The sequence below is a fragment of the Oryx dammah genome, unplaced genomic scaffold, assembly GCF_014754425.2.
Source record: "Oryx dammah isolate SB20612 unplaced genomic scaffold, SCBI_Odam_1.1 HiC_scaffold_18, whole genome shotgun sequence".
NCBI lineage: Eukaryota > Metazoa > Chordata > Mammalia > Artiodactyla > Bovidae > Oryx > Oryx dammah.
Genome location: NW_024070202.1, coordinates 89531481 through 89675659, shown reverse-complemented (window position 1 = coordinate 89675659; position 144179 = coordinate 89531481). Strand labels below are relative to the sequence as shown.

The 144179-nt window shown below is 37.3% G+C and overlaps 3 pseudogenes; 2 read left to right on the top strand and 1 right to left on the bottom strand.

Annotated features, from left to right (window-relative positions):
- Positions 1-37847: 37847 nt before the first annotated feature.
- Positions 37848-111262, bottom strand: LOC120877541 (annotated as a pseudogene).
- A 5422-nt stretch (positions 111263-116684) lies between these two features.
- On the top strand, positions 116685-117751 carry LOC120877309 (annotated as a pseudogene).
- A 13820-nt stretch (positions 117752-131571) lies between these two features.
- The window catches only part of LOC120877540, a 22585-nt pseudogene continuing 9977 nt past the window's right edge, over positions 131572-144179 (top strand).

Here is a 144179-nt window from a genome sequence, read left to right as displayed (position 1 = left end):
ACCCACGGCTGATCTCCTTTAGAATGGACTGGTTAGATCTCTCCTTGCAGTCCAAGGGACTCTCAAGAGTCTTCTCCAATACCACAGTTCAAAAGCATCATACACAGACAAAATTGGGAGTGGACAGGATTCAAACATTTGTTTTCAGTCCCCCTGACAAATTTTCTGAGATTCCTCTAATTTCTTTACAGCCTTGAGCAATTGAGGTAGTTGTATTTTCTTTCCTGGTTTATTACTCATGTTTTATCACCTGAAATACCTCTGGGCAAAAAAAATGAGAGGGAGAACCTTATTTTTGGTAGTATAGTTTCCTTCTAACTAAAATGAAACCCATTGCTCAAATCCCAGAGATTGCATAAACACAGAAACTTAATTTCCTGCAGGCACTCATTCATTTCAGACCTATAACATCCAGAAACTTACCATGACCCTCGAAAAAGTCAGCATGTTTGATGTGGGAAAAGTACTGCCCCTTTTATGAGATTTCAGTTACTTCTACTTTATGCTTTCTATTTATACAATTACTTGGAGGAAAGAAATGGTAGGGAACTTTTAATCATGGCAAAACATAGTAGTTTTTAAAAGTAGCTTTTTCACTGAAACGGTAAGGTGGCTGGATTTATGGGGAAATCGCTGGAGGATGAAGATATTATTTTTCTAAAGTATCAGCTGAAGCCCATCTGTGTACCAGTGTCTGGTGATGTCTTAATTCACAACCTTATTATCAAAGGCTCTCAGAAAAGGTCATCAAACAAACAAAGAAAGCCATTTGTTAGTGACAGATTTTGTTAGAGAAAAAAATGTGAGTCACAGTGCTGCACTCTCCATCCAGAAAAGTAGAATATATAAATTCTTATAAAAATTGTTATGCATTAAAGCAATAAAGTCCCTCATCCCAGAAAATGTTTTACTTCCTTTTCCCAACTTTTATTAAGCTTTTTCATTTCTTACTATTTCATTTTCAAAGCAAAAAAGTTCCTTGTAAAGAAATGGCAAAATGATAAAGATCTTTTTTTTTAAATGAAAACGGGAAAACAGTTCAGATCTCTTGTTTTCACTTTCCAAGCACAGTTGTTTTGTTTTCATTTGGTTTTCTTTTTAGTATATGTAAACATTGAATAAAAATCACATAGATAGAGAAGCCTTTAAAAGAAGCTTCATTAACTATGGGCACACATATTCCTAGATAAGCCATGCTACTTTAGGATGATTTAACACTCTTTTATGCCTAATTCAGGAATTGGTCTCCTCAGGAGAACACTAAGTTCTTATGGCTCTTACAGACCATCAGCCTTTGGGGTGCATTGATAGATAGTTCCTACTGAGTAAGGAGCTAAGAGAAAAGCTTTTCTGAGATTTTAATATCAGAAAACTTGTGATATCACAGTTCTAAAATTAAAGAAAGCATAAAGAAGCAAAGTACTTATTTTTGTCCATAGGATAGCAGGCTATTTGGAACCTGATAGAATGTTCCTGCCACAACAATTAATATCCATGTATCAATGAGAAACAATTACTTTCAAGACATTTCAAAAAACTGAAGTCTCCAAATATAACCCACAGAACCATAAAAGCTAATATGCTAACCCCTTTCTGCAAATAACAATGACATTCATTCATTCATTCAAACTTTCATTAATTTATTCATCAGTTCATCAATTTACTGAGTAGTTCATCTGCAGTCAGCATTATTCCAAGGACTGGAATATATCAGTGAAAAAACTTCCGACCCCCAAAGTAGCTTCTATATGCTTGGAGTATAAGGATAATGAAATAGATAATACAAAAGTATTGATAACTAAATGGACAAGAGAATTTCACATAGTTATCAGTCTTATGAAGACTATAAAAAATAATGAGGGAGAGAGAGAATGGCAGAGTCTAGGAGCAGTTTCTGAGAAAGTGATATCTGAGCCTGAAATATGAGTACTCACATGCAGCATGATACAAGAAGATAGTGAATGAAAGAAATTCAAGTAGAGGAAACTGTAGTTAGTGTATTTGAGAAAAACAGAGTCTGTATAGTTGGTGTTCAGAAGGTAAAGAGATTAAACAGGAGATAAGGTTAGAGAGGTAAGCAGGATAAAAATGGTCAGAGACTTGAAGATCATAAGGAAATCAGATTTTAAATCCAGTGGGATGTAATTGTAGAATCAAAAGCAGGAGACTGGCTTGATTTGATTTATACTTAAAAAAGAATATCTGGCAAGAGAATGGAAAATGGATTATAGACAAGCAACAGAAACAGGTAGAAATGATAGTTGCTATAATAGAGTAATAGCAGTAGACATGGTCAGAAGCCTGGAAATTCATGGAGACCTGCACATGGACAGGAAGAGGATGTGGGAAAGTAAAGAAATCAATGAATGAATCATATCTAAGTTTTTTTGCTTGAGTAAATGGATGGGCTGTGAGTCATTACCTGGCATGGAAAAAACTAAGAAGAAAAAAAATTTGTTGGAAATAGAAATCAGAGGTTTCCTTTGTCAATATTAACTTAAAGATGTCTCTTAGACATTTAAGTAGAGATTACATGTAAAAAGTTGGCCATACCAGACTAGGGATATTCCAACACCCCCAAGTCTATCACATACACACACACACAAAGACAGAGAAAAGCAAGCTGAGAAGGAATACCAGTGAAATAGGAGAAACACTGGAGAAGGATGATGTCATCAGAGTCAAGAGGAAATGGTTCAAGAAAAAGGAAGTAGATAGCTGTGCTGAATACTGAGAAATCAAGAAAGACGAGGACAGAGAAGTAATGGTTTTGACAAGAGCTGTACTGGTGGATTTGTGAGGATATGTACTAATATTAATGAAAGAAGGTTAGAATATTCTGTGATAACAAACAAACCCTCAAATATCAGTGGTTAAGCTCAATAAAAGCTTCTTTGCCAAACAGGCGATGTCCTGAGGTCAATCACTGAATTCCTTTCCAGTTTGCAGCCCTCATTCATCTTGTATAATGCCACTTTAAACAAATGGCTTTTAAGTTTGTCACAGCAGAAGAAGGACAGCATGGTTTATTTTTTAAAAAATCTGGCCCGGAAAATGTTCACATAACTTCCAAACACATTATCCAAAATCCAATTACATGGCAAAGAAGACTGGCAAATATAGAAGAGAACGTGAGTATCTGGTGAGCACAGTGTCTGCTTGGGATAGTAACCTAAATTACTGCACTGAAGACAGGATGAGAGATGACAAAGTAGAAAGAAAGAAAAAGGACAATACAAATGCTCTCCATTTCATAAAAGCCTTCCTTGACCCCCCTCCTCCTCAAGCTACCAGTCCATTTCTCTGCTCTTGTTTGTACTTAACACTTTGAATTACCAACCAACATCTTAATAATAATCTTAATAAAACCTTTGCTCTGTCATGGGCTAATGATAAAAATTTTGAACATAACTGGCAAAAAATTTCTGATACAATTATATAGTTTGGAATTGTTACATAATGAGCATTCATAGATCAAGGACCCCCACCCCCCCAAGACACACACACACACAAATAGGAACTGCATCAAAGAAAACAAACAAGTGAAGTGAAGTGAAGTTGCTCAGTCGTGTCCAACTCTTTGTGACCCCATGGACTGTAGACTGCCACGCTCCTCTGTCCATGGGATATTCCAGGCAAGAGTACTGGAGTGGGTTGCCATTTCCTTCTCCAGGGGTTCTTCCCAATCCAGGGATTGAACCAGGATCTCTCACATTATAGGCAGACACTCTACCATCTGAGCCACCAGGTAAGTTCTAAAAAAAAAAACAAAAGTACATGACAAATTTTGAGTTAGGTACTTATTTCCATTATGAACCTAAGGTGAATAATGGAGAGAGAACTAGTATTTATAAGTTTTTTCTATGTGTTAGGCATGTTGATGCATTGTTATATAAACTGCATAGTAACATTAATTAGTATTAGGATCTTATTTGAAAAGTGAAATTTATGCTCTAAGATGAAATTTTAGTAAGCAACATACCTGGGGTCTAAAATCAGTTGATTTTGATTTCAAAGTCCATGTTCTTTCTACCCCTTGATGATTTCTGTTCAAAGTTCAATAAATCAGAGTGCTTATCTATTCAATTTTAAAATTTTAAGATCAAGAGCTTCTACAAAATGGCCTTTGAGGAAAAAAAATCTTCTATTAAAACTATACTTTGATTCTAATAATTACTTCTAATTTAAATTTCAGTCTTCTATCAAGGAGCTGCTTTTAGAATACCTCCATTTTGGTATTACACATGACATCAAACCCAACACCCGCCAAACCTGGTTTCCCTTTTAAAAGCTGCTCTCTCCACAAGATTCTCATTTTACCGTGGCATCACTTTTCCCATCACCTCACAATTCAGTCTATTGATCTATCATCAGGTTGTCCATTATTCTTATGTACGTATTTTCTCTGCTAGTCTAAAACTCTTTGAAGAAAAGACCTATGTCTTCTCCATCTTTTTATGTCCATTATCTCTGCCATTACCTTACTTAAAACAGGTGCACAATACATGTTTGTTGATGCCTTTAATGACAAAATATAACTTTAATTCACTCTTCTATTTTTACTACATTTACTACCTAAATCTAAGGTCTTATAAGCTAATTACTATGACAGCTCCATCACTGACCTCCTAGCTCCCATTAGGTCTCCTTATAAGTAATCCTATAGACCCCCTGGAGAGGGGAATGGCTACCCACTCCAGTATTCTTGCCTGGAGAATCCCATAAACAGAGGAGCTTGGTGGTTTACAGTCCATGGAGTTGCAAAGAGTTGGACCTGATTGAGCAACTAAGCATTCACTATATACTGTAATTAAGCAAAAAAATGTATAAGATACTACTCGATCACATCAGTTCTCCTTTCCCAATTCTACAATGGAATTATATTGACTATTAATTTAGATGAAAGTTCTTGACATACAAAGTCTTCCTAATCTAGGTCATCTTTGTCTCCTAACCAATGAACAGGTAGGGTTTTAAACACAAGAGATAATAGAATAGACATACACTTCCTTATTCTTCACTTTAAGTATGACTAAAAACTCTGAAAATGATGTATAAAACAAACATAAGAAGACAAAGAGTGAGAGAAGAAAAGGATAGCTAGAAACCTCAGGACTCAGGAACAACATGGTGGTGAGACCTCTGAGTTTCTTTTGGCCTCATGTAACCCAGATTTACAACTGAAGAACCCAGAAACCTGAACGCACCTACAATCATAAGCAAAAAATATCACCAAGAAAAGCCTTATTCAAAGGGTCAATCTACGAAAGCAGAAAATGTTTAGATAATAACTACACTACCTCCAGCAAATATCACAGGGAAAGTTGTGACCCCAGTCTGCCCAACGCCAAGGCTGAATGAAGAAATTAGACTGCAAAATCTGAAGCTATAATAAGACACCTCAGCATTCTTGCCAGAATGATGTTAAGAGCAGGCTAGGTTGAAAGGCAGGATGTTCAGCACCACCCAGCAATAACAATGCCTCATACCATAATGATGCCAGTGAGACCAGCTGGGGTGCAAAACTCTCACCCACAAATAGCAATAATGAGGAGGCCAACTGCAGGTGTTAAAATCCTAATGAAAAGCCTGGACTTCTACTCCCCCCCTCCCAGAATGTAATAAGATAGCAGAATGATGATCAGAAAAAAGTAATCTAAAGAAGAAGGTTTAGCAACTTTATAGACATTAACTGACTAATTCTAAAGTATTAAAAGGGAAAACATCTAAAACAGCCAACACAATGTTAAAGAATTAAAAAAAAAAAAAAAACAATGAAAACAGACTAACAAGATTTGCTATAAATGTACAGTATAGTATTGGTGACAGTGTGGTACTGGTGAAAAACTAGACAAAGAGATCAAAGGAACAGAATAGAGTCAGAAATAGACCCAAGGAAATATAGACAATTAATCTTCAACAAATGAGCAAAGGCAATACAGTTGAGCATATTTTTTTTGCAACAAATGGTGCAGGAACAAGTGGCCATCCACATGCCAAAAAATAATAATAATAATCTAAACATCACCGACTCGATGGAGGTGAGTTTGAGTGAACTCCGGGAGATGGTGATGGACAGGGAGGCCTGGCGTGCTGTGATTCATTAGGTCGCAGAGAGTTAGACACGACCGAGCAACTGAACTGAACTGAACTGAAACATAGACCGTGGAGAAGGAAACGGCAACCCACTCCAGTGTTCTTGCCTGGAGAATCCTGTGGACAAAGGACCCTGGTGGGCTGCTGTCTATGGGGTCCCACAGAGTCGGACATGACCGAAGTGACTTATCATGCATGTATGCATTGGAGAAGGAAAGGACAACCCACTCCAGTGTTCTTGCCTGGAGAATCCTGTGGACAGAGGAGCCTGGTGGACCACCGTCTATGGGGTCGCACAGAGTCGGACACGACTGAAGTGACTTAGCAGCAGCGCCAGCAAACAGAAACCTATACACTAAACTGAATTAAAATAAAAATACAACATATCATAATCTGTGTACATAATTTGTACAATTAAGAGCAAAATCTTCCCTGGTGGCTCAGGCAATAAAGAATCTCTGCAACTCAGGAAACCAAGGTTCAGTCCCTGGGTTGGAAGATCCCTGAGTAGGTAATGGCAACCCAGTCCAGCATTCTTGCCTGGAGATTCCCATGGACAGTGGAGGCTGGCAGGCTACAGTCCATGGGGTCGCAGAGTCAGACATGACTGAGTGATTAACACTACATATTCAAGAGAAAATTCACAGCACTAAACGCACTCATTAGAAAAAATAAAGTCTGAAATAAGTAATTTCACCTCCAGCTTCAAGAATTTAGAAAAAGAACAGCAAAATAACCCCAAACAAGTGGAAGGAAGGAAATAATATAAAATAGAAATGAATGAAATTAAAAACAGAATAATAGAGAAAAATCACTGGGACAAAGTGCTGATTTTTCAAAAATGCAAATAAAATTGACAAACTTCTAATAAAATGAAAGAAAAGAAATTCATTGATAGATAGACACATGGATCAATGGATATCAGACCCACAACCCATGAATCTACCCATAGAAACAGTCCCAGGTGATTTTGGACAAAATTCATATAAAATTCAATGGAGTCTTATAAATAAGGCTACTAGAGCAATTGAGCCATTGGACATTCATAGACAAAACAAACAAGCAAAAATCTTACAGAAAAACATATTATCTTCAAGAACTATGGTGAGGCAAAGAGTTCTTAAACTTGATGTCAAAACTACAACCCATAAAAGGAGATATTGATAGACTATACTTTACCAAAATAAATAGGTTTTACTCTGTGAAAGACTGTGTTAAGAGGATAAAGATACGAGCTACAGCGAGAGAAAACATCGAATTACAACTAGCATCTAGAAAGATAAAGAAGTCTCAAAACTCAGTGTTAAAAAAGAAAATAAAAAAGAAAACAATAATCCAGTTAGAGAGTAGACACAAAGATACAGACAGACAGTTCACCAAAGAAGATAGATACACAAGTGCAAATAAACATATGAAAAAATGTTCAAAATCCTTCCTAAAACATCACTATACACCAGTCAGAATGGCTGAAGTAAACAAATAAAGATAACTCTAAACATTGATAAGAATGTGGAGGAAATACATTACAAATACTTTCTACTGAAAATGTAAAATGGTACAGCCACTCTGGAAAATCTTTTGGTAGTTTCTTAATAAAACTAAACATTCAACTACCATCTGACCCAGCAATTTCACTCCTGAGGATTTATTCCAGAGAAATGAGGCTTAAAATGAAGACACAAAACTGTACATGAATGTTTATAGTGTATTCATAATGGTTCAAAACCTGAAGCAACCCAGATGCATTTCAATAAGTGAATGTTTAAATAAATTATGGCACACTGATATCATAAAATTATTTATAAATGCAACCACCTCTAAATGAATCTATAGATGATTATGCTGTGTGAAAATTACATGTATACTCCATTCTTATAATTATATAAGATTAATGAAATGGTAAAATTGTGAAAATAGAAAAGAGAGTAGTGGTTATCAGGGGTAAGGTGAGGGGAGGAGCAGAAGGGAAATGGATCTGACTATAAGAAGACAACTAAAGTACTCCTGTGGTGACAGAAGTGTTCTCTGTCGTGACTTTATCGATGTCAATATCCTGACTGTAATACTGTACTACAGCTCTGCAAGATGATACCACTGGAGGAAACTGGGTAAAGAGTAAGGGGATCTTTTCATTATTTCTAACTGCTGCATGTTAATCAGTGATTATTTAAAAATAAGAGTTTAATTAAAAAATTAAACATATGAGGGAATAGACACCATTTTCATTTACTCAGATATAGGATTCAAACTAAGAAACACGAATACTCAGATTCATTTATAGAGCTAGTTGATTTCTTCCTGTGCATGCTCGCTCAGCCGTGTCCTGACTCTTTGTGACCTCATGACTGTAGCCCGCCAGGCTCCTCTGTCCATGGCATTATGCAGGCAAGAATACTGGAGTGGGTTGCCATTTTCTTCTTTAGGTGATCTTCCTGAGGCAGGGATCAAACCCACATCTCCAGCACTGGCAGGCAAATTCTTTACTACCGAGCCACCTGGAAGGAATGATGCTGAAGCTGAAACTCCAATACTGTGGCCACCTGATGCGAAGAACTGACTCATTTGAAAAGACCCTGATGTTGGGAAAGATTGAAGGCAGGAGGAGAAGGGGATGACAGAAGATGAGATGGTTGGATGGCATCACTGACTCAATGGACATCTGTTTGAGTAGACTCCAGGAGTTGGTGATGGACAGGGAGGCCTGGCATGCTGCAGTCCATGGGATCACAAAGAATCAGACACGACTGAGTGACTGAACTGAACTGAACTGAGCCACCTGAGAATCCATGATTTCTTCCTAAACTCCTTCTTTTAGAATAACGCATCAGGAACTTCCCAGTTCATATTTCTGATCTTTGCTATCAAATTTACAAAATTACCGTTGATGGTAAAGAGCTTTCATGATACAGGAGTGAAGTGAAAATACCCCATGTGTGGCCTGCTCTTCTATTGTTTAGGACTCTTTTTCTGACTCTTTGACTTCATGATATATTTGTTTGGAGGGCCCCATGATCTACCTGTTTCTGTCAATTCCAAGAAATAAATCACAATGTCACCCAGAAACATGTAGTGGCGTACTTCATGATTTTATTCTGCTCAATTGCTTACAGTTGCCTTTCTTTACTTTGCCATGTTAGTAGCTTTCAGACAGCCCTTCTATCTTACAGGAATCTTTTCTATTTGATTTTTCATATGTTCAGCTTGGTAGAGCTAAGTCACTTAGAATATAGCTTCAGCGCCCAGTGATCCTGCTTCAGAACTTTATTGGATCATGTAAAATACTCAAGCAAGAAACTCAAATAACTAAATCTAACTTTCCAAGCTGGATTGTGTATATAGGTGAAATGACTCCCCAAATGGTGGCTCTTTCAAGGCACTTAAACACATTTTTTTTAAATAAATTGAAACATGTATAATATCATAAGAAACGAATCGCCAGTCTAGGTTCGATGCAGAGTGCAGGATGCTTGGGGCTGGTGCACTGGGATGACCTGGAGGGATGGTGTTGGGGGGGAGGTGGGAGGGGGGTTCGGGATTGGGAACACATGTACACCCGTGATGGATTCATGTTGATGTGTGGCAAAACCATTACAATATTGTAAAGTAAAAAAATAATAATAATAATAAATAAAACATAAATTTTAAATTTAAAAAAATCAAACAAATATTTTTTAGTGTGCTATATATGTACCCATCGCTGTATGTCACTGTAAAGAATCCCAAAGAAACTCCTGATAGGAAGACACCAGCTTGATTGAGACAGAGGCACATGGCATCAAGAAGTAGGAAATAGATTAGCATTAAAGAAATACATAATATGATCTCTAACCTAACAATTTTAGAAAACATTAATAGTTTTTCAATGATAAATGTCAAATATTACCATATTTATGCAATTTTAAAAATTTTCATGGAATCTTTACTGCATGAGTCTAATGCTATTCTAAACATCAGAATGTGTATTATACTGGAAATACCAAAGACAGGGACCCTGACTTTAAACAGCTGGCATTTTGGTTGGAAAATGCATCTTATCATGGGAAAATGTATAAGTAATACATAACAAAGTAAGAGAAAATAAAAATATATTTAATAAGAAAAGCACTCGAGAGACCAGCAACCAAAAAGCATCAAAATGTAGTAGAGACATTTTTACAGAAGGAGTGTGACTAGAGATGGGACTTATAAATAAATACTGGAGTGCTGACGGAATTGGCAGATAGTCACATGAAAGTTTAAATCCCAAAGATTCTATTTTTCCAACCATATTTTCACAGCTTAGATCCCTTTTCTTAGGGATCTTCTCAGTGAACAGCATTCTGATATCAGGACCTTCCTTTCTTCCTGTTAAGTCTTCATCCATTTCCCCCAACGTCTTACCCTACAACTTCAGTCCTTTGCTCTCTTTTATTCATGCTTAAATATTCTCAGTCTTGGCTGCTTACCAAGCTTCTGCAGATCTCCACCTCCCTTTCCTGGGTACTTGCTGAAAGGAATCTCTTGCCTGGACAGAATCTGTCAACTGACACTGTATATTACTCACCCGACTGTATTATCTGCAGGTGGGGTTCTCCTCAGGTGTGTTCCCTACCCCAATGTGCCTTCTAAGTTCCCATTGTTTTGGTATCATGTTCTATGCATCAATGACTGTAACTTATTGAACATTTAAGCCACTGAATCAGATCTGTTTCACCAAACTGTCAAAATGACAGCTTTATTCACTATTTTGTTTCTTTGTTGTTGTTTTTTTTTTTTAATTTATTTATTTATTTTTAATTTTTACTTTACAATTCTGTATTGGTTTTGGCATAGATTGACATGAATCCACCACAGGTGTACATGCGTTCCCAAACATGAGCCCCCCTCCCACCCCCCTCCCCACAACATCTCTCTGGGTCATCCCCGCGCGTCAGCCCCAAGCGTGTCATATCCTGCATCAGACATAGACTGGCATTTCGATTCTTACATGATATTATACATGTTTCAATGCCATTCTCCCAAATGACCATCTATTCTTCTAAAGAATGTACACAAGAGTTTCATGAGGGTAGATTATACTGAATGAAACCCTCACTAAAAGCAGTGAAATTTTGAATTTAATTTAGGATTGCAAAAAGGTCTTGGAGGGAAGTGATTGTAAGTCATGCTAGTGGAATAACAAGTACCAGAGTTCAATACAAAGTGATAATGATGTACACAGTGCAAGATGTGCTATACTATATTTGAAATCATCACATTTAGTTCTCAGTCCTGTCTGACTCCTGGCCACTCTATGAACTGTAGTCTGCCAGGCTCCTCTCTCCATGAGATTTCCAAGCAAGAATACTGGAGTGGGTTGCCACTTTATACCAGGACAATTATTAAGAAATTAATGCATACAATAATCCTGGCAATGTCAGTATGAAAGAGGTTTGGTTACTTATTAATAGGAAAAATTAAACAGACTGGAAAAAAGGCTAGATAATAGATATTAGACAATTCTAGTAAGTATGAATGCAGAGTGATAAAATCACTATATATGTCTTAGTGAAAAACAAAATTTGCAAAATACTACCAGCAATTTTTTGATCCCTATTTATGTAAGAATGGTAATTCCTTTAGTGACAAGAGTTATAAATGATTTCTATTTTAATTAAAACCTATAACTACAGAAATGTAAAAATTGGAGGTCTATTTTGAACTGTGTTGTTGGAAGAGACTCTTGAGAGTCCTTGGACTGCAAGGAGATCAAACCATTCCATACTATAGGAAATTAGTCCTGAATATTCATTGGAAGGATTGATGCTGAAGCTGATGCTCCAATACTTGGGCCACCTGATGTGAAGAACTGACTTATTGGAAAAGACTCTGATGCTGGGAAAGATTGAAGGCAGGAGGAGAAGGGGATGACAGACGATGAGATGGTTGGATGGCATCACCAACTCAATAGACATGAGTTTGAGCAAGCTCCGGGAGTCGGTGATGGATAGGGAGACCTGGCGTGCTGCAGTCCATGGGGTCACAAAGAGTCTGAGCAACTGAACTGAACTGAACTGAACTGATCTGATGGCAGGCTAGGATCTCATAGCATAAAGCTCCAAATCCAAAACCATTAGGGCAGTTAATCACCACACCAGTGCCTGTTGTCTTATTTCCTACTTCACACACCCTTAATTTTTGTGGTTTTTTGTTTGTTTGGTTGTTTTTTTAATGGTGCAGTATTTCAGGTCCAGCTCTCCAGGAGTCAGTAGAGGAGCATGTCATTAGTTATGTCTTCCCTCCCCTCCAATGGTCTTCGATTACCATGTTAGTGTTGCAATGATAATTTGAGTTAATAGAAGCTAAACTAATTAAACAAGCCAACTGCTTAACATCTCCCATCTGTCCCTGAGAATATAATCAACTCTCCCTTCATCGTTCTGTGCCCTGGATGGCTGCTGTCCCTGGTCCACATTCCTGACTCCTTTACACTCTAGCCTTCGGTTGGCAGAAGAGGGGAAGGAAGGAGGAAATATGACTGGAGTTTGCTTCCTGAGTGCTCTCACGGTGGTCACTGTAGACCAGTGGTAACGGTGTGCCTTCTTCTGACAGGGACTTCTCTCTAGGCGTTCTTATTAGTCCCTCTCACCTCTCCACTTCAGAGAGGGTTGGCAGACATTCTATTCCAATCCCAGGGAACCAAGCTATTCATGTATTTCCCTACAAAATGTTCAATTTTGTAATAGCCCTTTATTATATTCACTTCAGCTTTCTCCAATTTGGTTGTGCTATCATTTCCTGCTGAGACATAGCTGACATCCCAAAAATTAAACACATTGCTTTCTGGCATCACTTCATGGAATATGGATGACATTAATAAAATTTCCAAATCTTCCCATTGCCGGGGTCCAGCCCCGGTGGATCCAGGGAATTCGAAGGTGGGGATGGTATCGGCGTCCTTGGAAAAATACATATTTAATTACAGATATAGAGAGAGATTAGAAATGGATAGTGTAGTAGGAGAATTAGTGGAGAAAAGGAGGCTGAATCTAGATGGGAATTCAGCCAGAGAAATGGGAGCAAGAAAGAAGCAACATGGGGGACTCAGTCTTTCCGGAAACTGATCCGATTTCTTTATTTGGAGGTTTGCGTATATACCTTTTGTTACACATAGGGATGAATACAGAGTCACACGGGGGTCAGCAGTCCTGACCTTTATCAAAATCAGGTGCTTCACATAAAAAGGTCTTAGGGATTTTACATCTTCTGGCCATGAGACCTGCTGACATTTTATGATCCTTTCTTTCTGATAACCAAAAAACTTATTTTTTCCAAGGGTGTTTTTTCTTAAACCAGGCACCACCCTCCAAATAAAGTTACATTCCTATAGGGTGAGGGTGTGGTGAGTTACAATCAAGAAAGGAATTTATTTAACCCAAGGTTAACATGATTAATCTTAAAGGTTAATACTTATTTCTCCTATATACTTAAAGGTTAATGCTTATTTCTCCTATATGCTAGTTATATTCATTATAAGGGCAGGAAATATGGAGATTTAGCAGCAAACATCAGCCCAACAAAAGAAAATCCTTTCACCAATGCTCCCCTTAAGATCTATTTAGTCTTAAGATAGTGATAAAGTTATATTTTTACATAGCAAGGACACAGTGATTTATAACAAAGTACAGTGATCTATTACAAAAGAGAAAATTCATTAACTCAAAAAGTCTAGTATTGCTAACATCAAAAACTACTATATTTCCTTTTCTATATTCCAAATACATTGATTAATATATTTCCAGGTGCCTAAGGATATGGAAGCCTGGTGGCATTCATTGACTCAACAATGAGAAAAGCCCTATGCTAATTAAGACTCTCAAAATACTCCAAAACTCTCTGTGCTGTTTATGGTTGAGAGGTAGTAAACAATCATGTGGCAGGAGTATGGATAATCCTGTCACACAAGCTAGTCTGTCAGCAGAGAGGTTTGACCTGAGACATCCTTGTCCCACCCAGGGGAGGAAATTAGCAGCAATTATTGAGGCAACAAATGAAAAACCCTTCACCAATATAATTCCTAACCAACCCACTATACTAATAATTTCCAACTCCCCAAAAGAATTTGCCTTTAGTAAGTCTAAAACATCTCATGCCTCTCAGGTTGGGAGGCTGTAAACAATCACATGTGGCCAGACGAACCTATACAGGTGGGCTAGATAAACTTCAGAGGAGTCCGTAAGCTGAAACACTCTTGTCACGCCCAGGAATTGTTATTGCCTTGGAGCTGCACGTTTACTCCTTCTCCAAGAGAAATGGTTATGGGGGAGAGCATAAAACAGACTCTGGTTTTGGGGTAGATGCTCAGGAACAGGGGGTTTCCTGAGGCTTGATCATGGCTTTGTGTATGCCAAGCCTCCTTCCTCATGACCCTTGCCATGGGCAGAGTTCCTCACGCTGGCCCCCGGCATCCCATATTCTAACATGCTGTTCACTACATACTTCTTGAACTACTCACAATAAGCATAAAAGGTAGAAATGTGGGATACAGATATTGACAGATTTTAGGAATATTCCTTATTGGAGAGCTGCAGTTTTGCTAATGAAATTTCAGAAACTGCATATTGTATGAATCATTTTGTGTGTTTGGAGTATTTGGTGATGTTAGTGAGGGATAAATAAGGGTTGTCAGGAAAGCCTACTAGTTGTACAAAAGCTTTGGGGAAAGTCAAGCCCTTTAGACTTATTATTGATATTGATTATTTCATTTTATTTAATTTTTTTCAGAATGAATTTCTTTACAAGACCAGCTGGAATGGATCTACTCTTTAGAGGTCACACTGGCTATCCCTAAAAATGCCTGTTTCTGTGTAAACCTCCACACTGTCTATCCAAACACACTCAATGACAGATTCTTTCCTCTTTCTCTTCCTGTGAAATCCTGTTTCTGTCCAACATCTAGAACAAATGACAGCTGCTCCATGAGGTCTATCCAGATGTCTCCAAAGGCTATTACTTTCTCTGTATTTTCAAACTCTTAGGTGTACCTCTACATTAGCATCCTTTTAATATATTAAAATTAGAACTCTAAATATCTTGTAAGTTTCTGGACAGCAAAGGTCTAATTTATTTTTCTTCCCCTAGTATCCAGTTCAGTATATAACAGCATACAATAATTATTTAATGAATGAATGAGTGAACTTATTAGCTACCCACAATCCAAACCTACATAGAGCATTTAGATGCTATTCTTATAAAGCCCCAAATGTGTATTCCTTAATGTAATAAGGGATCATTTTCTGATAAAAAATAATTAAAGATATTATCTATTAAATTATTTTAATACTTAACAGTTGTTACTTCAACTGAGCTGGGATATTTTATTTCTTGATTTTACATAAACACAAACTTCAACCGTATCTGTTAAAAGTTATGCATTGTTTTCCACTTAAATCGACTGAGGAGGAAACAAACAACAAAAACAAAAAAATACAAACCAAATTCTGCAAATGGTCATAAAATGGTAACTGTTTGAAAAGGATACGGGAAATCTACTTGAATCTTTTTTATGCACTATCTAACATTAAACCACTCATTGAAATCTTTAAAAAAGCCTGAGAGGTAATATAATGAATGACTATGGAGGAAGTCAGCAGATGGTATTCCTCAGCTATAATACAACTGGACATGATGACTAAGGATACTGTTGTAAAACTTGTTCACAATTTTAACAATGAATGCTATAAATTTCATAGGTCTATAGGCTGACCAAACCAGCACCATTCTTCTCACTGTTAAGACTGTAAATATAACTGCTTATTCTATTGGGCTTTTCAATCCTGCTATCTCACTATTCTATCGTTGCTAAGCAACCTTGGTACTATTATGGCATGCTCACTTAAAAAAAAAAATAGAATCACCAGAATGTGTTTGCTGATTTATTTATTTGAATGGAAATGATCCAGGACCAAAATAAAATCTTTTCAATGTGACAGCTGGCACGGACTGAGTAACAACTTGCAACTTGACTGTAATCACAGTTAAGACAATATTTTTCTCTGAAAAGGTAGCCTCCTGGGTACCCTCTTATCCCAAATGTATATTTGTTTAATCATTTTTGGTCGGGACTGCTTTTGAATACCTGAAGATAGATTTGGCCTTGGAAGTTCATGTGAAAAAGTGTTCTGAGTAGTAGAGCCCAGGGCCAGGACGTTTGTAGGACAATATGAAGTATGAATTATTGCAAATGTAGTACTCAGTGAGCAAACTAACCCATCACACTATATAAGTTGTCACAAAATGTACTGAGGCATTCCGTTCCACTCAGGTGAGATAGGACGAAGGGCAGAAAGAAGGAGTCTGAGTCATAAAATCTTTCCTGCCTCAGGGTAATAGTAACTTATTTCACTGTATTTATAGGTCACTAATGGTAACTGATCCAAAAGAAATGGTGGCATCGAATTGTCCTTGGCCTCTTGTCAAAAAGAAAGAAATCATCTATGAATATAGTCAAGGGCCAAAAAAGAAAAAAAAAAAACACAATAAACGACAACACTATTAGCATAAATACAGGAATAATAATCGTATGTAATTTATATGGTCTATCTTCAATGTTTTTTCTAATGGAATTATTCAAATTCTAGTACATGCAGAGAATATTTATCACACAGAGCAAAAGAAAGTCTACCAATACACTATTCAAACTTATGAGACTAAATTTGCCATATTCGCTTTGACTGTTCCTGGGTGAAGAGAATAATACAATGAATCATACATTCCTCCCTCTATTTCTCCTTTTCACGTTAGATGGTTTTGTCAGGGAAAGCTGAGATATTGGAAAATAAATTCAGCTCTTTCCTGTACTCTGTATCTCAGAGCAGCACACATACATTTTTCTAGTTCTTAATTTTTATCCTTTCTTACTGTTCCTAAGCTGCCCTTTCCCATGATAACTTATGCTAAAGAAAACTGCATTATTTAGTGATATTACTCATGGCTACTATTTACTAAGGACTTGATATGTGACCAGAGTTGATACCATTCTAGATTATTCTTTGCTTGTTTGCCCAGTGTAATAAAAATCCATTAAATAATACAGAATCTTTATTTCAGGGATGAATGGACATGAGACCAGTGAAAATTCAAATTTTTTTCTATGATAAGCACCACAGTAAAACAATACAATGAAATGGGGTAGCTATTTTATTCCTAAAATATAGATTATGATTCCACTCACTCTTCTGTTATTCTGCTGAAATACTTTTAAATGGCGTTTTACCAAGGCATAAACCCTGTTGAGAATCATCAGACATGTGTATACTATAAAGCAGTCACACACTTCTTGTTTCCATAACCTCTATGGCTAAGCTCTTTTAATCAAGACTATAACATCTATTCTCTGTTTTATATTGCTGATTGTCACAAATATGGTATAACACTCTTTACCCATCAGTTTAGGGTTTAGAAATTCATATGGAAACTCTGGGAAAATTTAGTGTCACAGAATTCATTGATGAATTTCAATTTTATACAATACATGTTTAAAAGTTTACTTATGAGTAAGTTTGTGTCTGACAGTAATTAGTCTGTTTGACTAAATGATAACTGAATTAGCTAATTACTTGAATATATTAAACTGCCAAGTTTGAGCATATATTGATACAAATAAATCATTCTTAAGTTTTAAAATTTACTTAAATCAATGTCTGCATTATATTGCTTCCCAGGTGGCGTTAGTGGCAAAGAACACAACTGCCAATGCAAAAAACATAAGAGAAGCCTGGCAATGCAGAGATGTGGGTTCGATTCCTGGTGTGGAAATATCCCCTGGGAGAGGTCATGGCAACCCACTACAGTTTCTTGCCTGGAGAATCCCATGGACTGAGGAACCTGGTGGGCTACAGTCCACAGGGTCGCAAAGAGGCAGATATGATTGAAGTGACTTAGCAGCAGAAGCAGTTGCCTTAATTTAGCTGACTAATTTGAAAGACATAGACTATATTGTAAAAATATTTAGAACCTTATTAAGCAAACAATGGAATAAACTTAAATGCTACCTTTAAATAAATATATTCATTGCTTACTAAAAAATAAACAATTTTGTTAATTAGACTCCTCTAGTTGGTAAAGAATCTGCCTGCAACACAGGAGACCATGGTTTGATTCCTGGGTCGGGAAGAACCACTGGAGAAGGGATAGGCTACCCATTCCAGTATTTTGGGGCTTTCCTTGTGGCTCAGCTGGTTAAGAATCCGCCTGCAGTGCGGGAGGCCTGGGTTTGATTCCTGGGTTTGGAAGATCCCCTGGAGAAGGGAAGAGCTACCCACTCCGGTATTCTGGCCTGGAGAATTTCATGGACTGTATAGAGAATTCCTTGGACTACACAGTCCATGGGTTTCAAGGAGTTGTACATGACTGAGCAACTTCACTTTCTTTCTTTCACCCTGAAACTCGATTCAGTTTTAAGTAGACTTGTTATACCATGTGGCTTCAAATTGTGCTTATAGATGACGTTTCAATTGACTCAAGAGTGTCTGGCTTTGCATTCATAAGACAGTAAACATTTTTATGGCATAAAATTGTTTAACTCAAATGAATGGCACTCACACGTGGGCTTCTAAGTTGCATTTATACATCTCATATTGCAGGTACTTACATAAACCTGCCTTTACTGGAGAACATGCTTCCCTTGAGGGGCTCACCTGAAATGTCAGATCAACTAGAGCATGAAGATCTAGCCTAGTGAACAATTCAACAGTCTGAAAATATTCAGGTTGAGTTAAAATAAATACTTTCTTGTTTATAAAGCAAGATCTACTTATCAGCACCTATTTAGGTATTACTTTAAGCTTTTATACATAGATCATCTCACGTTTTGTGTTTCTGTCCGTGCTGCTGCTGCTGCTAAGTCGCTTCAGTCATGTCTGACTCTGTGCGACCCCATAGATGGCAGCCCACCAGGCTCCCCCGTCCCTGGGATCCTCCAGGCAAGAATACTGGAGTGGGTTGTCATTTCCTTCTCCAATGCATGAAAGTGAAAAGTGAAAGTGAAGTCACTCAGTCGTGTCCGACTCCTAGCGACCCCATGGACCGCAGCCTACCAGGCTCCCCCGGCCATAGGATTTGCCATGCAAGAGTATTGGAGTAGGTTGCCATTGCCTTCTCCATTTCTGTCCATAGGGGACAGGAAAAGAGAAACAGCAGAAAAAAAAGGAAAATGAGACTTATGCATGCTTAGGATTCCAATTATTCTGAAACAAAGTATTTTATGGCTAAAAGTTACTAATAGTCAAATGTTTAAAATAAATATTATGCCTAAATATCTAAAAAGTAGCATATCTGTACTGTGATAACCATTTAATCATAGCTCAGTGTTAACTTCATCACATTTGAAGAGAATCTAAATTTACAAATTCTTAAACTATTTATTTATCTACTATATAAATAAAGTTGCCCCTCATATAGAGTGAAGTAAGTCAGAAAGAAAAACACCAATAGAGTATATTAACACATATATATGGAATTTAGAAAGATGGTAACAATGACCCTATATACAAGACAGCAAAAGACAGACAGATGTAAAGAACAGACTTTTGGACTCTGTAGGAGAAGGCGAGGGTGGGATGATCTGAGAGAATAGCACTGAAACAAGTATATTATCATATGTGAAGTAAATCACCACTCCAAGTTCGATGCATGAAACAGGGCACTCAAAGCCACTGCTCTGGGACAACCCTGAGGGATGGGATGGGGAGGGGGGTGGGAGGGGGTTTCAGGATGGGAAACACATGTACACCATGGCTGATTCGTGTCAATGTCTGGCAAAAACCACTATAATATTGTAAAGTAATTAACCTCCAATTAAAATAAATAAATAAATTTAAATTTAAAAAAATAATAAAGGTGCACAAAAGATAAAATTTAACAGCATGTTACAAGTTAAAACAATCTTTGATTTGGGGAAATGATCCTTAACAAGAAGTTAAATAAAACAACTCTTTCCTGAACACTTTTGGGATGCTGCTGCTGCTGAGTCGCTTCAGTTGTGTCCGACTCTGTGCAACCCCTTAGACGGCAGCCCACCAGGCTCCCCCTCACTGGGATTCTCCAGTTAAGAACACTGGAGTGGGCTGCCATTTCCTTCTCCAATGCATGAAAGTGAAAAGTGAAAGGGAAGTCACTCAGTCGCATCCAACTCTTAGCCACCCCGTGGACTGCAGCCTACCAGGCTCCTCTGTTCATGGGATTTTCCAGTCAAGAGTACTGGAGTGGGGTGCCATTGCCTTCTCCATACTTTTGGGCTGTAAGTATTAAACTATATAGGCTAATCCTATGTATTAGAGATTCTCACTTTCTAACATTCTTTTCAAAATACTCCTAAATCTTACTGCTCTGACCAGCCTCAGATAATGAGATGTGGGCTTCCCTGGTGGCTCAGAAGGTAAAGAATCTGCCTGTGATGCAGGAACCAACCCCTAGATCAGGAAGATGTCCTGGAGAAGAGAACAGCTACCCACTCCAGTATGCTTGCCTGGGAAATCCCATGGACAGAGGAGCCTGTTGGGCTACAGTCCATGGAGTGTCAAAGAGTCGGACACATCATTGAGCAACTGACAATTACACTTTCATTCTTTCACCTCTCATATATGTCTGTTGTGTTTTTTTTTTTTTTTTTTTTTTACTGCATCCTGTGATGTTGAGAGAGGAACAATTAAATAAACTACAGAGGACAGTATATGGCAGAGTTGTCTCCTAAGAGCCCTTAAGAATAATTTTTGGATGTAAATATCCAATGGTCACTCCAAAATCTTAGACCAAGGAACAAAATTTTAAAAAACACACTTTCAAAGTTGTCTTTGATGCTGCTTCCTGAAAATAGGGTCCTTACTTTTTAATCACAGTCACTGACTTCCTCCACAATTCCTTATCTACAGTGATCTAAGAGATGACTGAATGCCATGGAATAACAAACAAACAAACAAAATGGTCTGCAAAAAAGTCTTACTTGGGACTTTCTCCCTAATTAAAATCCCTATCCTCATAAATCGTTAATATTCTCCACCTTGATAACATTGCTTTTAGTTGTTGAAGCATAATGATGTTCATTTAATAAAAATTGAACTTATCTGGAACACTCATGTAAAACTACATATTTTCCATTGAACATTAAAATGTCTTATGTATTTAAACATATTTTCATCTTTCCTTTTAGGTTTTTAAATGCAACAAATACTTACAGTGAAAAAAAACTTTTTTTCTTTTATGATATTGTCATGTGGTAAAGAACCCACCTGCTGATGCAAGAGATGCAAATTTGATCCCTGGATCAGGAAGATCCCTGGAGAAGGAAATAGCAACCCATGCCAGTATTCTAGCCTGGAAAATACCATCGACACAGGAGCCTGGTGGGCTGCAATCCATAGGATCACAAGGAGTTGGATATGACTTAGCAACTGAACGACAACAAGAGTCATTTTCACTATATATTTCAGAGAATTCCCCATCATGGACTCACTGTTACTGACTAAGAAGTTAAAATTTGAACTATGAAAATAAAGGGAAAATAAATAACAGTGGCAGACCAGGAGAAAGTGTGTCTTTCCATTTTATTTATGCTCCTTCTCTTCCACCTTCCAAATTTTGTGAGAGTGCTTCTATTAAGAAATTACAACACATTGGATATTACCAGTATGGTATTGGCACAAAAAACAGACATATAGATCAGTGGTACAGAATAGAGATCCCAGAAATAAACCCATGCATACATGACCAATTGTTGTTATTGAGTCACTAAGTCATGTCCATCTCTTTGCAACCTCATGGACTACAGCATGCCAAGCTCCTCTGTCCTCCACTATGTCCTGCAGTTGGCTCAAATTCAATAACTAAAATTCAAATTCAAACTGAAAAGCTTTCACACAATGAAGGAAACCATCAAATGAAATGAAAAAAGCAAGCTACTGAATGGGAGAAAATATCTGCAAATGATTCACCCGGTAAACCATTAATATCCAAAATACACAGAAAACTCCTGCAATTCAACAACAACAACAAATCCAATCAAAAAATGGGAAGAGGACTTGAATAGGCAGTTTTCCAGAGAAGAAATACAGATGTTCATCAGGAATATGGAAAGACGCTCAATATCACTAATCATCGGGAAAATGCAAATATAAGTTACAATGAGATCTCCCCTTATACCTATGAGAATGACTATCCTCAAAGAGACAACAAACAAAAAGTATCAGTGAGAATGTAGAGGAAAGGTAACTCTCACGCACTGTTACTGGAATGTACATTGGATCAGCCACTATGGAAAATAGTATGGACGTTCCTCAAAATATTAAAAATAGAACTACTATACAATCCAGCAATTTCATTCCTGGCTATTTATCCAAAGGCAATGAAACAATAATTCAACAAGTACTACACCCTTATGCTCATTTCAGTGTTACTTATAATAGCCAAGATATGAAAGCAATCTAAGCATCCATTGATGAATAGATGAAGATGATGTGATATATACATACAACAGAATATTACTCAAACATAAAGAAAATGAAATCTTGCCATTTGCAACATAACGAACCGAGAGTGTATTGAGCTAAGTGAAATACATCAGACACAGAAAGATAAATAAAGTATGTTTTCACCTGTGTGTGGAATCTAACAACAAAAGAATAAATATAGCAAAATAGAAAACAGACTCACAGATACAAGAAACAAAGTAGTGATTTCCAAAGGGGAGTGGGATGAAAGATGGATGAAATGAGTAAAAGGCATTAAGAGGTAAAACTATTTAATACCAATTATAAAATAAATAAGTCACAGGGATGCAATGTATAACTCAGGATTATAGTCAATAATACTGTAATAACTTTGGTGAATAATATAGAACATATTGTAAAATTAATTTTATTGGACTATAGTTGATTTACAATGCTGTGTTAGCTTCTGCTGCACAGCAAAGTGAATCATACGCAGACCTATATCCACTCTTTTTTAGAGTCTGTCCTCATATAAGTCATTACAAAGTATTGAGTAGGAGTCAATTGCTATTCATCACCAAGACAGGTTACTCAGTGTAACTACAAAGTATGCAATGAGGAAGAAAAAAGGGGTCCAGTGACAAGTATTCATGCAGAATTCTTACTTAGCCAGTATAGATACAGAGTGTAGCTACTTCCATTCATTGCCTTCCCTGGTCATTTCATCTGTCCTTTTACCTTTAATTTTTCCTTCAGTTCAGTTCAGTTCAGTCACTCATTCGTGTTCAACTCTTTGCAACCCCATGAATCACAGCATGCCAGGCCTCCCTGTCCATCACCAATTCCCTGAGTTCACTCAAACTCATGTCCATCCAGTCGATGATGCCATCCAGCCATCTCATCCTCTATTGTCCCCTTCTCCTCCGGTCCTCAATCCCTCCCAGCATCAGGGTCTTTTCCAATGAGTCAACTCTTCGCATGAGGTGGCCAGAGTATTGGAGTTTCAGCTTCAGCATCAGTCCTTCCAATGAACACCCAGGACTGATCTCCTTTAGGATGGACTGGTTGTATCTCCTTGAAATCCTAGGCACTCTCAAGAGTCTTCCCCAACACCACAGTTTGAAAGCATCAATTCTTTGGCACTCAGCTTTATTCACAACCCAACTCTCACATTCATACATGACCACTGGAAAAACCATAGCCTTGACTAGACGGACCTTTATTGGCAAAGTAATATCTCTGCTTTTCAATATATTATCTGGATTAGTCATATTTTCCTTTCAAGGAGTAAGCGTCTTTTAATTTCATGGCTGCAATCACCATCTGCAGTGATTTTGGAGCCCCCAAAAATAAAGTCTGACACTGTTTTCCACTGTTTGCCCATCTATTTCCCATGAAGTGATGGGACCAGATGCCATGATCTTAGTTTTTTGAATGTTGAGCTTTAAGCCAACTTTTTCACTCTCCTCTTTCACTTGCACCAACAGGCTTTTTAGTTTCTCTTCACTCTCTGCCAAAGGGTGGTGTCATCTGCATATCTGAGGTTATTGATATTTCTCCCAGCAATCTGGATTCCAGCTTGTGTTCTTCCAGCCCAGCGTTTCTCATAATGTACTCTGCACATAAGTTACATAAGCAGGGTGACAATATACAGCCGTGATGTACTCCTTTCCCTATTTGGAACCAGTCTGTTGTTCCATGTCCAGTTCTAACTGTTGCTTCCTGACCTGCATATAGGTTTCTCAAGAGGCAAGTCAGGTGGTCTGGTATTCCCATCTTTTCCTTAGTCCTACCCAAACATATTCTGGCTCTCCAGCTCAAAGCTGCAGGATCTCACAGGCAACATTATGGAATTTTACATTTTTCACCACTGCTAAGAGGGTCATATAGGCCACTTCTGGCCTTCAGCTTCTCCATATACCCAATTTTATCCATGCCATTTCCTACTTGTCACTCTTAATGTTGCCTTGTGTGTGTATGTATGTTAGTGTCCTACTCTTTGCAACCCTATGGACTGTAGCCCACAGGCTCCTCTGTCCATGGAATTCTCCAGGCAAGAATACTGGACTAGGTAGCCATTCCCTTCTCCAGGAGATCTTCCCAACTCAGGAATTGAACCTAGGTCTCCCATATTGAAGGCAGATTCTTTACCATCTGAGCCACCAGGGAAGCCTAATGTTGTCTTAAGGACTTTCAAAAAAAAATACTCTTTTTTTTTTTTTTTTTTTTTTTTGCAGTCTAAAATATTATGCTCTTCAAGAAATACTGTCCATTTAGTCAATAAAAATTCACCTAAGAAATATCCAAAATAGTAACCTCTAAAATTAATTTAGCCATGCATATAATAGGTTAAGTTCTATATAACTAAGCAAAAGAGTTTGATGTGAGTAATGTTTCAATGACGATATTAATGATTGCATACATACTTGATCAAGGTGAAATTATCTTCTCTACATATTTTAAGTGAATATATTTGAATATTGAATGAGTGTATTTAAATGAAAATGTTAATAATGAGGGCTAACCCTAGCAAAAACATTTATATGAAAAGCAGCACTTCTTTGCAATGACAACTACTTAAAGACTGATCCAAGGATTTCCAGAAACATCATCTTCACATATTTGGAGGCCCACAGTATGCTTTGCTCCAGCTCCAGAAGTCTCAGTAGGTTCTCTTTTCACACTTACCCTCCGTACAATCCTCATGCATGCTGTTCTCTCGCACTTTTGACTTGGACTCTTCTCCCAACTATCCCTGCTGCCACCACCATATTCAACAATGTTTTTTCCTAACCAAGTTCCCTAGATGCTTAATGTAGGATTTGTGATATAGCTGGCATTATTCCAGTGCACTAAGTTCTATTTTCCTTTTTTTTGTAATTGATTTTATTGGAGTATAGTTGCTTCACAATGTTGTGTTAGTTTCTACTGTACAGCAAAATGAACCAGCCATATATCCTCTCTCTTTTGTATATCCTTCCCATTCAGGACACCACTGAGGATTAAGTAGAGTTTCCTGTGTTGTTCAGTATGTTCTCATTAGTTATCTATTTTATACAAAGTATCAATAGTGTATAGGTGTCAATCCCAATCTCCCTTCTATTTTCAATGGAAACCATTATTCCTTCACATTTTAGAAAATACTGAATGTATACACATTCGTCCTATATCGTTTGCATGTTTAGTGACAATATTACTAATCACCTATACAAGATTACAGCTTATTGTAGAGTAGGGATTTTTTTTTTCATATATGTGTCAGTTATAAGAAACAACTGAAAATAGTTTTCTCAGTGAGTTTAGTTCGTTTTCTGGTAAGAAAACTTTATCTGCAAGCTATATTATAAAAGAAAGGCCAGTGATTAACTCCTGCAATAATCTTCTGTTGCTTCTAGTCACACGTTAGAATTAGGTGAGAATGGATTCCTCTAATATAGGCTGTATTCAGAAGATGGAAATGATGTAAAAGGTAGCGGAAAGAACAGAGCCCTTATCTCTAATGATTATTTCTTACTGAAAGAGGCAGGAAAGAGTCACAGTGATAAGACCCTTATCCTCTCATTTAGGGATCAAAAAACATGCAGTTTATAACCAAAGATAAGTGAAACCCAACTTTCCCATGAAATGTAATGAGAAACAAGGGAGTGAAGAAAATTTTTAACAGGTTGGAAGAATATTCTAGGAAGGACAGGCAGAGTTCTCTACATGACCCACCTAGGATGACCAGACCCTGTCCCTATCTTACCAAGCTCCTGTCTCATTAAAAATCCCCAAGTCACACTCCCAAAATGCTGTTTGAACTAATGATCAAGGGATCTCCTGGTTACTTTGTTCATTTCATAAAATCATAAGAATAGGGTTTGGTTTAAAATTAGGATTTAATTTGAGATGGAAGAGAAATGAGTTTAAAAATTTAGATATATTACTATTCCTGAAAATCTGGCTTTATGGAGAAAGTCACACTCATTAGATTTCTGACATCAATTTTATTAATATATTGATTATAGCCCAGATTAATGTAATTCTTAAAAATTACCCATCTTTCACAGAAATGTAACTTTTATGTTCATTGTGGTACCCCTAATTTCTGGTCTTGATCTAAAAAAAATGAACAATTAGCAATTAAATGTAAGGGCACAATACCACTGAGCTTTAATTTATTGCCTGAAGCTTAGAGTCAGTGAGTTACCATGAGTATTTAACAGAGTAAGAACTTCACTATGGCTTAGAAAAGTCTAGAATTTGATCAGAATTTTGTACTGGCTTTCATTATTGTTTATTTACATAGAAATAAGAGAAGGTAAATTCAAACATCAAATGAACAAATTGTGTTGTCTTTTATTCCTTTGCTATAAGAAATCTACTTTTACAACTACTTCATTTGTAAATTTCAGAGTTATACTTTAACAAACGAATTTATCTTAACCTACTAAAGACAGCTGGTGGAATACTCTCTCTACAGTATCTAACACTTCACTACTCTGTACACACATCCTGTGGTGACTTGTTCAAACCTCAGTTACATAATCCTTGAAATTAGACAAATTGTGAAATTTGATGAAAAAATTAAACTTAAATAAATGTTAGCAAATGACAAAAATTGTTTTCCTATCCTGGTTTACCAAATGTTTACAGTAATCAATTAGCACTTAAGACTATTACGTATATCCACAGAATTTTCAAACCCAGACAGTGAAGTAGAGATCCCAAGATACTAAGTAACTTAACCTCAAAATTCCATTTCTCCTTTTTAAAAACTGCCCCATTCGCATTTGTAATTTGTAATGGAATATTCCTTAGCAATGTTTTCCACCATCCTACAAAAAGTTTTAAATTTTAACATCATTGTTTTATACTAACTAAATTAAACTTTAGCAAGATTTAGGGTAAAATATACAGTCTCAAATGTTCTTTATTTTCTTAATACTTACAACTTTTTATTTTGCAATAATTACAGATTAACATGACGCTGCAAAAATAGTACAGGGAGTTCCAGTTTTCCCCAGTGGTAAGATCTTGCACATAACTATAGTCCAACTTCAAAACCAATATATTAACAATGGTACAATAATCCTAAATATCTTATAGATCTTATTTGGTTTCATCAGATTTTACTTGCATTTATTTGTGAGTGTGTGTAGCTCTGTATAGTTTTAGCTCAGATATACAGTCATATAATCAACAAAACAATCAAGATACAAAAGTGTTCCATCAGTCCAAAGGAAGTCTTTGTGCTACCCTTTATAAACTCGCACCCTGGTGACTAAGACTGTAAAGAATCACCTGCAATGCAGGTGACCAAGGTTCGATACCTGGGTAGGGAAGATCCCCTGGAGAAGGAAACGGTAACCCACTCCAGCATTCTTCCCTGGAGAATTCGTGACCAGAGGAGTATGGTGAGCTACAGTTCATGGGGTCACAATAAGCAGGAAACAACTGAATGACCAACACTCCAGTCCCTATCCTTGGCAACCATTAATCTGTTCTTCACCTCTATAATTTTGTCATTTCAAGAACTGAGAAATGACCTACAGTAGGTGACTTTTTAAAATTAATTTATTTTTATTGAAGGATAATTGCTTTATAGAATTTTGTTGTTTTCTGTCAAACCTCAACATGAATTGTCCATATGTATACATATACCCTTTTCCCTTTTGAAGCTCCCTCCTATCTCCCTTCCCATCTCAACCCTCTAGGTTGATACAGAACCCCTGCTTGACTTTCCTGAGCCATACATCAAATTCCCATTGGCTATCTATTTTACATATGGTAATGTAAGTGTCCGTGTTACTCTTTCCATACATCTCACCCTCTCCTCCCCTCTCCCCATATCCATAAGTCTATTCTCTATGTCTGTTTCTCCACAGCTGCCCTGTAAGTAAATTCTTCAATTCAGTTCAGTTCAGTTCATTCCAGTAGCTCAGTCGTGTCTGACTCTTGGCGACCCCATGAATCACAGTACACCAGGCTTCCCTGTCCATCACCAATTCCCAGAGTTCACTCAGACTCACATCCATCAAGTCAGTGATGCTATCCAGCCATCTCATCCTCTGTCATCCCCTTCTTCTCCTGACCCCAATCCCTCCCATCATCAAAGGCTTTTCCAATGAGTCAACTCTTTGCATGAGGTGGCCAAAGTACTGGAGTTTCAGCTTCAGCATCATTCCTTCCAAAGAAAACCCAGGGTTGATCTCCTTCAGAATGGACTGTTTGGATCTCCTTGCAGTCCAAGGGACTGTCAAGAGTCTTCTCCAACACCACACTTCAAAAGCATCAGTTCTTCAGTGCTCAGCCTTCTTCACAGTCCAACTCTCACATCCATACATGACTACTGGAAAAACCATAGCCTTGACTAGACGGACCTTAGTCAGCAAAGTAATATCTCTGCTTTTGAATATGCTATCTAGGTTGATCATAACTTTTCTTCCAAGGAGTAAGCATCTTTTAATTTCATGGCTGCAGTCACCATCTGCAGTGATTTTGGAGCCCCCCAAAAAAATAAAGTCTGACACTGTTTCCACTGTTTCCCCATCTACTTCCCATGAAGTGATGGAACCAGATTCCATGATCTTCATTTTCTGAATGTTGAGCTTTAAGCCAACTTTTCCACTCTCCTCTTTCACTTTCATCAAGAGGCTTTTTAGTTTATCTTCACTCTCTGCCATAAGGGTGGTGTCATCTGCATATCTGAGGTTATTGATATTTCTCCTGGCAATCTTGATTCCAGCTTGTGTTTCTTCCAGTCCAGCGTTTCTCATGATGTACTCTGCATAGAAGTTAAGCAGGGTGACAATATACAGCCTTGATGTACTCCTTTTCCTATTTAGAACCAGTCTGTGTTCCATGTCCAGTTCTAACTGTTACTTCCTGACCTGCATACAGGTTTCTCAAGAGGCAGGTTAGGTGTCTGGTATTCCCATCTCTTTCAGAATTTTCCACAGTTTATTGTGATCCACACAGTCAAAGGCTTTGGCATAGTCAATAAAGCAGAAATAGATGTTTTTCTGGAACTCTCTTGCTTTTTCCATGATCCAGCGGATGTTGGCAATTTGATCTCTAGTTCTTCTGCCTTTTCTAAAACCAGCTTGAATATCAGGAAGTTCACATATTCTTCAGTACCATTTTTCTAGATTCCATATATATGTGTTAGAATATGCTATTTTCCTTTCTCTTTATGACTCACTTCACTCTGTATTGGAGAAGGAAATGGCAATCCACTCCAGTACTATTGCCTGGAAAATCCCATGGACAGAGGAGCTTGGTAGGCTAGAGTCCATGGGGTCGCAAAGAGTCGGAAGCGACTGAGCGACTTCACTCACTCACTCTGTATAATATGTTCTAGGTTCATCCACCTCATTAGAACTGACTTAAATGTGTTCCTTTTTATGGCTGAGTCATAGTCCATTATGTATATATACCATATCTTCTTTATCCACTCATCTGTTGATGGACATGTAGGTTGCTTCCATGTCCTAGCTATTGTAAATAGTGCAGAAATAAACAATGGGATAACTGTGTCTCTTTCAATTTTGGTTTCCTCAGGGTATATGACAAGGAGTGAGATTGCTGGGTCATATGGTGGTTGCCTGGAAAATCCCATGGATGGAGGAGCCTGGTGGGCCACAGTCCATGGGGTCTCTAACAGTCAAACACGACTGAGAGACTTCACTTTCACTTTTCACTTTCATGCATTGGAGAAGGAAATGGCAACCCACTCCAGTGTTCTTGCCTGGAGAATCCCAGGGACGGGGAGCCTGGTGGGCTGCCATCTCTGGGGTCGCACAGAGTCGGACACGACTGATACGACTTAGCAGCAGCAGCAGCATGGTGGTTTTATTACTGGTTTTTTAAGGAATCTCCATAGTGGCTGTATCAATTTACATTCCCACCAACAGTGCAAGGTTGTTACCTTTTCTCCACACCCTTTTCAGCATTTATTGTTTGTAGGTTTTTTGATGAGGGCCATTCTGACAAGTGTGAGGTGACATCTCATTGCAGTTTTGATTTGCATTTCCCTAATAATGAGCGATGCTGAGCATCTTTTCATGTGTTTGTTAGCCATTTGTATGTCTTCTTTGGAGAAATATCTGTTTAGGTCTTTTTCCTACTTTTTGATTGGGTTGTTTATTTTTCTCGCATTGAATTGTATGAACTGCTTGTATATTTTGGAAATTAATTCTTTGTCGTATGTTTCATTTGCTATTATATTCTCCCAATCTGAAGGGTTTTTTTTTTTTTTCACCTTGTTTATAGTTTCCTTTGCTGTGAAAAAGCTTTTAATTTTAATCAGGCCCCACTTATTTACTTTTGTTTTTATTTCAGTTACTCTAGGAGATGGGTCATAGAGGATCTGGCTTTGATTTATATCATCGAGTGTTCTGTCTATATTTTCTTCTAAGAGTTTTATAGTTTCTGGTCTTACATTCAGGTCTTTAATCCATTTTGAGTTTATGTTTGTGTATGGTGTTAGGAAGTGTTCTAATTTCATTCTTTTACATGTAGCTGTCCAGTTTTCCCAGCACCATTTATTGAAGAGGTTGTCTTTGCCCCATTGTATATTCTTGCCTCCTTTGTCAAAAATAAGGTACCCAGAGGTGCATGGGTTTATTTCTGGGCTTTCTATCTTGTTCCATTGGTCTGTCTTTCTGTTTTTGTGCCAGTACCATACTGTCTTGATGACTGTAGCTTTGTAGTATAATTTGAAGGCAGGAAGGTTGATTTCTCCAGCTCCATTCTTCTTTTTCAAGACTGCTTTGGCTATTCAGGGTCTTTTGTGTTTCCATATGAATTGTGAAATTAATTTTTTGTTCTAGTTCTGTGAAAAATGTCATTGATAATTTGATAAGGATTGCATTAAATCTGTAGATTGCATTTGGTAGTATAGTCATTTTCACAATACTGATTCTCCTAAACATGGATTATCTCTCCATCCGTTTATGTCATCTTTGAAATCGTTCATTCAGTTCAGTTCAGTTCAGTTCAGTCACTCAGTTATGTCCGATTCTTTGCGACCCCATGAATCGCAACACACCAGGCCTCCCTGTCCATCACCAACTCCCGGAGTTCACTCAAACTCATGTCCATCGAGTCAGTGATGCCATCCAGCCATCTCATCATCTGTCGTCCCCTTCTCCTCCTGCCCCCAATCTCTCCCAGCATCAGAGTCTTTTCCAATAAGTTAACTCTTCGCATGAGGTGGCCAAAGTATTGGAGTTTCAGCTTCAGCATCATTCCTTCCAAAGAACAGCCAGGACTGATCTCCTTTAGAATGGACTGGTAGTGTTTTATAATTTTCTGTGTACAGTTATTTTGTCTCCTTAGGTAAATTTATTCCTATATATTTAATTTTTTATTGCAATGGTGAATGGGATTGATTCCTTAATTGCTTGGATTTTTCATTGTTAGTATATAGAAATGTGAGTGACTTCTGTGTATTGATTTTGTATCCTGCAACTTTGCTAAATTCACTGATTAGCTCTAGTAATTTCTGGATACTATCTTTAGGGTTTTATATTTACAGTATCATTTCATCTGAAAACAGTGAGAGCTTTGCTTCTTCTTTTCTGATCTGGATTCATTTTATTTCTTTTTCTTCTCTGATTGCTGTAGCTAGGACTTCTAGAACTTGTTAAATAATAGTAGTGAAAGTGGACACCCTTGTCTTGTTCCTGATCTTAGAGGGATTTTTTTCAGTTTTTCACCATTGAGAATGATGTTTGCTGTAGGTTTATTATATTTGGCCTTTTCTATGTTGAGGTAGGTTCCTTCTATGCCCATTTTTTGAAGAGTTTTAATAGGTGCTGAATTTTGTCAAAAACTTTTTCTGCTTTTATTGAGATGATCATATCATTTTTATCTTTCAATTTGTTAATATGGTGTATCACATTGATTGATTTCCATATATCAAAGAATCCTTGCATCCCTGGAATGAACCCAACTCGATCATGGTGTGTGAGCTTTTTGACGTGTTGCTAAATTGTGTTTGCTAAAATTATGTTTAGGATTTTTGCATGTATGTTCACCAGTGACATTGGACGCTAGTTTTCTTTTCTTGTGTTGTCTTTATCTGGTTTTGGTATCAGGGTGATGGTGGCCTCGTAGAATGAGTTTGAACGTGTTCCTTCCTCTGCAATTTTTTGAAAGAGTTTTGGAAGGATAGGCATTAGCTCTTCTCTAAATGTTTGATAGAATTTTCCTGTAAAGCTGTCTGGTCCTGGGCATTTTGCGGGGGGGGAGGGAATTTTATTATCACAGCTTCAGTTTCAGTGCTTGTAACTGGGTTGTTCATAATTTCTATTTCTTCCTGGTTCAGTCTTGGAAGATTGAACTTTTCTAAGAATCTGTCCATTTTTTCCAGGTTATCTATTTTATTGCCATACAGTTGTTCATAGTCTCTTATAATCCTTTGTATTTTTGCATTATCTGTTGTAACCTCTCCTTTTTCATTTCTAATTTTGTTGATTTGATCCTTCTCTTTTTCTCTTGATGAGTCTTGCTAAGGGCTTGTCAATTTTATCTTCTCAAAGAACCAGCTTTTAGTTGTATTAATCTTTACTATTGTTTCTTTCATTTCTTTTTCATTTACTGCTGCTTGGATCATTATGATTGCTTTCCTTCTACAAATTTTGGGGTTTTTTTCCTTCTTCTTTTTCCAGTTGCTTTAGGTGTAAAGTTAGGTTGTCTATTCGATGTTTTTCTTATTTCTTGAGGTAGGACTGTATTGCTATAAACTTCCATCTTAGAACTGCTTTTGCAGCATCCCATAGGTTTTGAGTTGTCATGTTTTCTTTGTCATTTGTTTTTAGAAAATTTTTTATTTCCCTTTTGATTTCTTCAGTAATCGGTTGGTTATTTAGAAATGTATTGTTTGATCTCCATGTGTTTGTTTTTCTTACAGTTTTTTTCTTGTAATTGATATCTAGTCTCATAGCACTGTTATCAAGAAGATGCTTGATACAATTTCAATTTTCTTAAATTTAATGTGGTTTGATTTATGACCCAAGATGTGGTCTATCCTGGACAATGTTCCATGTTCACTTGAAAAGGTTTATTCTTCTGCATTTGGAAGGAATGTCCTGAAGATATCAGTGAGATACATCTCATCTAATGTATCATTTAAGACTTGTGTTTCCTTATTAATTTTCTGTTTTGATGATCTGTTCATTGGTGTGAATGGGTGTTAAAGTCTCCTACTATTATTGTGTTACTGTCAATTTCTCCTTTTATGTCTGTTAGTGTTTGTCTTATGTATTGCGGTGCTCCTATGTTGGGTGCATAGATATTCACAATTTTTATGTCTTCCTCTTGGATTGATTCCTTGATCATTATGTAGTGTCGTTCCTTATCTCTTGTCATCTTCTTTATTTTAAGGTCTATTTTGTCCAATATAAGGATTGCTATTCCATCTCTTTTGCTTCTCATTTGCATGGAATATATTTTTCTATTTTCGCACTTTCAGTCTATATGTGACTTGAGGTCTGAAGTGGGTTTCTTGTAGACAGTATATATATGGGTCTTGTTTTTGTATCCATTCAGCCAGTCTATGTCTTTCAGTTGAAGCATTTAATCCATTTACATTTAAATCAATTATTGATATATATGTTCCTATTGCCATTTTCTAATTGTTTGGAGTTGATTTTGTAGATCTTTTTTCTTCTGTTGTATTTCTTGACTATATAAGTCTGTTTAACATTTGCCATAAAGCTGGTTTGGTGGTAGTGAATTCACTTAACTTTTGCTTGTCTGAAAAGCTTTTTATTTCTCCATCAATTTTGAGAGATCCTTTCTGGGTACAGTTATCTTGCTTATAGATTATTCCCTTTCAGTACTTTAAATATATCCTGCCATTCCCTTCTGGTCTAGAGTTTCTGCTGAAAGATCAGCTGTTAAGTGTATGGGGCTCCCCTTGTATGTTGCTTGTTGCTCCTCCCTTGATGCTTTTAATATTCTCTCTTTGTGTTTAGTCTTTGTTAGTTTGATTAGTATGTGTCTTGGCATGTTTCTTCTTGGGTTTATCTTGTATGGGACTCTTTGGGCCTCTTGGACTTGATTGGCTATTTCCTTTTCCATGTTGGGGAAATTTTCAACTATAATCTCTTCAAAAATTTTATCATACCCTTTCTTTTTCTCTCCTTCTTCTTCTTCTGCTGCTGCTGCTAAGTCACTTCAGTTGTGTCTGACTCTGTGTGATCCCATAGATGGAAGCCAACCAGGCTCCCCCATCCCTGGAATTCTCCAGGCAAAAGTACTGGAGTGGGTTGCCATTTCCTTCTCCAATGTATGAAAGTGAAAAGTGAAAATGAAGTCACTCAGCCATGTCCGACTCTTAGCGAGCCCATGGACTGCAGCCTTCCAGGCTCCACTGCCCATGGGATTTTCCAGGCAAGAGTACTCTAGTGGGGTGCCATTGCCTTCTCTGGGACTCCTATAATTCGAATGTTGGTGCATTTGATATTGTCCCAGAGGTCTCTGAGACTCTGAGCTCTTTTCATTCTTTTTACTTTATTCTGCTTTTCAGAAGTTATTTCCACCATTTTATCTTCCAGCTTACTGATTCGTTCTTCTGTTTCAGATATACTGCTATTGAGTCTTCTAGAGTATTTTTAATTTTAACAATTGTGCTGTTTGATTCTGTATGCTTGTTCTTTAATTCTTCTAGGTCTTCGTTAATTGATTCTTGCATTTTCTCCATTTTTTTAAGTTTTTTTTTTTTTTTAATCATCTTTACCATCATTATTCTGAATTGTTTTTCAGGTAATGTTCCTATTTCCTTTTCATTTATTTGGACTTCTTTGTTTCTAGTTTGTTCCTTCATTTGTGCAGTATTTCTCTGCCTTTTCTTTATTTTTTTAAAGTTATTGTGTTTGAGGTCTCCTTGTCCCAGGTGTCAAGGAAGGTTGAATTCTTTCCTTGAAGAAGGTTGAATTATTTCTTCCTTTTGGTTTCTGCCCTCTAAGGCTGGTCCAGTGGTTTGCATGAGCTTCGTATAGGGTAAGGTTTGTGCTGAGTTTTTGTTTGTTTGTTTTTCCTCTGATGGGCAAGGCTGAGTGAGGTGGTACCCCTGTCTGCTGATAATTGGGTTTGTATTTTTGTTTTGTTTGTTGTTTTGACATGGCATCCTGCACAGGGTGCTATTGGTAGTTGGATGATGCCAGGTCTTGTATTCAAATGGTTTCCTTTGTGTGAGTTCTTAGTATTTGATACTCTCTAGGGTTAGTTCTCTGGTAGTCTAGGGTCTTGGAGTCAGTGCTCCCACTCCAAAGGTTCAGGGTTTGATCTCTGGTCAGTAATGAAGATTCCACAAATGGTTTGTAACAGCATTAAGGGAGAGTAAAACAAATATCCAAAACCAAGAAACCAAAGATGAACCCCAGAAAAATGTCAGTTACAAAATCAGGCAAATAATAATTAAAATAATGGAGTACACACATATACATATACACCCATGAGCAAAGTGAAAACAGTCCAGCAAAAATAAAGTACAGTAGATTGATCTGGCAAACAAAGGAAATAAAAAATTATACTTACCAGTTAAGAAGAAAACTAACTTAAGCACAAACTGTAAAACAAAACTAAAGCAAGGTGCCAAGTGGGGAATAAAGCAATGAAACAAAACTAACAAATATGTTGAAAGGAAAGGAAAGGAAGAAAGAATAGATATGAAAAGTTAAACAGAGGTAGATGAAGAAGATTTATATACATTAAAGATTAACTGCAAGGGGAAAAGAATAGTAGGAAAGAAAAATGGAGTAAATGTAAAAAAAAAAGGTTTAAAAAAAGTAAAAATTAAACTTATAAAAAAGAGAACGAAATGGAAGAAGAAAGAAAAAAGCGGACAAAAAAGGAAAACACAGAACTGCAAAAGCCCAAAGTAGAGGCAGAGGTTTATAACAGTAGAAAGTATGACTGAATATACACGTATACATATACACCCATAAGCAAAATCAAAACAGTCCAACAAAAATTAAGTACAAAAGATTGACACAGCAAACAAAGGAAACCAAAAATTATATCTACCAGAACAAAATTAATTAAAGCACAAACTGGAAAACAAAACTAAAGCAAGATGCCAAGTGGGGAATAAAGCAATGAAAACAAAACTAGCAAATATGTTGAGAGGAAAGGAGAGAAAGAAAAGAAAGAAAGAATAGATATGCAAAGATAAATAGAGGTAGATAAAGAAGATTTATATACATTAAAGATTAATTGCAAGGGGAAAAGAACAATAGGAAAAACAAACAAAGGAATCAATGTAGAAAAAATAAGAATAATAAATGTTTTTCTTGAGTCTCTGCTGTCAGAATCCTTTCCCGTGCTGGGAATCACAGTTCACTTTACCTCCCTAGGATGGCCTCCAACACTGTACTGATTTCTGGACCTGCTGTGGGGCCAGCACAGATTCTAATCTGGCTTACTCCTGTGTGTTCTTGCCTCCAATGTCCACAGCTATCAGAGCTAGTGTGTTTTCTTTTGTGGGCGCTCTCAAGGGCCTTTTATATATTCCATAGACACAGAGTCTGCTTACTTGATTGTGTGGATTTAATCTGCAGCTTGTACAGCCGGTGGGAAGGTTTTGGGTGTTCTTCCTTAGCCACACTGCCCCTGGGTTTCGATTGAGGTTTTATTTCCACCTCTACATATGAGTCATCCACTGGGGTTTAGATCCTGAGGCTGCCCTAGAGGCCTTGGGTTTGCCCCTGTGAGGGACAGATGTGAAAGTGGTGCAGCTGCTTAGGTCCCAGGGGTTCTGGCAGCACCAGATACTTAGGGGAGTTGGCGGCTGGGGCAGCAGGAAATATAGTGCTCTAGAAGGGTATGGTGGGACTTTCCTGGTGGCTCAGATGGTAAAGTGTCTGCCTGCAATGTGGGAGACCTGGGTTCAATCCCTGGGTTGGGAAGATCCCCTGGAGAAGGGAATGGCAACCCACTCCAGTATACTTGCCTGGAAAATCACATGGATGAAGGAACCTGGTAGGCTATAGTCCATTGGGTTGCGAAGAGTCGGACACAACTGAGCAACTTCACTGTCAGAAGGGTATGACAACTAGTATTGGCCAATATGCTCCAGTATTCTTGCCTGGAGAACTCCCTCTCTGACCGAGAAGCCTGGCAGCCCACAGTCTACAGGGTCACAAACAGTTGGACAGGACAGAAGTGACCCTGCATGCATAAACACAAGACTTTTTTTTTGTTTGCCTGTGGCATCTCTGCCCCAGTGAGAGTTGAGCACGAAGGTGATGCAGATGCTTGGTTATAAGGACCCTGGCAGCACCAAGTGTTCAGGGACACAAACTTCCTCCATGGCAGGAGTTATGGCCCTATCAGTCTTTTTCCAAGCTTCTTGTAGCTAGCGATCAGAAGGCCTCTTTGGCCAGTTTTTCTCCATAGCTCCACCCATTCAAGCACATAGAGTGGCCCCCCTGACTGGGGTCCTACTCTGTAGATCTGCACATCAGGCATTTGAAGGGGCACACTGAGTGGGGTCCTACTCTGTAGATCAGTGTGTCAGGCTTTTGATGGGCCAGCCTCTCTATTGTTTGGCTGCTGATGCTGGCATATGGAGAGAGAGAGCCTATAGTGACAGCTCTATCCTCTACACGTGACTCAGCAGTATCACCTTGCTTCCATGGCTTCCTGACTTTCCTCCACAGGCATTTCCCACCACAATCTTCTCCCTCACATCCCTTCAATCTGTCTCTCCACAATCAACAGCAGCCCTCACACTGGGATTGCTCCACAGTCCCTAAACTCCAGCTCCCAGCCACTGCCCCTTCCAAGAGACCCATGTTCCTGCCTGGCATATGTATGGTTGCGGCAAGGACTGTCTGATTCTCATTCCATTTAGGCTGCCACAGATTAGCTGTTTCACTCTCAGCCTTAATTATTTCTCCTCTGACTCAGACAATTGCCCCGCTCTGGGGATTAGACCCCTGTTTCACTTCCCCCACCCGCCGAGGGTCTAGTCCTATTAATACTCCTTTTTTTTTTTTTTTTTTCCCTAGTTCCTTCAACCTACCAAGTTTTGCACGGTTCTATATATTCTTTTCCACTGGTCAAGTCCTCCTTTCTGCCCTCAGCTGGTGTTCTACATGCATTTCTGTGTCTGTAGGTGTATTCTTGATGTATCCATATCATCCTGATATGCTTGAAGTCCATCTGAGCTGTGTGTATCACTAGTTTGCTCCCTTACACTGCAGGATAGCATCGCATGGTGTGCATAGTCGCTTTAACCACACACTCAATGGCAGGACCCGGGTTGTTTCATTTGGGGTTATTACAAATGAAAGTGCTAAGAACATCTGTATAGAAATTTTTGTGCCAAAATAGGTTTTCATTTATTTGGGATAAATATACAGGAAAATAACCACTGGGTAATAAATTATGTGTATGTTTAACTTTGGTAGAAGTTTCCAAGCTCTTTTTTCCAGAGGAGCTTACCATCATACATTCCATTCAGACAGAATGGAAACCACAGTTACAGAAAACTAACCAAATTGATCCCTTGGCTCAAAGCTTTGTCTAACTCAGTGAAATAATGAATCATGTCATGGAGGGCCACCGAAGACGGATCATGGTGGAGAGTTCTGATAAAACATGGTCCACTGCAGAAGGGGATGGCAAACCACTTCACTATTCTTGCTTTGAGAATCCCATGAACAGTATAAAAATACAAAAAGATATGACAATGAAAGATGAACTCCCCAGATCAGTAGGTGCCCAATATGCTACTGGAGAAGAGTGGAGAAAGAATTAAAAGGCCGAGTCAAAGCAAAAACAAAACCCAGTTGTGGATGTGACTGGTGATGGAAGCAAAGTCAGATGCTGTAAAGAATAATATTGCATAGGGACCTGGAATTTTACATCCTTGAATCAGGAAGTGGTCAAACAGGAGGTGGCAAGAGTGAACATCAAAAATTTAGGAATCAAAGAACTGAAATGGACCAGAATGGGCGAATTTAATTCAAATGACCATTACATCTACTACATTGGGCAAGAATCCCTTAGAAGAAATGGAGTAGTCCTCATAGTCAACAAGAGTCCAAAATGCAGTACTTGTGTGCAGACTCAAAAAGGACAGAATGATCTCTGTTCATCTCCAAGGCAAACCATTCAGTATCACAATAATCCAAGTCTATGCCCCAAACACTAATGCTGAAGAAGTGAAGTTGAATGATTCTATGAAGACCTATAAGACCTTCTATAGATAACATACAAAAAATATGTCCTTTTCATCATAGGGGACTGTAATGCAAAAGTAGGAAGTCAAAAGATACCTGGAGTAATAGGCAAGTTTGGCCTTGGAGTACAAAATGAAGCAGGGCAAAGACTAACAGATTTTGCCAAGAGAATGCACTGGTCATAGCAAAATCCTTCTACCACACACAAAAGATGACTCTACACATGGACATCACCAGATGGTCAACATCAAAATCAGATTGATTATATTCTTTGCAGCCAAAAAGGGAGAAGCCCTATACAGTCAGCACAAACAAGATTGGGAGCTAACTGAAGTTGAGATCATGAACTCCTTATTGCAAAATTCAGACTTAAATTGAAGAAAGTAGGGAAAACCACTAGACCATTCTGGTATGACCTAAATCAAATCCTGTATGATTACACAGTAGAAGTGACAAAAAGATTCAAGGGATGAGATCTGACAGAATTTTACAGTAGGCAGTGATCAAAACCATCCCCAAGAAAAAGAAATGCAGAAAGGCAAAATGGTTGTCTGGCCTTAAAAATAGCTGAGAAAAGAAGAGAAGCAAACAGCAAAGGAGAAAAGGAAAGATATATTAATCTGAATACAGAGTTACAAAGAACAGCAAGGAGAAATAAGAAACCCTTTCTAAGTGATCAATGCAAAGAAATAGAGGAAAACAATAGAATGGGAAAGACGAGATCTCTTCAAGAATATTAGAGACATCAAGGGAACATTTCATGCAAAGATGGGCACAATAAAGGACAGAAATTGTATGGACCTAACAGAAGCAGAAGAGATCAAGAAGAGGTGGCAAGAATACACAGAAGAACTATACAAGAACAATACATGAAAGGTCTTAATGATCCAGATAACCACAATGATGTGGTCACTCACCTAAAGCTAGACATCCTGGAATGGGAGGTCAAGTGGGCCATAAGAAGCATTACTTCAAACAAAGCTAGTGGAGCTGATAGAATTCCAGCTGAGATATTTCAAATTCTACAAGATGATGTGAAAGAGCTCCACTCAGTATGCCAGCTATTTGGAAAACTCAGCAATGGCCACAGGAGTGGAAAAGGTCAGTTTTCATCCCAATACAAAAGAAAGACAATACCAAAGAATGTTCAAACTAACACACAGTTGTACTCATCTCAAGCAAAATAATGCTCAAAATTCTCCAAGTGAAGCTTCAGTAGTATGTGAACTGAGAAATTTCAGATATTCAAGCTGGATTTAGAAAAGGCAGAGGAACCAGATACCAAATTTCCAACATCCATTGATCATCAAAAAAGCAAGAGAATTCCAGAAAAACATCTACTTCTGCTTCATTGATTATGCTGAAGCCTTTGACTCTGTGGATCACAACAAACTGTGGAAAATTCTTAAAGACATGGGAATAGCAGACCAACTTACCTGCCTCCTGAAATATCTGTATGCAGGTCAAGAAGCAACAGTTAGAACTGAACATGGAAAAATGGACTGGTTCCAAATTGGGAAAGGAGTATGTCAAGGCTGTATATTGCCACCCTGCTTATTTAGCTTACATGCAGAGTACATCATGCGAAATGCTGGGCCGGATGAAGCACAAGCTGGAATGAAGTTTGTTGGGAGAAATATCAACCTCAGATATGCAGATGACATCAAGGAAGAAAGTGAAGAGGAATTAAAGATTCTCTTGATGGAAGAGGGGAATAAAAAAGCTGGCTTAAAACTCAACATTTAAAAAATAAAAATCATGGCATCTGGTCCTATCACTTCATGGCAAACAGATGGGGAAAGAATGGAAACAGTGACAGACTTTATTTTCTTGGCTGAGAAAATCACTTTAGATGGTGACTATAGCCATAAAATTAAAAGATGCTTGCTCCTTAGAAGAAAAGCTATGACCAACCTAGACAGCATATTGAAAAAACAGAGACATCACTTTGCCTACAAAGGTCCATATGGACCTTTCTCCAATAGTCACATGAGGTACAATATAAATTGGGATTCCAATTCACTCATATTCTGAGCTCTTTTTGACCTGTATGGATTGAAAGCAAGTGTAGATTACCCATCCAGTCTTTGTACATTTATCTCCTATGAAACAGGAAAATATAAGCTTGACAACGCCTTGATCTATCATCTGGTACATGGCTTGGTGTGAAAATCAACAAGTGAAGGCCAAACAGTTATATGAGGATGGAAATAATACCAGCCTGCTACTCTCATTGGGTGACCTGTTAGTTCAGCCAATCTCTCTGCCTCTGTTGAGGCCACAAACAACTATTTGGAGAAATTTCCACTCTATCCTTCCTCTTATCAGAACATTGCAAGATGATGACAAAATGAACATGAACACTTATGTTGATGTCAACTTTTCAGCAACAGTACAGATTTCAGTTCCAGTATATGTAAACTTGGAGTCACTACTTAAATCACCATTCAACGCCCCTATGCACAACCCCATCACCTCCTCCTTCTCTGTGCTGACATGTGATTGAGACATACTAGGAAAGCATCCAGATGAACTGCTCTCACTGCCTGCACCACCGGCACTGCCAGCCTGACCCAGTGCAACTCACATCCGTCTCCCACCAGGTTGGGCCGAACAACCAGTTGCTCAGGTGTGTGGGTTGAATCCAAACATTCTTTGCTTAAATCCACAGAACTAAGTGTCTAAGAAAGACAAAAACTTTTGTTCTGAATGATCATGTATTTTTAAATGTTTTTTACTAAGTTATTAGTCATTCCAATTCAAATATATTAATTTCACAGATTTCATCCAGGAAAAATGCTACTCATTACCTCTCAATAATTTTTTACTAATGCTGCATTTTTCAGTATTAAAAAAATGATTGCAACACCATACATGAAGTTTTCATTCAGAATAATTCATGTTTTTAAAATTATTAGATTGACTTATTAATTGATAATCAGAAAATTCTTTTCTTATAAGCCTTTATATCAATCCCAGTAAAAACAGTTTTTCCTTATTTAGAGACTACCAGAATTTATTTAAAATGGCAAAAAAAGTTAGTAAATGTATATTTGCTATTGTATGGTCTACTAGTCATATTTCTAAAAACCTCCTTTTCAATATTTTACATCATTGATATCTGGAAAAATAATCAGGGTTATAAAAATCCAAGCCTGATTATCTGTGTTCTCAGATTCTTCAAACTTTGTTCTCAATTATATGAAGAGCACAATGCAGCATTATAGCACTTGAGGCTTAATACCATTTCATTTAATTCTGTAGCTTCAAATACCTAATGATCATTAAAAATGATAATATTATGATGTGATTTATAAAACTAAAATATTCACTATTCTATTTGACTCTGTTTAAAGCAACAAATAACAAAATACTGATATCTTAATAGTTCTTAACAGTAACTTAAAATCTAAGACTGATGGTGACTTATAGGGTACACACTAGTTCAGCATAATGGCTGCCCTCAATTCTTACAGGTTAACATATTATTGGCCTATGCCCAATGTGTATTATTTTGAATATCACCCCTGAATATACCTGTCCTTCCTCTAAGCTAAACTGGCCACAGTTTAGACAGACAAACAGAAAGACAAACAAGCTTAAACCATCAATCTGACAGCCAAAATGCATTAAAAATTCATAGATAATTAATGAGAATCTACAGTACAAAACAGGGAACTCTACACAATGCTCTGTGGTGACCTAATGGGAAAGAAATTCAAAAAAGAGGGGATATATGTGTACATATGGTTGAATTACATTACTGTATGGATTTTCCAGTGGTCATGTATGAATGTGAGAGTTGGACTGTCAAGAAAGCTGAGCACCAAAGAATCGATGCTTTTGAACTGTGGTGTTGGAGAAGACTCTTGAGAGTCCCTGGGACTGCAAGGAGATCCAACCAATCCATTCTGAAGGAGATCAGCCCTGGGATTTCTTTGGAAGGAATGATGCTAAAGCTGAAACTCCAGTACTTTGGCCACCTCATGCGAAGAGTTGACTCATTGGAAAAGACTCTGATGCTGTGAGGGATTGGGGGCAGGAGGAGAAGGGGACGACCGAGGATGAGACGGTTGGATGGCATCACGGACTCGATGGACGTGAGTCTGAGTGAACTCCGGGAGTTGGTGATGGACAGGGAGGCCTGGCGTGCTGCGATTCATGGGGTCGCAGAGTCAGACACGACTGGGCGACTGAACTGACTGAACTGAGAGTGGAAACTAACACAACACTGTAAAGCAATTATGTGTGTTAGTAGTTCAGTCGAATCTGTCTCTTTGCAATGGAATTCACCAGGTAAGAATACTAGGGTGGATAGCCATTTCCTTCTCCAGGGGATCTTCCCAACCCAGGGATCAAACCAGGGTGTCCTGCATCACAGGTGGATTCTTTACCATCTAACCAACCAGGGAAGCCCAAAGCAACTATAACCAAAGAATTTTTTTTTAAATTCATCTTAAGTGCAATCTGAATGTTGAGCTTTAAGCCAACTTTTTCGCTCTCCTCTTTCACTTTCATCAAGAGGTTTTTTAGTTCCTCTTCACTTTCTGCCATGAGGGTGCTGTCATCTGCATATCTAAGGTTATTGATATTTTTCCTGGCAATCTTGATTCCAGCTTGAGATTCTTCCAGCCCAGCGTTTCACATGATATACTCTGCATATAAGTTAAACAAGCAGGGTGTACATATGGCTGAATTACTTTGCTGTATGGATTTTCTAGTGGTCATGTATGGATGTGAGAGTTGGACTGTCAAGAAAGCTGAGCGCCAAAGACAATAAACAGCCTTGACATACTCCTTTTCCTATTTGGAACCAGTCGGTTGTTCCATGTCCAGTTCTAACTGTTGCTTCCTGACCTACATACAGGTTTTTCAAGAGGCAGGTCAAATAGTCTGGTATTCCCATCTCTCTCAGAATTTTCCACAGTTTATTGTGATCCACACAGTCAAAGACTTTGGCATAGCCAATAAAGCAGAAATAGATGTTTTTCTGACAGTCTCTTGCTTTTTCCATGATCCAGCGGATGTTGGCAATTTGATCCCTGGTTCCTCTGCCTTTTCTAAAACCAGCTCGAACATCTGGAAGTTCACAGTTCACAGAATGCTGAAGCTTGGCTTTGAGAATTTTGAGCATTACTTTACTGGCATGTGAGATGAGTGCAATTGTGCGATAGTTTGAGCATTCTTTGGCATTGCCTTTCTTTGGGGTTGGAATGAAAACTGACCTTTTCTAGTCCTGTGGCCACTGCTGAGTTTTCCAAATTTGCTGGCATATTGAGTGCAGCACTTTCACAGCATCATCTTTCAGGATTTGAAATAGCTCAACTGGAATTCCATCACCTCCACTAGCTTTGTTCATAGTGATGTTTTCTAAGGCCCACTTGACTTCACATGCCAGGATGTCTGGCTCTAGGTGAGTGATCATACCATCGTGATTATCTGGGTCATGAAGATCTTTTTTGTACAGTTCTGTGTATTCTTGCCACTTCTTAATATCTTCTGCTTCTGTTAGGTCCATATGATTTCTGTCCTTTATCGAGCCCATCTTTGCATGAAATGTTCCCTTGGTATTCTAATTTTCTTGAAGTGATCTCTAGCCTTTCCCATTCTGTTGTTTTCCTCTATTTATTTGCATTGATCACTGAAGAAGGCTTTCTTATATCTCCTTGCTATTCTTTGCAACTCTGCATTCAGATGTTTATATCTTTCCTTTTCTCCTTTGCTTTTCACTTCTCTTCTTTTCAAAGCTATTTGTAAGGACTTCCCAGACAGCCATTTTCCTTTTTTGCATTTCTTTTTCATGGGGATGGTCTTGATCCCTGTCTCCTGTACAATATGGGAAATATATTGGGAAACAGTGGAAACAATGTCAGACTTTATTGGGGGGGGGCTCCAAAATCACTGCAGATGGTGACTGCAGCCATAAAATTAAAAGATGCTTACTCCTTGGAAGAAAAGTTATGACCAACCTAGATAGCATATTTAAAAGTAGAGACATTACTTTGCAAACAAAGGTTTGTCTATTCAAGGTTTTGGTTTTTCCAGTGGTCATGTATGGATGCGAGAGTTGGACTGAGAAGAAAGCCAAGCAGCAAAGAATTGATGCTTTTGAACTGTGGTGTTGGAGAAGACTCTTGAGAGTCCTTTGGACTGCAAGGAGATCCAACCAGTCCATTCTGAAGGAGATCAGCCCTGAGATTTCTTTGGAAGGACTGATGCTGAAGCTGAAACTCCAGTACTTTGGCCACCTCATGCAAAGACTCATTGGAAAAGACCCTGATGCTGGGAGGGATTGGAGGCAGGAGGAGAAGGGGACTACAGAGGATGAGATGGCTGGATGGCATCACTGACTCGATGGACATGAGTTTGAGTGAACTCTGGGAATTGGTGACGGACAGGGAGGCCTGGCGTGCTGCAGTTCATGGGGTCGCAAAGAGTTAGAGACGACTGAGTGACTGAACTGAACTGAACTGAACTGTAGTCTACAGCAGAACTACTAGTCATCTAGCTCTCCAAGTATTTATTCATAAGACCAGCTGCTCCCACTTCGTCATGTTGCTGTCTCCCTAACTTTCTGGCCATGCATATGTTCTCACTCTTCCCTATCCACGCATGTACTCTCACTCCACTCCTGTCCACTGCATCAACCTGCAGAGAATCTCTCCTTAGCATCCATCAGTGGAGCCTTTTGCTGCTTGGAATTTTTGTCAACATTTCTCCACCCCCTCACCTTCCCCCTCACCCCTTGAAAGGATCACTTGGTCACCTGCCTTATTGCTTATCGGTAGTGTTCCAGATATAATCACGTCATCTCCTCTTATCTATTATCTAAGCCAACAACAAAAGTCAAGGAGGCAAATACAGAGTCTTCCTGAGTGAGGAGGATGAAATTTTTAAATACTTACATAATATTTTTATATCTTGCCACCCTCACTCAAATCTAAATAACTACTTGTTTTTTCACAGTAGTTCATACAACTTGTATAAGACCATTAAGAGTATATTATTAAAATGTGGCTCTTTTTAAATAGCTCCATTCACCCTTTTCATAATGAAGCTTACTTCCACTTTATTTTTTTTTCCCTTAAGATATCAAATATCAGTTTAGTGGAATTTTTTTCCCTGTCACCATTTGCTGTGCATTTGTTTATGGTTTTTATATGATATCCCTACCCTTCTGGCATGAGGCAAATGGCTTATTATTTCTTTCCTTCTTTTTTCAGAACATCTTGGGCATTGGAGGATCAGAGGAAGAGGATGAAGTGTAAATGCTGCCTTACTAACTGAATAGTAAACTGCATTCTCCCAACAGGTTTCAGTTTGAATATTACTCATTCCAGGACTGCAGGTGACGATCACCCTGCACAGTAAAGCCAAGTCTCCCATGATGAATAATGATCTCAAATATAACTAAGCAAAAGCGAGAAGCAGCACTAAGGCAGCATTTCCACTGGTAGAGCACTCCCTGAACATCTGGCCAGAAGGCTGGCTCAGAACTGACTCCAAGGTAGCCCTGTTGTTGAATTATTTCTTAAAATAGCTATTCTACAGAAGGTGTTCCTCAGAGACATCACCAAATACTGACCCAGTCTGTTCCTGCTTAGCTGACAGGTTCAGGATTTTAATTGCACTGCCTTCAGTACAGTTATGTTGCTCAGTCATGTTGCTCAGTCCTGTCCAACTCTCTGTGACCCCGTGGACTGCAGCACGCCAGGCTTCCCTGTCCATCACCAACTCCTGGAGTTTGCTCAAACTCATGTGCATTGAATCAATGATACCATCCAACCGTCTCATCCTCTGTCATCCCCTTCTCTTCGTGCCTTCGGTCTTTCTACCTTCAGTTCAGTTCAGTTCAGTCGCTCGGTCGTGTCTGACTCTTTGTGACCCCATGAATCGCAGCACGCCAGGCCTCCCTGTCCATCACCAACTCCCGGAGTTCACTCATACTCACTTCCATCGAGTCAGTGATGCCATCCAGCCATCTCATCCTCTGTCGTCCCCTTCTCCTTCTGCCCCCAATCCCTCACAGCATCAGATTTTTTCCAATGAGTCAATTCTTCGCATGAGGTGGCCAAAGTACTGGAGTTTCAGCTTTAGCATCATTCCTTCCAAAGAAATCCCAGGGCTGATCTCCTTCAGAATGGACTGGTTGGATCTCCTTGCAGTCCAAGGCACTCTCAAGAGTCTTCTTCAACACCACCATTCAAAAGCATCAATTCTTCGGCACTAGCATGGAAGAAATCCTACTTGCTTTCTCTTAACATATTAAGAGTGTGGACATAGGCTCCTGTCACTTCTTCTTCTCAGCAGTTCAAGATAAAGTTTTTCTTTCAACAAGCTAGTGTTGACAAAAACTGGTTGGTTTTTGTCAGGTTTCAGCTGATAAAAGGAAACTTTCCAAATGGATCTCTATTCTTTTTCACTCTGTATCAAATAATGGGGTCAATGGTCTTGCTTTCAATGTAACTGTGCAGGCTATGTATATAAAGCCTTTACTGCTTTGTGACTCATTCCTTCTGGAAGTTTCCTTCTCATTTCTTTTCCTTATTTATGATCCTCTACCGCAACCCAGACTCATTCCCTTACATCTTACCTCTTATACATAAAACATCAAATATCCAGAGCCCATCAGTTTCTCTGTTTTATTTCAGTTTGAAGAAAATACATATAAAATAATATTAATAATTAAACCATTTCTGTTCATTAAGAATAATATGATGAATACCCATGTACTCAACCTCCATGTTAACATAAATTTAAAGCCTATTGTGCACCTGTTCCCAACACATTCCCTCAGAAGCATGTCACTTCTACCTTTGTACCTGTGATTCCTATTCATTTTTGGTTAAAACACTTTAGAATAATTGTAAACTAATATATTACTTAACCTTTGTCCTTTCTTGAACTTTATATACATTAAATTATACTACATGCATTCTTATGTGGATATGTCTTTTATATAAGAAATGTATGGGATAGGTCCAGGTTAAAAACCTCAAAATCTTCACATGATGGCTGTATTGGCTGTTTTTCCACTCATTTTATTATTGTACATGCTCAACTGTATGACCACACCACAGTTTAATAATTGGTCCTATTTTTGGTGTCAGAATGGTCAAGGGAAAAAGTCTTAAAAGAAAAAGATTTTTTTTTACAGTATAATATCCCCAATTAACTTTAAAAGTCATGATTGAAAAAAAAATGATATTCAAGAAGTAGAGTTGAGATACAGTTAGGAAGCCTTTGAAAAACTATAAGGAAAGAAAGATGGTAAACAGAATGACAAGTGGATCAATTCAGGACATGCAACATCTGAACAAGTATAGTTTCAGAAAGAAGGAATAGAAAAATAGAGGAGTACATTACTAAGAAAACAATTTCCAAAAGATTCTAGAAGGATATATGAAGATATGAACTTTTTTATCAGAAAACTCATCAAGTGCCCAGTAAAGGAGATGAAAAATGATTCATGCCAATGCATATTGTTATGAAAGCTCAAGAAAGAAATGTCACACTAGAAGCAAGACAATGGAGGATGTTTTCAATCATTTAAAGAAAATAATTTTTGGCTAAGAATTCTATGCTGATATATCCTCTCAGTCTAGTGTGATGGAAGAAAACATATTTTTAAACATGGATTTCTCATGTTTTCAGATTTACTTTTCTTAAGCAAATCAGAAAAAAAAAAAAAAAAAAGATCCAGTACACCACATGAGAGAAAAGAAAACAAAACCCCAGGATGATGAGAAAGGAAAGCTTTAAGGATATAACCTGAAAATTTAAACATTTAGGAGAAATTATAGTTCTGGGAAAGAATTCAAAGATATATCACTATGTGATACTCACATTGCAAATTATTCAAAGAAAGAAAAAGACAATTACTGAATTCAAGGAAAACAAAAATTTATGTAAGAATACAGCAATTCAGGAGCTCTGATGTGATTTACTCCTAACTACATAAGTACTTCTATGTACTTGCCGCCCTCATCCAACTTCTTAACTACAGCTCTACCTCTGACATGTGGATAGCCTCTCCAATAGTGTTAGTTGCTCAGTCATGTCCGACTCTTTGCGACCCCATGGATTGTAGCCACCCAGATTCCTCTGTCCATGGAATTCTTCAGGCAAGAATACCGGAGTGGGTTGCCATACCCTTCTCTGGGGGATCTTCTTGACCCAGAGCTCGAACCCAGGCCTCCTGAATTGCAGGCAGATTCTTTACCATCTGAGCCACCAAGGAAGCCCTTCTCCAGCAGAAGAGGACTAAAAGACAACATATAAAATCTTAAACTCCAACAGCATCTCATTCTAAGCTAGACTTTGCCTTCAAGATAACCTTTTCACAAACTGTTTTCCCACATAGCCTAGTAAACTGCATCTACCTGGCATGTGTATAAGATGTCAATATCAGAATCCTTTTATATTCATTATACTTATCTAAAAATGATGGGGAAATCTTTTTTAAAATTGTCATCAATGAGACAGATGAGACTAAAGTCAATTTTGTACAATTTATCCTTTGCTAAACTAATATCATGTTCATACTCCTTATCAAGCTGTTTTTCTTTCCTGTTTGACCTACTTCATAAAGCTTCACATGAAATGAGGTTGAAATAATGCTACAAATAAACGTGTGGTTTTAATATGCTCTGAAATATAGGAAGGAAAATTCCTTTTGATGTCTTTGAGTATAAAAAGTAGACAATTAGAGGTAATACATAATCATTGCTGGTACCAATCTGTAATACATGAGAGAGGCAAAACTCCTTTACTTTACAAATTGAGATGATAAGCAAACTGCTGAGGATTAGAGAAAGAATATTACAACAAGCAGCCAATATGACATGGATGTCAAGGGAGAACAGAGCCCAACAGAAAGTCTGTATCTGTACAAAGTGACCGACTTCGTATAAAATAAAATTAAGTTACTACAAGAGAGAAGTGTCAGGCAATATGAAATGCCTATTCATCCTATGTAACCTACTTTTGCTTTAAGCTTCCCTGAGTAATTTCTTACTAGAAAAACTAGAGTATACAGTCATACTCATTTAAATACATATGCTATACAAAGAATGTGTATAAATTTTATTGTGATATTTAAGTGCTGCATTTTGTTGCATTGGGGATATATTTAAAAGGCAGAATGTGAAAGAATGATTTCTAAGTAGTTTGTCATGTTTTAACAATTGTGAATGAGGTGAATCTTTATTTCTCTTTGCAGTTTCATCACAGAAATATCTAATTAGCATCTGTCTGGTTGTAGATAGTTTATTCTTTCTCTTTATTAAAAAGTAACCTTCCCATTTGCTTCTGTAATTAATTTTGTTACTATAATCTACAGGCTTCCTATATAATAATTCTAATTACTTTACAGAATTATTTAAATTATAACTCGCAATTGGAACATATCTACTTCCCGCTTCTATCTCTGTTCATGGTCTTTCCACTGCCAGGAACGCCTCATACTACATTTCTGTGATTCCAAATCCCAAATACCTACCCCTTAGTAAAATGTCAGTTTCTAACAAAATTGCCTCTGATGGCTCAGCTGGAAGGAATACTTTGCTGTCTCTAAACTTCCACGGCAATTTAGCCGTAACACTGCAATGGCAGGCTTCCCTGAGAGCTCAGTTAGTAAATATAATTCAGGAAACTCCAGTTCAATTCCTGGATCAGGAAGTTCCCCAGGAGAAGGAACAGGCTACCCAGTCCAGTATTCTTGGGCTTCCCTTGTGGCTCAGCTGGTAAAGAATTCACCTGAAATGTGGGAGATCTGGTTTTGACTCCCGAGTTGGGAAGATCCCCTGGAGAAGGGAAAGGCTACCCACTCCAGTATTCTGGCCTGGAGAATTCCACGGACTGTATAGTCCATGGGGTTGCAAAGAGTTGGACATGACTAAGTGACTTTCACTTTCACTTCATTTTCACTGCAATAACAGTACTCATGACTTCCCATCCTGTAATATAGAGTCACTTGTCTGTCTCAGGACCCCTCTTTGAAGAAGGCTTAGTTATTTGTATATTTTGTGTGAATCACAATAAACTGTGGAAAATTCTTAAGAGATGGGAATACCAGACCACCTGACCTGCCTCTTGAGAAGTCTGTATGCAGGTCACGAAGCAACAGTTAGAACTAGACATGGAACAATAGACTGGTTCCAAACAGGAAAAGGAGTATGTCAAGGCTGTTTATTGTCACCCTGCTTATTTAACTTATATGCAGCTCCAGTACTTTGGCCACCTCATGCGAAGGGTTGACTCATTGGTAAGAATCTGATGCTGGGAGGGTTGAGGGCAGGAGGAAAAGGGGACGACCGAGGATGAGATGGCTGGATGACATCATAGACTCAATGGACGTTAGTCTGAGTGAACTCCGGGAATTGGTGATGGACAGGGAGGCCTGGCGTGCTGAGATTCATGGGGTCGCAAAGAGTCGGACATGACTGAGCGACTGAACTGAACTGAACTGAGTACATCATGAAAAACGCTGGGCAGGAGGAAGCACAAGCTGGAATCAAGATTACTGGGAGAAATATCAATAATCTCAGATACGCAGATGACACCACCCTTATAGCAGAAAGCAAAGAAGAAATAAAGAGCCTCTTATGAAAGTGAAATAGGAGAGTGAAAAAGTTGACTTAAAGCTCAACATTCAGAAAACTAAGATCATGGCATCTATTCCCATCACTTCATGGCAAGTAGATGGGGAAACAGTGGAAACAGTGGCTGCCTTTATTTTGAGGGCTCCAAAATCACTGCAGATGGTGATTGCAGCCATGAAATTAAAAGACGCTTACTCCTTGAAAGGAAAGTTATGACCAACCTAGATAGCATATTGAAAAGCAGAAACATTTTGTCAACAAAGGTCTGTCTAGTCAAGGCTATGGTTTTTCCAGTGGTCATGTATGGATGTGATAGTTGGACTATAAAGAAAGCTGAGCGCCGAAGAATTGATGCTTTTGAACTGTGGTGTTGGAGAAGACTCTTGAAAGTCCCTTGGACTGCAAGGAGATCCAACCAGTCCATCCTAAAGGAGATCAATCCTGGGTGTTCATTGGAAGGACTGATGTTGATGCTGAAACTCCAATACTTTGGTTACCTGAAGCAAAGAGCTAAGTCATTTGAAAAGACCCTGATGCTGGGAAAGATTGAGGGAAGGAGGAGAAGGGGGCAACAAAGGATGAGATGGTTGGATGGCATCACCAAATCAATGGACATGAGTTTGGGTGAACTCTGGGAGTTGGTGATGGACAGGGAAGCCTGATGTGCTGCAGTTTATGCGGTTGCAAAGAGTCAGACACTACTGAGTGACTGAACTGAACTGAAGCAGAAAATATTATTGCACAGATAAATTAACATTTAACATTTATTAATGTTTGCTTTAAAAAGCTCTAGCAAAACATGAACCTGAAAAAAAAACAATTATATATTTTTATTCTGATCATGAAAAGCAGTGGGCCAAAATAAATGAGAATTTTTCTTTCAGCACATTTCTTAGATTAAGCAATCAATCATAAAATCTTAGATGACTTAAACAAACCTGACCAATTTCAGACATCTGTCCCACCTAGGGCCACATAACTACTACAAAATCACCCTCTGTGTAATACCCTGGGCATGAAATGGGAGTAAAAGTATAAAGGTTGCAGGCGACTTCTCTACATGTGTCCAGTACATTGACTTTAGAGATTCGTTTCTCTCAGACCTATCCAACTCTCCTAACACAGTCAATTAATGTTATAATCCCAAGAAACCAAATCTAGTTCCTCCTAACAAAATGGGTAGAGACTTCAATATTCAAGTACTTCTTAAAGGTGAGATAGAGAGATTTATTGTACAAGTTTCCAAAAGCTTTATTGTTTTAGCATTCATATTAAATCCATAATCTATTTTGAACTGGTATTTTTGTGTATAGTAGAAGATAGGAATTATAGTTTATTTTTAATTACAGCTAGCTTTTTAACCTAGCACCCTGTGTTTAAATGACCATCCTTTTCCCTCCACACTGCTGTGTCAACTCTGTTTAAATCAGGAGATCATATGTGTGATTGCTTTCTGAAAACCATTGTTTCATGGTTCTATTCGTGCATTCTTTTGTTAATATTTTGGTCTTAAATACTATGGTTATGTAATAAAGTTTATATCTGATAAAGTAAACTTTATCTTTACTTCCAGATAAAGTTTGTATCTGGAAGAACACATCTCCCATCTTTGTTCTTGTTCAAGATTGCCCTGTTTATTCACAGCTTTTGGTTTTCCATAAAAACATTGGAAATAGCCTGTTACTTTCCTCCAGGAAAACCTGTTGGAATGTTGGCTGGAGTCTATTAGGGAAATTTTACTTCTTTAAAATATTGATTCTTCAATTCCATTGACATAAAATTCCATGATCAAATTATATTTATTATTTTGGCATAGATTGTGGCCAGTATTCCCAACCTCCTTGTTTGAGTATAACTGTAAAGGTTTCTAAATATAAATAATTTCTCAGTGTACTTTACAGTTGGGAATGCCATGTGACATAGGTCTCGCTTACTAAACATAGGGGAAGATTAAGAGGCTTTTTAAAAATTAATTTGTCTATTGAAGTATAGTTGATGTATAGTATTATATGTTATAGATATACAATATAATGATTCATATTTTAAAGGGTACATCTCATTTATAGTTATTATGAAATATTGGCTATATTCCCCACACTGTATATCCTTTTAGATTATTTTATGCCTAATAGATTTTACCTCTTAATCCCCTACCCCTATATTGCCCCTTTCCACTTCCAGCTCCCCAGTGGTACGCACTAGTTTGTTCTCTATATCTGTGAATCTGTTCTTTTTTGTCATATTCACTAGTTTGTTCCATCTTTTAGATTCCACGTATAAATGATATAACACAGTATTTGTCTTTCTCTGTCTGACATTTCACTTGGCATAGTAACTTCCAAGTCCAACCATGTTGTTGCAAATGGCAAAATTTCATTCTTATGTATGGCTGAGTAGTATTTCATTGTGTATATGTACCACAACTTCTGTATCCACTCATTTGTTGATGGACAATGAAGCTTTTATATTCTTAATAAAGGGAGGAAATGTAAGTGGCAACTGTTTTCCTCTTTCTTATGCACTAAATATATAAGTGAGCCATCACTGTCCAAAGGAATCACCAACTGGACCAAATTAAGGCCAGATGCTACCTACTTCACACACACACACACATACAAACTCATTTATTAAGTTACTAATTACCTAAGGTTTCACATTCTCAAAGGACAACCCATTGCTAAGAAAAATTAAATTTAAAAAAAACCCATTAGATTAGAATTCTATGTATTCTTTCCATGTAGGAAGTCTCTGATAATTAGAAATGCTAATCAAAATAATGTGAGTGAAAAGAAATTAGTCTCCAAAATTTACAAATAGCTCATGTGGCTCAATATCCAAAAACCAAACAATACAATAAAAAAAATGGGCAGAAGACATTTTGGAGCAATAGACATTTCTCCAAAGAAGACACACAGATGCTCAACAAACACAGGAAAAGATGCACAACATCACTAATTATTAGAAAAATGCAAATCAAAATAACAATGGGATATCATCTTTCACCAGTCAGACTGGCCATCATCAAAAAATCTACAGTAAATGCTGGAGATTTTGTAGAAAAAAATAGAACTCTCCTCTACTGCTGGTGGAAAAGTAAATTGGTACAGTATGGAGGTTCCTTAAAAAACTAAAACTAGAGCTACCATATGATCTAGCAATCCCACTCCTGGGCATATGTCTGAAGAAAAACTTGCACCCCAACGTTCATTGCAGCACTGTTTACAATAGCCAAGACATGGAAGCAACTCAAATGTCCATCCGAAGATGAATGGATAAAGAAAATGTGATACATGTATACAAAGGAATATCACTCAACTATTAAAAGAATGAATAAATAATGCCATTTACAGCATCATTGATGGACCCAGAGATTGTCACACTCAGTGAAATAAGTTGGACAAAGAAAGACAGGTATATATGATATCACTTTTGTGAAGAATCTTAAAAAAAATGATACAAATGAACTTAATTACAAGAGAGAAAGAGATAGGCTTAGAGAATGAATTTATGATTACCAGGTTGGAAGGTTTTGGGGAAGAATAAATCGGGAGTTTGAGACTGACAGGTACACACTGCTATATTTAAAACAGATAACCAGGATGCCCCTGGTGCTCCAGAGGTTGAAAATCCACCTTGCAGTGCAAGGGATGCAGGTTTGATCCTTGGTTGGGGAACTAAGGTCCCACATGCTGCAGAGCAACTAGGCCCATGGGCCACAACTAGAAAGCCCACAGGCTGCAACTTTTGAGTGCATGTGATACTGGAGACTTTGTACTTGCAATAAAATATCTGCATGATGCCACAGAGATCCCACATGCTGCAACTAGGATTTGATGTGGTCAAATAAATAAATATTTTTAAAAATTAAAATAATAGATAACCAACAAAGACCTACTGCAAAAATAATATAGAAAGAAAAGGGAAAAAGTGAGCAGGGAAATTACCAGTTTTATGAAGACCTGCCACAAATGGCTAATAAGAAGAATTTCACTTTGTTAATTATTGGATAAATAAAAACTAGAACTAAAAAATTAATTGAAATGGCAGGAATTAATACAACATTGTGTACAACTATACTTCAATAAGGGCTTCCCAGATGGCTCAGATGGTAAAGAATCTTCATTGCAGGAGACCTAGGTTCAATCCCTGGGTTGGGAAGATCCCCTGGAGAAGGGAATAGGAACCTACTCCAATATTCTTGCCTGGAGAATTCCATGGACAGAGGAGCCTGGTGGGCTATAGTCCATGGGGTCACAAAGAGTAGGACACGACTGAGCTACTAACACTATGCTAATACTTCAATAAAAAATTAATTAGAAAACTTTCAGTCTACTATAAATTAGAAATATTAAAGAATTCATATAAACAATATAAAATTCATATGCATTAAGCATCTTGAAAACATCAATTCCTAATGTAATATAATGTCTTACTTAACTCCCATAAAAGAACAATACTTTCTTCTCACTAAAAGTTTCACACATTATTCCCAGTGTCTGTGTTTGATCTTTTAAAGACAAAGCAAAACACAGATAAAGAACAGACTTTTGGACTCTGTGGGAGAAGATGAGGATGGGATGATTTAAGAGGATAGCACTGAAACATGTATATTACCATATGTGAAATAGATCACCAGTACAGGTTCGATGCATGAGACAGGGTATTCAGGGCCAGTGCACTGGGATGGCCCTGAGGAATGGGATGGAGAGGGAGGTGGGAGGGGGTTTTTCAGGATAGGGGTACACATGTACACCCATGGCTGATTCATGTCAATGTATGGCAAAAACCATAATATTGTAAAGTAATTAGCCTCCAATTAAAATAAATTAATTTGAATAAAAGACAAAGCAAAAACCCTAATGGCAGGTAAATTGTGTTCTTATTTTATAATTTAGTCATTTACACTAAATGATTTAATGATTTACTAAATATGGATGACTGCTTTTTCCTTCAAATGCCTTTAAGATATTATTATTTTGGATAAGAAAGCTGTGGTACCTATACACAATGGAGTATTACTCAGCCATTAAAAAGAATACATTTGTATGAATTCTAATGAGGTGGATGAAACTGGAGCTGATTATACACAGTGAAGTAAGCAAGAAAGAAAAACACCAATAGAGTATACTAATGCATATATATGGAATTTAGAAAGATGGTAATGATAAACCTGTATGCGAGACAGCAAAAGAGACACAGATGTATAGAAGAGTCTTTTGGACTCTGTGGGAGAGGGAGAGGGAGAGGGTGGGATGATTTGGGAGAATGACATTCAAACATGTATAGTATCATATAAGAAATGAATCACCAGTCTAGGTTCAATGCAGGGTGCAGGATGCTTGGGGCTGGTGCATTGGGATGACTCAGAGGGATGGTGTGTGGGGGGGAGGTGGGAGGGGGGTTTGGGATTGGGAACACGTGTACATCCGTGGCAGATTCATGTTGATGTGTGGCAAAAACCATATAATCAGTTCAGTTTAGTTCAGTCGCTCAGTCGTGTCCGACTCTGCGACCCCATGAATCGCAACACGCCAGGCCTCCCTGTCCATCACCAACTCCCAGATTTCACTCAAACTCATGTCCATCGAGTCAGTGATGCCATCCAGCTATCTCATCCTCTGTCATCCCCTTCTCCTCCTGCCCCCAATCCCTCCCAGCATCAGAGTCTTTTCCAATGAGTCAACTCTTCACATGAGGTGGCCAAAGTACTGGAGGTTCAGCTTTAGCATCATTCCTTCCAAAGAAATCCCAGGGCTGATCTCCTTCTGAATGGACTGCTTGGATCTCCTTGCAGTCCAAGGCACTCTCAAGAGTCTTCTCCAACACCACAGTTCAAAAGCATCAATTCTTCAGTGCTCAGCCTTCTTCACAGCCCAACTCTCACATCCATACATGACCACAGGAAAAACCATAGCCTTGACTAGATGGACCTTAGTCGGCAAAGTAATGTCTCTGCTTTTGAATATACTATCTAGGTTGGTCATAACTTTTCTTCCAAGGAGTAAGCGTCTTTTAATTTCATGGCTGCAGTCACCATCTGCAGTGATTTTAGAGACCAAAAAAATAAAGTCTGACACTGTTTCCACTGTTTCCCCATCTACTTCCCATGAAGTGATGGGACCGGATGCCATGATCTTCGTTTTCTGAATGTTGAGCTTTAAGCCAACTTTTTCACTCTCCTCTTTCACTTTCATCAAGAGGCTTTTTAGTTCCTCTTCACTTTCTGCCATAAGGGTGGTGTCATCTGCATATCTGAGGTTATTGATATTTCTCCCAGCAATCTTGATTCCAGCTTGTGTTTCTTCCAGTCCAGCATTTCTCATGATGTACTCTGAATATAAGTTAAATAAGCAGGGTGACAATATACAGCCTTGACATACTCCTTTTCCTATTTGGAACCAGTCTGTTCCATGTCCAGTTCTAACAGTTGCTTCCTCACCTGCATACAGATTTCTCAAGAGGCAGGTCAGGTGGTCTGGTATTCCCATCTCTCAGAATTTTCCACAGTTTATTGTGATCCACACAGTCAAAGGCTTTGGCATAGTAAATAAAGCAGAAATAGATGTTTTTCTGGAACTCTCTCGCTTTTCCCATGATCCAGTGGATGTTGGCAATTTGATCCCTGGTTCCTCTGCCTTTTCTAAAACCAGCTTGAACATCTGGAAGTTCACGGTTCATGTATTGTTGAAGCCTGGCTTGGAGAATTTTGAGCATTACTTTACTAGCGTGTGACATGAGTGCAATTGTGCGGTAGTTTGAGCAGTCTTTGGCATTGCCTTTCTTTGGGACTGGAAAGAAAACTGACCTTTTGCAGTCCTGTGGTCACTGCTGAGTTTTCCAAATTTGCTGGCATATTGAGTGAAGCACTTTCACAGCATCATCTTTCAGGATTTGAAACAGCTTAACTGGAATTCCATCACCTCCACTAGCTTTGTTCGTAGCTATGCTTTCCAAGGCCCACTTGACTTCACATTCCAGGATGTTTGGCTCTAGATGAGTGATCACACCATTGTGATTATCTGGGTTGTGAAGATCTTTTTTCTACAGTTCTTCTGTGTATTCTTGCCACCTCTTCTTAATATCTTCTGCTTCTGTTAGGTCCATACCATTTCTGTCCTTTAAGGAGCCCATCTTTGCATGAAATGTTCCCTTGGTATCTCTAATTTTCTTGAAGAGATCTCTAGTCTTTCCCATTCTGTTCTTTTCCTCTATTTCTTTGCACTGATCACTGAAGAAGGCTTTCTTATCTCTTCTTGCTGTTCGAAACTCTGCATTCAGATGCTTATATATTTCCTTTTCTCCTTTGTTTTTCACCTCTCTTCTTTTAACAGCTATTTGTAAGGGCTCCCCAGACAGCCAATACAATATTGTAAAGTAAAAAAAAAAATAATAATAAATACATAAATAAATAAATAAAAGAAAATTTTAAATATATAATATATTTATTTGCTTAAATGTCACAACTAGATGTAAATAACATGTGTTTTTGAAAATATTTCAAAAAATAGCACCTAATATGACTCTTTAATAGAGCAAGATAGCATGTGCTAAAATAAAAAGTGAAATATACCCAAGGATTAATATGTAGCTTATAGATAAAAACTTATATTTATTTTAAAATTTGTACCAGAGTCACCTTTCCTAGACATAGAATTATTTTGTCAGAATTCTTGGATCCATAAAAAAAATTAGATCTTAAAAAAAGTTTCTCGAAATACCATTTTCATGCTTATTTGGAATCACCTTATTTCAATTTGAGTCAATAAAAAATTGTTTGTTATGTTTTGAAAGGCAGTTTTCCAGGGAGCTCTAGTAAAAAATGGAAATAAGTAAACAAAACTATAACCCATAAGCCCAGACTACTACTCTATACTGCTTTACCTACCCCCCAATACAAATAACTGTGGTTTCAAAAGATTCCTATAAATAAAGTATGCTATTTAAACACAATTTTCTACAATAAGCATACAAAATAAAAGTAGATCACCTATTGTTGGTGGCAATTTATACCATATTCATTAGCAGTTGGAGAAAACATAAATTTTCAAGGAAAAACACATTTTCCTTGTGTAATATACAAACATGGACTAATAGTTTTCATTTGTTTGATAAAGATGAAAACCTTCTGAGATGTCTCTTGACGACGTCTTAATTCATCAGATCTTTTCAATATTATGATTACAGCCCAGAAATAATCACTGTATACTGTCTTGGCTATTCCTACTATGAGTTTAAAAACAAGAGCTATTGAAAAACTCAAAGACTTCCTAATTAACATGCTAAAGATTTATGATATCATAATAATATAATAAGTTATAATAATCCTAATACCCAAGTCCATTGCATTGAAGAAAATAATAAGTCATTCTTTCTCTTTTCCTCTCTCCAAATGCCCTTCTCCACTAATGATTCTCTTTCTTCCTAATATTTAGAGCTTAGAATTCATTCCTTAAAGTTAACTGAGCTTTTGATTAAACATTAGATTTACTTATATACTGGATTTTCAAATTAAAATGATTATTGAGACTAGGTGGGTAATGTAAGTAAGTCAAAAAAAACAGGTCAAGTGTGATAAAATAGAGAGTACATATCCTATTTAAAGAAGGCAGCATCCAGTGAATTATTCTTTTGGGAACTGAGACATAGTTTTGGTAGAACTTGATTTTTCACAACTCATAATGAAGGTAATTCAATGAAATGTTTCAATTTTAAATGCTGGCAACCAATTCAAATTTAGTAAGAAACAAACAATATACAGTATACAGGATCATACTTGTTGAATTAAACAATATGCATTTGTTGATATAGTCAGTCTTGTTTCTTACTTTGGTGCTTATACAGACATAACCAGCAGAATGTATACAATTATATCACTCTGTCTCATCCCACCTATTAAAATGTTTGTTTTTCCAGGGAAGCAGGGAAACTCTACAGTTTCCTCTTGTCAACAAGGAAATTTTAAATTGTATATAATTTTACCTTATTGCTCCAGGTCTCATGGGGGTCATTTTGCCCCCTCAGAGACATTTGGTAATATCTTTGGGCATTTTTGGTTGTCATAATAGAGGAATGGATATGCTACTGGCATCTATTGAGTAGAAGCATCTACAGATCCTGTTAATTATCTCACAATGTACAGGACAGCCCCATAACAAAGACTTACCTGGCCCTAAATTTCATTGGTACTAAGGTTGAGAAATCCTGGTTATAATATCTCCCCTTTCCCCCTAGTTGTTAATAGTTTCTAAAATTTTTATGAAAGCTTAATGTATGAGAAATGGTATTTAAAAGAACTGAATAAAAATGTGTGAGGGGAATTAAAGAGTGTTGGATGTGAAATGAATAGTTCCCATTTTGTCGAGTGTTTTAATTTATTCCACCTCTCAATTAGTGGAACAACCTGAAACAGAGTTCTTCATTTTACTTAAATTTTATTTAAAAGCAAAATAAGGAAAATCACTCCTATTTATTTTTCTCTACCTTAAGCCTAGATGTTTCTTTTAAAGTCTTATTCTTCCATCATGTTTAGACCTCATGCAATTCTATTTAAATATTCATGTTCAGTTGCTCAGTCATGGGATTCTCCAAGCAAGAATACTGGAGTGAGTTGCCAACTCCCCCTTCAGGGGACTTAAATGTTCAATTTACTATTATTATTAATACAAATAGCCCAAGTAATAGTCTAGTATTTCAGACATTTATGAATATTTGTGACATATAATAAATAATAAATATTAGTTTTATTGTTCAGTTATTGTTCACCTGCATTTTCAGTGACTTTTAATAGTAATTTTATTTTTCCTTTTCTTAGACTTTCTGGGTTTTATTTGTTTTTATATGCTTTAGCTAAAAGTTGGAGATTTATTCTAAAAGGTTTGAGCTAGCTAAAATAAACAATTACATACTAAAACTGAAATATCATTGCAGTAGGGTAAATGAATTCATTCAGATATATTTTCCCATCTTCTGGGTTATAACATAATTATTAGGAAACTTAAATTCTTCTAATAAAGATATATTTAAAAGAAAATTTCCTGATGAGTCAGCTATCTGGATACATAATTAATATGTATAGACCCAGGAGTTCTGCTCCTTTCTTGAGCTCAGGAATCATTTAATGGAGTAGTTCCCTTTCTTGAAATGTTTTTTTGTTTTTTGCATTTTATAATTCATAATCACTATAAATTATTTGCTTGCATTCTCCATAGAAATTTATATTGCATGGTTCAGGGATATTGGATAGTCTTTTTCAGGTTTCAAGAGACCACCAGAATGAATCAGATTTTCTTAACAACTTTTGACAAGCATCAAATTCATTTAGACTGAGGAGTTAGTCACCTTGAAAATTTCAGTTCATCTTAATCTATGGCCAAATACACCACCAATTTCATTCAATTTATTCGCTTAAAAGTAGGGTTGAGGAGTTTTAACTTCTTTAAAATATCTATTGGTGACTAGCTATATTTTTGTTTCTCTTATGTTGGTTTCATCTGTTGACACTATTTCATTGGATGAGCTGAAATTTTCATTTTTGCCAGTTTGTTTAGGCATTATATAAATTTATGTGATTTCAGATTATATACTAACTACAAACTAACTACAAACCCAAGACTAACTACAAATACTAACTACAAACTACAAACCCAAGAAACCCTCTACTTCAGAGTTAAAAGATTTCAGATTCCTCCATCTTTCTAAAATTAAAAGATTTTAGATTAGAAATTATTATATTTTAGCCATGAATAAAAGTTATGGGAAATTTTTCTCTTACTCTGCAGCAATTAGAGAAATACTTAAAAATCGAGAGTTTTATAAAATTATTTAACATTAAAAAATAGTTATACAAGTATATACAGACATGTGGGTACAGTGTAATTAGAGAGTTATGTATGGTTCCAAATGATTGCAGCTCCTTAAAACTTCTGAAAGTATAGAACTCATGGAGAGTATAATCACATACTTCCTGAACATATTCAAGAATACTAGCATTTTTTTTCCTACTTTCTCAAGCTCAAGGGGATTTATTTAGGACAAATAAATGAATATACTACTTTGTACCATACAACTTTTGTGGTTAACACGCTGGGAAAACATTTCTTTACACCTAACATCATTTGGTTTTTTTCTTCCCTTCCCTTCAGGTGATGTCACTAATTTACAAAGCTTCAAGTAAATGTGTCAATGTGTATGTATATATGTGCAGTTTCATTAATTCTTAAATTATTATGAGTACACAAACATAGTAATATTGAACATTTAAAATTATTATTACTAGTTCATTAACTCAGCTTGAATTATCTCCATTTAAAAAAATTACTCAAATCAACTACTTTAAAAGTTCAAATGTCCTAGCATTTTAACTCAAGGACTGACCCAGTACTGCCTTTAGATCTGGACAAGTGGGGCCTCTGTCCTAGGCCCTGTAATGCAGAGGATGAATGCCCTCTCTATAATCTTCTAAGTCAACCTTCAGTCCCTGGGTAGAGCCAGCAGTGCCAGACCGGTACCTACCTTGGCCATAGGGCCCATTTCTCTACTTGGGTATTCTCTAACCCTCTATCCAAGTACATGGGCTCAATCAGATATCCATTAAGTTCTAGAACTCACTTAGTCTACAGAGTCTTCTCTGGTCTCCATGGTTGAGGTCCATGTCTGGGAAGATTGGAGGATTGCTCCAGGTGCCCAGAAAAGTGTTTCTTCTGTAGGACTTCACAAAATTGAGCTACTATTATGATGAAGACACACTGACTGGGGTGACTTTCACTCACGTTGGACACAGAGTGAATTCAGAGTTCCAGGCTACTATGGATCAACACTAACCCTTGGTGACATGAGTTGAATTTGTGGACCTATGCATGAGCTCTTGTTCTCAATTCAACTGTAATGCCACCTCTAGTCTTCAGCACACAATGGTGCCAGGGTGGTGGCAGGTGACTTTGACCATATATGCCCCTGCTGCTGACACTCGAAGAGATCAGCACCCCCTCTTAGCAGGCTTTGTGCCACCTGACAGGCATTAAAGTCCACGAAGCTTTAGAGACTTGCTCACAAGACCTATCCTTCTGACTGGTCTTTTTCTGATCAATGTGGTAACGTTATAATCTCCTGGATCAGTCTTAAGCTTTGCCAGACAGGGACAATTAACAGTATTGTTAGCTTTATTATCATGGTATGCCAGAAGATATGAAACTGTGCATGAATCTTACTTTGGAAACTAAAAACTTAAAAAATGTTCTGGAGTTGAACTGGAGGGGATAGTGCATAGAACCTATGAAGAAAGTTCTTGTATAATGAGTAGACAATCAACAAATCCCTAAAGACATCTCTAACCATAATTCTAAGGAATCATCAATAAATTATTATACCTCACAAGGGCCTGTGGATTTTGCAACATTTTTTTTTACTCCAATTTTTTGTGTAGACTGGGACCCAACACACCCTAGGGGATGCCCCAGAATAGCCATCTCTATTGATGGAATTTGACAGATATTAATATGTAATTTAAAATACTTAAAAATGAGACCACAGACAAGAAATAAAGAGACAAAGTGAAACATACAGAATACTATTTTGAAGATAAACCTCAAAAATTCCAAATTCATCTTTTATGTGGCTTATTAATAAAAGATTGAAATTATTAACCTTTTTGTTAACTTTTCTATGTATTTATATTGTAGTTATATATCTGTGGCCTTTTTCTTTTTTTACTAACAAGCACAGGTCTTGAAAATAACATACTCTGACCATGAAAATATTATTGGTGCCAGATTAGCTGTGGCCAAAAACAGCTGAAAAAAAGTTATAAAATATATATGGCAGCTGTTTTCAGAGGACAGCAGGCAGGGAATAAAACACAAGTAGGAAAATACATAGGTAAGCTGAGTAGTCACCCTGGCTTTGTTCCTGGGGACACTTTCCAGGTTGTGGTGCAGAGAGTTGGAAACCAAACAGAGCACAGGGATCCTGCTGAATTGTGAAGGCAAGGATCAGAGTTCCAAGCTGCTAAGCTGGCTAGACTCTGTAAGACAGCACAGGGATACTGCTGAACTGTGAAGGCAAGGATCAGGGTTCCAAGCTGCTAAGCTGGCTAGACTCTGTAAGACAGAAAATTACAGGTGAAGAAGAGCTACAGAAATTCTGTATGGGCTCCATCACTATTAAAACATATACTAAGCTTCACTAGTATACTTTTTCCCAGAATAAAAACCCATAAGGTTTAGTAGAGAATAGCTGCTGGGGCATATGATGATCTCACATCCCAGCCAACACTTGGCCTCCAACAATATGTTAAATTTTTAACTGATTCATCTTATGGGCTTGTGTAGTTGTACCAATTTCTCCCATGCTCTGCCACAAATAAGCCACTGTGTATGTTGTTACTCCCAAGAAGAGCCATTTCTGCTTTGTATTCCACATTACTTATTTGTCCTGCTGCTTCAGTTCTTTAACAGTCTCAAGAAGTTATGATTTTACAGTTTATCCAGCCATGAATAGTTGTTAGAATGGATAAGACTCTTTTCAGTTTTACATATGCTGTGGAGAAGCAGAAATAACATTCAGTTGATTTTAGACAAAGGTGCCAAAGTAATTAAATTGGGTAAAGGAATGTCTTTTCAGAAAATGATTCTGGCATAATTGAATATTCATATAGAAAAAAAAAGGGGGGCCTCAATGACTATTTCACATCATGTAGAAAAATCAACTATGGGTGAGTCATAAACTCAAATGTAAGGTAAAGCTCTAAAGCTTCCTGAACAAGGATGCCACAAGAAAAGAAAACTACATGCCAGTATCACTGATGAAGATAGATGCAAAAATCATCAACAAAATTCTAGCAAACAGAATCCCACAATGTATTAAAAAGATCGTACACCATGACCATGTAGGCTTTATTCTAGGGATGCAAGGATTCTTCAATATTCACAAATCAATCAATGTGATATACCATATGAACAAATTGAAAGATAAAAATCATATGATTATCTCAATAGAGGCAGAGAAAGCCTTTGACAAAATTCAACACGCATTTATGATAATGACTCTCCAGAAAGCAGGCATAGAAGGAACATACCTCAACATAATAAAAGCCATATATGACAAACCCACAGCAAACATTATCCTCAGTGATGAAAAATTGAAAGCATTTCCTCTAAAGTCAGGAACAAGACAAGGGTGACCACTCTCATCACTACTATTCAATATAGTTTTGGAAGTCCTAGCCACAGCAATAAGAGAAAAAAAAGAGAAATAAAAGGAATCTAGATTAGGAAAGAAGAAGTAAAACTCTTACTGTTCACAGACAACATGATCCTCTACACAGAAAACCCTAAACATACCACCAGAAAATTACTAGAGCTAATCAGTGAATATAGTAAAGTTGTAGGATACAAAGTTAATGCAAAAAAATTCCTATACACTAACATGAAAAAACAGAAAGAGAAATTAAGGAAACAATCCCATTCACCATTGCAACAACAACAAAACAGCAAAACAAACAACAGCAAAAAAAAAAAAAAATACTTAGGAAAAAAATTTACCTAAACAAACAAAAGACCTACATATAGAAAACTATAAAACACTGATGACAAAATCAAAGATTACACAAATAGAGAAATATCATGTTCATGGATTGCAAGAATAAATATGGTGAAAGTAAGTATACTACCCAAAGCAATCTATAGATTCAATGCAATCCCTATCAAGCTACCAATGGTATTTTTCACAGAACTAGAACAAATAATTTCACATTTGTATGGAAACACAAAAAACTTTCAATAGCCAAAGCAATCTTGAGAGAGAAGAATGGAACTGGAGAAATCAACCTTCCTGACTTCAGACTATACTGCAAAGCTATAGTCATCAAAACAGTATGGTACTGGCACAAAGATAGAAATATAGATCAGTGGAACAAAGCAGAAAGTTCCTTGACAAATCCATGCACCTATGGACACCTTATTTTAACAAAGGAGGCAAGAATATACAATGGAAAAAAGACAATCTCTTTAACAAGTGGTGCCTGAAATACTGGTCAACCATGCGTAACAGAATGAAACTAGAACACTTTCTAACACCATACACAAAAATAAACTCAAAGTGGATTAAAGATCTAAACGTAAGACCAGAAACTATAAAATTCTTAGAGAAAAACATGGGCAGAACACCCCCTGACATAAATCACAGAAAGATCCTCTATGACCCACCTTCTGGACTAAAGGAAATAAAAACAAAAATAAACAAATGAGACCTAATTAAACTTAAAAGTTTTTGCACAATGAAGGAAACTATAAGGTGAAAAGGCAGCCTTCAGAATGGGAGAAAATAATAGCAAATAGCATCAATTCTTTGGCACTCAGCTTTCTTCACAGTCCAACTCTCACATCCATACATGACCACTGGAAACAACTTACAAACTATTAATCTCCAAAATATACAAGCAGCTCACACATCTCAATACCAGAAAAACAACAACAACAGCCCTATCAAAAACTGGCAAAAAGAACTAAACAGACATTTCTCCAATAAACACATGAAGAGATGCTCAACATCTCTCATTATTCAGTTCAGTTCAGTCACTCAGTCGTGTCCGACTCTTTGCGACCCCATGAATCGCAACATGCCAGGCCTCCCTGTCCATCACCAACTCCCGGAGTTCACTCAAACTCATGTTCATAGAGTCAGTGATGCCATCCAGCCATCTCATGCTCTGTTGTCCCCTTCTCCTCCTGCCCCCAACCCCTCCCAGCATCAGAGTCTTTTCCAATGAGTCAACCCTTTGCATGAGGTGGCCAAAGTACTGGAGTTTCAGCTTCAGCATCAGTCCTTCCAAAGAACAACCAGGACTGATCTCCTTTAGAATGGACTGGTTGGATCTCCTTGCAGTCCCAGGGACCCTCAAGAGTCTTCTCCAACACCACAGTTCAAAAGCATCAATTCTTCGGCACTCAGCTTTCTTCACAGTCCAACTCTCACATCCATACATGACCACAGGAAAAACCATAGCCTTGACTAGACGGACCTTTGTTGGCAAAGTAATGTCTCTGCTTTTGAATATGCTATCTAGGTTGGTCATAACTTTTCTTCCAAGGAGTAAGCGTCTTCTAATTTCATGGCCTCAATCACCATCTGCCGTGATTTTGGAGCCCCCCAAAATAAAGTCTGACACTGTTTCCACGGTTTCTCCATCTATTTCCCATGAAGTGATGGGACCAGATGCCATGATCTTAGTTTTCTGAATGTTGAGTTTTAAGCCAACTTTTTCACTCTCCTCATACAAATCAAAACCACAATGAGGTATCATCTCATGTCATCAAAAAGTCTACGAACAATAAACCCTCTTACACTGTTGGTGGGAATACAAACTGATACTGCCACTATGGAGAACAATGTGGAGATTTCATAAAAGAGCTGGAAATAGAACTGCCATATGACCCAAGTGTATGTCCAATCCCATTGCTGGACATGCACATTGAGGAAATAAGAATTGAAAGAGACACATGTACCCCAATGTTCATTGCAGCACTGTTTACAATACTAGGGCATGGAAAAACCTGGATGTCCATCGGCAGATGAATGGATAAGGAAGCTGTGGTACATATACACAATGGAATATTACTCAAATATAAAAAGGAAAACATTTGAGTCTGTTCTAATGAAGTGGACAAAACTGTAACCTATTATACAGAGTTAAGTAAGTCAGAAAGAGAAACACCAATACAGTATATTAATGCATATATATGGAATTTAGAAAGGTGGTAATGACAATCCGGGAGTTGGTGATGGACAGGAAGGCCTGGCATGCTGTGATTCATGGGGTCGCAAAGAGTCGGACATGACTGAGCAACTGAAGGACAATCCTATATGCAAGGCAGCAAAAGAGACACAAATATAAAGAACAGACTTTTGGACTCTGTGGGAGAAGCCAAGGGAGGAATGATTTGAGAGAATAGCACTGAAACATGTATACTACCATATGTAAAATAGATGACCAGTGCAAGTTCAATGCATGAAGCAGAGCACTCAAAGCCAGTGCTCTGGGACAACCCAGAAGGATGGGATGGAATGGAGGTGGATGGGGGCTTCAGGATTGGGGGACACATGTGCACCCATGGTTGATTCATGTCAATGTATGGTGAAAACCATCACAATATTGCAAAGTAATTATCCTCCAAATAAAATTAATTAATTAATTAGAAAAAAAATAAAGGTTCCTGAACAAAACACAAAAGAATATCTTCATGGCTTAGGGAGCATTAAATATTGATTTCTTAGATGGTGCACAGAAAGCAAAGCCCTCTCCCCCAAATTTTTAAATGTTAAATTATATTTCTTTAAAATTAAAAATATATGTTCATCGAAAAGACACCACTGACAAAAAACTGACCAAGGCTTGTACCTTTGTACAAGTTATTTATATATGGTATATAAATAACTCCTACAACTCAGAAATAAAAAGAAAACACTTCAATAATAATGGGGAAAAGATGGGACATTTAAAAAGAATATGATGACTGGTAAGCACATGAAAAGCTGTTCAATCATTAGTTTTTAGGGAAATATAAATCAAAACCACAATCAGTTAGGTATTTCCCTGGTGGTCCAATGCAGTGGTGGTGAAGACTCCACACTTCCAATGTAGGGCTATGGGTTCTATCCCTGGTCAGATTACTGCTATTTCACATGCCTTACAGTGCAAGGAAAAAACAAACAAACAAAGCATCACGATGTGTTATTTAAAGATATCTAGTGTAACTAGAATTAACACAATTATAACAGCAAATATGAGCAAAGATGTAGAGATACTGAAACTTTCACAAACTCCTTTTAAAAGGAGTGTGAATTGGTACAAATACTTTGGAAAACGTCTAGCAGTTGCTTATAAAGTTAAATGTAAATCTGTGCTGTGCTATGCTTAGTCACTCAATCGTGTCCAACTCTTTGTGACCACATGGACTGTAGCTCGCCAGGCTCTTCTGTCCATGGGGATTCTCCAGGAAAGAATACTGGAATGGGTTGCCATGCCCTCTTCCAGGGAATCTTCCCAACATAAAAATTGAACCTAGGTCTCCAACACTGCAGGAAGATTCTTTACCATCTGAGCCACCAGGGAAGCCCAAGAATACTGGAGTAGGTAGCCTATCCCTTCTCCAGGGGATCTTCCTGACCCAGGATTCAAACTGAGATCTCCTGGATTACAGGCAGATTCTTTGCCAGCTGAGCTACCAGGGAAGCCCCAAATCTTCACTATGATTCAGCAATTCTATTTCTAGATATTTCCCAAGAGAAACAAACAAAGAAAGAAAATGAACCCACAAAATAACTTGAACAAGTGTTCCTAGCAGGCTTTCTCATAATTACTGAAAAACAAAAAGTCAACCCAAACATTCACTCCCTTAAGAACGAATAAACAATCTGTAGTTTATTAGTGTAATACTACTTAGCAATAAAAAGGGCAAAACTACTTATGAATCTCAAGAACATTTTACTATGCAAAACAAGATGGATAAACTAGTGTACACACTGTTTGATTTCATTATTATTGAGAAAATTTTGAATACAGATTTTGATTTAGATAACAGTTTTGTTTCAAAGTTAACTTTGAAGTAAAATCTCCTCCTTCTAGAAAAACATATTGGAATATTTAGAGGTATAGAAGGGCTAAATTTGAATACATTCAGCAAAGTTTTAGAGAAGTTAGTGTGTCTGTGAGAGAGAGGGACAGAGAGGGTAATAAATAATGAGGCAAATGGAGAAAAATGTGAACAATTAGAAATCGCATAATGGGTACCAAAAAATTCCCATTTTGGCAACTTTTCTGTAAGTTAGAAATAATATAGAAAGTTTAAGTTCCAAAAATTAGCATGCACTACTTTGTATAATCAAAGTGCACACAAAAGTCTCTTACTACCAAAGTATTATTTAAGGCTCAAGGCAAATTATCTTACCTCAAATTTTGCCTGAAATATTTATATATCATACTATCTATTCTTTTAAAAAAACAGGCTTTTTAAAAATTGTATTTATTTATTTAGGCCATGCCACACCACATGTGGGATCTTAGTTCCCCAACTAGGATCATCAAACCTGTGTCCCCTGCCACTGAAGTGTCAGTTAATTTCACCATTCATTCTTAATAGCTAGTAGCATAATGGATACCTAAGATACTAGTGTAAGGCTATCTCCCACATAAGACCAGTGAAGCAGCATTATAATAATTCTTTAAACCATCCTCCTTATGAATTTTGTTAAGATTTGAGACCAACAAATGAGACTAGAGAAGTAAGCCAAAGCTTGGTCACCAATGATCTTATTTATTTACTATGCTGACGTGTTTAGATTTCATGAGGAAAATAGGAAGCTACTGAAAGGTTTTAGGCAGATTTTTTTAAGTTCAGATGGAAATTTCATTACATCACTTTCATAAATTTGAGGACTGCAAATTATTGGCGAGGAAAAGAACTAGAAATGTATTGTCACAATCTACAAGTAAGAAAAAAAGGGATTTAGAGTGCAGACAATATGAATACTAACTGTATCTGTAAAATAGTTTAAAAGGTGGAAGCATAAAGGTTTGTTATGTATTCAGTGTGGTGGTAAAGAAGTGGAAGAAGTAAAGCATTTATTTTGTAGGACAGAGAATATAACAGTAACAATAGATTCAAGGAAATGATTAGCTCTACTACAAGTTTCATACCTCCATGTAATGGCCAAGTTGAAATGATCAGAAAAGATTTGGAGTTCAAGAAGGTGAGCTCAGCTACAGGTAGTACTTAGGAAGTCATCAGCAAATAGATCTATCCTCTTGCTATGAAATCCTGGGCAAATAACTCTTCAGGTATAAAATGTTTTAAACTTTTATCAATTTCATTGTTAAATGTCAGATGGTGTCATGATCTTTCATTGTCTATTATCCAAATAGATAGATTAAAAATGTTAAAACATAGATGAACCACTAGAAACTGTAAATAAACACCAATCAGTTTCTTTGAAAGAAATTTCTCTTTCTTTTGATACTATCTTCTAATTTCAAGCAATTTTTTTCTTGAATGTTAATGCTGGTTGTTATATGAGAAAAATGCCTGTAGGCCAATTTTCAAGTGGCTGATGCTCTAATTACCCAAATTATGTTACATTTCTTTACAGGCTCCATGTTAACAGAATGTGACATATGAAGTTTTCTCTAAATACAAGATTCCTTTCAAGAGTTTCAATAAGACATTTGAACCTGCCCAGAAAAGCAGAGGAAGGATAATGTAATTCTAATACATTTGAGATTCTTGATGGTATTAAAATTTTCAAGCCAAAATATGTGTCAATTCCCAACACAGAAAGGTTCAGCAAAGCCTCTCTGATGAAAATATTAATAAAAGTCAAGATGAAAATTGGGAGAAAAATGTTATTCACTCATCCTACAATCAGAGAATAACCTGTATATGTATGTATGCATTGTATGTATATATGTACACATATGTGTATGTATATTGATAGATAAATATAGATACAGCAGTATGAACACCAGTGGGAACGTGGGAGGAAAGTAGTAGGAAGAAAAGTTGCCCAACGTCACAGAACTATCTCAACTACTTTACTAATAAGATAAAAGTAAGTAAGTAAGTGAAGTCGTTCAGTTGTGTCTGACTCTTTGCAACCCCTTGGACTGTAACCTACCAGGCTTCTCCGTCCATGGGATCCTCCAGTCAAGAATACTGGAGTGGGTTACCATTACCCTCCAAAGAAGTGGAATGTCTTTGACCACTTGGCTATTTAAGTAGATCTTAAATCCCAGTTTTCTGGATTTGGCTACGGGTTAAAAAACTTGATTTTCAGAAATTTTGGCCTATCGTAATCCATCCATTCTTTCCTTATTTTGTAGAGACATTTTTACCCTATCTATAACAATTGTAACCCATTCTGCCAATATTAATCACAGAAATATAAGCATATTTATATGTTTATAATAAAGTGATACTTTTTAAAAGTTTATTTCCCAATTTGCTACATTTTTAAAATTTCTTTTCATTTAGGAATTAAGACTATCAGTGTTGAAAAAATGTCATGAATGTAGGTAATCTGAATACATTGTAAATTTGCTTACAGGACATTATTAAGATATGTTAAATATAATATGCCCCACAATAATGCCTAATAGGTGAACTGGACTTCCAAAACTACGAAGGAGTTCTGAATGTTTCCTACTCATCTCACAAGATGTAAAACTACGGCCTTAGTGGATTACTTAAAAAAAATAAAATGTTCCTTTAGTAAATTTAACTGATTATTATCCAAAACATCACTTTTCCAAGGAGAGCAATCTGAGATTTCCTCATTGACATTTAAGTAATGTTTTACCACAAAATTAGAGTTGAGAAAATAATAAATTATGCCATATGTTCTTATCTAGTTTGTGCCCCCAAAGGCCTAGGGAATGGGCTCGGTTTTCTAAAGCTAAACAAATTAAATAAATGTTTTGCACTTGTAACTCTGTTACCTTTTAGCAAAAAAATGAATTACTGCCAAGGGAGCCACAGAATTAAGAGACCCTGTAAACAAAAGAACAGAAGGCTGTCTGCATCTTCACACTAAATTAACGAACACCAGACAAGTTACAACAGATTATTCAGTTTATCAAAACAGACAGCTATGTCATTGCAGCTTACCTGCATGGACTGTATATAAAAATATTTATAAATGTAACCTTATTTTAATCATTAATGAAGAAACACAAAAAAACCTTCAGTTTCTCAAGAAATTAAATACATTTTTAAAAGCACAATGTATAGATTGACATGAATCCACCACAGGTGTACATGCGTTCCTGCCAAAACCAATACAGAATTGTAAAGTAAAAAATAAAAATAAATAAATAAATTTTAAAAATAAAAAAAATAAAAAATAAAATAAAAGCACAATGTAAAACTCTTGAATATTCCTTTCTAAACCTATTTCAGATTCCACATCTGCCTACAAACACAAATACTGATGTTACTGCTCCCTGTAATCACCTGACTATACACCAGCACATGTATATGAGCCTTGGCTATTATATGCCCCACACTTTGGGAGAATTATAATTTTGTTTCCCTCAAGTTCTACCAGTTTTGTTTTGTTTTTATTTTTTTCACAAACAGAATTAGTTAAGTTTTCTAATTTTATACCATGAAAAAAATCAATGTAACATTAGGAGGATGGACTTTTATTTTGCCTGTTTACTTGATAATCCTTTTTATCTCACTACCTCTGATGAATCTGTGTACTACAGATTATATTAATAATTCTTAGGATAGTTATGCCAGCAAATTTGGAAAATTCAGCAGTGGCCACAGGACTGGAAAATGTCACTTTTCATTCCAATCCCAAAGAAAGGCAACGCCAATGAATGCTCAAACTTCCGCACAATTGCACTCATCACACACGCTAGTAAAGCTCAAAATTCTACAAGTCAGGATTCAGCAATACATGAACTGTGAACTTCCAGATGTTCAAGCTGGTTTTAGAAAAGGCAGAGGAACCAGAGATCAAATTGCCAACATCTGCTGGATCATGGAAAAAACAAGAGAGTTCCAGAAAAACATCTATTTCTGCTTTATTGACTATGACAAAGCCTTTGACTGTGTGGATAACAATAAACTATGGAAAATTCTGAAAGAGATGGGAATACCAGACCACCTGATCTGCCTCTTGAGAAATCTGTATGCAGGTCAGGAAGCAACAGTTAGAACTGGACATGGAACAACAGACTAGTTCCAAATAGGAAAAAGAGTACATCAAGGCTGTATATCGTCATCCTGCTTATTTAACTTATATGCAGAGAACATCATGAGAAACGCTGGGCTGGAAGAAGCACAAGCTGGAATCAAGATTGCCAGGAGAAATATCAATAACCTCAGATATGCAGATGGCACCACACTTATGGCAGAAAGTGAAGAGGAACTAAAAAGCCTCTTGATGAAAGTGAAAGAGGAGAGTGAAAAAGTTGGCTTAAAGCTCAACATTCAGAAAACTAAGATCATGGCATCTGGTCTCATCACTTCATGGGAAATAGATGGGGAAACAGTGGAAACAGTGTCAGACTTCGCCACTTCAGATGGTGACTGCAGCCACGAAATTAAAAGATGCTTACTCCTTGGAAGGAAAGTTATGACCAACCTAGATAGCATATTCAAAGGCAGAGACATTACTTTGCCAACAAAGGTCCGTCTAGTCAAGGCAACGGTTTTTCCAGTGGTCATGTAGGGATGTGAGAGTTGGACTGTGAAGAAAGCTGAGTGCCGAAGAATTGATGTTTTTGAACTGTGGTGTTGGAGAAGACTCTTGAGAGTCCCTTGGATTGCAAGGAGATCCAATCAGACCATTCTGAAGGAGATCATTCCTGGGTGTTCACTGGAAGGACTGATGCTAAAGCTGAAACTCCAATACTTTGACACCTGATACGAAGAGTTGACTCATTGGAAAAGAATCTGATTCTGGGAAGGATTGGTGGCAGGAGGAGAAGGGTATGACAGAGAATGAGATGGCTGCATGGCATCACCAACTCGATGGACATGAGTTTGAGTGAACTCCGGGAGTTGGTGATGGACAGGGAGGCCTGGTGTGCTGCGATTCATGGGGTGACAAAGAGTCGGACACGACTGAGTCACTGAACTGAACAGAACTGAGGAGAGTTACAGTCACCAAATCAGGACCAGCATTCTATTGACTCAATTATGTTTCTCTCCTATTTGACTCACATATTGTCAAGAAGTGGAATTTATTTCTGGCCATTCATCATAAGTCATTTAGGGGAACCCATCCCCTCTTTTACTAACCATGAACCTCAAACGAAGTTTATTTCCAGAGCTAGTGGCATTAATGAAAGTGTATGAGGAGAGTGAAAAAGTTGGATTAAAACTCGACATTCAAAAAACTAAGATCATGGCATTTGGTCCCATCAGTTCATGGGAAATAGATGGGTAAACAGTGGAAACAGTGGCAGAATTTATTTTGGGGGGCTCCAAAATCACTCCAGATGGTGACTGCAGCCATAAAATTAAAAGACACTGGCTCCTTGGAAGAAAAGTTATGACCTGCCTAGACAGCATATCAAGAAGCAGAGACATTACTTTGCCAACAAAGGTCCATCTAGTCAAAGCTATGGTTTTTCCAATAGTCATGTATGGATTTGAGAATTGGACTATAAAGAAAGCTGAGCACCAAAAAATTGATGCTTTCGAACTGTGGTGTTGGAGAAGACTCTTGAAAGTCCCTTGGACAGCAAGGAGATCCAAACAGTCCATCCTAAAGGAAATCAGTACTGAATATTCATTGGAAGGACTGATGCTGAAGCTGAAGCTCCAATACTTTGGCCACCTGATACGAAGAACTGCATCATTGGAAAAGACCTTGATGCTGGAAAAGATTGAAGGCAGGAGGAGAAGGGGATGACAGAGGATGAGATGGTTGGATGGCATCACCTGCTCAATGGACATGAGTTTTCGTAAACTCCAAAAGTTGGTGATGGACAGGGAGGCCTGGTGTGTTGCAGTCCATGGGGTCACAAAGAGTCAGACACAACTAAGCGAGTGAACTGAACTGAATTGAGTGGCACGAAATTGCACTTAAATCATTTTTTTCCCCCGGCAGGTCACTTAACTTTTAAACATTCATAATTTTTACCCAAATTACTTCATAGCCCAAAGAATATATCTCAGGAAAGAAACAGAAATCTCCACTTTTAAGGTAACTAATAATTTGCTTTTGGATCCTTAACAGTTCTATGATTTCGTTTAAGCCACATTTTAAAATCACTCAGCAATAAAATCATGTTCAACAAGAAATTCAAATCCATGTTAACAGGGTCAAATAAAAAATTAGGACACTCCCAACCAGGATTTTTTAATGATGAGCTAGTCAGTAAAATGTCAGTCAATTTAATTCATTCAACAAAGTTAGAAAGCAGATATTACACCAAGCCTGTGGGCTAACAGTTTTGTACATTGATCTACAATTCTCAATTTTCCCCTCTTTGTGGTATGGTACTGTGTACAGCAATAAACAACATCCCCAAAGCAAGGAAAGACTCTCATTTTCTCCTGCAATAGAGGCAGTTAGAGAGGAGGGCAATGGCACCCCACTCCAGTACTCTTGCCTGGAAAATCCCATGGCTGGAGGAGCCTGGTAGATTGCAGTCCGTGGGGTCGCTCAGAGTCAGACATGAATGAGTGGCTTCACTTTCACTTTTCACTTTCATGCATTGGAGAAGGAAATGGCAACCGACTCCAGTGTTCTTGCCTGGAGAATCCCAGAGATGGGGAGCCTGGTGGCCTGCCATCTCTGGGGTCGCATAGAGTCGGACACAACTGAAGCAACTTAGCAACAGCAGCAGCAGAGAGGAGGGAGAGGAGGGCATGGCAACCCACTCCAGTATTCTTGCCTGGAGAATGTCCATGGACAGAGAAGTCTGGTGGGCTGCAGTTCATGGGGCTGCAAAGAGTTGGACATGACTGAGCAACTAAGCACAGCACAGCACCGAGAGGAAGGAAATAAGAACAAGAATCCAAATTCTCTCACCACTCCATAAATTCTTAAAATGTTCTCTTCCTCTTAAAAACAACACCACCACAATATTCAGGCCAGAAACCTAAGTGTGAAAGAATTACAACATAATCTTTTGAACACAAGTACTATCTGTGCATTTATCTTTCCTTTGTCAGAACAGTTCAATGGAGTATGATAGCACACCTGTGCTATAAATGGGTTTCAGGTGTGATGAGATTTTTGCCCTCATTCTTTGCCCTATCTGGCTATAGCCTGGTATAAAATGCTCAAAGTTAGTTGCCTCCACAAATATCATAAGGTGAAGGTGAAGGTGAAAGTGTGGAAGTACCGTTATATCCAACTGTCTCCATCTTCCTGCGCCAATGAAAACAAACTGATTCTATTTGATCTTGTATTCTTCAAAATTACTTTCTAATGGCATACACTTCACTCTCAGTGTCTTTTTGAGCTTTATTTAGTAATTCTAAATCTAAGAGTGAACTCTTCTGTCATCTGCTTTTATAAGGCAATGATTGTTCCTTACTGAATGGGAAAAGATCTTGAAAAAACTACATCAACCAAGTACTCGTTAGTCAGCATACCACAATAATCTTCCTATCTTTAGGCAGTGTCTTCATCAAGAATCAATCATGGTTGAAAATGAACTGGAATGTTTTCAAATTGGGTTCAGCAGAAAATAAAAGGGGTGTGGCTCTCTATCATCCTCAAATATAAGAACCAGACAGAATAAATAAGACTTATGGGGAAAAAAACTACCTACCCAAGGACAAGAGGAGTAATTGAGCATTTTGTGAGACTAGAACCAAGTTCAGCCTCCCTGTCTCTCTATACCATTTGATCTTCTTTCTAGATTTCAGATTCATTCTTCCTTCACTCTCCTTTTGTGCAAAAGATTATTTTCCTAATTAATTTACTCTTGCACACTTCAAAAAGACAATTTTACACCTCTTCTCTCCTGATATCTCTAACAACCCTTTCACACATATCAGTCTCAGATAAAAAAAATTCCTCATACACACTAAAAAGAAGTAATCAGAAAAGCATTTATACATTCCCCTTACCATCATATCAGCCAAATGACCTGTGTCTGTCCCTATCAGTTCAGTTCAGTCACTCAGTTTTGTCCAACTCTTTGCGACCCCATGAATCATAGCACGCCAGGCCTCCCTGTCCATCACCAACTCCCGGAGTTCACTCAGACTCATGTGCATTGAATCCATGATGCCATCCAGCCATCTCAGTAGCTGTCATGCCCTTCTCCTCCTGCCCTCAATCCCTCCCAGCATCAGAGTCTTTTCCAATGAGCCAACTCTTCGCATCAGAAGAAACATAGCCTTGACTAGACGGACCTTTGTTGGCAAATTAATGTCTCTGCTTTTGAATATGCTGTCTAGGTTGGTCATAACTTTTCTTCCAAGGAGTAAGTGTCTTCTAATTTCATGGCTGCAGTCACCAACTGCAGTGATTTTGGAGCCAAAAAAAATAAAGTCTGACACTGTTTGCACTGTTTCCCCATCTATTTCCCATGAAGTGATGGGACCGGATGCCATAATCTTCGTTTTCTGAATGTGGAGCTTTAAGCCAACTTTTTCACTCTCCTCTTTCACTTTCATCAAGAGGCTTTTTAGTTCCTCTTCACTTTCTGCCATAAGGGTGGTGTCATCTGCATATCTGAGGTTATTGATATTTCTCCTGGCAATCTTGATTCCAGCTTGTGCTTCTTCCAACCCAGCGTTTCTCATGATGTACTCTGCATAGAAGTTAAATAAGCAGGGTGACAATATACAGCCTTGACGTACTCCTTTTCCTATTTGGAACCAGTCTGTTGTTCCATGTCCAGTTCTAACTGTTGCTTCCTGATCTGCATACAGGTTTCTCAAGAGGCAGGTCAGGTGGTCTGGTATTCCCATCTCTTTCAGAATTTTCCACAGTTTATTGTGATCCACACAGTCTGTCTGTATATACTGACTTAATTCTTGTAACAATGAATGAATTGTTCCCTGTCTATGGTCAACCACTTTATTGGTGGACTAGATCACTTCCTCCTCTTACCTGAGCAAGAACATCACTCCTGTAATTATCCCCTTCTTCTGTGTCATTTTTCCACTTCACCAGATCGTTCCATAGCCATCCTTACATTCAACATACACTCTGAATTATCTATCTCCATTTGGAAAAAAAAAAGCCTTAATCTAAAATCCCCTTATAGATTTTATCCTATTTCTCTATTCTTTTTTCAAAACTCATTGTGACATTTGTCTTTACTTATTTCTTATGTTCTCTTCAACTGACCTCATATGTCTTTTTGTCCTTCCTAATCCAATAAAACTTCCCTAGTTAATCTTCCAAACTCTAGACACATATATTAACATCTATTCAATGTACTGACTTCCACATCTAATAGGTATCCTGTATTTAACGTACCCAAAACCAGACACTTCATTCTGCTGCCACTTTAACCCCAAACTAGCATGTTTCTCCCCAAGTGTCAGGTTTTCCATAAACAACACCACATTCATCTAGTGGATTCACCCAGTGGATGCACCAAGTAAACCCACGCTTATCTAACACCTCACATACAGGCTTCCCTGGTAGCTCAGCTAGTAAAGAATCTGCCTATAATGCAGGATACCCTGGTTCAATTTTGGGGTCAGGGAGATCACCTGGAGAAGGGACAGGCTAGCCACTCCAATATTCATGGGCTTCCCTGGTGGCTCAGATGGTAAAGAATCTGTCTACAATGCAGGAGACCTGGGTTCAATCCCTGGGTTGGGAAGATGCCCTGGAGGAGAGCATAGCAACTCACTCCAGTATTCTTGCCTGGAGAATCTCCCTGGACAGAGGAGCCTGGTGGCTCTAGTCCATGTGGTCACAGAGAGTCGGACATGACTGAGCGACTAAGCACGCACATCCAAACCAACAGCAAATCCTCTCAGCTCTACTTTCAAAATATATCTTGAATCTGGGGCTTCCCTGGTGGCTCAGTGTTAAAGAATCTGCTTGCCAGTGTAGGAGACACAGGTTTGATCCTTGGTCTGGGAAGATCCCACATGCGGTGAGGTAACTAAGCCTGCAGGCCACAACTACTGAGCATGTACTCTAGAACTCTGGACCTGCAACTAATGAAGGCCACATGCCCTGGAGCCCATGCCCACAACAAGAGAAGCCACTGCAATAAGAAGCCCATACAATGCAACCAGAGAGTAGCCGTCACTCGCTGCCAACTAGAGATGAGCCTGCACAGCAATGAAGACCCAGCACAGTCAATAAATACATACATTAAATATATATATATATATATACACATATCTTGAATCTAAGCATCAGCACACCCACCACTACTACCTTAGTCCTTAACCAGTATAACACTTTAATTTGTTTCTCAGTCTCCACACTTTGTCACTCATAATGGGTTCTGACTATATATATATATATATATATATATATAGAGAGAGAGAGAGAGAGAGAAAGAGAGATCTATATAGATAGATAGATAGATATCAATCACTCTCTTTCTTAAAACTCTTTAAAAGGTTTAACAGCACCATTTGAAAAAGTTCTGTCCTTACTTTGGCCCTCCAATTCCAAAGAATTTGGCTTGTAACTGTATTTCCAGTCACATCTCCTATCATCACCTACCTCACTCAATGTACTCTAGGCAAACTGATCTCTTGCTTTTGAGCTTTTATGCTTGCTGTTTTCTTTGCCTGGATCATTATTCTCCAAGTGACCCATATAATTTTTTCCTCAGATTATACAGGTCTCTTTTCAAATGTAATCAACTCAGATAGTTAGTCTCTTACCACCCTATTTAAAATAATACCTCTGTCTGCTATATATCGGGTTTCCTTGGTGCTTCAGCTGGTAAAGAACCTGCTTGTATTGTGGGAGACCTGGGTTGGATTCCTGGGTTAGGAAGATCCCCTGGGGAAGGGAATAGCTAACCCCTCTAGTATACTGGCCTGGAGAATCCCCATGGACAGAGAAGCCTGACAGGCTATAGTCCATGGGGTTACAAAGAGTTGGACAGGACTGAGTGACTTTCACTTTCACTTGCTATCTGTCATTTTGCCCTGCTTTATTTTTCTCCTTAACACTAACTCCATAACTAGTATTTATGTAATTATTTTAAAAATCTACACATCCCTATAAGTGTAAGCATTAAAACATGATTTATTAACTGAAGCATTTCTCTCACCTATGAGATAGTACATAGTGGATAATCACTACCCATTGAAAAATTTACAGAAAATAGCCCACACAGTATCACCCAGATCAAATGGTGAACACAGTTTCATGAAGTCTCCGTGTTTTATCTCCATGTCCTCAATCTATATTTCTAGGGCAAAGAAATACTTGGACAAATTTACCCTGGACCCATCAGTTACACATCCCATTAGCCATGGTGAAAGGGTGGCAGTCAATACAGGTACCACTGTACACAGTTATAGCTATGGGAGAATTTAAGAAAAAGGGATATGAATAGGCAGGAAAATTAAATAACTCGTCTTCACTTTCATCTATTCAACAAATATTTATTGAGTACTGAAAGTGTGCCAAGAATTCTAGAAGGTAGGATACAATAGGAACTTGGCAAACAAGAACCTTTCTGTTATAAATCTTTCACTTAGTGAATGGAATGACACTCTTGCCTTTGGTCCATGAAAAAACAATCAGAGTAAATAAAATTGAGTTATTTTGTTGTATTGCATGCTACAATTATTTAAATGTATTAATTAAAATATAAATCCTTAGAAACCATCATGAAGTGAATACTGAATCATTTTCACAGACTTTGATTATAATTTCATAGATAAATTCTTATTAATTTTTTTGTTTCCTACATATTACTTATTTAGAATTTATAAATATGAATATTTATTTAAAAAAGAATGCCTCTTTTTAAATATGCGGTATACATGCACTTGATTCATTCTCATAACCACTACCACAATATAACCACTACTACATTTATTCACTGTTCAGTCTTCAGCACATTGCTCAGCCTCTCAACTTTATTTTGTTATCTACAAAATTAACAGACTGGTTTAGATGTTCAGAAAGCCTTTTGCGAGCTTTACATATTTTCAGTTCAAAAAGAAAATCAATGGAGACAGATTTCTGTATTCTAGAAAGATGTATCATTGGTGCACCATGGTCCACCATTCTCATTTTATGAGAAGATCTCATTGACTCTAAATTCTTTGTATGGTTAAGACTGCTGTTTAGAGGAAATACAGTCAGGGACAGCAAAATGAATAACTACAGAGAAATGTTTTCTAAATAGTTCAATTATGACCAATTAAAATTTTGAGCATTCTAGAAATGAAAGTGTCAAAATTCCTCTAAATCTGAAGACATAAACTGATTTACCATGGGTTAAATACTTCCCTCACATGTGATGTTTATGTTTTGTTTTGGTCAGCTCAGTTTGTTGACCTTGAATTTGAATGCTTTAGGACTTATACTCTAGTTCACTGAAGGCCGTAATTTCCCATTATTCTACACTGGTTGTTCACAAATTTGAGCATAAATCACAATCACCTGTAGAGCTTGTGATGGTCTCATCCCAAGTCTCTGAACTGCATCTTCAGTGGGGCCATCTAATATGTATTATTTAAAATTTCCCTTGTGTTGCTAATGCCACTGGTCTCAGGTCTGCATTTTGACAACTATTGCCCTGTACTACTTCTGTACTTTATATTATTGGTCAAGCCTCTAAAGACATCTAAATTCATGACTCACTGCCAAAAACAATTTACTCTAATCCTAAGACTTTTTTTTTTAAACTCTTAATGAGTAGACATCAAAAAGAATTGAATTGAGCTTGTCAATCCCCATCTGGACTTGGATGTGATTAACATACATGGTGTTCTTTAAAGCTGTTTGACCAGACAACAAACAATTAGAAAGAGTAACTCAGAAAACAATCCCTTTTATATGTGCAGGAAAAATAAAATATCTAGGAATAATTTTAACTAAGGAGGTTAAAGACTTGTACCTGTTATAAGATGCTAATGAAAGAAATTGAAGATGACACAGACAAATGGAAAGATATACCATACTAATGAGTTGGAAGGATTAATACTGTTAAAATGACCATACTACCCAAGGCAATCTACAAATTTCATGCAATCTTGGTCAAAATACCAGTGGTGTTTTTCACAGCACTAGAATAATTCTAAAATTTGTATGGAGATGCAAAAGACCCCGAATAGCCAAAACAATCTTGAGAGGAAAACAAAGCTAGAGGCATCACATTCCCTGCTTGCAAACTATACTATAAAGCTACTGTTATCAAAACGACATAGTACTGGCACAAAAAAGACACATAGATCAACTGAATAGAATAGAGAGCCCAGAAATAAACCCATATTTACATGGGCAATTAACCTATGACAAAGGAGGCAAACATATACAATAAGGGAAAGACAATCTCTTTAGCAAATGATGCTGGGAAAAGTTTTGCCAGCTACAGGCAAAAGAATAAAACTGGACTGCATGCTAAGTCACTTCAGTTGCGTCTGACTCTTTGTGACCCTAAGGACTGCAGCCTGCCAGGCTCCTCTGTCCACTGGATTCTCCCGACAAGAGTACTGGAGTAGGCTACTGTGCTCTCCTCCAGGGCATCTTCCTGACCCAGGGATTGAACCCACATCTCTTGCGTCTCCTGCACTGGCAGGGAGGCTCTTTACCACTAGTGCCACCTGGGAAGCCCAAAATGAAACTTCTTCCTCATATTACGTACAAAAACAGATTCAAAATGGATTAAAAACTTAAATGTAACACCTGAAACCATAAAACTTCTAGAAGAAAACATAACTAATACAGTCTTTGACACTGGTCTCAGCAATATTCTTTTGGATATGTCTCCTCAGGCAAGGGAAACAAAGCAAAATAAATAAATGGAACTATATCAAACAAAAGGCTTTTGCACAGTGAAGAAAACTGTCAGCAAAATGAAAAAAAAAAAAAAACCACCTACTGAATGGAAGAATATATTTCAGCAGGGAGAAATGGATGAAGGCAGTCAAAAGATACAAACTTCCAGCTATAAGATAGGTAAGTACTAAGGATATAATGTACATGATTAACAAAATTAACATTGTTATATGTTATATATGAAAGTTGTTAATAGAGTAAATCCTAACAGTGCTCATCACAAGGAGAAAATACTTTTTTTCCAATTTCTTTAATGTTATGTCTATATAAAATGATGAATATTTACCACAATTATTCTGGTAACCATTTCATGATGTTATGTAAATCAAGCCATTATATTGTACACCTTTCACTTATACAGTAGTGTATGTCAATTATATTTCAATAAAGCTAAAAAAACTAGGTAAAAATTTTTTAAAACATTGTTTGATCTGGACTGTTATGTGACTATCTTATTAGGACCACACAACTAAACTATACATCTAGTCAGGTATGAGGATTCTCCTAAAAGGAACAGATATTCTCATGTTCTTAGATAAATACTATATATTGGGGTACAAAAATCTGTAGTTATCACATTTATCTTTAGACCTTGATAATGAGTTCATCTTAAGTAGTGAGAGCATCAGTTCAGTTCAGTTCAGTTCAGTTCAGTCGCTCAGTCGTGTCCGACTCTTTGCGACCCCATGAATCGCAGCACGCCAGGCCTCCCTGTCCATCACCAACTCCCGGAGTTCACTCAGACTCACGTCCATCGAGTCGGTGATGCCATCCAGCCATCTCATCCTCTGTCGTCCCCTTCTAAAAGCAGAGACATTACTTTGCCGACTAAGGTCCGTCTAGTCAAGGCTATGGTTTTTCCTGTGGTCATGTATGGATGTGAGAGTTGGACTGTGAAGAAAGCTGAGCGCCAAAGAATTGATGCTTTTGAACTGTGGTGTTGGAGAAGACTCTTGAGAGTCCTTTGGACTGCAAGGAGATCCAACCAATCCATTTTGAAGGAGGTCAGCCCTGGGATTTCTTTGGAAGGAATGATGCTAAAGCTGAAACTCCAGTACTTTGGCCACCTCATGTGAAGAGTTGACTCATTGGAAAAGACTCTGATGCTAGGAGGGATTGGGCGTATAGGTAGTATCAATCTATGTTATTTCTCACTATAATTATATACATATATAAAGCTATATCCATATTATATATATGTGTGTGTATATATATGCATATCACTGTAGTGGATATATATATATATATATATATAGTGTGTGTGTGTGCATACATATATCCATGTATATTCATCTACCTGTCCACCAGAGTGATTCCCACAGTAGATACATTATTTTTCATTCCTTTCCCTTATCCTCCTTAACTTGCCTAAAAAATCAGTACTGATTCCTCTTTTTCCAAAACCTACCCATTCTGCAAACTCTAAAATACATTATTTCCTTACTGGACTCTGGGGGAATCTTACTGTAGTTGTGACACAGAGTTGTACTGTAGATATGACAGGAAAGAATAACTACTATAAAGATCTACTATTTGTCTGGATTGTAACAGCATTTCAGAAGAGAAAAGTTATTATATTTGACAGATAAAGCAAACTACATTGCCCGAGAATTAATTACTGTGGCCATGAAACCTATAACTTTTTTGTTTATGTTCTCTATACAAAATGTGTTCATTTATTCAGAGAAATTGATATGTGAAAATGTCAAAACAATATTAAATATCCAAATTTTATGCTAATCATGATATATATTGATAAAAATCTAAATTCCATATAAGTTAAATGGGTCTTTGCTTCAGAAGTTTAAGTCTTTTATAGTGCAACATGTAACTGATTTATTGCTAAATCATTAGAAATAATCAGCATCACGTTACAGGGATTTATATTTTTAAGATCTTTACCTAAAGAAACTAGCAAGTTGCATTTTTATTTCTTAATAAATAATTTGGCTGATTTTGTTTGATTGCTTTATTTTTTTATATCCATCATGGCCCTCAGTCTTAAGGCTGAGAGACTTGTGCCCTGTGATGTAAAGGGAAGGGAACATCACTGTAGTCCCTGCCTTCAGCTCTCAGAAAGCAGGAAGTGGAGGTGACTTGTGAAGACATATAATCCTTAAGGAAGCTTTGCCCTTTCTGTTGCCTTTGCCTAAAGCATATTCACCCTGCCTCTTTCTTTGCTTAATTAACATCTATACATTCTTTTTCTCAGTCAGTTTGGGCATCATAGCCCCTAATTAAGTTTACTCTCCTTTCATAGTGCCACTAAGCTCCCCTTTATTGCACTTATCTCAACTGCATATTATATATTAATTATTGTTATTTATTGGATGCCTCTCTCACCCCAAAGAGTGAGCTTCCTACAGGCATTAGTGTGTTTTTACACAGTAACAGTGTGTAACAACATGCCTGACATCCAATAAGTACAAAATCTATATATGTATATCTTATATATGCATACATGTGTTAAGTGAACAAATGTATGAAAATATCTTTCCTCTTGGCCTACCACTTGAATTGAAATTTCCAAAGTTATAATCATTGATTATTATATAAATGAAATAAGAATTTTGCCCAATTGTTCCTAGATAAAATGAGAAATATTATCTAGAAGGTTTTTCCTTTTTATATGGGCAACTTATTAGGTCATATAGATATGGCTAGCTCATTAGATTAAGTTTTAAGTGAGTGGCAGGTGAAAGAGTAGGACTGTGCCTTTTAAAGCATATTGAGATGTGGCCTGAGCTGAGAGCTCTTCCAGCAAGCATGAGCAGTAAAGCAGAACACTGACCATCTAATCTGGTAAGAGAACTCTGAAATGACAGAAAGGGCTCCCTGCCTTAGAGGACTTTTTAAGCCCCACTCTACTAGATGTTGATTCAACAAGATATTTGCTCTTGTTGCTAGGAGGATGTTAAGTATTAAAGACTAATATAATAACTTAAAAAGGAAAATGAATATGATAAGACTTTTGATTCCCATTTTAAAATTCTTAGCAATTCATATTATTTGATTAGAATTCTCCACAATTTTTAATTCCATTAAATAGCCACTCATCCAGAGACAGAGGAAACTGGAAGTTCAAGATTTCTTTTTACAAGCAATAAAATAGCCAGTCTTGAGAAGTTTTGGAAAGATTGCCAAATCTCACCTTGTGGCCTGCATAAGAATTGATGTTATTTTCTTTTGATTAGTTTTCTATACTGAAACAGTAAGCACTGATTTAAATTTCATAGTGTCTTTGGTGGATCAGATTATCGAGAGAGCTGTTACAGGGCTTCCCAGGTGGCAAAGAATCTGCCTGCCAATACAGGAGACATGGGTTCAATCCCTGGATCAGGAAGATTCCCTGGAAATGGCAACGAGTTGGACATGACTGAACACACACACACAAGTTCATTATAATTTTTACAGGTCTATATTTTTTTTAATTTATTGTAAAATCTGTTTTTCATACGTGCTAAGTGACTTCAATCATGTCCAACTCTTTGCAGCCCCACAGACTGTAGCCCACTAGGCTTCTCTGTCCATGGGATTTTTCCAGAAAGAAATTAGAGTGGGTTGCCCTTTGCTCCTCCATGGGATCGAACCTGTATCCCCTGCATCTCCTACACTGTCAGGTAGGCTGTTTATCACTGTGCAACGTGAGAAGCACAAATCTGTTTTTAAGCTAAATACCCATAAGTATTTTCCTATTTAATGAGTTTAATGATGAGTTTCAAAAGAAAAAAGTTACAGAAAAACTAGACTATATTCCTCGGTATATTTAGAATATAACATATTTTATTTTCTTATGTTTTAGCACTTGAAAATTTTTATAAAGGAAGTGAAACAACCCAACATTCTCTGTGTTTAGCATAACTGTATGTATGATTGCTTTGTTGTGGCAAGCTAACCAGGGATGAGGAGATGATCCTAGAAATTGATGATCCTAGAAATTAATACAGTTACTTAAGCAAAGCAACAAATTACAATTTCAACTTCAATGATGATAATGAACATGAGTTCAATTATATGTGGGTTTAATTTGCTTAAAAGTTTGCTTCTGTTAATTCAGTTTCGCTATTTTTAAAAATCTTGCTCAAAAGAGTAACTTAAATCAGATAGACTTTCAAAGAAATTCAGGCTTGACTCTCAAATCTATTTGAAAATATTTTAATATCAAGGCATCATTAATAGCTGAAGCTTCCACAACTTTGCATATCCGATAGCTATCTAAAAACTTTAATTGTCTCTTGAAAAGTCAATAATGCTGAGCAGCATGCCCAGCGGCAGTGCTCTCTCTTGCTGCCTCCAAGTCTCACATTGTGAGCCACCAAAGCAATGCTATGAGTGTGCCCTCCTGAAAGATCAGACTGGAGCTTGTTTTAAAGCCTGATACATCTATAGATGAAACTACAATCATAACCTGACAAAATTATACAATCCCTGGAGGCATGGAAGATGCTGTTGCATGCAAAGTACTGGGAATGATTGGAACTGTCCTGGAAATTTTACCTGTGTGCATATATTAACAGCATAAACACAGTGATTAAAGAACCTCTCTTTCATGAAGTTAATAAATATCAAGTATTTCTATTAAGTATTACAATTGTAAATTTACTGGCATACTTCTTTAACCTTCAGATATCACCACTTGGATAAATGTATCCTGATAAGGTAATCCCCTAAAACCTCCAAACTCATCCAGTTTAAAGCTAGTCTTAACATGAAGACTGGGAAGAAATCTGAGAGTAAGATCGATTTTTCAGATATTGATGGGAGACATGGGAGGTTAGCTAAGAAGCCCTCAGCAGCCTGATTAGAACTTGCTTTGTAACATTTCTTTCCTCATGATATCCTTGGTGTCCTCTGTGGAGAACTTCCATCCTAATGCTATTACGTAAATAAATGCTGTGTGTTAATGCTTGTACTTCAATATATACATAATCAGTAGTAACATACACACATATATTTTAAAATAATACAATCCTCCATAAAAATCATCCCTAGATAAGCAGAAACAAGAAGAAAAATTTTCCTATTCATTAATAAGAGCAACTATAAAAAATATCAGTCAGAACTTTAATAAAATGGACATGCTTTCTTTTGATTGCAAAAGTAAACATTAAAACTATTTTAAAATACTAAAACACAAAAAGGAAAATAAATATCCTTAATAATCTCACCCTCAAAGATAAATGCTCAGAAAATGTTTGTATATAGGCTTCCAGGATTCAACATCTTGTACATATATAAGTGAAGCTTTACAAAAACACAGTTGTTTAAAGTTCTTGAATTTGTTCTATTATATTCATAATGTTATGACTATTTCCCTCATGCCATTAAATATTCTAAGCGTAAGTCTGAATGATTGTTCATTGTATTTTTGTAGGAGTATTTGTTTAACAAATTCCATGTTGCTTCATATTTAACCTTTGTTGTTGTTCAGTCGCTCAGTCATTTCCAGCTCTCTGCCACCCAATGGACTGCAGCACGCCAGACTTCCAGGTCCTTCAGTATCTTCTGGAGCTTGTGCAACTCATATTGATTGAGTCGGTGATGCCATTCAACTATCTCGTCCTCTGTCGTCCCCATCGCCTCCTGCCTTCAATCTTACCCAGCAACAAGATCTTTTCCAAGGACTCGGCTCTTCATATTAGGTGGCCAAAATATTGGAGCTTCAGCTTCAGCATCAGTCCTTCCAATGAATATTCAGGACTGATTTCCTTTAGGATTGACTGGTTCGATCACCTTGCAGTCCAAGGGACTCTCAAGAGTCTTCTCCAGCACCACAGTGCAAAAGCATACTCAGCCCACTTTATGGTCCAATCGTCACATCTATACATGACTACTGGAAAAACCATAGCTTTGACTATTCGGACCTTTGTCAGCAAAGTAATGTCTCCACTTTTTAATACACTGTTAAGGTTTGTCATAGCTTTTCTTCCAAGGAGCAAGCGTCTTTTAATTTCATGACTGCAGTCACCATCTGCAGTGATTTCTAAATGGAAAGTGAAAGTCTCTCAGTCGTGCCCGACTCTTTGCGACCCCATGGACTATAGGCTGCCAGGATCCTCTGTCCACGGAATTCTCCAGGCCAGAAACTGAAGGGAGTGGCCATTCCTTTTTCCAGGGTATCTTCCCAACCCAGAGATCAAACCCAGGTCTCCCACATTGCAGGCGAGTTCTTTACCGTCTGAGCCACCAGAGAAGCCCAATTCCAGCAGTGATTTTGGAGACCAAGGAAAGAAATCTGTCACTGTTTCCATTGTTTCCCCATCTATTTGCCATGAAGTACTCTGCATATAAGTTAAATAAGCAGGGTGACAATACACAGCTTTGTCTGTAGCTCCATGTCCAGGCACTAAATAACAAGAAAATCTGTTAGAAGGTTGTGTCTCATTCTAAAAGAAAGAGAGTGAGTCAGGATCAAAACACTGGCAAGGATCATGTAAAATAAGGGAAAAGAAAGGGACTTCATACATAGATTAGCAATCACAAACGGAGAAATCAGCACAGAGGGAGTGGGCAGAGGTGGAAGTGATGAAAGTAAAAGTAAGAAAGAAACCAAGGATGATTCTGAAGTTTCTAAAGGACCTAGGTTAATATTTACCCTGTCAATTTATATATTTCATATGCACCCAAGCCAATTATTTTTATTCTGTGTGAAGGTTATTTCATGTACTAGAAAACCTTTTGCGAAAAAAAATGCCTCAGTGACTCAGGTGATATTAAACCTCAGAACATCTAATAAAATGAGAAAATATTGAGAACATGTTATGATTTTGAGGACAACAATCATTTCACTCTTCTAATTAGGAATACAGCCTAGAGTGTCTTGTTTAAATGGACCCTATTTATTATAGTATGCCTTTAAAGGAATAGTATTTTAGTCCTGACATTTTAGCAACAAGCTGAATGGAAAGTTAGTTAATTGGTTCTGCTATGGAAGCATGGCTACCAATTAGACTATAGGCTCTGAAAGTCTAAGTTTAGCTACACTGCAGGTGGAAAATCAACCCCAAGGTATTTTCTAGCTTACTTCTTACAATAAATATATATAAAATGACTATGTCTCAAAACCATAGTTTCAGCATGAATTAATTTATTTATATTTAATCTGTATTAAATTATTCATTTGTATTAAGTAAAAATCCCCTAAAAATATTAGTTTTCTTCCTTCCCTCCTTCTTTTCTTCCTCCTCTACTATCTCCCTCCCATCCTTTTTCCCTCTTTCCTTCCCTTTTTCTTTTCTTCCTTCCCTTCTTTGTTTTGGCTGACACATGCAAGAATCAGTAAACAGTATTAACGGAAGAGAGTAGAAAGGCAGTATTGCATAACAGATTCTGAACTGCAACTATTTTGGATTCAAATTCTGGCTCTGCTGCTAATCAGTATCCTGACCATGAATAAATTAGTTATTTCTCTAAGACTCATTATTTTCTAAAATAGAGATGATGATGATGATAACAATATCTACTTTGAAGGGTAATTATCAAATTTAAATAAGAAAAGGAATGTACAGTAACAATGGGCCTGCTGCTGCTGCTGCTACTAAGTCGCTTCAGTCGTGTCCAATTCTGTGCGACCCCATAGACGGCAGCCCACCAGGCTCCCCCATCCCTGGGAGTCTCTAGGCAAGAATAGTGGAGTGGGTTGCCATTTCCTTCTCCAATGCATGAAAGTGAAAAGTCAAAGTGAAGTCGCTCAGTCGTAGCACATCAGTTCAGTCAGTTCAGTCGCTCAGTCCTGTCCGACTCTTTGCAATCCCATGAATCACAGCACGCCAGGCCTCCCTGTCCATCACCAACTCCCGGAGTTCACTCAGACTCATGTCCATTGAGTCAGTGATGCCATCCAGCCATCTCGTCCTCTGTCATCCCCTTCTCCTCCTGCCCCCAATCCCTCACAGCATCAGAGTCTTTTCCAATGAGTCAACTCTTCACATGAGGTGGCCAAAGTACTGGAGTTTCAGCTTTAGCATCATTCCCTCCAGAGAAATCCCAGGGCTGATCTCCTTCAGAGTGGACTGGTTGGATCTCCTTATAGTCCAAGGGACTCTCAAGAGTCTTCTTCAACACCACAGTTCAAAAGCATCAATTCTTCAGCGCTCTGCTTTCTTCACAGTCCAACTCTCACATCCATACATGACCACAGGACATAGTATATAGTTAATAATGATTAGCTATTATTACTATTAATAAATAGTCATGTGCACTGATATTAGCTATGAAGGAAAAAATCATGAGAGCCTGAAAAAAACAGATGCAAAAACAGTCAAAAACAGATTAGCATCTTTTTTGAAGAAGTCTCTTTTTCTTAGCCCATCTTTACTAAGGATTAATTGTTTGGGAAGATCCCCTGGAGAAGGAAATGGCAATCCACTCCAGGACTATTGCCTGGAAAATCCCATGGACAGAGGAGCCTGGTAGGCTACAGTCCATGGGGTTGCAAAGAGTTGGACACGACTAAGCGACTTCACTATAATTGTAAAAAGGTCCCAATTCACCACCTTTTCCTACATCGACATCCTTTTCCTCATGACTGTGCAGCTCCTTCCTTCAGAAGGTATAGACTTTGGCCACAAGAATAAAATAGAAGTGACAAAGTGCCAGTTCCACTTTGACTCAATAACCTTGAACACTTCCTCATGCTGCTTCCTGGAAAGGAAGCAGTCTTGGCTGGTCTGCTGGAGGACGAGAGATCATGGGGACCAGAGAGCAGATGGCCAGCTGAGATCATAGATGAGCCAATCCCCAGCTGATTTACTGCTGTCCACTGATGGGGTTCAGGGCAAGCTGCCCTAAGAGGTGTCACTCTGGTGTTCAGATTGTTTCAAGCTGAAAACAAGTAAGGCCCAAAAGATTCAGGAAGAACCCTTGAACCTCCCCCTACTGACTAAAAGAATTCAAGATAGAAGGTGTGTTCCAAGAGTTATCACCGCAGATAACTGCAGTAAAGAAATGGCTCGCCACTCCAGGACACTGGCCTGGAGAATCCCAGGGCCGGGGACCCTGGTGGGCTGCCGTCTATGGGGTCGCAGAGTCAGACATGACTGAAGCGACTTAGCAGCAGCAGCAGGTGCAGTAGACAAGGAGGAATTTAGCAAAGCCCCCACAGTCAAAGCCCTTTGTGGGTCCCAGTGAATCTTGGTGACCAAGAAAACACTTGTTTATCAAACATTAAATTTTTTCATCTTCCTGTGAATTTCCTTATTCCTTTTTGAAGTCCCAAGCCCCTAACTCATTTTACTTAATCCAAAACTGTCTTTGGCATCCTTCATGCTTATGTGAATTCCCCATAGGCACATAAAAAAATGTATTTTTTCCTGTTAATCTAGCTTAAGTCATTTTAATTATTTGACCAGATGAAAGAACTACAAAAGGAAGAGGTGAGCTTGGGGGAGATACAACCTTCTCCCACTCCACAGACACAGTAGAGATTGGCCCAGTCTGGTCCAGATCTGCAGAAACAGCAAACCATGAACTTATAAGCAAAAATAAATGTGTATGTAGTATATCACTGAGGATTTTACTTGTTTGTTATCAGGCATTATTGGGGCAGTAGATTCTTGGTAATTCTTTGCATATAAAGAAACTGAACATATCTTTGATGAAAAAATGTTTGCTTTGTGAATAAAGACCTAAAAATAAACATAGGAAACAAAAAAAGCAAAGCATAGCAAAGAAGAGGTGGCAAAAATACAAGGAAGAACTGTAGAAAAAAGATCTTCATGACCCAGATAATCATGATGATGTGATCACTAATCTAGAGCCAGACAACTTGGAATGTGAAGTCAAGTGGGCCTTAGAAAGCATCACTACGAACAAAGCTAGTGGAGGTGATGGAATTCCAGTTGAGCTATTTCAAATCCTGAAAGATGATGCTGTGAAAGTGCTGCACTCAATATGCCAGCAAATTTGGAAAACTCAGCAGTGGCCACAGGACTAGAAAAGGTCAGTTTTCATTCCAATTTCAAAGAAAGGCAATGCCAAAGAATGTTCAAACTACCGGACAATTGCACTCATCTTACATGCTGGTAAAGTAATGCTCAAAATTCTCCAAGCCAGGCTTCAGCAATACATGAACCGTGAACTCCCTGATGTTCAAGCCGCTTTTAGAAAAGGCAGAGGAACCAGAGATCAAATTGCCACCATCTGCTGGATCATGGAAAAAGCAAGAGAGTTCCAGAAAAACATCTATTTCTGCTTTATTGACTATGACAAAGCCTTTGACTATGTGGATCACAATAAACTGTAGAAAATTCTGAAAGAGATGGGAATACCAGACCACCTGACCTGCCTCTTGAGAAATCTGTATGCAGGTCGGGAAGCAATAGTTAGAACTGGACATGGAACAACAGACTGGTTCCAAATTGGGAAAGGAGTACGTCAAGGCTGTATATTGTCACCCTGCTTATTTAACTTCTATGCAGAGTACATCATGAGAAATGCTGGACTGGAAGAAACACAAGCTGGAATCAAGATTGCCGGGAGAAATATCAATAACCTCAGATATGCAGATGATACCACCCTTATGGCAGAAAGTGAAGAGGAACTAAAAAGCCTCTTGATGAAAGTGAAAGAGGAGATTGAAAAAGTTGGCTTAAAGCTCAACATTCAGAAAACTAAGATCATGGCATCTGGTCTCATCACTTCATGGGAAATAGATGGGGAAACAGTAGAAACAATGTCAGACTTCATTTTTGGGGGGGGGCTCCAAAATCACTGCAGATGGTGACTGCAGCCATGAAATTAAAAGACGCTTACTCCTTGGAAGAAAAGTTGTGACCAACCTAGATAGTATATTGAAAAGCAGAGACATTACTTTGCCGACTAAGGTCCATCTAGTCAAGGCTATGGTTTTTCCAGTGGTCATTTATGGATGTGAGACTTGGACTGTGAAGAAGGCTGAGCACTGAAGAATTGATGCTTTTGAACTGTGGTGTTGGAGGAGACTCTTGAGAGTCCTTTGGACCTCAAGGAGATCCAACCAGTCCATTCTGAAGGAGATCAGCCCTGGGATTTCTTTGGAAGGAATGATGCTAAAGCTGAAACTCCAGTACTTTGGCCACCTCATGCGAAGAGTTGACTCACTGGAAAAGAATCTGATGCTGGGAGGGATTGGGGCAGGAGGAGAAGTGGATGACAGAGGACGAGATGGCTGGATGGCATCACCAACTCGATGGACGTGAGTCTGAGTGAACTCTGGGAGATGGTGATGGACAGGGAGGCCTGGAGTGCTGCGATTCATGGGGTTGCAAAGAGTTGGACATGACTGAGTGACTGAACTGAAGCACTTACTAATTGCCAGATAGTGTGCTAAATTTTATGTGTACATATAAATATCTACTATGTATGCACCCACACATATGAAATTTCATTTAATTCTTATGAGAAACTTTTGAAGAAATTTATCAGAAGAAATCAAAGCTGAAAGAATTTACGAAACTTATCTAAGCTTTCACTATGATTTCTGCTCAGGTTTGTCTGACTCCAAAGTGTATATCAATGCTCTTGTAATATTGTCTTCCAGTATAGATTTATTCATAACTCACAAGGCCTCTGCATTCATTGACTAGAACTTGATTAATACAAAGTTTTATCAGTGACTTATAAATGTAATTTCTATGGTAACAATGAATTATTATTCTAAACATTTTTTGGCTCCATTTAGCAGAAGCAGAGAATCAAAATCAGTAATCCAGACAAGCGCAGACAAGGCAAAACACTTTCTAGTAAACACACTATTTTCTCAAATGCATCTTTTTTACAATTAGCAAAATAATAAATTCTAAAGAAATTCAAAGCACACATACAATCTGAGAATAACCAAGAACTAATCTAGTCAATAGATTTACACAGACTAGGACAAATCTAGTGAAGGAATACTTAATTTCTCCATTTTCAGAGAGAAACTTCTCTTTTGTAAAGGTCTAAAATATAAAGGCATAAGATAATTTTGTGGAATTGATTAGAAGAGACAGAAACAATGTAAATTGTTGAAAAAAGAATATGCACTCTCCTTTGGAAGAGATGATTTTAAATTTTATGAATTTGGAAATATCACTGTAGACTGCACCTGGTAGAATTCATGTATCCAACTTAAAGAAAAAGTGTCATCAGCTTTACTGAATGAAATGGCCTTATGCTGCTTAGTCCTCAAAGGAAAGGAAAAACCAACCAGCTTTTATGTTCTAGAAGCTGCCAGTCACGCAGCAGTGAACATGAGCCATCAGATGAGTTGCTTTTCTTTCAGCTATAATCTCTTTTCACAGTGACAAATGAATCACAGAAGTCAATCTCAACTCTGACTATGAAAAATCTTCTGCAGGGATTTTTATTTGAAAAGAGTAAAGACAGGCAACCTAAGATTTCATATTAGGAGGCAGACAAAATGAGTGTGAGCCTAAACTGGTTCAGGCGTGCACAGAAAAGGTTTCAGAGCTCTGCCTGGCATGTTAGAGAGAGTTCAGTCTTTGAGACAGAACAGATGAGACCACATCCTGTCCCATGGCCTATTAGCTCAGTGAGTGGCTAAATTAGTCAACCTCTGCAAAACTTAGTTTTCTCATTCATCAAAAAAAGAGAAGATAATAAAATCTACATGGTAAGACTGTGATGAATGTTAAACAATGTATTGAGCCTTTTTTACCCACATTCCACTAAAAGCACTGATACATAATCAAATACGCATGAAACAATCCTAACATCATTTTATACTATATGACTTAATGCATAAAAATACTTGCTGCTATTTTTCTGCAAGCATATGTTTATTTCTTCCCCTTAATTAAACAACTATTTCCAAAAAGCATGGCTTTCTATTTCTTTAATGTACCCTTCAGTTCTGAATACTGTGAAGACCCTCTCTCTGCCCAAAGAAGGAACTCATTAAATAAGGTAGATAACTAATGGCTGGAAAAACCATAGCCTTGACTAGACAGACCTTTGTTGGCAAAGTAATGTCTCTGCTTTTCAATATGCTATCTAGGTTAGTCATAACTCTTCTTCCAAGGAGTAAGTGACTTTTAATTTCATGGCTGCAGTCACCATCTGCAGTGATTTTGGAGCCCCCAAAAATAAAGTCTGCCACTGTTTCCGCTGTTTTCCCATCTATTTTCCATGAAGTGATGGAACCGTATGCCATGGTTTTCATTTTATGAATGCTGAGCTTTAAGCCAAATTTTTCACTCTCCTCTTTCACTTTCATCAAGAGGCTTTCTAGCTCCTCTTCACTTTCTGCCATAAGGGTGGGGTCATCTGCATATCTGAGGTTATGATATTTCTCCCGGCAATCTTGATTCCAGCTTGTGCTTCACCCAGTCCAGCGTTTCTCATGATGTACTCTGCATAGAAGTTAAATAAGCAGGGTGACAATATACAGCCTTGACGTACTCCTTTTCCTATTTGGAACCAGTCTGTTGTTCCATGTCCAGTTCTAACTGTTGCTTCCTGACCTGCATATAGGTTTCTCAAGAGGTAGGTCAGGTGGTCTGGTATTCCCATCTCTTAAGAATTTTCCACAGTTTATTGTGATCCACACAGTCAAAGGTTTTAGCATAGTCAATGAAGCAGAAACAGATATTTTTCTAGAACTCCCTTGCTTTTTCCATGATCCAGCAGATGTTGGCAATTTGATCTCTGGTTCCTCTGCCTCTTCTAAAAGCAGCTTAACATCAGGAAGTTCACAATTCACGTATTGCTGAAGCCTGGCTTGGAGAATTTTGAGCATTACTTTACTAGTGTGTGAGATGAGTGCAATTATATATGCAGTATATATGGATGTGAGAGTTGGACTGTGAAGAAAGCTGAGCACTGAAGAATTGATGCTTTTGAACTGTAGTGTTGGAGAAGACTCTTGAGAGTCCCTTGGACTGCAAGGAGATATAACCAGTCCGTTCTGAAGATCAGCCCTGGGATTTCTTTGGAAGGAATGATACTAAAGCTGAAGCTCCAGTACTTTGGCCACCTCATGAGAAGAGTTGACTCATTGGAAAAGACTCTGATGCTGGGAGGGATTGGGGGCAGGAGGAGAAGGGGACAACAGAGGATGAGATGGCTGGATGGCATCACTGACTCGATAGACATGAGTCTGAGTGAACTCCGGGAGTTGGTGATGGACAGGGAGGCCTGGCGTGCTGCGATTCATGGGGTCGCAAAGAGTCAGACACGACTGAGCAACTGAACTGAACTGATCTATTGAGCTACACACTCCAAACAAAAGAGTGAGATGTTGTGAATCGTGTTTTTATATGGATTCAGAAAGCACTACAGGAATCATACCAAAAACAAAATATGTACCAATACTATTTCTGCTCATTAGTAAACTTTTATATAATCTCCATGGTTCTTTCTCCTGCACCAGTGCCTTGCGGACAGTTCCAAGGCATGCAATTTGTTTCCTAGTCATTAGTAAGAATTAATAAGGTAATTCTGGATATCTCAATGAAACTTTTGCTGAATACTCTGGTCTCTCTACTTATTAGACAAAATTATTGTCAAGTTAAGAAACCTGTTAGTGGTTGCTGAGCTCCTGTTGCTACTCATTAGAAAATTCTGGAGCCAGGAGCAATACAAAAGAAAGGGGTTTATTAAGGTTCATTTTTTGTGCTGAATAAAATTTCTGCTATTAGCACACATTGCAGCATTTCAGTTTATACTATATTAGCTACCTTTTAAAAATACACCCATATTTAATGACATTAAATGAAAGCAGTGGTAAAAGGATCCTTGTCCGTTATAACCTCTGATGAATGATTTTGCCTTGCTACAAATAAAATGCAACATAAACATGCTCCCAACTTGAATTTTAGTAGACTACTGCTAAATGTACATAATTTAAGTACAGAAGCTATTATTTTGTGGTTAGTCTCAGGCAATTATCACAGTTTTAAACCTTGCCTTTGGTTTCTTTTATTCTGTTTTTTTAGTCTCAGCACAGTAGTGTCTGTGTGTGTGTGTGTGTGTGTGTGTGTGCGTGCGCGCGTGTGTGTGTGTGTTGTCAGCACATAACTTTCAAATGATTCAAGACATGTTATATATATTTAGTTTAAAAATCCACTAATTAGCAGTTTCATACTCAAGATGCTTTTATAATGTGAAAAGCAAGAAGAGAGAAAGCATGAGAAAAAAAAATGTGGTACTGTGTAAAACATTTTTAAGCCTTTCCCACCCAGAAGCATAGCAAACTTATTTTACTATATAGGCATTAAAGATAAGGTGAGCATATCATCAGAGAGTTATTTGCCAAGCCCTAGGAATTGTTTTTAAATACTTGGATAATATTTATCTACAGTCCATAAAATACAAAAGATTTGTTTATTGATATAGCGCCATCTTCTGGTAAGAATTATAAAGGTAGTTGGTTTCACAACAAAATAGTCTTGAAATCATTTAAAGAATTTAATGAAAAATTGATCCATTGTAACAAATGTCTAGAATTGCATTCTACTAGGGCTTTCTTAACCTTTTAGTGTTATACTAACTTGCTACTTGTTAACCTTGACTTTTAACCTTTTCCAAGAAGTTTAAAGTTATTGTCAAATTGCTACACATGGCATAAAATCAATACAAACTGTAAGATGAAGTTATATATGAGTGTCTTTTATACATAACATGTAACTTTATAAACTTATTTTATATGTAATATAAATACATGTCAATACAAAAATCAAAATGTACTTGGATAATCTAAAAATTAGAATTATGTATTTCACTGCACAATGGAATATAATAAATAAATATACATACACACACACACAATTCTACACATATAAGATCCAAAACATACGAATTGGCTAGCATTAATAGAAATGCAACATGTCAAAAATGGACTGCTTGTCTAAATATACCTTAACAAAAATTAAAAATTAAAATACAAACATAAAATTGAACAAAACTCTTAGCATGTATGAAATAAAAAGGGCCAATAACTCTAAAATATAATCATTATAATTATTATCAATGAAAAATGCTAACCTCCTTAAAATGTTATAATGAGCAATTTTTAAAAAGGCAGTGACAATACAGAAAACTGAGATTAATAAAATTCAATAAGTGAGGAAATAGAAACTTAACAAAGAATAAGCTTAGTAAATAAACCAAAAAAATATTTTATCCTCATATACAATGAATTGTAAGCTAAAAAATATGTTTTTAACTAAAAGTTGATAAAAAATTAAAACTGTAAATTCATAATTTTAGGAGTATAAATGCATACCATATTTCTGAAGTTATTGGTCAATATGCACCAAAAGTTCATTTTAATGTATATAACCTTGGATAATAAGGAAATGTGTCAGAAACATGTAAAAAAGAAAATTTAAAAATTTTAGTTTTGGGAATTCCTTGGCAGTCCAGTGGATAGGACTCTATGCTTCCACTGTAGGGGCCAATGCTTCAATCCCTGATCAAGGAACTAAGCTCCTGCATGTGTGCAGAGCAGCCAAAACAAAAACACACACACACAAATTTAGTTTCATTTGGTTTGTGTTATACATTGGGAATGTTTAGAAACAAATTAGACATCTTAAGAGGATTGTTTATATTAACTGCAATGCCTTAACATGATAGAAAGATTCTATTGACAGAATGATGGTCACAACATATTGCTCAGAAAAAAAAAAAAAAGAAAAGAAAATGAACAAAGTAATATGTACATGATTCATGGAAAACAATGAATGGGGTACATCAGTTATACACAGGTCATCTCTGGATATTAAAATTATATGTAAATGTATTTTATATTAATCCCTATTTTCTATATTCTAAATAATAACTTATTTAGAACAATAGAACTTTTAAAAATTATAATTGCTAAAATTCTTTAATTTTCAAGCACATATAAAATGACATAAATCAATAAACAGTTATTAAAAGCCTGTATTTTGTGTAGTTACACTAAGTTCCATCACTTCATGGGAAATAGATGGGGAAACAGTGGAAACAGTGTCAGACTTTATTTTTGGGGGCTCCAAAATCACTGCAGATGGTGACTGCAGCCATGAAATTAGACGCTGACTCCTTGGAAGAAAAGTTGTGACCAACCTAGATAGCATCTTCAAAAGCAGAGACATTACTTTGCCAACTAAGGTCCGTCTACTCAAGGCTATGGTTTTACCAGTGGTCATGTATGGATGTGAGAGTTGGACTGTGAAGAAGGCTGAGCACTGAAGAACTGATGCTTTTGAACTGTGGTGTTGGAGAAGACTCTTGAGAGTCCCTTGGACTGCAGGGAGATCCAATCAGTCCATTCTGAAGGAGATCAGCCCTGGGATTTCTTTGGAAGGAATGATGCTAAAGCTGAAACTCCAGTACTTTGGCCACCTCATGAGAAGAGTTGACTCATTGGAAAAGCCTTTGATGCTGGGAGGGATTAGGGGCAGGAGGAGAAGGGGACGACAGAGGATGAGATGGCTGGATGGCATCACTGACTTGATGGACGTGAGTCTGAGTGAACTCCGGGAGTTGGTGATGGACAAGGAGGCCTGGCGTGCTGCAGTTCATGGGGTCACAAAGAGTCAGACACAACTGAGTGACTGAACTGAACTGAACTGAGCAATAAGTATAAAGTGTACACAGTACAACTATGGAACTAAGTTACAAATCAGTAACATAGCAGGGTAGATGAAAAGTACTATATGAGTACTGTATCAGTCAGGATATTTTGAATTTAAGACTTCAAGAAACTGAATGCAATCTTGTTGAATATACTTAAAAAAAAATATGGGCCGGGGTGGGGGGAAATTATTTGCTTACACAACTGGGCAGAGCAAAAGTCAAGCTGATCTAAAGATGACTGAAAAGAAGCATGTAGAAGCAGACAGATCTGGGCTCTGTTTCTGTCCATGTGACATCTTCATTTTCTAATGCCAGGTTTTCCATATGGAGGAAGCAGGGGATGGTCCACAGCAACTTGGGGCTCATACCCATGTAACTCCATTAAAAAGACCACAGTTCAAACATTTTTGACTGGTTGAGCTTGTCTTGTACCCACACCCTACAGCCCAGGATGTAAGTTAACATGACTGGCACTCTCCACTGCTAAAAAATCATATTTGACACCTGTTAAAATAATAAATTAGACTTTTCTTTTGGGACTATTGTGATAAATATCAAGACTATCTGGGGTTCCTGGTGGCTCTGCCTGCCAAAGCAGGAGACCCAGATTCTCTCCCTGGGTCAGGAGGATCCCCTGGAGAAGAAAATGGCAAACCACTCCAGTATTCTTGCCTGGGAAATCCCCTGGACAGACAGGCCTGGCAGGCTACAGTCCATGGAGTCACAAACAGTCAGACATGATTTAGCGACTAAACAACAACAATATCAAGAATATCATAAGAGAGAAGAGAGATCAGCCAAAACTCCTAATACAGAAAAGACAACTGGAAATGTATAGTCGATGAGCAGAATGACTGGTTATTGGATGAAAGTTACAAAGAGAAGACATAAAAGGTGGGGAATCCTTGTTAAACCCCCTTACAGGGTTCTTGATGAAGGCAGGCCAGGGTGATCAGATATCAAGGGTGGAAGGACTCTTAATAAACAGACTTAGCAGGATTCTTGCTACAACTGAACTAGGCAGGCTACACAGAGGGCCCAACGACAAGGACTAGTCAAAAAGTGGGCTCTGAGGACCCTGACTAAAGTTTGGGCAAGGAGAGAGTCTTTGTTACCACTAAAACCACATTTTTGAAAGAGGAAGAAGGGTATAGGAACAGAGTTCTGCTCAAACAAAGAATAAGAATTTAAATATCATAGTGCGACTCACTAGAGGCTTATAAGAAATCAGTCATGGGAAATAACTCCAGCTTAAAGATACTTAAAGAAAAGATGAGTATAAATGTGATATTGAAAATTAATTAGCATTTTATAGGAGACATGAGAGCAGGAAGGAAGCCACTGTAAGTCATGAACAAAGACAAGAAAGCAGGAAAAGAGAGATGAGCCTTATGCAAATTAGTTCAGCAGTCTGGCTGGTATGTAGGATTCATGTAGAGAATTAACAGAAGATAGTTTATAAAAGTCTATTAAAGCTATATGTGGAGTATCATGAAATTCCAGCAAAAGAGTTTGAACTCAGTCTGACTTTTCACTTCAGAGTACTTCTACCTCCATGAAAATGTGGTACAGCCAGGGAAACTTGGAGCCATATGGTAAATCTTCCTGGACATCAAAATCACCTCAAGATTCGGAATGAAATACTAGGCTATTTAACCAGGAAGTATGTTTAATAACATTAAAACAAGTGTTGATATTGAAACAGGCCTGGGACCTGGGACACTCTGAAGCAGTGCTGCAAAACTTGCACCTGGGCACACCTCTCCTAGAGCAACAAAATACAAAGAAATTGTATGGGACTAAAAATAACTGTGCCCATGCACAGCTGGGGCAAATCCTAGACCAAAAGACACAAAGACAACAAAAAACTCAACTGCCATTTCTGAAGAGCCAATAACAAAAGAAAAGTGGGTGGCAAAAGCGAAAACAAAGTACTGTGCATGCCTGTCTGCACTCAACACCGCAGAGGAGTGCACAAACCACCTAAGCCACTCTGCCCCCCCCCCAGGATTTAGCCCTATTCTCCCCTCACTTCATATAAAGAATGGAACAGGAGGGTGTAGTGGGAGCTGTGAGCAAAGGAACAAGTTACTCGTTTCACTCCCTCCTGCAGCCAATGCAGGAGCCCCAATAAAGCGCTGCCTGAAATTCTTGTCTGGCCTCTAGTCAATTTCTATTACTTGGGGAAGACCAAGAACTCTGGTTGGTATCAACAGTATGTGGTTAAGAATGAAAAATTAATTTGCATTTTAAAACTACAAAGCAAGATTGGAGGAGAATTGATAAATTCTTTGCCCTCAGGATCTTCCAGTCCTGTCCCATTTGCCTTTCGGGCAGAAATTCTTGAGAACTCTGCTGCAATTCAAGGATGTGTGAGCATGAAGACAGAATAATGAAAAAGCATATATTATATAAATATTAGCGTGAAAAGTGAACGTGAAAGCCGCTCAGTTGTGTCCAACTCTTTGTGACCCCATGGTCTATACGGTCCATGGAATTCTCCAGGCCATAATACTGGAGTGGGTAGCCTTTCCCTTCTCCAAGGGATCTTCCCAACCCAAGGATCAAACCCAGGTCTCTTGCACTGCAGGCGGATTCTTTACCAGCTGAGCCACAGGGAAAGTCCTAGTGTATACAGAATCAGTAAAGAAGGGTAAGAATAAAGAAATGGAAGCTAGTTAGAAAAATATTTTTATAATTCAAGTATAATACCATAAGGTAATGGCAATGGAGATAGGGGGAAAAGGAAGGATTTAAGAAACACTATAAAGGAATTTTAAAATATGTACCATGTTTTTAAATAAAATTCTAACCACATTAATAAAAATAATGTTAATACTATGTTGTTAAATCAAACTGACACTAAGGTCATGAAGAATGCCTGCCTAGGTCCACTGAGTTATTTGGTCCAATGCATCTTTTTGTCACCCCTTTTTGCTTATCTGCCACAGCATAGGGCTAATGATTAAGAAGGTAATATTCATGAATCTCACAGACATTGTTCTCATCAGACTCCAAGACTTACATGGCAAGAGGAGCCAGACATCTAATGAGTAATTCATCCCTTCCAATTTCGACAAGGCTTCACTTTCCTTCTGGGATACTTAAAAATGGAAGCTAATTACAAGAGTTGATCAAAAGTCTGAACTCTTGAGTACAGTTCTGGTGCCGTGCCTGAAGAAAGACAACATAAACTTTGAAGACAGGAGAAAAGGTAGTTAAAATCAAGAGTATGTAGAGATTTTCATATAATGAAGTGGGAATCATGAATCACAGAAAAAGTAAATTTGAAAGGGAACATAACTGAATTCTATAAAAGAATGAGAACGATACCGAGGTAACTGATTCTGGAACAAAACAGCACCTACTATGTACTAAGAAATTGTGTTTGCCATAATACATTCTATTTTGAGAATAAAACTGGTTATTATTACTCTGACATTTCAAATAAAGAAACTCAGGCTCAAAGAATTTGAGGATTATCCCATAATGAGTGAATGAAATAGTGCCAGGTGATATCAGAGAAATTATCATTCATACCCCAGTGGATGAAGATAAGAGGTATCAGAGGCTAAAACTAAAATTAAATATAAGTGAATAAAAGTTCAAGGAGAACTCAGATTCATGACTACAGCTGTGCAGTGAATAGTAGGTGTATATCATGAAGATTTTTGGAGTAGAAGGCTAACCCTTTGAGACTGAAGCATGGCAAATAATTGAGAAGCTTTATAAAACCACCACCCTGTCTCTCAGAAACAGAATTTTGAATGTGTAACAGCATCAGAGTTGTTAAAATGTGACAGATATTTATCAAGCACAATGCTTAGGATATCTAAACTCTATCAAAATTCCTATGACATTACTACAAATAATCAAACATCTGTGTTTTAAAAAGTTGTTTTTCTTTTATACATAATTGCTTTTCCTTGTCCTAGAGACCCAGAACTATACTGTAATGTAATCCACAGGATCCATGCCATGGGACTCTATTATAAATGAAGCCTTGGTATAGTGAGATCCATTTGGTATTTCCAGTAGTAAATCCCCTCAGATAGGGTCAAAAACACATCTGCTTTATACTGAATTCTACATTCTCCACAGCAGTACTGTGAGGCTCTGGCCTTATATCATAAATGTGAAAGTAACCCTCAAAAAAATTTTGATTCAGATGGAAAACCTAAGAATTATCTTTAATATGACCATGTAATGCTACAAAGAATTCTGAGCAGCTCTTGTCTAACAGCATTCTACTGTCTCATAAGATCTATGTACCAAATAATAGCTGCCAACCAAGCCAAATCCAAAGCCAGTTTCTAATTTATTATTTCATAGGGAACTTTGAAATATGCTCATTTAAAAATCTGCCACATAATAGCAAGTTCTGTACCACTCTTCTGTAATGTCAGTACAATATTGCTCAGCACAGGAAAGAAGCATGAATGTTGACACTCAATTATGGATATTAAATTCAGTCTCCCATTTCAGATCTATGTCAGATGTCACCATCTTCAAGAATTTATAAATGAGCAATTCTCTTCCTCTAGTCAATGTAATATGAACTATAGCTTGAGAAACATTATGTTACACCACTCTTTTTTGGTTACATACCTGTAAAATATTCTTTCGCACCCCAGAAGCTCTGGATCACAGAAATTTCCCAAATACTTCATCCATCACTGTATTGTAGTTACCTCTAGAGTGTGATTTCAATATTCAGAGGCAAAATGGAGCATAGCAGATCATCACTTCTAACTAATTAATGATTTAAATTGTTATGCCTGGTAAGCTTGAGCATTTTTCAAAATAAGAATTGCAGTGGCCTATTTCTAGGAGCAGCACAGTCTAAATTACAGCTATATATCTATGCATGCATGACTTCACAAAATGGAAAAATATGAAAAGGTATGTTGGTGATAACAGGGACATTTAAGGTCATCTTTTTGTTGCTACTCTTGTTTATTTGAAGAAACTAAAAAAATAAGGCTTTATATTTAGCATTCTATGACCACTTAAATTGTGTGCTGAAAGGTTAAAAGTTATATCAAAAGTTAAAGTTTTGCAATCAATTGTGTCTTAAACTCTAACCTTAGAGCTCAGCTGCTGAAAACATTTTACTTCTCTGGAGACTTACTGTTCATGGGATTCACACTGCAAAATCATATTAGAGCTGAAGCATTTGTACAACTTTCTGTAATAAATGCCTTCAGACAATGGTCCCAGATCTAGAGCAGATTTCCTAACAGACAATTCTATAGTGGTTTATGGCACAGTGAAGGCCAAGATAATCAAAGAAATGTGGTTCACTTTCAAAGGAAAAGTTAAACATTTTGGTCCCTAAATCAGAAGTCATCTGCTTTTAGCAGTCATGATTACATGTAATAACCAGCAGGCTATGATACATTTTAAGAAATGTATGTACCACACAGTGATAATGTATATTGCCAATTCATTATTCCTAACTCTTTTACTGCGATTTTATCATTTCTGAGTAATTGCGTGTTCTGACAGTTTCTATGATATGTGTGATACTGAATAATAATCATCGACTACTCATCCAGTAGTGGTAGGAAATATAGCCTGGGGAAAATGTGTCCCAGATGATACATCAGCAAATGTTACTTAGACTTAAATAATTTCATGTTAATTTGGATTTCAGCAGTAATTAAAGAATTAATGCCTTAAATTTTTTTTCATTTTTATTGACATTGTTAATACTTTTCAGCGGCTAATTTTTTAAAAAGTTTCTTATTGACCATTTTAACAGAATTAGCTTATCAGTGTAATAAACTTATAAGCTTTGGTTTTTTAAGGGAAATTTTCTACCAATAAAGAATGGCTTGGGATTCGTTTTATCAAAGAAGTTTTGTTTATTAGTGGTTAGTTTCTGCTTCAAAACAATTCAATCTTATTTCCTAGATTAATTTTCCATTTGAGTGTGATATACATACAGGTAGAGTCTTCATGTGGACAAACATCAAAACCAAACTGTAACCTGAAAATGCCATACCAGCAACTCGTCATCTTCAATGATACATTTCAACAGAGTTGCAATTTCATCACAAGCCACCACTTCAGTGGTTACACTTGAAACCTGAACAAAGTCTGGTTTTACCTGTGGCTGTTCACTGAAATTGCAAACACAATTCACTAAGCTTTTATATACATTCTAGGGTTTTAACTCAGTCATGCAAAGAACCCAAAGGCATCTGACCTGCTAAGTTGCCTGAAAATATGGGACTGAAAGTTTCTCTGAAATAACTCAAGTATGGCTTAGTTTTATTATAGATTTCACTTGGAGGCAGTGAAGAAAATAACATGCTTCACAGGCTGCCCTTGCTAATCTAGCAATACCTGGTCTGAGTTAAGGATGAAGTGAACACTTAGAAAATACATGTTAAATGAAAGAACATTTGCATAGTTAAACACTTTCAGTGACAAGGAAGTATTTGTAAATTCAAAACTCTGCAATGTCTACATAGATATTTTATCTTAGACTACCATAAAAGTAAATAAGATGGAAGCCTATGGCATCAAATCATTAATTTGCTCATAACTGGTTGACCTATTTAGCAAACGGGGCCTTCCTGGTGGCTCAGTGGTAAAGAATTTGCCTGCCAATGCAGGAGATACAAGCTTGACCCCTGGACCATGAAGATCTCCTAGAGAAGGACGTGGCAACCCACTCCAGTACTCTTGACTGGGAAATCTCACGGACAGAGGAGCCTGGTGGGGCAGACCATGGGGTTGCAAAGAGTCAGACATGACTGAGAGACTGAACTGAACTGAAGATTTAAATGTGGCAAGCAAAGAAAAAAGGAGCCAAATCACTCTATTTTATTAAAGATACAGCTATTCATCCCTGGGCACATTAAGTGCAAAGTGAAAATGATAGACAATGTTACACTCTAGTATAAACAACTCAAAATGGGAATTAGAGCATGAAAGAGTTCTGAGCCTCAGTTTCCTCATCCGTAAAGTGAAAGTGGTGTTTCTGTAAGATTTCTCAGATACTCATGCATTGAAAACTGTTAAGGACAGAGTAAAGTGATTTCATGTGTTCACTTCACATCCCATGGTAATTTAAAATTATATCTGTTATACATACTATACTTAAGACATTTATACAATTTAGGATGAAATCATTTCATCATATGTTATTTCCTTCCCAAGAACATATACTTGGTTTTGTTTTTTCTGTTTATCTGAATATGAGCTAGAAAATCATCACATTAACCATGGTTAGAGTATTTCTCAACATTTAAGTAATGGAGAAATATCCCCAAATTAGCACATGCTAAATCATCTACAGAGAACCTTCCTGAAGTCTTACAAACACGAAACAATATTTGAGCAGTAGTCCCCAGATGGAGAAGGAAATGAGCAGTGTTATTTCTGAACCAACAGGATTTTTTTTTTCCTTTCTAAAGGATCTTTTCTCTTAGGACTAACATATACAACTGCTATGTATAAAACAGATAACTAAAGAGAATCTACTCAAGAGCACAGAGAACTCTACTCAATGTTCTGTGGTGACCTAAATGGGAAGGAAAGAGATCTAAAAAAGAGTGGATATATATACATGTACAGCTGATTCACTCTGCTGTGCAGCAAGAGTCTAAGACAACAAATATAATGCAAATATACTTTATATTGGAGTAAAGCAAATATACTCCAATAAAAATTAATTTTTAAAAATGCATTCTTTCACTTAGAATGATATCTTTACAACCAGAATAGGGTTGTGGGTGGTGCATTTGTAATTTCGGACAACAGGAACAGTGCATCATCAGACACACATCTTCCTTCTTCTGCTCATCCACAAGAGGATCAGCAAAATCACCCAGGAATTTCTGCAAAAACTCTGACAACTAAGTGGAAATTCACAGGTTAAAGCAATGTGGTGTGGTGCTGGGGAGTTTTTCTGAAGCGTGAGTACTTTTGCCCGATTTCAGTTAGTCCCACCCTTGTAGGATTCACAGTCTCAAAGCAGAAGTGGAAATAACCTATGTGTAAGTTCAAAGACTGCAATCATATGAAAGTGAAAGTTGCCCAGTCATGTCCAGCTCTTTGCGACCCCATGGACTCTAGAGCCCATGGAATTCTCCAGGCTGTAATAGTGGAGTGGGTAGCCATTCCCTTCTCCAGGGAATCTTCCCAACCCAGGGATTGAACCCAGGTCTCCTGCATTGCAGGCAGATTCTTTACCAGATGAGCCACCAGGGAAGCTAGCACATTCCAATTTACCTATCTGGTCCTCTCTCACTGTAAAACTAAGTAAGAATTTTCAGAAAGGGACTGGAGTCGCTATTTTGAGAAAACTACAATTTCACTTCTATTTTACCAATGTTTTAATTTCATTTTATATCTTCATTTACATGAAAAAGTGGTATCTCTTAGGCAGAATGATATTTTAAAATACACAGATGCTGCAAATAAAACATCTTATGGCTGTTCAACAGAAACAGAAGGCCACTGAAATATATTAATTTTTCAGTACACATGTAAATGTGGCTAAGCAAAAATTTGGCAGAAGAACAAATATTCTCACAAAGAAAATACAACACAGTGAAACATAAACACAATTAAATGAGCCAAATTACACCCCAACAATAGATGAGAGAGGCGTGCCACTGACTCTGTCTGCATGGTAACTATACAGTCAATTTTCTGGATTATTAGACAAAATATGCACAAAAGCTTTGGGATGATTAACTGTGTATAATAGAATCCTATTAATTTAGCCAACATTCATTGAACACCTATCATATTTCATGTACTATGATAACCACTGGAATTACCAAGATGAAAAGAGGCACAGTCCACACATTTAGAAGCCTGACATCTTAAGTCTTTTCTTTACTGTGTAGCATTAGATGCATTATAGATCAGCTTACATTTCTTGAATACCAACCAAAGTCTGATACAACATGATTCGTCAAAGTTCAGCAATGCTCTTGCCTTACATGAGCATGTAAAGACGAAATTCACTTTACAGTCTATGACATTTCAGCAATATAGAGACATTAAAAAAATATTTCATTTTAAAATGTCTTCTTCATTCATTTATTTCACTCAAAAAATATTTATCAAGGGCTTATTCTGTGCAACATTCTGTTAGTAACTGGAGACACAGCAATGAAATATCAGCATACTCCTTGTTTTTCAGAACTGTAATTGTATATTATTCTTTTCACAATAACAAAGCTCCTTAGAGCCTTCCATCTGGACAGATTATTTCTTGTTTCCCTGCTGTTAGAGTCTGCCCTTCTCCTGAGAATATCTAAGCTTCATTCATCTCCACTCAACTTATTTGGCTCAATCTTTACTTCCTTGTCTACCCAACAAGGAAGTAAAGATTATTATCCAGTTGTTATTATTATCAGATCTGAGTATTATTATCTGACACACTAATATATGCTAATGAATCAATAAAATATCTGCCCCCTACTGAGTGACAGCTGTGCAATTGTGTAGTGTCCTTCTAGAGACCATGTGTTTAAACTTAAGTAAGTCTAATGGTAGGTATTTCAAACACTTAGACAGTTTGAGGAAATGATGAGATTGAATTCCTAAGCAGTTACCTGTATGCCTATGCAGGGATTATACTACAGCCACCTGGTGTGGATGCTGAAGCTGAAACTCCAGTACTTTGGCCACCTCATGCAAGGAGTTGACTCATTGGAAAAGACTCTGATGCTGGGAGGGATTGAGGGCAGGAGGAGAAGGGGCCGACAGAGGATGAGATGGCTGGATGGCATCACCGACTCGATGGACGTGAGTCTGAGTGAACTCCTGGAGTTGGTGATGGACAGGGAGGCCTGGCATGCTGTGATTCATGGGGTCGCAAAGAGTCGGACATGACTGAGCGACTGAACTGAACTGAACTGACCTGGTGTTAAATGTTGTGAAAGTATTTTGGTATTTAACTGCATTGCCCATCTCATGGTGAGGTGTTCCCAATATGACACTCATACCTTCTGTTTTGGAGACTTAGGCATGGGCCTCTGACTGATGAATGTAATCATTTCATTAAAGGAGGTTTTTTTTTTTTTTTCCCCATCCTTCATCCTGCTGTGTCCTACTAATCATGTACTAAAATGAACAGAAGACATCCATCCTCAAGAATCAGTTTTAACAGCCTCTATTTCAAATGCACTTTATCAATCTAGTCTGCTGTCAGGGTAAACCAATAATCAGGAATACTTTCTATTATGCGCAACAAATTTCAGTGTTCTAAATGCAGTTAATTTAAGACCATTGTAGGAATAAAGAAGCTAAAGGCAAAGCAGAAAAGGAAAGATATACCTATCTAAATACAGAGTTCCAAAGAATAGCAAGGAGAGATAAGAAAGCCTACCTCACTTATCAATGCAAAGAAATAGAGAAAAACAATAGAATGGGAAGAACTAGAGATCTCTTCAAGAAAATTAGAGATACCAAAGGAATATTTCATGCAAAGATGAGCATAAGAAAGGACAGATGTGTTATGGATCCAACAGAAGCAGAAGATATTAAAGAATCGGTGGCAAGAATACACAGAAGAACTACACAAAACAGATCTTCATGACCCAAACAACCACAAAGGTGTGATCACTCACATAGGGCCAGACATCCTGGAATGCAAAGTCAAGTGGGCTTAGGAAGCATCACTATGAACAAAGCTAGTGGAGGTGATGGAATTCCAGTTGAGCTATTTCAAATCCTAAAAGATGATGGTGTGAAGGTGCTGCACTCAATATGCCAGCAAACTTGGAAAACTCAGCAGCAGCCACAGGACTGGGAAAGGTCAGTTTTCATTCCAATCCCAAAGAAAGACAATGCTGAAGAATGTTCAAACTACCACGCAATTTTACTCATCTCACATGGTAGCAAAGTAATGCTTAAAATTCCCCAACTAGGCTTCAACAGTCCGTGAACTTCCAGATATTTAAGCTGGATTTAGAAAAGGCAGAGGAACCAGAGATCAAATTGCCAACATCCATTGGATCATCAAAAAAGCAAGAGAGTTCCAGAAAAACATCTACTTCTGCATTATTTAACTATGCCAAAGGCTTTGACTGTGTGGATCACAACAAATTGTGGAAAAATTTTTTAAGAGATGGGAATACCAGACCACCTGACCTGCCTCTTGAGAAATCTGTATGCAGGTCAAGAAGCAACAGTTAGAACTGGACATGGAAAAACAGGCTGGTTCCAAACTGGGAAAGGAGTACATCAAGTCTGTATATTGTCACCCTGTTTATTTAACTTACATGCAGAGTACATCATGAGAAATGCCAGGCTGGATGAAGCACAAGCTGAAATCAAGACTGCTAGGAGAAATATCAATAACCTCAGATATGCAGATGACACCACACTTATGGCAGAAAGTGAAGAGAAACTAAAAAGCCTCTTGATGAAAGTGAAAGAGGAGAGTGAAAAAGTTGGCTTAAAGCTCAACATTCAGAAAACTAAGATCATGGCATCTGGTCTCAATCAAATAGATTGAGAAACAATGGAAACCGTGAGAGACTTTATTTTGGGGGGCTCCAAAATCATTGCAGATGGTGACTGCAGCCATGAAATTAAAAGATGCTTACTCCTTGGAAGAAAAGCTATGATCAACCTAGACAGCATGTTAAAAAGCAGAGTCATTACTTTGCTGACAAAGGTCCATCTAGTCAAAGCTATGGTTTTTCCAGTAGTCATGTTGGAGAAGGAAATGGCAACCAACTCCAGTATTCTTGCCTGGAGAATCCCAGGGACAGGAGCCTGGTGGGCTGGGGTCTATGGGGTCACACAGAGTCAGACATGACTGATGTGACTTAGCAGCAGTAGCAGCATGTATGGATGTGAGAGTTGGACTGTAAAGAAAGCTGAGCACCAAACAATTGATGCTTTTGAACTGTGGTGGTGGAAAAGACTCTTGAGAGTCCCTTGGACTGCAAGGAGATCCAACCAGTTCATCCTAAAGGAAATCAGTTCTGAATATTCATTGGAAGGACTGATGCTGAAGCTGAAACTTCAATACTTTGACCACCTGATAAGAAGAACTGAGTCATTGGAAAAGACCCTGCTTCTAGGAAAGATTGAAGGCAGGAGGAGAAGCGGATGACAGAGGATGAGATGGTTGGATGGCTTCACTGACTCAACGGATATGAGTCTGAGCAAGCTCTGGGAGATGGTGATGGAAGGAGAAGCCTGGCATGCTGCTGCCCATGTGGTCGCAAAGAGTCAGACACAACTGAGCGACTGAACTGAACTGAATTGAACTAAGGAAAGATTAACATTTTTGCACGAAGAACTGTGTCTCTTTATTTTCCAACTCATGTGGTTCCCTTTATAGTTTCATGAGGTGGCTTATATATCTCCACTCCACAGTGAAGAAACTGAGACTAAAATTGTTGGCTTTGGTTGCATAACTAGTGAGTGTAACATTTTAGACTAAAACAAGCAGAACAGATTTCAACAGTGTCAGAAATAGAGCCTGACCAAAACTACATCTGCACTACCTACCACTGTGATTGAAAGTCTACTTTCAGAAAATCATTATTTGGAGTTCTTAAGTTATTTTACTTGACTTGATTTTTTTTGCTGTTGTTTCATTTTAGAAGCTTATTAAACAAATGTGTTCCCCTAAGAGGAATAATGTCTAAAGATTTTCACCTAAAATATACTGAACATTTAGATATTTTATAGGGAGACACTGTCTTTATGAGTGCTCTACCTTATATCTAATTCCACTAAATCTAAGATGCCACTTTTCACTTTCATGCATTGGAGAAGGAAATGGCAGCCTACTCCAGTGTTCTTGCCTGGAGAATCCCAGGGACAATGGAGCCTGGAGGGCTGCTGTCTATGGGGTCGCACAGAGTCGGACACGACTGAAGTGACTTAGCAGCAGCAAGATGCCATTAATTGGAAAATGCACCAATTTTCTATGTACTACTGAAAAAATGCCAGTTAATCATGACAGTGATAATGATATTTTATCACATCAACTAAAAGTTACATCTCAATTTCAGAGATGTTAAAATGTGAAAAATTCACTTTTTATGTTTGACAAAATAATGTAGAACATCTGAACATGAAAAAAGTAAAATAAGATGGAATTCAAACTAATATTACCTGCTTTATCCATTTTAAAAAAGATTACTGAAATTACTAGTTAATTCCTTAAATGGGTTTGATACATCATATTTAAATAGTTTTGTGTTATTGCAGAATTAGAATATGCACAATCATTATATTCAGAGGAATACAGTTGTTATAGTTATGAGTTTAATTAAGAAAATACTGATTTAATATCTATTACTTTGTTTTCCACAATATAAAGGCAAAACTGGAAGAGGCACGATGTTCTTTGATTCTTAGAATTTCTAACTGAGGCCAAGATGAGGAACTGTTTGAGTTTAAATGGGTCAGTCAATCAGTCAGTCAGTTCAGTCACTCAGTCGTGTCCAACTCTTTGCGACCCCATGAATCGCAGCACGCTAGGCCTCCCTGTCCACCCTGTTGCACCAACTCCCGGAGTTCACTCAAACTCAAACTCACATCCATCAAGTCGGTGATGCCATCCAGCCATCTCATCCTCTGTCGGCCCCTTTTCCTCCTGCCCCCAATCTCTCCCAGCATCAGAGTCTTTTCCAATCAGTCAACTCTACGCATGAGGTGGCCAAAGTACTGGAGCTTCAGCTTTAGCATCATTCCTTCCAAAGAACACCCAGGGCTGATCTTTAGAATGGACTGGTTGGATCTCCTTGCAGTCTAAGGGACTCTCAAGAGTCTTCTCCAACACCACAGTTCAAAAGCATCAATTCTTCGGTGCTCAGCCTTCTTCACAGTCCAACTCTCACATCCATACATGACCACTGGAAAAACCATAGCCTTGACTAGATGGACCTTTGTTGGCAAAGTAATGTCTCTGCTTTTCAATATGCTACCTAAGTTAGTCATAACTTCCTTCCAAGGAGTAAGTGTCTTTTAATTTCATGGCTGCAGTAACCATCTACAGTGATTTTGGAGCCCCAAAAAATAAACTCTGACACTGTTTCCACTGTTTCCCCATCTATTTCCCATGAAGTGATGGCATCAGATGCCATGATCTTCTACACCATAGCTCTGTCCTAATATCATTTGTAAAGTGCTTCTAAGAACTCTTCTAGGTATTTGAGTCCTCCAGTATCCCAGCAGGCAGTTCAGCCTAGAGATGCTGACAAAGACCGGAGGGAGCAATCGCAGCTGCTTTCCGAGGAGCTGGTGTTGCTGAGATTGCCAAAATGCTTTGGAGTTTTTAACTGATTTTTAAGAAAAACCCCAAATAGATTTGAGACTGTAAAAACCCACGCCTCAGCAAGGGGAATTTAGTGTCAATGCATCAACAAAAAAGACAGCCAGAGTTAGTGGAAGGAAACCTTTCTGTCTTTGTGTTTCCCACAGAGCTAATATTTTATTCAGATGACCAGTCAACACATAAGCAAGTGTTGACACTCTATAATCCCTATGAGTTTGCCTTGAAGTTCAAAGTCTAATTAGTCATAGAGATGTCTGATCCTGTCACTATGGCATAATAGACAAATTCCATCTCCAAGTTTCCTAGCAAAGCCAGAGGAAGGCTTTAGGAAGCAAAGAGGCTACTCTTCTCCTGTCTGCAAAAGAACACCAAAAGGAAGAGGAGGAAAAAAGAATAAAAGAACATTTAACTGAAAGTTTATTTTTTGAGCAGTCATTTCAACCAGAAAACAGAATTGTCTCCTCAGGACCTAGTTTACTGATTGTCTTCCTGGTAGTGGTGTGTATTACAGCTCTGATGCTTCCCATGCTGGGGGATGTGGAATCGCTGGTGCCTCTCTACCTCCACTTAAGTGTGAATCAAAAATTAGTGGCTGTTTATATCTTAGGTCTTATCACAAGGGCTATATTTAGAACATGAACAAGGAGTTCAGTTGACTTCTGAAGAACATTTATCTTGAAAATATGAATGTGGACTGCCTTTTATCCCTATTTCATCCCATTAACATGCTACAAACTATTGAATGATTTACAATCATTTCAAATGTATAATATATATTTTAAATTACTCTATAATTTTATTCCAAGGACTCCAGCACATTGTGTTACAGATAGCAAGGAGGCTTCTGAGTGACACTTAGGAAATTATTTGAAGAAATTATTTTTATATCTAAGCCACCCATGCAAAAGACTTTAATTAAGACATTTCTTTTTTTCTCATCCGTTTGCTAATTCACTTTGATTGTTGCAGTCATGTGTCCTTCAAAGTTAAAGGCCAGCAAACTGACCAGCCTAAAAGTAAAAGTACATTTACTTCCTAGGTACGAACATCAATGTTCCTATGTAAACCATGCCTTGTCCTCTATCATTATAAACAGTTGCCATGGTGTTTCTAAAATACAAGTTTTACAGTTAATATGTAGAGAGTAATAAACAGCGTAAAGTTAAAAAAAAAAAAGGACACTTCTATGTTCAGCTCAATACAACCATCATTGCTAATCCTGATTTGAGAATATCCAATCATCACTTCTTGTATAACCTGAAGTATCCTCTGTTTCTCCTCTCCTATTATTGTACCTTTTACTTTATCAACCACCTGAGCAAAATTTCAAATTAGTTTTTTATTTATTTCTTGTTTTTAAATATTATCCATTTATAATTAACTATTAAGTAAACATCAGAATAGACAGCAATAGAAATATCATAAACCTCAGAGTCAGAGTTGAATTTGGATTACATTTTCAGACTTGATTTCTTTAGTCACAAAACATAAGAATTAAAAGAAATAACATAAGTAGCTGGTATTTAATGAGTACCAATATACGTTAGCTTCCCACAGATGCATGCTTTGTAAACAGTCAAGTGTGTTGATTTCTTTAAGGATGCCCTACGTCGTGACATTTTGGAGCTCTAGCAGTGGGTAAGAGAAGACACAACAGTGGTGGCTGAGGTTGAAAAGAAAAAAAATATCCTAAAATTCTGGAGGACACCTAAGTAAGTAATAAGTGTAGTCACTCAGTTGTGTCCAACTTTTTGCAACCCTGTGAAGTAGCCCCATAAACTTCTCTGTCCATGGAATTCTCCAGACAAGAATACTGGAGTGGATTGCCACTTCCTTCTCAAGGGACACTTAGGGGGACTTCTAAGATATATTTAATAAGAACCACAATTTAATAATTTAATAATAAATATTTTACATTTCTCAAATGGGCACAGAGCTACTTATTAATATATGCATGTTTCAAAATACTCTTAATACTTACACTTTTTAACAATGTGTTCATATTTCCCTCCCACTTTTCTTCCCCACCACTTTTCTTACTTTTACTTCCTAATTCTGCTTCAAAGTCCCTATTATTGTATAGTTGTGGCTTTGTTAACTAGTGCTTAGAAGAAGCCTTTCTAATTACTTTGTCCTTCACTTCAATCTTTGGATGAAAATCAAATATGCAGAAAAAAGACTCCAACACCTGTTTCATTCTCATCTCTGTAATGGGAAAAACCAGAATATGCTTCTCTTAAAACTGTCACTCACCTAAGTTTTTCTATTCCTATTTAAAACAGCTAACTTTGATTCAATGTTTTGTAAAATTCTAGACAAGTTTCAGTGCCCATGTAAAGTTAATTGAGATGAACAGAAATTCTTCTTTGTTATTTCTGGTCCATGAATTAATTTTTCTGAGTTTCTGCTTTGATTCTTCTATAGTAATCAGGATCCTAGGTATAAGTTAGTAGCTTTTTGGTGACAATCCTCAAGCAGTAGTTTGATAAGGATCTCTCTCCCCCGCCACCATTCTGGAAATGTATCTGCAAATATTTAATCTCAATTTCACACTGAATTTTTATTGACTTCTTATGTTGGTTTTGGACAACTTTTAAATTGATAAATAGCCACACTTTATTTTTCCATATTTTAACTGCTATTTTATGCATCTTCCTACTTTGTACTAAGAAGGTAGAAAAAAAATATCAGTATTGATCAGTGAAAACTCATAGTTATAAAAAACTGAAACAGAACAAAACCTGTACTATTTTATTTTTACTGCTTCAAGACAGGCGTAACTTTAATAATTAGTTTTAGGAAACAATTTTAACAAGTCAACAAAAAATTGGAACACCTCAAATTCATTTTTCTGATGCATAATGACTAGTAACATCCCTACAGCTGTTTTTGTGTGATTAATTTCTCAGCACACCATATTTACTTTTTAAAAAAGTTTTCTTTATATTAGTTCTTTATAGGATTCTCCCATAACAAGGTTTTATTATACAGTCACCTTAGCTAGGGCTTCCCTCGTGGCTCAGAGGTTAAAGCATCCGCCTGCAATGCAGAAGACCCGTGTTTGATCCCTGGGTTGGGAAGATCCCCTGGAGAAGGAAATGGCAACCCACTCCAGTATTCCTGCCTGGAGAATCCCGTGGAGGGAGGAGCCTGGTGGGCTACAGTCCACAGGGTCGCAGAGTCGGGCACGACTGAGCAACTTCACTTTCACTTTCACCTTAGCTAATGCTTCCTGCTCTACTTTCTTCATATTTATATTCTCAGAAGGAGTGCTACTATTTCCTAAAATACACACTAAACTGTTATCAGCTGGCAGTCAAGTTAGTTATAAAACTGAAGTTATTATATTCGAAGTAATTCGGCAATTAATACCAAATTACATTGACAGGTCTTATTAGGTAAATTATTCAACATAAATCCTCTGGCTCAATTAATTGTTGCATAACAGAACTTTTAACTTTAAGAATTCCTATACTAAGAAGCCAATGATATCTTGTTTCCAATGAATTTTTTTTTTCTTTTAAGCAAGTAATAGGACATTTCCTGTGGTTAGATTTACAATGGCACAACTCCTAGGTAAGCCCTTACCTTTCCAATCTTCTAATCTTAGCAGAGAGCCCTCAGAATGAGCAGGGCAGACAGATTGGTGAGGACTCCAGCTCGACATCCCTGGTTCCTGAGCACTACCTAAAACTCTACAGCAGGGAAAGGTCATCTTAAAGAAGTATTTTCAAAGCAAAATAAAATCCTTTAGAAGCACTGACTCTTGTCCATCACCTATTTTACAAATGAGGAAAGTGAAGACCCCTTCTTGTCCACAGTGACTTCTGTTCTATTAATTCTCTTTAGCTGAAGAAAAACATTTTTTGAAACCAGATCTTTTCATACACAATATTTATTTTCTCAGAGGAAAAAAATGTTTCCCACCTTTCACACTTGGGAACTTACATACCTTGAAAAATTTTAAGGATTATTGATTCAGTTTAAAATTTAAAATATTTTACTAATTATGAAAATTACCATTTCTAGCCAATAGTAGGAAGAATTCCTAATGTATGTCAGGTATTTTGTTAGACACTGAGGATCTACAAATGAAAATATATGGCCCTCTGACATGAAAGATCTTTCAGTCTAGAAAGGAGGCAAAGTGACAAATAACTAATTTACTCTAGTGAGGTCATAATAAAGGTGCATGTAATGTGACAAAAAGCATAGAAGATGGGAGTAATATCTGCCTAACAATGTAGAGTAAGTTTTACATCTAAGCACTCTTTCTTCTAAACTTGCTTGCTTTTTAAATAAATACCATATAAATCCTAGTATTCTAAAATTGATGTTTTCAGAACTATGATGTATGGAATTTTATCAAAAACATACCAAATCCATAATACATAACACATTGCTCTCCAGTATTCTCTTACCTAATAAATCCATCATTACATTAGAGAAGATAAGAGTGGCTTTAAAAAAAAACTTTAATAAATTTGTGATGTTGATCACTTTTCAAGCATTTTGTTCTCAAGTGGTCACATATCAATAGTATTTATTGGGTCATAAATTTAAATCAGTTCACAGATCATGTGACTCAACTTTGTGTAAACTTTCTAGACTTTTGAACTATATCCATTCCAGAGGGGTAAAGCTTCACTCTAAACTATGTGCAAGGAGATCCAACCAGTCCATTCTGAAGGAGATCAGTCCTGGGTGTTCTTTGGAAGGAATGATGCTAAAGCTGAAACTCCAGTACTTTGGCTACCTCATGCGAAGAGTTGACTCATTGGAAAAGACTCTGATGTTGGGAGGGATTGGGGGCAGGAAGAGAAGGGGACGACAGAGGATGAGATGGCTGGATGGCTTCACCGACTTGATGGACATGAGTTTGAGTGAACTCTGGGAGTTGGTGATGGTCAGGGAGGCCTAGTGTGCTGCAATTCATGGGGTTGCAAACAGTCGGACACAACTGAGCAACTGAACTGAAACTATATAGGGCATTGAACCTAAAATGCAATTTGAATAGACATTTATAACATTGTTTCTATTAAAAGTGTGATTGTGCAACTCTCAGGTAAGCTCCTTCAAAGAGGACGGATAGGAAAAATACTTAAGGCTTTCTGCTGAGGTTTCCAAAGGTTTTCACAGTAGTGTAAAGGCAAACTGGAAATAGAACAGGACTCAAAAATTCTGAAACAGTGTAAATACATGCATGGCTAAAGGTGGTTTCTTTGCTAACAAGAGGAAATTAAATTCTCTTTGGAGAAAGAAATATCATATAGTCATTCTAAAACTGTCTAACTTTTCTCTATAACTTTTCCCAAAGATCTGTGGTATTTCACTAAATGACCAAAACAGCAAGACCAAAATCCATATGACAGAAAAAGATCCACAGGTAGACCATTTATATATTATAACAATCAAACAGAGACTTTAAAGTAACAATGATGAATGTGTCCAAGAAAACAAATAACATAAAAAATTTTACTGGGAAAATGAAACCCATTAAAAATAGTCAAGTGGAAATTCTATAAAAATAAACTTACAATAAGTTAAATTGTGAAGTTAATAGATAGGCTTACTGGATGGTAAGATACTGCAGAAAAGAAGATTATTGATTTGGAAACAGAGGAGCAGAAAAATAAAGTTAGAAAAAGAATTAAAAATATATAAAAGAGAAGGAAAGTCATATGGGAATACTAAAATTATCTAACATGCCTGAAATTAGAGTACAAGAATCAATGGAATGACAGAATATTTGCACATATATTGGACAGAGAATATTCCAAAATGGATAAAAACTAGCTGGCAGCATCAACCATAAAACATATCAAAAAGCTCTGACATCAAAGAGGATAGGCACCTGAGCTGTACAGTCACTGGAAAAGAAAAGGAAAAAAAAAAAAATTAAAAGAAGATAGAGGGGCAGAAAAGGAAACATTATTTCAAAGGAGTGACAGACAATAAGACTGACAGCTTACTGAGCAACATGGTGCAAGTCAGAAGACAATGAAATGACAGTTTAAAGTCCTGAAAAAAATAAATGCCAACCTAGACGCCTTCCATCAGTGAACGCATCCTTAGAAAGGTGGTGAGATGCGAAATTTTCAGATAAATAACATATGAGAAAAGTCATTTCAAGGGCAACTGCACTAAAAGATATAACAAAATTGTTCTTTAGGAAGCAGAACTTCACAAAGTAGAAGCACAGTAAAGCAAAGGATGGGTAAGTTTTGAAAGTATTGACCTGAGGGCAAATCTAAATGAATATTGACTGTTCTAAACAATAATATCTAGTGGAGTTTGAAGTGTGTGTGTGTATGTGTGTGTGTATACACACATATGTACTTGTATGCATATATGCATACAAATACACATATATATGTATCTGTACTTATTTTATATATATCATTAAAATATATAACAATAGAAAAAAGTTTAGGAGGTAGGCAAATGAACTTAAAATGTATAAAGTCCAGGAATTGATAAAAATATTAATTAAAAAGTAGACTGTTGAAACCTCTGGTGCAGCAATCCCCAACCTTTTTGCCACCAGGGACTAGCTTTCTGAAAGACAATTTTTCCATGAACTGGAGAGAAGGGAATGGTTTCAGGATGATTCAAGCATATTACATTCATCATGTACTTTATTTCTGTTATTATTTTATCTACTTGAGATGATGCCTGCATTAGATCCCAAAGGCTGGGGACTCCTGCTCTATGGATATCACTTAAATAATAAATATAAGTATATAATTAAAAAGCTAAGAGAATAAAGAAAATACTTTAAAATTATACAATTATTCTAAAAGAAAATAAGAGTGGAGGGGGAAAATAAACAAAAACAAAAAAACCTGAATATATAAAGATAATAAATTTAAATTCCACATGTATCATTATTTATATTTATTATATGAAATTTAAATGGGTTAACTACTGCAAATTTTTTTAAAATTGTCAGACTGAATAGAAAAAAAATCAAACTATACACTGCTTACAATGGATATGCCTTTAAATAGAAAAGACATAGAAAGTTTGAAAGAAAAAGGATGAAAAACTATACATAGAGAGAAATATCTTATAATAATTTTATTAGGGTTCTCCAGAGAAACAATCAACAGGAGATGATATGGAGATATATAGATAGAAGGCTTCGTCGTAGCTCAGTGGGTAAAGAATCTGCCGGCAATACAGAAGACTTGGGTTCAATTGCTGGGTCAGGAAGATCCCCTGGAGAAGGAAACGACAACTTACTCCAGTACTCTTGCCTAGAGAATCCCATGAACAGAGGAGCCTGGCAGGCTACAGTCCATGGGGTCACAAGAATCAGACACCACTTAGTGACTAAACCACCACCACCACAGAAGTAGAGAAACTTGGCTCATGCAATTATGGAGGATAATAAATCCCTAGACCTGCAAAGCAACTAGGCAGAAGGAGTTCCCTATTACTCTGGGAAGAGTCAGGCTTCTGTTCCATTGAGACCTTTAGCTAGTAAGTTGGGGTTCCCCCACACTGAGGAGAGCAATCTGCTTTACTCAGTCTACCAATTCAAACGTTAATCTCATCCAAAGACATTCTCACAGACACACCCAGATTATTGGACCAAATAACTGGGACCCATGGCCTAGTCAGTTTAATATGTAAAATTAATGATCACAACAACAAGAAAAAGATAAATTTAATTCAAATATATAACAATCTTAAATGTGTATGGACTTAATACTATAGCACCAAAAGAGATGAAGAAAACTCTTACAGAATTGAAAGGAAAAATAGACAAATTCCAAAAATACTGAAAAAAAATACTGAAAAAACATTAACATAAATTCTTCTTGTAATTAATAGAAAAGAAAAGCAAACAACCGACAGAAAAACATAATTAACAGATGTGGAACACTGTCCCTAACAATAAAACAGTACACTCTATTTCTACCTACTAGAAATACTTTATATGAAAGACCATTTATGGGTCACAAAACCAGTCTCTACAGATTTATAATGATGAAACTAACATACAAGTCAGTCCCCTACATATGAACAAATTCCATCTGAGAGCACATTCATAGGTCAAATGAGTCTGTAAGTGCAACAAAGTTAGCCTAGGTACCTGACTAACACAATCAGCTATATAGTACGGTACTGTAATAGGTTTTATAATATTTTTCACATAAAAAAAAAACATAAGAAACAAACACACAAAATAAAGAAAACATTTTTAATCTTACAGTCTGAAAGTGAAGTTGCTCAGTCGTGTCTGACTCTCTGCAACCCCATGGACTATAGCCTATCAGGCTCCTCCATCCATGGGATTTTCCAGGCAAGAGTACTGGAGTGGGGTGCCATTTCCTTCTCCAGGAGATCTTTCCAACCCTGGGATTGAACCCAGGTCTCCTGCATTGCAGGCAGACGCTTTACCATCTAAACCACCATCTTGAAAAGTACAGTAGTACAGTACAACAGCTGGCATACAAAGGCTGGCATCTAGTGAACAGGCAAGAAGAGTTACTGACTGGAGGAGGGAGAAAAGAAAGAAAGGAAATGAAAGTCGCTCAGTCAGGTCTGACTCTTTGCAACCCCATGGACTGTAGCCTACCAGGATCCTCTGCCCATTGGATTTTCCAGGCAAGAATACTGGAGTGGATTGCCATTTCCTTCTCCAGGAGATCTTCCCAACCCAGGTCTGCATTGTAAGCAGATCCTTTACTATCTGAGCCACCAGAGAAGTCCAGGAGGAAGGAGAGAAGATGGGAAACAGTAGAGCTGAAGGATCATCAGCAATAGGAGAAGGAGGGCCATCTGCAATTTCACTCACGCCTGACATTGATGGCACAGGTTCTGGTTCCTTCAATTCTGGATTCAACTCTATCTACCCTCTGGAAAAGCAATCCAGAAATGTCTGGATAGTAGCTCTTTGATTTTTTTTTTTTCTTATCATAGATGATATGGTAGCACTGGATTGCCTTCTGAAGTGTTGTTGCAACCTTTGTGTACCATTCTGCATTCAAGTCCTGTTCCTCAAAAACTAACATTGCCTCAACAGATAAAAAAAATTCGCTTGCCATTTCCTGCATCGTGAATCCCTTTGGCTCTTCAATTACTTCTTCTTCCTCTTGTCTCTCTTCATTCTTTCTCTTTCTCAACTCCATCAGGTCTTCTTCATTGGTAAGCTCTTCCTATTGCACAGCAAGGAGTTCAATGAAGCCATCTTCTTGCACTTCTAGCTCCAGTTTTTCACTGAGGGTCGCAAAGTTACTGAAGACTTTTTTAAAGGGTAATGGCTGTAACTTTATGCTAAGCAAAGTCAATGGTTTTTATGGCCTTGTAGATAATATAGTCCTTTCAAAATTGCAACAAGGTTCTTCCTGATTTGTCACTCACCTTTACTGGCTGATGAAACGTGTGATGTAAATAATATTTCTTGAAAGTTGCTATAACTTCCTGGTCTGTAGGTTTGATGAGTGAGGTAGTATTTGGTGGAAGATGAACTACTCTGATGATGGGATGAAAGTTGTCCATGAATGGGGGTTGGCCTGGAGCACTGACAAGCAGCAAAAGAATGTTGAATGGGATGTCCTCCCCCAAGCCATGTTTCTCTACCTCTGAGATAAACTGGTGGAAAAACAAGTCTTGGAAAATGACCTGTGTGACCCAGGATTTGGGGTTACTCTTCCACATAATAGGAGGAGAGACCTTTTCTATGTTCTTGGGTTCTCTAAGTGATAAACTAAGAGAGGCTTCAGCTTCATATCACTGGAAGCACTGCCATCAAATAACAGAGTTAGCTTATCCTTTGTTACCTTATAGTCTGTCATTAACTTTTCCTCCTCATTGATATAACTTCAGTCTGGCATCCTCTTCCAGTGTAGTCCTAGCTCATCCACATTAAAAAGCTGTTCGGGTAAATACATGCCTTCATCAATACTTTCTCAAAGACTTTCAGGAAATTCTCAGGCATCTACCATATCTGCACTCACTGTCTCACTACTTACTTTTATGTTGTGAAGTTTGACTCTAGCCTTGAACTAATGAAACCAGTCATGGCTGAGATTAAAAGATGCACCCTCTGATTCTTCACTGTGTTTCTTTTTCAAGTCTTCATACAGGCTTTTATCTTTCTCTTAAATCAGCATTAAGTTGAGCAGGACTCAACATTGATGCTGATTCTGCATCCACACACTGATAAATTTCTCTATCTTCTCCATTATTTTTCCATGCTCCTTCTATATTATTGTTGACATCACTGGCACAGCACACTTTACACGTTCAATGATTTTGTCTTGCTCTTTAGAATCATGCTGATGGTTGAACAATTCATTTTATGAGTGACATCTACCATCTATTCCCATCACTTGACTCAATCATTTTTACTCTTGTTTTCGTTGTCATCACTTGGTGCTTCTTAGCAGTACCAGCTTCATGACCACTGCCCTCACATTTGCTTCTGGACATTTTGGGCTTGAAATAAATATACTATACTACTGTACTATACAGTATTGTAAAGTAAAGTACACAAAAGCACAATTATAGAGAATGCATGGACATGACAATGTATGCCAGACACATGAACCACCTTATGTGATTGGACATGTCAGTGCATGTTCACGTCTTTGAAAGTTTCCCAACCTAAAGGTTCATTGGTAGGAGACTTACTGTATAACATACAGAATATTTTCTTTGATTATAGTGGAGTTAGAAATGATCAAAAATATATATAACAAAAATTACCGAATTTCAGATACTTAAGTACCACATTTCTAAACACCTGCAAAACCAAAGAATTAGTCAGAATAGTAATTAGGAAGTATTTTAAACATGGAATACCAAAACATGTGGGAAATACAGAAGGCAGTGCTTAGGGGGAATTATGTAGGCTTACTTGTAAGTATTCGAAACGAAGAAAGGCTGAATAGTAATACTTTACTAGTTTACATCAAGAACCAAGGAAAGGAATGACATACTAAAATTTGCCAATAAAAACTAGATAAAACTGAAAAAGAAATCAATTAAATAGAAAATAAACACATAACAGAGAAAGTCAAGAACATTAAAACTGTTCATTAAAAAGGCTAACAAAATGATGAACCTCCAGAAACACTACTCAAGGAAAAAAAAAAATGAATACACAGAACAACAACATCACAAAAGAAAACGGGCAATATTACATACCCCCAAAACATTAAAAAAATAGTAAGAACAACTTTATGTCAATAAATTAAAAAATTTAGAGGAAGTGACTGGACAAATTTGTTTCAAAACTCAACTTGTAAAATATCAGTAGTTTGTTAAAGTAGATGAATTCATAATTTTAAAATTTAAAAAAAAGTTCTAGGTGGAAACATAACATGGAACAAGAATGTTCATGATCATTATGTCTATTCAATGTAGTACTGGATGGTCTATAAGGCAGTAGAATAAGGCAACAAATAGTAAATATACTTCTCAATTCAATATTTTGTTCTGGATTTATGTATAAAATCAAGCTATCTGCAAATAATAGATTTCTCTTTTTCATTTCTAATATTTGCAACTTATGGCATCTTCCACTAGCTTCAATTTTCTAATCTTAAACCTAGGTATTGAGTCTTCTACAGGACTACCCAGAAAACAGTATGTGTCTCCTGAGGTTAGAGGTGGCATAGTTGACCAGAAAGTCTAAAGGCAGAGAGATCAGATGGCTGTGCCAAATGAGTAAAATGAGCATAGCAGAAGTTACTGTCATGTTAGACATCACTTACATCTCTAGAGTTTGCTCCTGGTAAGAAGGCATGAGTTTTTTCTGTGGATCAATAGAGGAACATGTGAGAGAAAGTAGACAGAACCCACTGTAAATTTTCTCACAATGAAAACAATAATAATAACACTACATTATGTTTACCATGGGATTAGTGGATGGATAAATAGAGGGCTGCAAGGAGATCCATCCAGTCCATTCTGAAGATCAGTCCTAGGTGTTCTTTGGAAGGAATGATGCTAAAGCTGAAACTCCAGTACTTTGGCCACCTCATGTGAAGAGTTGACTCATTGGAAAAGACTCTGATGCTGGGAGGGATTGGGGGCAGGAGGAAAAGGGGCCGACAGAGGATGAGATGGCTGGATGGCATCACTGACTCGATGGACGTGGGTTTGGGTGAACTCTGGGAGTTGGTGATGGACAGGGAGGCCTGGCGTGCTGCGATTCATGGGGTCGCAAAGAGTCAGACACAACTGAGTGACTGAACTTGACTGAAATAGAGGGCTAGATAGGCAGGCAAGTAGGTAGGTATATAGATGTAATTTCCTCTCAGGAGCTCTATGATGTTAGTTCTATTTATTAGCATACCTCTTCCAGATGACAAAACTGAGAGACATTAAGTAACCTGCCCAAAGTCACATGGCTAGTAAGTGGTAGAACGAGGATTTGAACTCAACAGCCAAGTTCAAGACCTTCTTTAGCACCACGCTTTGCAACATAAACAAAAAAATTCTAGGTAAAGTACATCTCCAAAAATCTAGGAGGTGGTTAGAGGAAAGGTTGAATCCAGAGAAAATCACACCTCTACATCACAGAAACCTATGAAAGAGCACATGAAAGAAAGAGCTTTAAATACCTATCAGCTCAGAAATAGAAAGTTAACCTGGCAGAATCAAGTAAGTATATTTATTTGACAGCCCCCTCCCCTGCCATTTTATCCCTCTGCCTTTCCCTAGTTTGACCCTAGAGGGGTTTGGAATTTCTAGTTCCAGGAATAAAATATTACCTTCTTTCACTTTCATTTATTCACTTAAAATACTTAAAAAAAAATAGAATCACAGTTTTTTAAAAAAAACAGCTTAACTCATATTTTTCAGAGTATTCTCTTATTCTGATTTCACTGTAAGAAGGATTCACACCATTTCTTTTAGTTCATTATAATTTTCAAATTTCTAGTCTCTGCAGGTGTGTGTCCTCTGTTACACAAAGGATCAAATGCTCATATTTGGAAACACATGATAAAAAAGAAAAGACCTTAATTGTTGCTTTCCTCCTAACAGTTTTTTTCTTGCCAAACCAATTAAGTAAACAAGCTGTAGTTTCTACTCTAAAAATAAAAACACACATTTACAGTTGCCCAAATATGTTTTCCTTTTCTTACATAAAAGGAAATACTCAGAGGATTTAATTATAACAAGACCTGACATTTGTGGCATAAATATGATAGGTTAGTTAATGTTTGTATACTTTCTTTAAACACAGAAACAAATTAAAGAATCCAGCAAGCTGGCTTGAATGCTGTATGGCAGCTGACAAGCTGGAAGCATGCCACATGGATACTATAATTGTTGCAATTAGCTAACACCTCTTGGACAAAAATTTTGTGTTTCCTTATGGGATTTTTTTAACGCAGAGGAGAAATATTGGGAAAATTAAGACAGTCTTATGGAAGTGATAACTGTTAAAAGAAAAGAAAGATTAAGACCAGCCTATATTGTGAAACTGCAAGAATCTTCAAAAGAGGGCCTAAAATATTGCTTTGAAAGGAATAATACTGAAGGGCCTCAGCAGCAGCTTTCACATTAGCCTAGAGTCATTTTAAACTTACAAAGTTCAACTGAGGCAGGTGCTGGGCAGACAAAGACTGGAAGGATCCTGTTGAGACATGATCACAGCAGGATAGTTACTAAGAATAAGAGCAAGAATATTAACAAAAAAGAGTTTTCGAAAGGAACAATTTTCCAAATTCTGATGGAACATCAGCCACAGTATTATATTTTACCCTCTAAGTCTAAATTTGATCTATTTGATCTACCATTTTTCACAGAGAGAATATTTTTTAAAAGCATTTCCCACTTTTTCTTGCTTCTGAAGTCAGTTCTACAAGGGGTTAACAAAAATCTAAATAGTTCTTCTAAAATGAACAGCTTCACAGATTCACTCGGCTGATGGATTCACAAAATGGTAACAGAGCAACAAAACTCATTCCTCAACCAATACTATGTTCTTTTGCACTTTTTTTTGCCAGTATATACTATCATGAACAGTTACTTCAGCTTGGAATTAGAACACATTTAGTTTGAGCTGAATCTCAATTTCAATGTTCCTCCCTCTAGGAATCTTCTCATGATTCTTCCAAATATTAGACAGAATCCTCAACACTCCCCAAACTATAGGACTTGTGCTAGGACACATTGAAAGTGAAAGTGTTATTTACTCAGCCCTGTCCAACTCTTTGTGATGCCATAAACTGTAGCCCGCCAAGCCCCTCTGTCCATGGAATTCTTCAGGCAAGAACACTGGAATGGGTTGCCATTTCCTTGCCTAGGAGATCTTCCCAACCCAGAGATTGAATCTGGGTCTCCCACAGTACAGGCATATTCTTTATCATCTGAGCCACCATGGAAGTCCATGCTAGAACATATTAGAAGAATCTAAATGTTTAATGTTCTTAATATGTTTCCACAGTATCCTATATTTCTCCTCTCATAGTACATACTTAGCATGCACTGTATTGAATTCACTTATTTTTCTTCCTGTGCTAATCTTATAAAATCTATGAAAGCAGAAGACCTGCCTTTACTGTTCACTGTTACTTCCCCAAAGCTCAGTGCAAAGCCTGACACCACAACGACAACATTGAAAATACATGGATGGAAACAATAGCTAAGCTAAGATAGAGCACACACAAAAACTCACATGGTAAAGCTTTGACTCAGGACATATATATGGATTTTGGACAGCACTATAAAAAACAAGAACAAACCAACAAAAGCAGCAGAAATCAGGGAGGAGTAGTGGTTAATCAAAAAAAAAAAACAAAAAAAGGTAGGAAATAACAGCAAAACTTACAAACAAGGAACATTCACTAGAAAGTAATTCCATATGCAAGTTAAAAGCTATACAAGTTACTTTGTCACAATTTGAGAAATACCCAATAAAGCCATCTCTTCCGTGAAGGAAGTCACAAACCAGAAATTTTAGAACTCAGAACAAAGATGGTGAGACAAAAGAGGAAATAATGTGTGAGCTGATAGTACTTGGGAAAGAAGTTAGAAGGAATAAAAACAATCACAGAAATGAAGGAACACAAATAACAGAAAGTGATGGAAGTTCTGAAGGAACACAAAGAATAGAAACTGATGAAAATATAGTAAGTGAAAGAGTGAAAACAAATTTGTGTCAAACTTAAAAGAAATGGAGTTAAGGAAAATTGAGAGGAATCAGAGAGAATATATTTAAAAAGAAGACAGGCAAACCAAGCCAATATAGAATAACTGACAAAAATATATATTTAAATATTCCATTCCAGAAAACTCTCATTTTCTGAAACTAGCAGAGTGTATCATAGCAGTAGAAGTGAGCCAGAATAACCAATAATAAGCTATATCCCAGTCAAGTTATTAAACCTTGACAATACAGAAACAAGCAGGGGAAAGTGGGGGAAGGGAGAGAACAAAGCAAGCTTCAAATTTCTCTGCAGCAACAGATAATAACAGAATAGAGTGAAAAAACATCCAAAATACCATCAAAGAAAGAAAAGCCCAGGGTTTATTATACACACAAATGTATAATAATTATAGAAATATTGTTTCCATGAACATGCTTAAGTATCTACTTAGAAAACTGTTATAAAAATCATTTTTTCAAAAAGTCAGATTGATTGAGATCAACTAATTATATTGATAGAATTGAGACTAAAATAAAAATGGAGATTAAAGTGGCTTGACCACATAATTTCTATTTTCATTGCTCATTATTTCCTCCTGCATCTTTGTTTCCATCTGGAAAAGTTTCCTTGCTGCCTGGAAAAAAACCCTTTAGCATCTTTTTTGTGCCATGTTACTGACAGATACTCACAGTTTTTGTTCATCCAAAAATGTATTAATTTAACTTTCATTCTCAGTGAATTCTTTCACTCAATAGAGGATTTCCAGTTGGCATTTTGAAGTTGCTATTCCATTACCTTTAAGACCACAATTCTTTTTTCTAGCAAGAAATCACCTGCCGGTGATCACTGTTGCTCTCAAGATAATTTTTTTTTTTTAAATTCAGCTGCACTTGGCATTTTGTTACATCTTTTTAAGTATGATATTCCCTATCTACTCCTTCTCTCAACAACCCTACTTAAATTAGAATGACTCACTTGTGTGCTTTACATTCTCTTGCTTATTTTCAGTTTTGACTTGTCCATGTTCTTTCTGGGCATGTTCTTCTAACCTATCTATTAGTTCACAAATACTGTCCTCCTCTGTATCTAATATATTAAGAAATCTTTACTGATTATTTCTAAATCTTGTTATTACATTTGTTGGCCTTAAAATAATTTCTTTCTTTTGGTGTCCAGTTCTCTACAAAATTAAGTTCATATTTTATCTCCTTTAACTTATTTGGCGTGGGGGGCTTTCTGATGGCTCCACTACCTGGAGACCTATGGGTCTTTTCCATTGCTTATTTCTGCTGGGTTTTTTTGACCCTGTTTCTTCTCCTTGTACATCAGGATATCCTGAATATTTTTTATTATGTTACCAGACATTGTATTTGCAAAATTTACTGTATAAATAATTTTATTTGAGGTTCAAAATGATGTGAGGTTCCACCAGAGGTAATTTATCTTTGGTTTCTGCTAGGGAGGAGAAGGGGATGACAGAGGATGAGATGGTTGGATGGCATCACTGACTCAATGGACATGAGTTTGAGCAAGCTCTAAGAGTTGCTGATGGACAGGGAAGCCTGGAGTGCTGAAGGCCACAGGGTCACAAAGAGTTGGATATGACTGAGTGACTGAACTGAACTGAGGGGCAATATAAACATGGGATTGTCTTTATCCACTCCTGGAAACTGAAATGTTCCAGAGCTGACATTAGTCTCCATGACAGCCTTTCTATTTCCAATTTTCCCTTCTTCTAAGGCTGTGGCCTGTTGAGAATCCTCTGCAAGGACATTGGCACCCACCAGACCCCAATTTCCTTCACAGGCCTTAGGCTCCAGCTCTGCTCCCATAGAAATATGGAATAAAATTAGAGTGGTTTCTTTCCTGACATACCTCAAAAGTAATCATTATAAGCAAAAATTTAATTGCAACTTTCTTTCTTTTTTTACAATTTAAAGAAACTATAGAAGCAATGAGAAAACTATGGAGAATTCACATATAAACTTAAAGTTGGAAAGGATTTTCATACCATCACTCAAAATCCGGGGTTCTCAAAGAAAAGATTGATAACTTTCACTACCAAAAAAAAAAAAATCTGCATGTCAAGAAATGCCATAAATGAATTCAAAAGGCAACCTAGGAAAATATCTGTGATTCTAAAACAGATGAAGAACAACTCTTGCTAGAATGTATGTTACAAAAACTAAATTACAAAAATGAAAAATGGCAAAGGTTATGAGAAGAAAAGAAAATGCAAGCAGCTGCTAAAAACATGAACAGATTTCAAACTCATCTATAATGAAAAAAATAAATTTATCTTGAAAAGTCACCTGATCTTATCATATTTGCAAAAACTGAAAACTTGAAATAACAGACTATGAAGAAACAGACATCTTCATATATCGCTGACTGGAATACATATTTGTGCAATTCTTATGAACAAAAATTTGTCAATAACTATCAAAATTACAGAGATCTTTAACACCACAATCCAACATATGACATATTTTTCAGATATGCTTGCACAGGTAGAAAAATGATACAGATGTACATACATTCTGTCTTATAAGCATACTGTCTTATAGCAAAAGTTTACCTTTGTAATATCAAAATATACGTCAAGCCCATATGTCAACACAAGACATATCAAATAAATTATGACATATCAAATAAATTATGACATGAGGACCATAATGATAGCTTTTATTTTCATAGTTATACCACCATCCTAACACCTATAATGTATCTTATTATATATAAAATTTAAATGAGTACTAATATACCCTAAAATGAAAAACACAGTAGCACAAATTAATATAAACCCTATAAAGTAAGAAACAAAATAAAGTAAACAAAGATTTATCTAAGCATTCCAATTGACTTTGCAGATTTCTGTATGGACAGGAATAATGAGGGTTCTGTTAACAAAAGGAGAGACTGAGAAAGAGACTATTGGGACCCATCATCCAACAATGTGTTTTAGACTATAGGAATGGTATATTTTATAAGCCTTTCAGTAACAGAAAATAACTCTTGGTTGCCTTCAGAACTTCATGACAAATTGACTGGAAATAAAATTATTAGATAAATTTACCCTTTGTTTTAATATAGGGTATGTAATTACTTCACTAATAAATTCTTCTCCATCATCTTATGAAGTCCATGATAATAGTGACTCCCATCACTTCATGGGAAATAGATGGGGAAACAGTGGAAACAGTGCCAGACTTTATTTTGGGGGGCTCCAAAATCACTGCAGATGGTCACTGCAGCCATGAAATTAAAAGACGCTTACTCCTTGGAAGAAAAGCTATGACCAACCTAGATAGCATATTCAAAAGCAGAGACATTACTTTGCCAACAAAGGTCTGTCTAGTCAAGGCTATGGTTTTCCCAGTGGTCATGTATGGATGTGAGAGTTGGACTGTCAAGAAAGCTGAGCACCGAAGAATTGATGCTTTTGAACTGTGGTGTTGGAGAAGACTCTTGAGAGTCCCTTGGACTGCAAGGAGATCCAACCAGTCCATCCTAAAGGAGATCAGTCCTGGGTGTTCATTGGAAGGAATGATGCTGAAGCGGAAACTCCAATACTTTGGCCCCCTCACGCGAAGAGTTGACTCATTGGAAAAGACTCTGATGCTGGGAGGGATTGGGGGCAGAAGGAGAAGGGGATGACAGAGGATGAGATGGCTGGATGGCATCACCAACTCGATGGACGTGAGTCTGAGTGAACTCCGGGAGTTGGTGATGGACAGGGAGGCCTGGCGTGCTGTGATTCATGGGGTCGCAAAGAGTCAGACACAACTGAGCGACTGAACTGAACTGATTATTTTATCTGCTTCTTTTTCACCTAAGTTTGTATCTGATATAGAATTAAACGTAAAATAAATACATTTTAAATTCATAAATGAGCAAATAAGTAATGCAAAGAAATACAGAAAGCCCCTATCTCTAGTACTTCATTTTCTTCTAGCATTTACCATTTGAGCAAAGGTAGCTAAGGAATGGCAAACTGTGCTCTGTAGTAAATAAGCCGTATGTTCTAAGTTCATGTTTACTGGATTTTTAAATCCTCCTTTGAATTTAGTAAAAATATGTCTCTGTATGAGATTTTTATAGTCTGTACCACAGGACCATTTTAGTTGAAACTATTTGGATTCAACATTTAAATACCATACCTTTACTAAAATGCAGTTATGTCAATCAGTAATGCTAGATCTTGGGCAAAGATGTGAAGACAGTAAAACTAACACAGAGTACTTCCCTTGTACCAGATGCTATTTCAATGGTCTCATAAAAAAAAAAAAAAAACACATTTATCCCAAATTAACTCTCTGAAGGTGGGTTAATTATACAGGTGAGGCATCTGAGATAACAAAGGTTAAGGATGTTGTCCAAAGGAAAGGACCATTTGGGCGTGAAGAAATTCTTTTAGATGCTTAAGATAAACATCATCTACATGTATGTAAAATATGTATGCATAGAACAGATGTGCAGAAGAAACTCAGTAGGGGTTACTTTCAGGAGGCACTGGAGGAATAAGGATCTACAGTGAGAGGAGAGTTGATGTTTTACCATAAACACATTTGTACAACCTGAAAGGTTTGCTATGTGCATATGTGACACTTTCAGTTTGAAAATAAAAAGAGAGAAAATACTACATATGTTCAATTTGAGTTATTTACACTCCATTTAGCAAGAGATGTCACACAAAGGGAGGAAAGACAAGGCCTAAATTGTCAATGTCTTGCTAATGGTCTGTCCTGTTTCACAGAGTATTTAGGATACTTTATAGATGTAAAAAATATGTATTTTATATATGATACAAATAAATCTTTAGGGAAAAAATATAATACAAATATAGTTTGTTAATCCTTATTTGAATTGCTTTATATGTAATTCATTTTAAAAGGTTATTGTGAAATATATGTAATATATCCATGCATTAGTAACTTTATTTATTAATAGAATGATTTCAGTAGCTACATGTTCTGAGATGCAGAGGCATTTCTTTGAAAACAGCACTGGCTTTTTTAGTCCCACAATTCCAGTCTTGTAATCATTCAATATCAAATCAGTAACAAATCTCATAATTCTCAAAGCTATGCTGAGGTGGTATGATGAGATATCAGTCTAAAATATTGTTTCAGTTGTCAGGAAAAACACTTGTAAGGAGAACTAGTCTATTTGTCTGTTTCAAAATGAGCTTTAAAAAAAAGCTGTAATCTGAAAGACAAGAAATAAATGACAGAAGACAAGACTGATAGTTGGATGAGCCACTACCCTTATTTTGCCTTCAGCTCAATCAGTCAACAAAAAAATAGTAATTCACAGGACACAGGATAGAATGGGATGTGGTTGGCAGAGCTTTCTTCACTTTTGAGATAAATACAGGTAAGCAAAGACCTTGAACCTTAAGAAAAGCACTTAATATCTATTGAAAAATACATTTTAAATAAATACCTATTTGCTGTAAAAAGGATCATATCATTTGAAGAGAGAACGGCTAGCAATGACGGCTGACATTTAATAACACATTCCAGTCAACCCTGCACTCCACATTCATTGTCACATTTAATATCCCAGTTTCTATATGTTCAAAATGGTTAAACAAGTGCCACGAGGGTAAGGGACTTACTCAAAATAAAACACCCTAGAAACAGAAGAGGAGAAACTCAAATCCAAGACTATCAGTTCTAAGTCCGGAGTTGAGCACACAGCATTTATTCACGAGATATTTATCTCACTCCTTTCTGCTAGATACTCTGTTAAAACTTTAGGATTCAATTATCTGAAGGAGTTTACTTGTTAATGGGGAAGATTAATAATATCAAGTTAACTAACATTTTTAAAGCTATATTTTTTGATAAAATATATGTTTATATATGGAAATGAAGAGTGAGCTGTATTTAAGACTGAAATGAGGCGTCTTTCAGTAGGGGAACTCCAAAAGACTTCTCAGAGGTTGTGGCACTGAGCTGGGCTCTAATGATCAGAAGAAACTGCTTGTATAGAGCAGGAGAAAGGACATTAGAAAAAGAAGGAAAAACAAAGTTAAAGGTTCAAAGAAAAAAACTTCACCTGTTTATGGAACAAAAAGGAGGCCAGTTTTCTGGACTGCGGAACCAGAGGGAGAAGTCTACAGAAAAGGGAATGGGGCCAGATTATTAAGACTTTATTTACCAGGAAAGGAATTTGAATTTTATTCTAAATACAACAGAAATTCATTTAAGGAGTTTAAAACAGAAAATAACTAATTTTAAAATACATTTTTAAATATAAAATTTGTCTGGCAAATCAACAGTAGTACTGTTGACTTAATTGTACAACCTATACTTGAACAACGATAGTTTTGAGAATGAAAGAAGACCATACAAATAATTACACCATAACAACAGATCTAAACTAGGACTGTTCCAGGTATATTAGTTGGGTTTTGCTACATAGCATTATACCTATTGGATATAAGCAACATTTACTTAGCTCATGATTCTACAGTCAGACTCATTCTGTGATCTGGTTCTGCTTAGCTTAATCCCTCTGGATTCAGGCAGAATGAAGAAGGCTAGTTGGTGGCCCAGTGACCTAAGATGGCCTCTGGATCACTCTAGAGTCACTTATCTGGCTGTTTTTCATCCTGGTATGGATGCAAATGTGCCACTGATCTCTACTTATCCACCAGGTTGACTCACCCACATGGTAACAACAGGGTTCTACAAGCAACAAAGGCTGAAGCTACAAGGCCTCCTAGGCTCATAACCCATTACGACTTGGACTTACTTCATCATCTGTACTACATTCAGTGTGTCAAAGAAGGCCACAAGGCAAACCCCAGGTTTAATGGGTGGGGAACCAGACTCCACCTTCTGTGACAGTTACTGTAAAATATTGTGGCCATTTTGCACATTTGTCAACTCTCAAGTTGACAGTTTGGGACGTTGTATAAGATGGATGTTCTGTGTTAGAATAATCCTTTAAACCCTCCATAAACCATCCATATTCTCAGAATAAAGTAGACGTCTTTAAAATAGAGGCTTAAATCAGACATAATTTCCAAAAATACAGGTCAAACATAGAAGATATTTGCCCATTCATGCTCCTATGTCTCCTGGTCACTCAAATTGCCTCTGAGGCATAATAGTCTTACAGCTCAAGGATTCTCACCCTTGAGCAGACATTTTGATGGTAGCTGAATCACTAGTGTTATCACTGCAACAGGACAATTAATTGCCTGTAGGGGCAGGAGGAGAAGGGGACGACAGAGGATGAGATGGCTGGATGGCATCACCAACTCGATGGACATGAGTTTGAGTAAACTCCGGGAGTTGGTGATGGACAGGGAGGCCTGGCGTGCTGCGATTCATGGTGTTGCAAAGAGTCGGACACGACTGAGTAACTGAAATGAACTGAACTGAACAGAACTTGCCATATTATCTAAGGAAATTCAAAGGACTCATGGTAAAACTTAAGAGCAGTAGGAAGGAAGGTCTCACCACCTGACGTGTTATTAGCTTTACACCTCTTCTGGCTTACTCATGCCTTGTGCCTATGGTGCAAGATCGCCACTAGCCCACAGTGTAACCAGATCCTCCAAGTCAACTCCCAGTGGACCAAGATTTTACAAAAGATTTTATTTATTTTTTTTCAGCCATGCTGTGTGGCATGGGATCAACCAGGGATCAAACCAGTATGCCTGCATTAGAAACACAGAGTCTTAACCACTGGACTATCAAGGAAGTCCCCAGAAGTCTTCATTTTGAAAAGCTTCCTAGAATATCTTGATGGGCCACCAGGTTTGAGAACCACTGATGTTATAGACAAATTTATAGTTGAACCTAGATTCTCACTCTTACTCATCTGTGTTTTCTTGGAACTAAAGAAATCATAATGTATAAGTTATTTTCTAAGACAAGACAAAATATTATTTCAATTTCTGTGAAATACTTTCACTAGAAAAAGAAAAGTTTCCATCACTAAGAAATCCTTCTTAGGCACAATATATCTCAAATTTCAGACACCTGGTTCCTATAAATTAGAATAATTTCTTAGGGATATGGCTGGCAGATGCCACTTTTATGGAGTGAATCTTCAAGACTGGTACAGTATTCTCCTGAAAAGAATACTGAAATGTATAAAAATGAATGATAACAACCACAGAGAGCATAGAAAAGAAAATTCTGCTCAATCACATCTAAACTAATGGAGAATAGAATCAGTGCAAAGAGCAAGGTTTGCCGTTTCTTCCTTTTGTGTACACCAAACATTGTTAAAGTAATAATAGCAGTAATGCTATAAACACTGAATCCTACACTATAGCCTCCACAGTGCCTCTCACTAAGCACTTTAGTTGCATTAGTCTATTTAATCTTCACAAAATCATGAGATAGGAATATTATCTCTCCTTCAGAGATAAAGAATCAGAATATAAGACTGTTAAGTAACTTATCCAAGTCACACTGCTGCTGATAGAGCTGGGATGAGACCAAGGTCATCCTATTTCAAAACTCCAAAATTCACCCATTACTTTAACCTGTCATAGAGTGAGATGAAGGAGCACAGCAAAAGCAGAGAAGTCACAAGAAAGCTGAAAACATGGTCCTGATTTCTCAATATACACTCAGAAATAACTACAAATTTGGTTTCCAAACTTGAGCTTCTCCCAATCTACAATTCAGGTAAATATAAACTACTCCCAGTGGAAAATGAACAGTTCATTATGCTCTAGTATTATGCTCATCTTCTAGTCCTTTGCACTTAAGAGAATATTATTAAGCTAAAATGGGGGGGTTCCCTTTTTGAGGGGGAGTATTGTTTCTTTTACCATATCCATAACTGTCAGTGAGATGAAAATTTATTTTTGTGCTTAATCAATAAAAAATAATGGCATGCAAGGGCTGCCCACCAAGTGAACAAAAGTCATTGGTAAAAATTATTTGTTAAGTCCAATTGAATGGGTTCCATACAAACAGGCAAACAGGAAGCAATGCAAGTCATCTTCTAACACATACCACTATATGAATGTATCTTCCTACAAAAAAAGGACATTTCACCAATTTGCCAAGTAGGTTATGAATTTTCACAACCACTCAAGTAAAAATTAGCCATATATGGATTATTCTCAGGAATAATTTTGACTGAAAGTGATTTATGTCTCACCTAGCAATAAATAGTCAGTGCAGATCATTTGAATATAGCTTGCACTGTAAATTTTTGCTGAAAAGCTTTTCAAATCATTAGTAAAGACTTTTAAATATATATAGCATATATAGCTCTACTTTTTTGCTTCTGTTATTATATCTTCTAAGTGGGAATTTGTCTTGTGAAAATTTACACAGTAAATACTTTAAGTTGTTTTATTAGATGTATTCATAGAGACATTGTTTCCAGTAAATGGAATGTGTGTGCGTGCTAAGTCGCTTCAGTCCTGTCTGACTCTGTGCAATCCTCTGGACTGCCTCTGTGCTATCCTATGGCCTGAAGCCTGCCATGGGGTTTTCCAGACAAGAATACTAGAGTGGGTTGCCATGCCCTTTTTCCAGGGATTTTCCCAACCCAACGATTGAAACCACGTCTCTTATATCTACTTGCATTGGCAGCTGGGTTCTTTACCTCTAGCACCATCTGGGAAACCCAAATGGTGTATTTAATATTACATTTATCTATCATATTTCTTTATTTTCTCCTGGATATTTTATGTTTATTTTCTGTGCTATAATTATTAAGAATTATTAAGAACTGCCTAAATTCATTTTAGGTACAATTTAACAAATCAAATTTAAATGTTTTGCAGATATCATAAAATTCACCTATGACTCAGAGCTGCATGCTGGGTTCAATTATTTGACTGTATATAGATGTGAGTCAAGAGAATAAAACCACAGATTTTCTGGGAGTATCTTCTCAATTTTATAAGCCCTCCAATCTCCTCCTATTGTTAAGAACAAAGAAGAAGAGGCACGAAGGGAGGTATAAGAGCATTTGACCCAAATATCAGATGTGTAGAGGCCTGTATCTACGTTTTAGAAAGAAAGGAAGGATGATGTCTTACCGTAAACACAGAAGTGCTGAAATACATCAATGCTGCAAAATCAGAGTGAGATGGCAGGGCCAAGGTGACAGGAAAACCACACGGTCTTAACAAACTTGTAAGAGGACATTGTCTTTCCTTTAAAATGCTCAGTTTAAATTAGTTCCTCATAATTGCCGTTAAAAAAGAAGGAAATAATGTTTACTCTTCAAACAACTTGATAAAATCTTTAATCTGTAGGTAAGCAGAGTGTTCAGGTGTGCCAGGAACTCCACTTAAATAAGTAGACAAGAAGCATACCTACATAACCCATCTAGACGAAAAAAAAAAACAACCTAAAACTTTGCTTTGTGGAGCTGAATAATACAATGAGTTGTTATACCAATCAAATTACATAAGAAATGGCCAAATGTCTGTTTTGTGCTGTGTGGAGACAGACACTAACAATCAAAGCTAGGGAGTTTTAATGAGGAGACTTAATTAAGACACACATCATCTTACGAAAACGTGAGTCTTTAATTCTGAGAAAAATCACTGCCAAACTCAGTTCAGCTGTGCTAATTAGCAAAGACTGGGAATTCAGAAAATCAGGCTGTTAGAAAAAGGTATGCTAAAGAGTGACTATAGAGTATTGGCCACAGAGTATATTGTCGTGGTTCTGATCCTACGATAGAAACTCGTAGATGTGGAAAGGGACAGGTCTTCGAATGATACTCGACCAGACCTTTCCACGAAGAGCAGAGTTCTATAAACATCCTGACACCTGGGAACCTCAAAACCAGAGACCAGGGTTTTGGTCTCATTACATTCTTTGGCTATCCTTGCAATTTTTGAATGGCTCAATTTAATTGAAAATGGTGTCTTTAAATTGAGCTACATCTGTCTCCTTAGGGTTTTCATTTATTGCTTAATCCTTACTCTCTGAAATTATCCAGATGAAGTCTAACCCCATTTCTCATAAAATATATCTGTTTTCTCTTTTCTAACACAACAGGATTCCCTGCTGTTTCTACTGTCCCTCACATAATCCCACTTCAGACCTTACCACCATCTGCATCAGTCTCTTCTGAAAAAGATCACTTGCTGTTTTTCTTAAAACTGGTGTTACCTTGAAGTATAATCTGTTCAGTGTGTCTCCAGTCCTCTGGATTCTAGAATTTTGTAATTGCTACCTAAGTTTGCATTAACATTTTGGTAATTACAACACACTGTTCACTGATTTTGAACTTGTAATCAGCCAAAACACCTGTCTTTTTCTTATGAAAAGCTATTGAGCCAGGTTCCTCTGTACTTGATACTCTACCAGCTGTTTATTAAGTTCAAATTTGTTTAATCTTTATCGAACAAGTGATCAATGTACACTTGTTAAAACTTAGAAAATCAGCGAGATGAGCAACAACATAAATTAAGTATAAAGCATCGCTTTACTCCAAACATTTGAAGAAAACTGCTGTCTACATTTTTTAAATACTTTCCCAAGTGCCTTTTCTATACATACACATGCTGACTGTTGGATATTTATGTGAATTTTTGTATACATACACAAAATGTAATTATTATATATACTGTATACTATATGATATATAGTATTATTATTGTTCAGTCGCTCAGTCGTATTCGATTCTTTGTGACCCATGGACTGTAGCCTGCCAGGTTCCTCTGCCCATGGGATTTCCCAGGCAAGAACACTGGAGTGGGTTGCCATGTCCTTCTCCAATAAGATTATTATAGTATTACTATATATACTATATATAATAATATATACTCTTATGATCTACCCTTTTTCTCAATTGCACTTTGTAAATGTCTGTAAAATTTTAAAGATACATATTTTCCACCTATGCTTTTCTTTAAAAATGCCCTCACAATATTTCAGTTTTGGAGGTAACATTGTTCCAGGTTCTATGGCTATGTATAATAATAAACCACTTCAAGCTGTAGTGACTTAAAACAACAGTATTCATTTTGTTCACAAATCTGCAATTTGGAAGCATTCAACAATTTGTCTGCTCTAGTTAGAATCAGCTGTAGTGACTCAAAGGCTGGAGGCTAGCATCATCTGAAATCTCATTCACTTAGATGATTAGTAGATACTGGCTGTTGGCAGCAATCTTACCTGGGGCTTTCTGCTGGAACACCTACAGGTGACCTTGCCATGAGGTCTGGGCTTCATCCCAAGCTGAGTTTCAAGGGAGAAAAATCCCAAAGGAGAGAATCAGGTGGAAAGTTTTTTGCCTTTAAAAGTCATCCAGTTTCACTTTCATCATCTGTTACTCAGTGAAGGAGCCGTAAAGTATTGCCTAGGTTCAAGGGCAAGGAAAACGGTAACTAGGGAGTGACAAGGTTAAAGAAGAACATGTGGGACTGAAAATACTGTTGTGACTATCTTTGGAAATCAGTATTTCCACAGCCATAATTCATTTGACCCCTTTAATACTATTTAAAATTT